We start from the raw sequence: 144,179 nt of genomic DNA, 5'->3' as shown, positions 1-144,179 counted from the left end.
AGGTCCCCTCTCCCCAACTCTAGAGCACAGAGCCCAATTCAGGGCTCCATCTCGTGTCCCTGAGATCCTGATCTAAGATCATAACCTGAACTGAAATCAAGAATCAGATACTTAGCTGACTGAGCCCCTGTTTTTGTTTGTTTGTTTGTTTTTAAGGAAGACTAACATAGTAATAACAGGTAAGAGTTCCCTAGGGCTTATAGGCATCAGTTCTGTATTATGCACTTTGTGTGTGAATGTTATCCTATTTCAGCCTCACAACTCTCATTTTGATCTTCGTTTTACAGATGAAGATGCCGAGGACCCAGACATCAGATAGGTGGTGGTCAAGGTATGAATGGTGTCTGGTCTTGCTCTCTGCTTCTAACTGCCACAGGGACAGTATTAATCAGGGCCAGGGTTTCAGAGAGAAGCCTGCTTCTTTTTCTTTCCATCACCTCCAGAGGGAACCCTGAGTATAAGCAATGGGAGAAAGGCCGTGGCTGGAAGAACAGAGAAATGGGAGCCCTGGTGGTGCAAGGCCCAGCTGGAAGGTGGCCGTTCCCAGACCCAGGGCTGCTTGCTTCCCAGTACCAAAGTGCTAAGTACCTTGAGCCTTGTTTTAAGATGTATTTCTATCCATTCACCATTCCCTATATCTGAAAGAATATAAGGTAGTTCATAATGATAGACAAAATATATCATGAAGCAAGACAAATGAGTGGACTTTTAAATATTCAATGGCCAGTATAAAATCATGACCAGGGGGCGCCTGGGTGGCTCAGTGGGGTAAAGCCTCTGCCTTCGGCTCAGGTCATGATCTCAGGGTCCTGGGATCGAGTCCCGCATCGGGCTCTCTGCTCAGCAGGGAGCCTGCTTCCTCCTCTCTCTCTCTGCCTGCCTCTCTGCCTACTTGTAATCTGTCAAATAAATAAATAAAAATCTTAAAAAAAAAAATCATGACCGGTAATTGTCCCAGATCACGGTGTTCATTAGACTGAAAATAACCCGCAGCTCAAGGCCAGCACAACTAATGCCAACATTAAGATCAGGAAAATATTCTCTCCTGAAAGCACTAAAGTGGCACCATGCAGATGTGAAGAGCAGGGCCCTCACATCTGCAAAGGGTTTAATATTACACATGCAGACTCTAGATGCAGACTGCCTGGGTTCCGCCACTTTCCCACCGGGGGATCTTGGGCACGTTTTCTGTCTGTGCCTCAGTTTCTTCATTTAGAAATGTGGACTGGGGAAACATGGAGGAGGAAATGAGATAATGGATGCAAAACCTTTAGAACAGTGTCTGACACTGTGTGTGCTAATCTCATGAGCCCGGTTTGAAACACAGCAGATACTTCCTATCAGAGGGCCCCTGTACCCACTGCTTCCTCTGCCCGGCACACTCTTCCCACCATCAAACATGGGGCTCACTCCTAACCCTCCTTCAAGTCTTTGCTCTTAACAGCACTTTCTCAGTGAGTTTCCAAGCACTATTTAAAAGAAACGGAAAAAACTAAAATAAACTGAGCTGCTTTCCCTACTCTTGCTTGCAAAGTAGCAGCCTAAGGTCTTCTGTCCCAATTCATTTTTCTCCTTTTCATGAGCATTTCTCAAGCTCAAATAACCAATCACATTATTTCCTTTGTTTTTTGTCTATTTTCCTCCACTAAATGAAGGCAGGTTTCCATTTTATTCACTGCTCTAGTCCCAACACCTAGAACAGGGCATGACGTGTAAAGTCCCAATAAACATGTGTTGAATGAATCAATGAACACATTTATCACGGTATAGTTGATTCCAAAGGTCCCTTTGAAACACCTGTAAGGGTAAGTCAGTCAAAAAGTGAAACTGTACGTTGTCTGGACTTTGCAATCATCTGGTAATAATTTGAGAAAGACTTTGAAAGCCTTATGAAACTTTTTGTTAACAAAGGTAATTCCATGCAGATTTTAGGTGACATGTACTGTTTTCTACTCTTAGGGTGAGTTCAGAATTAGCGATTAAGAGTCACTTTCAGCAGGGGCACAACTAGATGGAATAGTCAAAATGCAGAGTAAGAATAAAGCATTATTGGAATCAAATCATCACTCTGTCAGTTCTTAATGGAGCCAGTCCAAATAAATCACAGGTTTTATCATCCAGTTCTCTCCTGACAGCAAAGCAAGGACAGGAAAGCCAGTTACTAATGAGAACATCTTATTTCATGCATCAACTCAAAATTTCATGCTTCCTATCACAAAGGCAAGTGTTAAATGTGCAGAACTTGGAGACAGACACCAGGACTTGGCTGGGGGCGGGGGGGCCGGCTCTCGCTTAGAACTAACAGTACGTGCCTGCACAGGCCTCAGCGGTGAGCAGCCAGCTTTTCAAACAGTAGAAGGCGATCTAGCAGGACAGAAAATATGCCACAAAAAGAGTAACAGCAGGCAACAGATCGAGGAGGTGAGTCAAGCTCCAGGTGGAGCGGGGAAACTTCCCAGCCCAAAGGCCAACTGACCCGTCTCCTCCACTTGTGGTAATATGCCAAACTGAAGCAGTTGCCATTTCTGGGTACACCACTTTTTAGCCAAACAATTAGGTTGGCTTTCCCACAGCTACAGTATGAGAGCTAAGAATAGTTCCATGATCAGTGAAAAGAAAGGTATTCAGGAAAAGAAAGTCGGATTGACTACGGCTGCATTCGGAGCATTCTGCTGTTGTCCTTATCTTTGTTCATGTAAATTGTGGCCTGAGCACAGACCTCACCGAGCTTCCCAACACGAGAGAGAACTGTGTGGCCTGAATGTGAACGTGCCTGTGCTTTGAGGACCATGAAGCCATCCATATTCTCAGCTCACATCAGCCTAACCTCTTTCCACTTGGGCCTCTACGCTAGCCTTCAGATCCTTACTTAAATGCGACTTCATCTTACTCCAGTCTTTTTTTTTTTAGGTGTGATTCTTTTCTCACAACTAAGCTATAGTTTCCTTAAGGGACAAGGACTACACTTCACAATTCTAATCTTGCACCCAAAAAACTGGGCATCATTGAATTCGCATATAGCATTGTGAATTAACATATAACATAACAAATATGTCATATAACAATAACATTAACATATAACATTCAACCATTGAATTAACACACATGTTTTATAACATATAACAAGTTTAAGGTATACAACATGTTGATTGGATACACTTCCGTACTGTGACATGATTATACTACAGTACCATTAGTTAATATCTCCATCACTTTTATCTTTTCAAAAAAACCCTTCAGTTTCATTGACTTTTTCTATTGTTTTTCCAGTCTCTACTTCATTTATTTCTGCGCTGTTGTTATTCCCTGCCTTCTCCTAACTTTGGGCTTGGTTTGTTCTTTTTGTAGTTGCTTGAGGTGTAAAATTAGACAAAGATATTTCTTTTTCTTAATGTAGGTCCTTATTGCAATAAACTTCCCTCTTAGAACTGCTTTTTACCACATCCCATAGGTTTTGGTATATTGTTGCCATTTTTGCTTGTTTGAAGATTTTTTATTTTGCTTTTGCTTTCTTGGATCCATTGGTTGTTCACAAGCATGTTAATTTCCACATATTTTTTCATTTTCCATCTTTTCTCCTGTTGTTACTCATTTCTAGTTTCATACCATTGTGGTCAGAAAACATACTAAGATTTCAATATTCTTAAATTTGCTAAGATTTGTTTTGTGAGTTTTCCTACGATCTATCCTGGAGAATGTTTCCTATGCACTTGACAATAATGTGTATTGTGCTTCCGTTGGGTGAAACATTCTGTATATGTCTGTTAGGTCTATCTGGTCTAAAGAATATAGAGTTCAAGTTCAATTTCCTTACTGATTTTCTGTCTGTATCCACTGTTGAAGATGCAGTATGGAAGTCCCCTATTATCATTGTATTATTGTCTATTTCTCCCTTCAGTAGGATTTGCTTAATATATTTAGGGGCTCCAGTGAAGAAGGTTCATGTAATTGTAATATCATGTTGATGAACTGACCCCTTTATAATTACATAATGACCTTTTTGTCTCTTGTTATCATTTACAGCTTACAGTCTATTTTGTCTGATATAAATATAGCTACTCCTATTTTCTTTTGGTTTCCACTGGCATTAAGTATCTTCTTCCGTCTCTTCACTTTGAGCCTATGTGCGTCCTTAAAGCTGAAGTGAGTCTCTTGTAGGTAGAATACTGTTAGGTCCTTTTTACCCACTCAGCCACTCTCTATCTTTTGATTAGTGAATTCAATCTATTTACATTTAGAATAATTATTGGTAGGAAAGAACTTACTAGTGCCACCTTGTTTATTGCTTTCTAGCTGTTTTAGAGTTCCGATGTTCCTTTCTTCTTTCTTTCTGCCTACCTTTGTGAATCGATTTTCCGTGGTACTCTGCTAATTCCCCCCTCTTTATCTTTTGTGAATCTTCTACAGGTTTTTGCTTTGTGGTTACCATGAGGCTTACATAAAATATCTTATAACTAAAACCATCCATTTTAAGCTGATAGCAACTTCAATTGCATACAAAAGTTTACCTCTCTCCTCTTGTTTTTGATGTTATAATTTACCTTTCTATATTGTGTATTCATTAACAAATTATAGTGGCCATAGTTATTTTTAGTTCTCTTGTCCTTGGACCTTAAAGTGGTTAATACACCACCATTCTACAGTATTAGTAGTCTGGATTTGACTATATACTTAGTTTACCACTGTGTTGTCTATTTTCATATTACTAATTAACATCCTTTGGCTTCAGCTGGAAGAACTCCTTTCAGCATTTCTTATAAGGCAGGTCTAGTGGTAATGAGCTCCTTCAGCTTTTGTCTGTTAAAGTCTCCATCGCTTCTTCTTTGCTGAAGGGTAACTTTTTCAGATACAATATTCTTGATTGACAGGTTTCTCCTTTCAGCATTTTGAATCTATCATGTTGCTCACTCCAGGCCTGTTAGGTTTATGCTAAGAAATGCACTCACAGTGAGGGGTAGTGAGGCATGCAGAGCACTAGGTGTGCCTATGGGCCAACTGAAAGGATCCACTAGCATTCATGTTCCTTTAACACCCTCCAAGAGTTCAATTTGCTGCTCTCCCAGCTTTTTCCTGCTCCCACTGCCCAAGTCATGGAGCTCAAGACTTAGTACTCTGGGTGGGGTGAGAGAGAAAAGAGCCTCTCTGGCAGGGTCCCACACAGCTGGGGAAACCAGATGCTCCCTCACACATTTCTTCTCCTCTAGAGGAGAGATCACAGGCCAAGAACATCTCTTGGCCCCAAGCTGGGTTACCTTGGAGTAGGAGAGATAGAGGTAAAGTCAAATTGTTCTTCTTATCCCTTCCAATGCTTACAAACTCATATTTTATTTGTTTGTTTCAATGGCATGCTGGAACTTCTCCACTGGAAACTTGGCCTTTTGTTTGTGGATGATCGTCAAAGACCGTGTTTTTCAGGGGCTCCTGGACTGCAGCGAAAAGGGGCTAGAGCCAGTTCACAGGCCACTCCCGAGTCCACAGCTGGGACAAACGTCCATATGCCTATTACCTGTGCATGGATGGGTAAGACTGTTCCCAGATCCTGTGGCATATGGTACTGGGTCCCAGAGCTCCTACAAAGGCAATCTGATGGGAGGCTAAACTGTTGTTGGGAGAGAGACACAAATGAGAGGGATCTTATTCAGCCATAAAGATGACATCACTCCCCAAACAGAGTAGCCATATATCTCAGCAAGCTGAGCAATTCAAGAACAGAAAACCATAGCCATCCCAGCTCTCTTTACCACAAAACTCTTGGATCCATCAACTACCTAACTCTCAGCCTCCAGCTCCATTTCTTCAACTTCCAGCTTCATCCCTTTCAAACTTTGAACTTTGTCCCCCGTTTTCTATTCCATGCTAACCCTTTGGATTTGAAATGGACTTGGCTTCTCGGATTTGATCCCCTCCTTACTCTCTGGCTCCATTCATCCTGAGTATTTGCTCTAGGATGTCAAGCCTAGGCTCCTAGGACCCAATCTGTCATTCTCCACTGCTACTGAGCTCATCTAGAGTTCCCATGGGGAGAGCTAGAAAGAGCAGATGACAGTTGGACATGCTACAAATATCATGAACACAGTCAGAAGGGGAGGGTACAATTCTGCTTGTTGTCTGCTGCTCCTACCACCAGCATCAGCAGCACCTTGCCACATCCTGGGTGACTGAGAAGGAATAGTGGGGCTGAGCTCACCACCACCGGGGCAACAAGGCGTGAAAACAAGAGAAGACTATAGAGTACAAAAGCTCCATGTGTCTTATGCATAACTGCTTCTTCACCACATGCCAATGTCTAACATGTCAGTAGGTTCCTGATAAATCTGTCGAAATAATTAATCAGGAAAAGAGTGGTACTATCTTTGATCACCATCTCATTGTCCTTTAAAAGAATTTAAGTCAATAAACATATACATTCTAATCATGATGAGAAGCCCTGCAAATATAAATATAGATCAAATGAGTTCCATGTGGTCTTTCCACTCCAGAAGTTTGCAGCTCCCATTAAGCACAAAGCCACACCCATTTTGACGCTGTGATAAGAGTTTCACTAGAGGTATGGATAAAATACTACAGGCACACAGATGGCACTGTGTAGTATAATATGTATATGTTATGTATAGTAATTTATTCTCAAATTGGGAGGCTGCTGGAAAAAAAAGTGACATTTGAGCTGGGTCTTGAAATATGAAGCAGTATTTCAAGGGAACTTAGAATGACGAGAATGAAACTGACCACATTAGGACTCTATGAGCAACAGCCGCAGCCCAACAGCAGAGTGAGGTTCAGGGGGCTAGGGCCCCTCTGGCAGGCAGAGCTAACTGCTGACAGCAGTCTCTATCACAGAGTCCAGGATACACTTCAGATGTCCTATCAGAACCTTGGGGACAACAAGGTTTATGACAATTGCAACTCTCCCCCAAGGCTGACTAATGATCCACGCAGCTCAGCCTGGAAAATGTCTCAGGACACACATCAGTTCTAAGGCTCTCTCAGGGGTTTCTGGACTATTCTGAACAGGCCTTGGGGATCTAAGTCTGATGAGGACAAGTCTGGTTCCTCAGGGAGTACCTGGAACCATCTGAGGCTTTAGAGCACGGCTAGCTGGTTGTGGTCATTCCAGGAAGGGATCTCCTGTAGCGCTTCCTCAGCACTGGAGGCCACCAGAGAAAGAGCTTCCCTGGAGCCCCAGGCTGGTCTGCACATATGGATGTAGACATAAACTAGGAGATACCCTCTTACCTATAGCACTTATACTATCAACAGGATATAGGCTGGGACCCAGATACCAATTCCCGTATGGGAGGAAAAAGTCTATGACCAGTAAGAATGTGATGGGGATATATTAAAGCCAGAAGGTTCTCTCTCTGGACTAGAAAATACCAACTCCACAGAGCAAGAAGTGAGTTATGCATAATTAAAAGGAAGGGAGAACCCAAGCAGCACTGAATGCAGATGACCTGGAGACCCTAGGAAAGCACCTCAAGCTATGTATCAGGATACTTGGGTATCTCCCCAAACTTCAACAGGGCTCCCCCGCGGCAGCATTGCTACTTACTGTCTGCCTATGGACAAATCAAGTTTTTATTAATTAAAGAAGTATTATCTACTTAAAAGGATAAAATCTTTTAAAAAAGGAAAAGTTGGGGGGGGTGCCTGGCTGACTCAGTTGGAGCGTGCAACTCTTGATTTCAGGGTTGTGAGTTCAGGCCTCATGTTGAGTATGTAAGTTACTTAACAAAATAAAATCTTTAAAATAAATAAACAAATATTATCAATAGTATTCTCATAATAGAGAAAAGAATCCATTTTCCAGGGAAAAACAAGGCTCATTTAAATTATCTCTACTACGAACTAGAATTAAGTAGTAACAACAGCCTCTTTAATTGTACGTAAGTCTCAGTTTTCAAGATACTTTCCCATTCATCGTTGTATATAATGTTCATTATCCCTGGTAAGTTGGGCAAGTAAGACACTAATGGAGAAGAGGCTACCTGGACCTCCCATTGTTTCACAGCAAATCAGGAGTCAAGCCCAAGAATTCCCAATTCCGTGGTTTCTCAATCCTGGCTGTGTGGTCACCAGGAAAAGCACGGTCATCCACTTATTTTACTTAGCTATTTCCCGATATCATCTGTGAGTTGCTTTCCCTCTGACATTTCTCTGGTGACAAATTCCTATGCTCAACATTCAAAATACCGAATTTCTTAATACCTTCTACATACTTTATAAAAATGTTTTGTGGTAGCATCTGAAACAATACCTTTATTCTTTGTGTTCCCTTTTGTATGTGGTAAGAGGAATGTAAAACAAGTGACCTTTAAATCAGCCTTGTCTGAAATCACAATTTGGGTAAGTGTATGTTAAGGGTAGATAAAGCATGCTTGTTTAGAGAGTTCTGAGGAACAATTCATCACAATTCAGACTTTAAAAAAATTCCATATATTACCATATTTTAAAATCTGAATTCAGGAATCAGGAAGGATGCCAGCAAAGTCTTTAACTGTTCGCCATTCTATGGAAAGTGCCCAGTGCCCACCTCTGAACAAGCAGGCACTTCCTCAGCGCATGCCCACTGGTCTCCCAATGTTTTGGGGGCTGGTCCCGTCCACGACACACCTCACTTCTGGTCACCAGCATGCTCACCATCATCTGAAGACAGGATATGGGCCCTCTTCCCCACCTGGGGTTCCACTTGCAGCTTTGTCTTGCCTAAGTTCCAGCTCAGGTCTCAGTAATCAATTAGCACAAGCTTGAAAAGAAGCACTGGCCCACATGGTGAATGGGTAATAATCTTACACCAAAATCACAGAGAGATAAATGGGAAACCCACCAAAACAGCTGAATGAACCTTGGCAGCAAGCATCAAATAAAAATGTCCTACTTCTCTTTTTAATCTATTTCTCATGGACCTTGTTGCTGGTATTATTTGGAGTGCAGCCACAGCAACGCCGAAGAAGAGCAGAGGAAAGGAATAGGGAAGGAAAGAAAGACGTTAGCTGGCCTGGAGGCTCTAGTCTCACTCTGTTAGTTTTGCTCAAAATGATTTAAGTCTCGTCTGTCACTCACTTTAATACATTAGTCTTTTAAGAATATATGTAACAGTTGAACCCAAAGAAAACTCAAAGCTTTGATATGTTAATGGACAGAATTTAACAGACTGTGACATCTAAATAAAGAGATTTAGGGGGTGCCTGGATGGCTCAGTCGTTTGGTGTCTGCCTTCAGTTCAGGTCATGATCCCAGAGTCCTGGGATCGAGCCCCCACATCAGGCTCCCTGCTTAGCAGGAAGCCTGCTTCTCCCTCTTCCTCTCCCCTGGCCTGTGTTCCCTCTCTCTCACTCTCTCTCTCTCTCTCTCTAAAAAATAAATAAATAAAATCTTAAAAAAAAAGAGAGAGAGAGACTTAGAAGTAGGAAGTTTCTTGTAAGACCTCTTATACCATGACACTCTTAGATTTAAAAACAAAGCTTGGGCACCTGGGTGGCTCAGTCAGTTAAGCATCTATCTGCCTTAGGCTCAGGTCATGATCCCAGAGTTCTAGGATCGAGCCCTCGCATCAGGCTCCGTGCCTGGTGGGGAGCCTGCTTCTCCCTCTGCCCCTCACCCTCCTTCTCGTGCTCTCTCTCTTTCAAATAAATAAAATCTTAAAAATAAAATAAAAACAAAGCTCAAACTTGATTATATTTTCAATAAAATTCTCACAACACTTATCCTACTTATGTATTTATTACTTTTGTTTTTAAGTAAACTCTATTCCCAATGGGGCTTGAACTCATGACCCAAGTTCAAGAGTCCTATGTTCTACCAGCTGAGCAGCCAGGTGCCCCTTGCAACCCTCATCCTAAAAGAAAGCCACAAGATTCTACCTGTCATGTTCTGATTACACCACAGTCCATTCCTCTTTGGTAATCCGTAAGCTTTTCTCTGGGACAGCGCAGATTCCCATGTCAGTTCTGCCATTTACTAGCTGAATGACTTGGGCCAAGTACTGAAAACTTTTTCACCCCTTACCAGCTAGCTGTACAACCTCGAATTACGTGATTTAACCCTCTTTCACCTTGGTTTCCTCATCTGAATGGAGATAATACCACTACCCACCTCATAAAGTTTTTGTAAGGCTTACAAGAATTAATTCATGTGAGGTACCTAGAACGACGTCTGACATGCAGTCCAAGCTGTTTGCTTTATTTCCTCTTAAAGATAGACATACTATGGGCCTGTGATCTCAACTAGCATTGGGTGTGCAAATACCAACCAGAAGCCCCAGGAAGTACAGAAGAAAGTGAGAAAACAAATGCAGAGGAATGCTGAATCACAAGTTCCACATTCCATCTGTTAGCTTTCACCGGGGAGCTGGAGTTTCACTTTCTCTCCTTTTCTCGGATCACCCTTTTGATCTAGAGATACAAGAAAGGTGATGAACTTGAAAGGGAAACAGCCAAGAAGTAGGAATCAGGAAATAAGCTGGTGGGCTTCAGACCGGACGGTGTCCCCCGGCTGAGTGTGGAACGCCTCACCTGCCCCAGTGTGGCGCTGGTGCAGGTCCATCTCTTCCCTGCCTCCTTCTCGGCTTCGGAAGCATGCAGGAGTGGAGAAGCTAGGACTGGCACATTTTTAGAGCCATAAGATGCAGAAAAAAGGGCATGACCCAGGGACTCTGGCCTCTCGTCTGTGGCTCTGTCACCCACCTTTGAGCGTCCTCGGTGAGTCATCACCTGAATTCTCATCTATTTCAGCTACAGAATGAGAAGACCTACGTTATATACCTCATAAAATGTGAAAATAAGATGCAATAAGGCATGTGAAAGCATTTTGGAAAATATAAGGTACTATAACAATTTATACTAATGATAGGGTTTGCATTAGTATAGCTTTCCCTAACATTAACAGACGTTATGCACAAAAAAGGTTCTATTATCAAATTAATTTAGCAAATGCTAGTTAAGAAACTCCTCCACAGGTTTCTCTACTTAGGATAGTGATCCCTAACCCTATTAGATCCAATGTGCCTTTGCTGCAAACAAATTATCTTCATAACCCCTCCCATACTACTCTGAAACAAAATTCACAGACAGATCCTACATAAACAATTTCCAAAAGGAACACAACCAATAAAATATATTTTAGTACATAAATGCTTGGGAATAACTAAACCAAAAGACATAAACAGTGAGACCCTTGTATAGAGAATCATGACCATGACAGCTCCAACAAGGCTACAAAATTGTGCTGTATTAGTGACTCGATACAACCATTGGTGTTTGCTCATGATGTGCTTTTCGGACAGTAAATTAATTCTTGGCAAAGCTCCAAATGAAATACAATCTTCCCTTGATTTACATGGTCTTTGTACTCCTAAGACATTCAGTGTCTATTATAAAATCAAAATTACTTTGTATTTATATGTAAAACAGCGTTAGGTCCTAAGCCTAATTATAAACAGATTTTTCAGCTACATGACCATAAGGGCAAGAGTAAGTCCGGGAAGGCCAAAGGCAACTCTTTTGTGGGACTGACTGTGAACTGCAGGCTAGCTAGTCTCCATAATCTCTAGGCCAATCAGTATGACAATAAAACACTCCCACAAATTTATAAAACATTCCCTAGGGAACAGTACCACTCCAGTGAGAATCACTGGTATAAGGCTTCAGGGGTCTAACACGATGATGTGACCCATGAAGAGGAAAATATTAGAACACTTTACAACAGAACATTTTTCTTTCCCAAACAGCTTCTAAGAAGACTATGGTTTCACTAATAACACTTTGGGAAATATTGGTATTGATCGTTTTTTAAAAAAGAAGATTTAATAGAGAAAGCATACTAAGTAACTTGCCACAGGTGAACACCAATAAGAAGTTTCTGGAGTTGTTTTCCAGGAAAGTCTGATGCTTGGCTGGACCTCTCAATGTGTTACCATCTTGGATCCTTGGGCTCCAAGCAATCAACATTGACTGAGACCAAGCAGGAATTTCAGGCAAGACTTTTATTGGGGTTTATGCTCAAGCACAAGGCAAGACTTTTATTGGGGTTTATGCTCAAGCACAAGGGAGATAGCACAAAGGAAAGGGTCCTTCAGGTTGACTCCCCAAACAAAGGCCAGGGAAAGTTTTTAGAGACTAAGACAGGAAAGGAGTGCCAGCTAAGCACAAAGCGGTGGGGAGAAATAGAAAAGTTGGGTGCTCTGGCGCAGTGGACAGCACATGCTTCTTCATGCATCTCAGGTCTCATTAGCATGCTAAATCTCTACTCCTGGGTGTGATTTTTAGTACTATAATGAAGGAAAAAGTTGGTGAAAGATCAGCACTAGGGTGGTCCACCTTGGGACAAACAAGTTTGGTCTTCACCAGTCTTCCTAGTCAAGTCTCCCCCTTTCGTAAGTATACTGCTTCCACATTCCTAGAAGACATGCTACTCAAAGGGTCATAGTGTTTCTGCTATTGGGGAAGCTGGGTTTTGCAGTTAGGATTGAGGCGACCAGACTCCAGTCCCTGCTCTATCTCAAATGCATCAATAACACAGAAAGTATCATTTCTCCAAACACAAGAAAGAAGGAGCTCATAGAAACTTTTTAGGACATCACAGACACAGAGCCTGAGTTCCATTAGTGCCATTCAAGATAAATGGTATGAAAGTTTGATCTGGAGTCCAGACTGCTGCTTACAAATCACTTTTATGGCCCTCAGACATATTAATCCATAAATTTATTTTTCAAGGCCTGTAGATTTCTCTTATGTTCATTTCCCGAAAGTAAATGGGATTTCTAGATCAGTCCCGTGAATGAGGCAGATAATGTTAACTATTTTTTGAGTAACCAATTTAATATATAAGAATAAAACAATGAAATATTTATTTCATTTCTCCAAACCTACAAATTTTATAAGCATTGAAAGACACATTTAAATCATAAAATCTACACTTTAGATTTTACTACTCCCAAACCTGGCTTTAACTCATAACCTAAAAACTACTAGAAAAAATGACAGCCTATTAAGGCCCTAGTGAGGCTAAAAATATCCCAATCTCTACTTAAGTGGAAGAAATAGGGGTGCCTGTGTGGCTTAGTCAGTTAAGCATCTGCCTTCGACTCAGGTCATGAACTCAGGGTCCTAGCATGGAGGCCTACTTTGTGGCCTACTTTGTGGGGAATCCCTGCTCAGCGGGGAGTCTGCTTCACCCTTTACCTCTGCCCCTTCCCCCTGCTCGTGCTCTCTCTTGCTCAAATAAATAAGTAAAATCTTTAAAAATAAATAAATAAAGTGGAAGAAATAGACTCCAGTAAATAATTACAGTGCAATCAAGTGAATGCTATTAGCTACAGAGCCCTAGAGGAAAACACCTCACCCAACCTGGAGACTCAGAAAAAGTTTCTTGAAGACTAATTAGTAGGGAGGCAGAATTATCTCCTTAATTACATGGTCAATACATTTTTAAAATCTTTTTAAGAGAAGCAGGAGAACAGTACATCTGATTTTATAAATACCTAGTGTGTACTGGTGCCATCTGGTGGACATTTTTTAGAAAGCAAGCAGAAAAACACGTTTTTCATTATTTTGCAATATAGTTTATCTTATAGTTTCTGTAACTTGGGGACCAATGTATCAATTCACTTCTAGGTTTACCTATAAACCTATCAACACCTCATCTTCAATTTGTAAATGGGTTAAGTTACTACATTATATCTAAAGTAAGTATTGTAAAGGAAATCCCAATGAAATGGGCAACAAAAGAACAGGGTTTTTTTTTTTCCCCCCATAGGTTTAAACGCACTTCAATTCATCCAAGAGTTTTTAGAAGAAAGACTTACTTAAAAATCTAAATCATGGATATCAATGGTCCTACTTAAACAACCAGAGAAGCACAAACCTTAAGGAGAAATAAATTATGATCATAACTACATCAGAGTTAAATATTTCTGTTTAATGAAGGACATTATTTGCAAATTTAACAAGTAATAAAATGAGTGAAGAAATTTGTAATGTCTGAAACCAACAAGGGCCATTTACACAAGACATTTCTTCGAATCAACACAAGACAGAAAAATCAAAGAAAGAAGAGGAAAGAATATGAATAAGCACTGGCTAAAAGTAAAATGAAAGGATACTCAGTATACATCAAATGAGTAAAGTTAAAATGAGATACACCTATCAGCTTGGCAAAATATAAAGGATATTAGCAAGTGCTAATGAACATCGGAGGAAATGAGCTCTCAAGTATTTCTGTAGGAAAAGAAATCTGGCAGTACTTAGTTAAGTACGCATATATCTTATAATGCTACAATTCTGTTCCTGGATGTATTAGTTACTTATCACTGTAACAAATTACCCCAGCCAAGATTTAGAGGCTTAAAATCACAAACATTTATTATCTCAAAGTTTCTGTGGGGGAGGAATCCAGATGTGGTTTGGTTAGGCTCCTCTAAGTTCAGGTTTCTCAAAAGGCCGCAGTCAAGGGTCACCTGAGCTATGATTATCTCAAGGGTAAGTGGGGAAGTATCTGCTTCCAAGTTTACTCACATAGCTATTAGAGATATATAAGTTCCCTACCACACAGACCTCTCCATAGGGCAGTTCACAACATGGCAACTTGTTTCCCCAAAGAAGAATGAGAAATGGCAAGCAAAACAAAGTCACAGATCTTTGGTAAACTATTCAGAAGTCACATCTCATCACATCTGCCCTACTTTATTCATTAGAAAAGAATCACGTGGTCCAGCCCATATTAAAGGGGAGGAATTTAAACAAAGACATGACTATGGGGAGGTAAGAACCATTGGTAACCATTTTAAAGGCTGTCTACCACACTGGGTATATATCCCAGAAATTTCCAACAGATCAATAATAAAACAGGGATGAAGCTATTCATTATTGCACTATTGTGTGAAAGATAGTTGTGGGCAACTTAGATACCCATCAACAGGAAAACAGATGAGAAGAGAAAATGTGATATATAAGCATATGGAAAAATACTGTGCAATGAGAAAATAGTGAACCAAATTTATATGCAGCAACATGGATCCACTTTAAAAAACATAGACTGAGTGTAATAAAGTAATGTACAACAGGCTTTATTTAAATTTAACCCATGAATAACATTATGTATCTCTCAAGAATTTCAGTGTAGCTACATGTAAGTATGGAAGGTAGACATATATGACAAGGGTGACAAAGGGAGAAAAAAAATAGGCATAATGATTTCCATGGATCAAAACCAACAGGCCACAAAATGAGTATAATCAATTCAATTCTGTGGCTCTAAAGGCATTAAAAACAAAGCCCAAAAGACAGGAGTAAAACTAACACATCCCTCCATGGCGGTGCTCAAGCCTCTGAGTTCTTCCTAGAGATAGCCAGTTATTGATTATAAATTCACTTTACCTACCCCTCTGTATGCTATTCTGAACATCTTGGGGCTGGGAGATGTCAAACTGTATTTCTAAGCTCTCTTGCCAGGTGGCTTCCTGTTAGATAGTGAAGGGAACTGAGGAAGCTGAAGAAAAAGAAAGGCTCGGGCTCCCAACGTGTGACATTTGCTGGCAGGCACGCGTGCTGCTACGACAATGGTGTGATTCCAGTCGAGCAGCTGGGGCAGAAGCAGTCCCCTTTGGTTAGGTGACACTTGTTCAGTAGATCCAGGCCTGCCTTAAGTACAGCAACAGGTCAACACAAAGGGCTTCAGCATCTGCGGCTTCTTGCTTCTCATCTTCCTTTTCGTTACTCCAGGCCCACTTGTCTTCTTTTTGCACTTCTGGCCCCTTCAAGTCAGTACACACTACAATCTGAAAAAATACTGCTTTTCTACCGACCTCATAATAGGACTCCACAGTTTTAAACTGCTGAATTCCCATTTTACAAGTAAGACTGCATCAGAGAATGTACCTACTTGTCTGAAAGCCACAGCTGGGATATGAACCTAGAATTTCTAGCTCCTGAGCCTATATACTTAACTATTTTCTATACTTCCTTTCACACACATCTAAGTAGAGTGAAACTGGATTTCCACATGATGCCACATGAAAGAAAAGAGACTTGTAAAGATAGCTCAATGATGCCTGTGGGCCTTTTAAGTAAACATTTATTTTGTATCCTCATGCCTTAGGGAGAAAAAAGTATAATAAAAAGTCACACAATAAAGGACATAACTGACCTCCCTTCCTTCTTGATAAATCCATTCACATGCTTGGAGAAAAACTGAATATGGTTCCGTATGTCATACTACAGATTGAATGCTCAACCCTTCAGGGTTGATTCGGTGGCAAGTGCCAGATCAGGCAAAGACAGTAATGAACCTGCAACCCATGTTAGATAGTTTTAATTCAAACTGTTTGCATTTTTTTTTTTTTTTTAATAATTAAAAGAGCCTGGGTGGCTCAGTCAGTTAAGCATCTGACTTTTAGTTTGGGCTCAGGTCATGATCTCAGGTTTGAGAGATAAAGCCCTGTGTTGGGCTCTACACTCAGTGGTGTCTGCTTGGGACTCTCCCTCTGCACACACCTCCCACCCCACCGAGCACACACTCTTTAATACATAAATAAATCTTTTAAAAAAACAATTAAAAGAAGGACTAACACAAGTTGTATCACAATCTTCAAAAAAATTTTTTAAAAGATTTATTTGACAGAGAGACAGTGAGAGAGGGAACACAAGAGGGAGAGTGGGAAAGGGAGAAGCAGGCTTCCCACTGAGTAGGGAGCCTGACGTGGGGCCTGATCCCAGGACATCTGAAAGCAGATGATCAATGACTGACTCACTCAGGCACCTCCAATAGCTTAAAAAAATAAAATAAAATAAAATAAAATAAAATAAAATAAAATAAAATAAAATAAAATAAAACCATTTCTAGTATTCTTGCTTGCACTGGAAATTCTAAAACCACAGACAATAGGGGACGTACAGGACGTATAGGATGATGTTATCATCACTTAAGGTTAGAGTCCAACGCCAGGGGCTAGGAGATGATTTTATTCCTCAAACCAGTTAAGACCCCACCCAACTACTATGAGCTTCATTTTATTTCCAAATACCTAACAGCAAAAGAAAATGTTACTGTGAATGTGAGCACATTCATAGTTCTGCACTACAAGCACTATTAGAAAGTGCTTGTAATTTCCTGACACAGAAGTTCCTTTGGATTACCAAAACTGAAATTTATTAGTTCTCTGTTAGTTGCCTTCTCCCCAATAATAGCCTCCCATAAATTGAGGACCCTCTCTTCTCTTTTCCCTATTTCATATCCTCTTCTTTCCTTTTGCTCATATCAGCAATAACAACATTAAAAGAATAAATGGGCTCTTTTGTGAGACTCTTCTAAATGAATTTCATAAGATGGAACTGAATACACACACACACACACACTCTTTAGTCACTTTCACTTTTCTCCAAGGAACATCTCAGATTATCAAAGATGCATAATTTGCGTAATAAACTATGTCAATATTCACTCACTGCTTTCAAATAAATCATTTGTTAACAGCAAAGAACTCTTTCTCCTCTAATGTTAGCTCTGATAAATGGCACTGCTTTTGATCCTTAATTTTTAATTCTGAAATAATTATATACTCACATGAAGTAGCAAAACAAAACAAAAAAAGTACAGGAAGATCCTGTGCATTTTTCATCCAGCCTCCTACCATAGTAATCTTACATAATTACAGTATAGGATCAAAACCAAGAAATGGATAGTGACACCATCCACAGAACTTCTTATTCAGATTTTATAAGTTTTATAAGCATTTGTGTATGTGTGTGTGTATGCATACATGTGCACACACATGCATTCACATGTCTGTACAATTTTATCACCAGGATAGTTTCCTATGATCATCATCGTAATCAAGAACTACTTCATCACCAGGGCATCTGGGTGGTTTAGTCGGTTAAGTGTCGGACTCTCCATTTCAGCTCAGGTCACGATTTCAGCATCATGAGACTGAGTCCCAAATCAGGCTCTGTGATCAGTGTGGTGTTTGCTTGAGATCCCCTTTCCCTCTCCCTTTGCCCCTCCCCCTGGGTTATGCTCTTTCTCTCTCTCAAATAAATAAAATCTTCTAAAAAATTTAAAAAAAAAAAAGAAAGAAAGAAAGAAAGAAATGTTTCATCACCAAGAAGCTCCCTTAGGCTACCCTGTTATAGTTACACCCAATCTCCATGTATACCCTAATCCCTAAACCCTGGCCATCACTAAGCTGTTCTTAATCTCTTTAAGGTTGTTGTTTAAAAAATGTTATTTAAACAGAACCACAGTATGTAACTTTTTAAGACTAGTTTTTTTCACTCAGCATAATTCCCTTGAGATCCACCCAGGTTGTTCTATCAATAGTTCATTCTTTTATATTGATGAATAATATCCCATGGTACAAATGTACAAGTATGTTTATAGCAACAGTATTTAATTTTCTAAAAAATACTTCTAACAAAATCTTACAAGAAAACCAAATATCTAAATAAAAAGAAAGCTGATCAGCCTAATATAAGAGTCAGGAAAAATTGGAGGTAGGTCATCTTAACCTCCCCCACCTGCCCAGGACACCTTCTAAAGCACTAGTTAAACCATTAGAACCTATAATACAGAAAGGAGAATATATCGGAATGAAACCAAAATAATCTGTATGCCTACTCAAAGTAACAGCGAAAATAGGAATAAAAGGCTGCTGTAAGGGAATCTATAGGAGCACATTTACTGTCACCTGAACTCTAACTTAAGCAAGTAGTAAAAAAGGATGCTGCCTATTTCTATAAGAAGAAAAAGTTTATCCATTAACTGCTTAATGAAACAAATTTTAAAGATGCAAAAACTATCAGTTATTGACAATAATGCCACATAAGAAACCATCCAAAACTCAACAGCTTAACAATAATCACTTATTCTCACATCCATGGGTTCATCAGCTGTTTAGATGACACTACTTTAAATGTTGCATTCTGAGCCAAGTTGGGGAGGGCAGTGACTACCCAAGGATATTCTTCTCACCGTGATGACAGAATGACAAGAAAACAAGTGCAAATAAGCAAAAGCATTTTAATCCTTCCCTCTTACCATATCTGCTAACACCCCATTGCCAAATCAAGTCACACAGCCAAATCCAAAGTTAAGGGGCAAAGAAATACATTCTACCACCATGAAGATAGGGCAAATATAAAGCTATAATATGTTACTACACAGTAGTTAAGAACTGTGACCAACAATTATAAATATAATTATACAGTAAATATAAAGCTATAATGTGTTACTACAGAGTAGTTAAGAATCGCAACCAACACACACACAGAAGATTACTATTGCCCCAAATATTTCCTCCATCTGAATATGCCTTTGCTTAAGCCTTTGGTCCCTGACAAAAATGAAAATACTGTCAGGGGTAACACTTTACTCGATAGCTTTATTTATCCCTTAGTATCAAAGTATTTCCTATGAAAAGAAAGAAAGGGCAAGCTTGACTATGGAAGGCAGAGTAAGAGATTGGAGGAACCACCCAAAACAAACTTTTTGCTATCTTACAAATTTACTTAGGATCAGAGATTATCTATTCTCACAAAATAAGAGACAAAATACCACAACAGAACTCTGCAATCAAAATACAATTTTTTAAAGATCCTCTTTGAAGACAGAATTCCACATTCCAGACCATTCAGAGTTATTACCATCCCAGAAATCTGCCTGGTAACATTCCATGGGGACTTCTACAGCAATTGTTTACACTGTCACTCTTGAATCCAGATGAACACTGATTTACCTCAGCCTTTCTCAAGTAGTCAGCCCCTCAACATTATTCTGATCCCAATGCAGAGGTACAGGAAAACACAGAAAATATGTATTTTATACTTGTGGAATACCATCCAATAAATTCCTTTCTGATTAGAGAATACCTTCTCTATATAGGTCCTCTGTCCATGTGATTATTTACAAATACCATTTTTGCCATTATATACAATAAAGTACCTTGGAGAAAGAAAACAATTTACTCTGTTAAACTGAACAGCCTGTGTTAACACTGTAACATCAAACTTCTGTGGTTAACTATTAGCACCACTCACATAAAATTTCCTAAAGTTTAGAGTTAGATGCAAATTCTATTTCTATAAATAAAATGAGGTTTTGAGCATCACAAACAACTCTTCCTACAAATCCCACTTACCATCTCTCCAATGTCATTGAGATCTGCTTGGTTTCTCATTTTATGGATAGACTAGTAAGGAATTAGTTAAAGCTAAACTATACTCAACAGAAGTCCCTACGCATTTTTCTAACTATTCACATGAATCAGATAGTACCACTAACTACATATTTGAGGACCTATGCATTGTGCTATACCTGCACTGCCCTAGAGAAATGTATAGTTCAGTTAGAAAGACAAAAACATATAAAAATAGTAATAATAACTCAGGAGGCATATAAAAACTAACGAAGTAGGACAGATAGTAACTGCTACATCAGTTCAACAAACAGATCGGTGTGGACTGGGCCTCACCTGAGTTAAACTAGAAAACATTAAGTGAAGAGAGAGAATATGTCAAACATCAAGAATAGTAAATAAAATAAAAAGAGACATTCCCATAAACTGTGCCACATGGTAGTTATCTATCTAGAAAGGTTTTGGTAATGTCCTGAGATTCTTAATACTCTTTGACACAGTTATTTCCTTCCTAAGAAAATAATAAGCAAAATGGATGGATTTCTTACAGGCAGGAGGAGGGATGGAAACCAACCTGGAAATGCTCAACTTCAGAGACTAGCTGATAAGATGTTGGTATATCAGTCTATCAATTGTCTAATGTCACAACAATGCTGTACAATGACCACAAACCCACAATGGTGGTCAAGTTTATTGCTCATATGTTTGCAGTCAGCTGGGGGATTGGCTCGAAGGCTCTGCTGATCTTAGGCTTACTCGCACGTCTGAGGGTTAGCTGGCTTCATCTAGAGCAACTGGGGCCACTTGGTCTGTGTGATCCGTATCTCTTCTTCCAACACTCAACCCGGCAAGTTCTCACAGCTATGATAGAGGCCCAAGCTATCTGGAGACCTACACTTAGAATTTCTTCCTCCTTTTAATCACCAAAGCCCAGAGTAAGAGTAAAAGGGCACTACGAAGTTACATCAGGGGTCAGCAAACTACAGGCCTCAGGCATAACCTGGCCTACTGCCTATTATTTTTTTTTTAAGTTTTATTAAAATTTAGCCTCCCCCTTTCATTTACATATGGGCTATGGCTCATTCGTGCTACAAAAGCAAAGCAATTATGACAGAGACCATATGACCTGCTAAGTCTTAAATGTTTATTATTTGGTCCTAGGCTGTAGGGTACAGGGAATGAAGCACAAGGAAAAGTATAGAATTAGGGCTACTTCTGCAATTTACCACTGGAGTGTTGGTTCATCATTATAAGACTTTTTAATGGCTTAGAAACGACTTATAAAATAAAGCTAAAAAGTAAAAGAAGGCAAAAAAAAAAACTATACAGGTAGTACAATCCCACCTCCACATCTATTACTTATAAATAATTCATATACATATATTATTTTCATATATATTTTTAAAGGCAAGCCACAGACCAGAAAATACTTGCAAGATACATAGCGGATAAAAAGGACTTGTATCCAAAATATAAAAAGAACTCTTAAAACTCAGCAATAAGAAAACAAACCCAAGTTTAAAAATGGGCCAAAGATCTGAATAGATCCGTCATCAAATAAGATATACAAATAGCAAATAAGCATATAAAAAGATGCTCACCACATTTGTCATCAGGGAACTATAAATAAAAATAACAATGAGATACCACTACACAGCTATTAGAATAGTTGAAATCCCCAAAACTGACAATACCAAATACTGATAAGGATGCAGAGAAACAGGAACTCTTATACACTGTTGGTGGGAATGAAGAATGGTACAGCCATTATGAAAGACAGCCGGCAGCCTCTACCAAAACCAAACATACTGTTACCACAAGACCCAGCAATCATGCTCCTAGGTTATTATCCAAATGATTTTAAAACCTATGTTCACACAAAAACCTGCACATGGAAGTGCATTGCAGCTTTATTCATAATCACCAAAAGCTGGAACTAACCAAGATGAATGAATAATAGGTGGATAAACAATGAATTGGTGGATAAACAAAGCATGGGATATTCTTCAGCAGTAAAAAGATGCAATCTAGTAAGCCACAAAAAGAAGAACATTAAAGGCATATTGCTAAGTGAAGTGAAAGAAGCCAGTATGAAAGGCTACACATATTGTAGAATTCCAATTATATGACACTCTGGAAAAGGCAAAACTAAAGAGACGGTAAAATGATTAATGGTTGCCAAGGGTTTGGGTTCAGGATGAATTGAAGTATAGAGGATTTTTTGGACAGTAAAACTATTCGGTATGATACTGTAATGGTGGATGCAAAACATGAATTTGTCAAAGCCCATAAAACTTCATAGTACAAATAATGAACCTTCATGTGTGTAAATTTAAAAAAACATTAAGGTCAGGGGATTGAATGCAGACTGTGACGAGATTCTAGCTGTGTTACAAATATACGAAACAAGGTCGCTGCAGGCGATCTGATCACCCTGAAGGTGCTGATCTAGTAATTAGAAATGAGTGCAGTCTGCAAGACTAAAGCAAAAGGAACCACTCACAAGCATAAGTTGTTTTTCACAGGATATAGGTTAACAATTCTGTACACTAGAACTCAACAATTAAATAAATGGATGGCAGATGATGAGAACAATGGCCAAAGTTAGAACAATCCAAAAATAAAGTAGCATTAGATAATCACCCAAAATATAAAGTAAGTATTCATGAATCCGTATTGTTATAAATATATGACTGAACAAATCAGTACATGGAGAAAAGAAATGAATCTTCCATAAAGAAAAATACCGAATAATTTATATAGATATCCCACCCTCAAGGAGGGACAGTATGACTCACTACCTCTTAGGTATAGTCTGTGCATAATGATTTCCTTCTAAAGTGTACATTATGGAAAGGGGGTAAAAGAGTAACTTTACAGTGGAGAAACCTAACAAATATTACCTCAGTCAGGTGATGAAGGCCAACATCAACAGTGATAAATCATGTTGATATTATGTGCTTTGATACAATGTCATGAAATAGCACTTTGCCTGTGGTCTTCCTCCCAGTAACCCATAACCCCAGTCCTATGAGAAAAACATTAAAATTCCAATAGTGGGGTATCCTACAAAATATTCGACAAGCACTCCTCAAAACTGTGAAGGTCATCTAGAACAACGAAGTCAGAAAAACTGCCACTACCGAGAGGAGACTAAGGAAACATGACAACTAAATGTAACAAGATCCTCAATGGGATCTTGGGGGGAAAAGAAAACATACATTAAATATGAACTAAAGAAATCTAAATAAACTAGACTTCAGCTAATAATAATGTAACAACATTGGCTCATTAAGTAATAAATGGAGAAACTGGGTGTGTCATATACAGAAACACTTTGCACCTTCTTCTCAATTTTTCTGAAGATCTAAAACTATAAAAAATGAAGTCTATTTAAAAAAAAAAAAAAACTTCAACAGTGATAATCTCCTTACATTGGAAATATGGATAATTTATGCTTTTGTCCTTAATAGTTCTCTGGGCCACACACATTTTCTAGGATAAGCTCTATGCTAGTCTAAAAAGTATAAACTAGTGTTCAACTTGTTTAAATAGTGAACACGAGAACTGTGATTATAAATTTTAAAAGCCGAAACTAGTATTTATTGAATTAAAATTTGCTATGAATCATATGCTAAGAATTTTAGCAATGCTCTGTGTAGTGAACAGTATCACTCCTTTTTAAAATGTGAGGAAATGTAACATTAGAAAGTTTAAGTCCTACAGCTAATAGGTGCAGGTAAAATGACCCCAAAATATCCTTTTATTTCTATATAATACAGCTCCCCCAGAATTACTGGTACAGCACTTCATAAACTAATGCTAGTATATATACTATCTTAAATTACTTCACAACTGAGATATGAGGCAAATTATAAAAAGCCAGATTAATGTGAAACTGTGTCACAAGAAAAATGTGTAACAGGAACCACTGCAGTGCTAACTCCACCAAAAAAGAAAACAAAATCTCCATAGATAACAATACAAGCTGCATGGCTCTAGAAGAAACACAGTGGCTGCCAATCCTACACCTAATAACTTCTAAGTGTTACAGAGAACTTGTTTTACCAGAAGGTATCATGAATCATACCTCTTCCCTAAGTAATAAAGCAGTTCTTTCAAAATGTGTCAAGTCAAAGAACTAAAATTAAACATTCTCCTCATACTACCTTGAACTTCAAAGAGATATTGAGACTGACTTCTTGCCTTCATCAAGGCTTACCATCCTCCTGCTCAAGTTATTTCCACACGTGACAGAACTGATAAACAGAAAGAATAGCTTACATCTGTGCTTTTTATGATTCCATTTCATGATTCCTTAACTCACAGGGTGACTCGACTGAGGCTCCTCTATTTTTAGGTAAATTGGTCTGCATCATGCAAAAAAAAGCCAAGTGCAGAGTTGGGCGTGAACAAGGGAAACCCAAAACTTGCCCAGAGTTACATTAAAACATCAGTATCCACGAACAAGATCAAATACATGGGTAAAATAATGTGGAGAACAAGGCAAAAGAAAAAAATTAAACTCCCTTACAACTTACAGCACTGACAAGTCCTTGAGACAGGCAGAGAGACCTTCCTCTAGGAACTCAAATGCCTCAGTGTTTACACTTTGCTAAGGGCAAAAGGCGATCTTGGCCTGACATTAACCTGACCTCCAGGATTTTTAAGTGCCCCTTAACATATAATTAGAAACTTCTTTTATCTCTACCCACACCAAACAATCTCTAAGCACATGGCCCACTGATACACATCTTAAGGGTCTCATGACTAAGGTTTAACTATAGAGTAAGTAGTAAACTACACTTTTTCTAACAGCAGCTAGCTAGCCCCTCAAGGTCCTGGAAACATTGCTTCCAAAATTCCTTAGAGACGTAGGCTATCCCTAACCACCTCCCAACTTAAGTGTACATATAATCAGTCACTCTGCACAACCTCAGCACAGCCCTTTCTGCCCACCAATCCTATCCCCATGCTTTAGTAAAACCACTCTGTTTGCACTGAAGACACCTCAAGAATTCTTTCTTGACTGTTCACTCCTGAACCCCAACATTTCCACATCAGGTAAGAGCCTATCAAAAGGACACAGAAGCCAGATTGATGGGGTACAACATGAGCATCTGGAAAAACATGAGCATCAAAACTAAAAATTCAGGGGTGTCTGCGTGGCTCAGTCGGTTGGGCGTCTGACTTCAGCTTGGCTCATGATCCCAGGGTCCTGGGATCAAGCCCCACGTCAGGCTCTCTGCTGAGCAAGGAGTCTGCTTCTCCTTCTTCCTCTGCTGCTCCCCCCGCTTGTACACTCACTCTCGCTCTCTCTCACTCTCTCTGTCAAGTAATACTTTTTAAAAAAATTAAAAATTCAACCGATAAGAACCCAATTTCCAAGTAGAGACAAAAGATTTGAACGCCATTCTACACCAGTGAAGATATACGAGTAACAAATAAGTACATGAAAAGATGCTCAACATAATTAACCATTAGGGAGACACAAATTACAACTACAAGTAGATACCACCATCCACCTATTATTATGACTTTAAAAAACCTGGCAACATCACACAGTGGTGAGGATGCAGAGTAACTAAAATGTCCATATACTGCTGGTGGAAAAGTAAAATGGCACAAACCACTTCAGAAAACCAGTTTGGCAAATTTTTATAAAGTTAAATATACATTTACTATAGGATCCAACAACCCCATCCCTACTTTTTACCTGAGTAAAATGAAAACTTGTAGAGAAATATTCACAGCAGCTTTACTCCTAATCATCAAAAACCAGACATTCAAATGTGCAACTGGGGAATGGATAGCTCTGGAACATCCCATTACTCAAAACAAAAAGAAACAAACTTGATATATACAACACCTTGGATGAATCTCAAGTGCACCACACCATGAGAACAGACTCAAAGACCATATACTATATGATTTCATTTACATATTTTGGAAAAAACAAACCACAAGATCAGAGAGCATCTCAGAAGTTATGGGGTGGGTGGTTAAGGATGAGGAAAAGGCTTAAAAACAAAGGGGTAGCAAAGGGAATATTAGGGGAAATGATAAAATTGTTCTGTATTTTGGTTGTGGTGGTAACGGAGTGAATCTAGGTCTTTTGAAATTTATGGAACTGTAAATCACAAGGCTGAATTTCACTGTCAGGAAAAATCAAACAAAAAGATTATAAAGGAATAAATCCTCTAATTCCTTAAAACCAAAAACCAACTAATAACCCAAGGAAGCTTAGGGACATCAGAACTAATCAACAGCATGAGCCTCCCCACTACAAATGCACTGAGAATTTGGTATTACTTCTGGGAATTTGGTATCATTTCTAGTCCTGCTAAAAGGGTTTACCTAAATCTAATCACGAGAAAATACCAAACAAACCCAAATTGAGGAATAACTGGCTTGGACCCTACAAAATTTTGTATAAAATGTAAAAACTTAAGAACTGGTCCAGATGAGAGATATGAGAACCCAGTGCAATGCATAATCCTAGATTTCTTTTTTTCTATGAAAGGCTTTACAGTTGGGACAAACTGATAAATTTCAACACAGACCACTGATTAAATGTCAGTATTGTGTCATTATTAATTTTATGATTTTGATCATCGCACTATGGTTATGTAAGAAAATTCCTTGTTCTTGGCATGGGGTGGGGGAGGATACTGAAATATTTGGAGGGATTACTTTAAATGGTTCAGGAAAAATTAATGAGAAAGAAAGCAAATGAAGTAAGTGTTTGCATTTGGCAAATCTGAGTGAAGGGTATCCAGGAATTCTTTGTACTATTATAACTTAGTCTGAAATTATATAAAAATTCAATTATTTAAAAAAAAAAGCAACATCCCTTGGGCTAAAAATAACAGATAAGTAATCTAAAGGATAGAATCAATATGAACACATTTACTAAAATAGTCTAGGGAAAACTCTGGCACTTAGTATTGACTACAGAGGAGTGTCTAGTCCTGGCACTCAGCCTGGAGTTCTAGATTCTACTGTGGCAAGGATTAGCTTGATGCTGTTAAATATCTGAATTATACAAGTAACTATCTCCCTAAACTGTTTGCTTGCTCATAAAATGACCTTCACCTATAAAACACCTTCAAGTGAAGAACTGACTACAGAAAAAAAACTAACTGATCATATTAGCTTAGAAATTACTCCTATTTATAAATTGGATTATAAATCAGCTTCTTGAGAATTTGAATACCAGCCTTCCCAAACTGTATCAACTCTGGGACATCAACAAGGGTTATTTGGGCACCTGTAGCCTGGGAACTATACTCTAAAATGGCAGGTTTATCAAGGCTGTGTAACTCTGAGAACTCTTGGCTTAATAGTTTTTCTACTCCTTACATTCCTTCACCTTGACACAGCCTTCTTTCAACAAACAAGTTTCATTACTCATAAAGACAACATCAAAGAGTAAGACTAGGTAGGGGCACCTGGGTGGCTCAGTGGGTTAAGGCCTCCGCCCTCGGCTCAGGTCATGATCCCAGGATTCTGGGATCGAGCCCCGCATTGGGCTCTCTGCTTGGCAGGGAGCCTGCCTCCCCCTCTCTCTCTGCCTGCCTCTCTGCCTACTTGTGATTTCTGTCAAATAAATAAATAAAATCTTCAAAAAAAAAAAAAAAAAAAGAGTAAGACTAGATAAATTTAGTGGGAAATTATATTACTCAGAGAGAAAATCATATGATAAGTACTTAAATAATTCCACCTAGGAATACTGCATAAGATACTGTCTTTTAATATGACAATACAATCACTTCAAAGACACACAAAAAAGGGGAGAATGTTTTTATTTTCATGCTTTTTAAAATCTTGACATAGAAGAGGTAAACAAAAACGACAAGTGAAAATTTTAACTAAATAGGCAGACAGAACAGGAGCCACTATATAAAGTTCAGGACTTTATCCATAACTTCAGAATTGGGAAGTCAAATCTTAAAAAAAGGAAAATGCTCCATTCAGCACTTGAACTCAATTTCCTTATGTAGTGGTATACCTAGAGTTTATGAATTAGCTTTTAGTTCTGGCACACTTATTAAGTCTGATCTTACTTATAGAAATAGGATCTTAAAACTTCATTCTCAAGACACTTTAAAACTCAAGTAAATGCTTTTCATTCAAGGATGTGGAAGGCATTCCTTTTTCAAGCCTGATTCATGGTTTTATAAAGCATAAAGATCATTTTTATCATTTCATCATCTATATGCTGGGTCCTAATATTCTTTTTGATGGTGATATATTCAATGACAGAAACTTATATAAAGAAAATTCCTTCTCAATTTGTAAACCAAAATTTCAAAAGCAAAAATGCTTTAAGTGATAGGAAGACATTCTTATGACACAAGCAAGCTACTGCTCTAAGCTGGCATGAGCAAAAATCACAAAAGAACAAATTGTTTTTTAACCTTTAAATAGTCTATGTTTATTACAAATCCACAAATACTTTAAATATATTTTCTTCTGCAATAAAAATTAAAATAACCCCAAATTAAAAGCTTTTGAAGATGTTAATATTATGAATAAAATAGATTAACTTCCCCCCAACGTCCGGTAATAAACTGAACCCCGACTTACCTACCCCAACATAAAAATGACCTAAAGTGGATCAAAGTGCATAACAAGTTCATATTAATGATTCTTCATACGCTCTTTTAGTAAGCAATCAAAGCAAAATGAATGTAAAAACTTGTTTTATACTTGAAGATTAAGGTAACCTCCAAGACATCACAACTTTTGAGATTTCAAATCCAGCACTACATATGCGAAAATACTAGGGTCTCCTAAAAAAGGCAAACAAAAAATTCCACACATACAATGGCCTGAATATCATTAATAATTACATTCTCCATAATCTTCTATCCAAAAACTTCGAAGCTATCTCTTTCAGTGTTTTGAACGAGCAATCAAAATAGTCCTGTTGTGTTCAAGTTTTAAAACTAAATTTCTCCTTTCTTTAATACGGAAGCACAGACTGAATAGACAGTAGGAGTTATTTCGTCCAACATCCTGAGCGTAGAGATATGAAAATCATCTACAGCACAATCTCACTGTGTCATCATCGATTCACCTTCTTCACCAGCAGCATCTTGGGAAATGTGGAGGTCTTCAAGCATCTCAGCCAGACTAATTCGAGGGGCTCCTTCATCATCTGTGTCACTTTCCACAGGAATGGTTGAATCTAAAAAAAAAAAACAAAAAAACAAGGATTTCAAATCAATACAAATATGGAAATATGCAAAATGCCTGCCCCCATCATCATTACTATTATTTAACCACATTATATCTGCAGTTCTTGTATCATATCTAGAGCAGGTATTTACAGTCACTAAATGAACTACATAAATATATGAATAAATATCCATTAGTATAGGAATCAGGAAGCTGAGGGATCACGGTAGGATACAAATGATATCAAATGTGGTAAAACGATATTTTAGTAATTCTTACTGCTCTGCAAGTATTTTTATTTTTTATAAATGTTTAGCAAGTTGTAAAAACAAAAGAAGTCATTTATGGAATGAAAGTGTAAGATACCAAAATACTTACACTGGGGTAATATACCTACACAAAAGCAAAAGATACAATTTAAATCAAACACCCCTAAAACACTAACCTCTATAAATGTTTACATTTTTTCTAATTGCCTCATCTTCTTCAAGATCTTCAAGGAAATCTTGATATTGCCTACAGAAGGATAAAGAAATATTTAAATATTTCATGTGCTATGGTGAGTGCTGTGAAGTGTGTAAGCCTGATGATTCACAGACCTATACCCGAGACCAAAAAAAAAAGGAAATATTTAAATATTTCATCTTTACCAATGAGTATGATGTTTTCTTCATTTTCAGCACTATAAGATAAATGTGTTCCAAGTATTAAAATCTTTAAAAATAGTATCTGAAAGTCAAATATGGATGTTAATTAAATACTCTGATAAGTTAAAAAAATGTTTTCTTTCAAAGTTATATGATTAAAAAAATACACACTTGGATATAAGGTGATATTGAATACGAAACAGTAAGAAAACGTCCTCCTACTTTACCATCCCAACCGCAGTCTTATGACCAAGTTAAAAAAATACATATACTTTTAAGACTACAGATGAAATAAAATATGTACTTACAATATCCAATTAATTTAACATTATATATTTATAAATACTTATTTTAAATTACTTTATGAGATTGTACTTTGGAAATACTACTATTTCCCACTCCCATTTCATGATACAATTTTATTTAAACTCTTCATTTTTTTAGATATCAGTGTCTTCACCAGCATTAAGGCCACTTTTGAATCGCCCAATATACTTTTCTAGAAGACAACATCTTCATTTCTCCTTAAGTTGTTTGAAAAACAGCATATTTGTTATTAATGGACTATTTTCTTTTTATCCCAAGTCACAGTTACTCACTTGCTATTTGTGATACCCACAGGTACTTATTTTAGCTTCTCAAATGCATGTTCACATTAACACTGCAATTCTCAGGCCAAAACCCAGGAAATAATAATTAAATGTTAAATATCATTATATCCTCTTACACTGTTTCAAGTAACACAGTAAGAATACAAAACTAATATTGAATGCAACAATCATGAGATGATTACAATATAAAAACTCTACAGACTTATTATAAGGATTTCCTTTGAAACAATACAGAAGATTTAAAGAAAAGTAGGACCTTTCATCATCTGTATCCATGTTTTCTCTATCTCTTGCAAGTTCTTTCAGTTTCCAGTTTCTGCGACGCTGACGTTTGGTACGGTCATAATTCTTCTTGATTAATACCTAAAAGTAACAGAAATATTTGCAAAGTTACAAAAAATGGGAACAAAGTAAAGGGGCCTCAAAATCCAATAAAGTTAAAAACTGAAAGATTGTGAGAAAGCCAGAAAAGTCAACAGACTGATGACAGTAGGGATCAAGGAGCAGTACAAGAGAAGTTTCAATATTTTTTCCATGTACTTAGTATTTTATGAAAATGCAATCTGCCATTAGTTTCATAACTGTTAAAATTTAATAACTGAAAATTTCCAGTGATTGACAATTGCTGTTTTTTTACACCAAAAACTTCACATTTCTAGTGCCTTTTTTTAAAAGATTTTATTTATTTATTTGAGAGAGCAAGAGAGAGAATGTGAGCAAGCAAGCTCAAGTGGGGGGTGGGGGGAGGGGCAGAGGGCGAGGGAGCAGCAGACTCCCCACTGACTGCAGAGCTCAAATGAGGCAGTCTATGATAGTTAACTCCACTTGCTGCACCTGTATTAACTCCTCTTTGGAAATAAGAACCCGTATAAATTGGGGCACTGGCTGGCTCAGTCGGTAGAACATGCGACTCTTCATCTCGGGGTTGTGAGTTCAAGCCCCACATTGGGTGCAGAGATTACTTAATAAAAATCTTTAAAGAAAGAAGAGGAGAAAGAAGAACAACAACAACAACAACAACAACAACAACCTGGGAGGCTCCTGAGGCTCCTAGGGCTCAATCCCAGGACTGGAAGATCATGGCCTGAGCCAAAGGCAGCCACTTAACAGACTAAGCCACCAATGCACCCCTCTGGTGTCCTTCTTTATACCAAAGTTCAGTTCTCAGCTACCATTCACATAATCATCCTGAAATATTACCACAGGCAGACATTCCCCGCTTTTATTACTACTAATAAGCAGTTATAGAACTACATAAGTCTTTTACAAAAATATGTCCTAGGATAGTTTAAAAAATTATGTAATAAATAATTTTATACAACACAAAATCTTGTATGACCATCTTGATCTCCTCTTATGACTGTTAAGACTTTATCTAAACTATGCTTCTATTTCCTAACTTACTAATTAATTAATAAAAGCACAACTGGGTGGTGAGAAGGGGAGTCCTTCTTATACCATGACTTCATTTTTGCCCACATCTAAAGAAATCAGTGAAGATTAAGCAAGCAAGAATTACAGACTTTCACAAGGTTCACCCTTGCTTATGATTCTAATAAACTCATGTTAGAACTTAACAGGCTTTTTTCAGAAGAAACATTTTTTCTCCAAAACTCAAAACTCCAAAACTCAACACATTTTTCTCCAAAAGATTATTTTCAACTGCAATTATAGTCAAACCTGAAAAATCTGAATAATGGTTTTAATTCTAAATGCTTTAACTGAACAATATATGAAATAAGCTGAGCCTAGAAGAATGAACCTAAATTAAGTCCTAATGGTCATCATTTTTAGCTGCAAATTTATTTTTGCTCTACAGATGGTATCAAGCATTTTGACAGAGAATGGAAATTCAATTATAAGAGCGACAAAAAACTCAATAAATCTTGGATCTTCCCCACAAAGACACATGATGCTATATGAAGGCTTCTGCCTTTAAACCTTAACTGCAATTTCAAAAGAATCTCTAAATTGATTTGTTATTTTCATAAATGTGAACTCACACATCTTACCCATAAGAGTTATTGCATCAATCCTCTTTAACACAGGAAAAAATCTAAAGCCTTACCACATCTGGGACTCTATCTGAGTTCATTTTGTTGACATGCTCATCATTTAAGTTACAGTTGGCCAAATCAAACCTGAAATAAAAATAATTAAACACTTAATGACAAAAACATTTATTCTTTCCACATTACTTTTTATTTAATGTATGTTCACCTGAAAGCACATCTAATATCCTTTCCCACATTAAAAGTTTTGCAGTTTACTATACAATGAACATGCCTCCACATGTCCTGGTAAAGATAACAACATACTTTTACCTCCAAGTTTCACAGATTATCCATCACTGTCCATCTTATCATATATTTGTAGAGGAATCAAAAGAGGCATATCAGTATAACATTAGAATTCAGTTAGATGGTTCCATTTAATTAAAAAAATAAAAATAAAAAACCTTCCTCTCTAGTTAAAAAAAAAAAAATCCGCAAGAGCAAAAGTAATGCTTAAAGCATGCTGATAAGCTCTGTATTAAAACAGACTGTCCTGTGCCTATAAAGGAGCTTTACACTATGGCTTCCATATTTAAAAAGTGAAATATTTGAGCAACAGCATATGCATAATAAAAAAAAACTATCCACTCCCCAAAAAAGCTATAAATATGATCTAACCATACAACTTCAGGGTTCAATTACTCAAAATCAAAATATATAGAATTCTTTACAATGATGGCCAAATAGAGTGATTATGGGTTTTTGTCCAGTCTAGTTTAATTTAGCTATCAATAAAGTGAACTGTAAAGTTCTTAAGAACTCTTAAACTCTTACTGGAATACACATTTTTAGTAGTATTTTAGACCGCTTGCTGGCTCCCAAAGAAAATTTGCAATGCTAACTGCCAGTTTAAAATACTGTAAAATAATACAAACCCCAATACCAGGTCTCCAGGATTTAGAAGATGTCCCAAATGAGTGCGACAAAAATACTGTTTATCTGTATTCATTTCAGAAGTTTTCTGTACCCAGACTTCCCCGAGGGTATGCTTGACAGGAAAGAAAACGCACTCTTCAATAACCCAAGCATAACTCAAAATGCATCTCACAGAAACTATATACAATGTTGATTTTGGTTTTCGAATTTTCATTTTAAAGACGGCAATTGTTTTATTTTTTCAGATCTCTGAAATACTGTCAAAATTAACTAATTACTGTATTTAGTACAAAAAAAGACTCAATAAGGAATACATAAAATAAATATCTTTATTAAGATTTAAGACTTTAGAAAACATTAATAATATCACCTGAATACCGACATATATAGAATTTTCAAAACTAATGTTTTCACAGGGTAACAGGCAATACAGACTGAGCAAAAAGAATAACTGAAAAATCTTAACTCCAGAAAACATCGTAACAACCCCTTGTTTTACACATAACATTCAAAAAAACTAAGGTTCAGACAAAGCAATCTAGCAACCCAGTGGCACTACTACCACTACTAGAGAAACTGGATGTCTGCTATTTGAAGTATATTCCTTTTTGTGCTTAATATCTGTTGCAGAAACAACATCCCAAGTTTGAGGTTTTTTTTTTAAAGTAGGCTCCACGCACAGCATGGAGGGCTTGAACACAGGGCCTGAACCCATGACCCTGAGATCAAAACCTGAGATGAGATCAAGAGTTAGACACTTAACCAACTGAGCCACCCAGGTGCTCCCCAAGTTTGAAATTTTAAATTAGAAAACCATTAAAGTACCTTTCCAATACAGGATTTTACAAGCAACTGTAACTTCAGGCTGAATTAAATATAGCACTTGCCAATACTTTTTACTAACAAAAAGAGATGAAAGTAAAATGGGATCAAGAGCAAAATACTAAGAGTTATAGACTAGGCTATTAGGGAATCTCAAAGAGATGAAAGAAGAGATAAAGGGAGAAACTGAAATATACGATAGTTCCCAGGTTTAGAAAAGAACTGGGGGAAAAAAAAGTGAATTACCAGTTTCTTCAAAACTAAACCTATCTCACCAAATGATACTACAAACATGCTCCTTGATACATACTTATCCAAAAGAATTGAGAGCTTATCTCTCTACAAAACCTGAAAACACAAGGTGGTTTATAGCAAGTTTATTCATTATCAAATACAATGATCAGGTATGCATGTAGATTCATCAATTTTAACAAATGTACCACTCTGATGGATGGGTATTGATAGAGGGGTTGGCTGTGGCAGGTGTGGAGGCAGATGGTATGTATACAGGAAATCTCTTACCTCCTCTTAATTTTGCTATTAACTGAAAACTGCTCTAAAAAAGTACAAGTTGTTAAAAAAAAAAAAAAAAAAAAATTTTAAAGGCACAGGAGCTCCCACTGGCTAAATTTGAGACAATCTGAATGTCCCAAAGGAAAAAAGGAAGACAAGCAAGCTAATAACAAAGGGGAAAAAAATCTAACATTACAATGAAGGGATCTGACTATCAGTGGAACAGCCAAACATTACTATCACTTGGCGTATAAAAAGCAGAGTGACACTTCTGAAATGTTCTGGCCAAACATAACCTAAGTGTAATTAAGTCTTTTAGATCCACTTTCCATTTAAAAGAAATACAAGAAATTAAGAAAGATTTTAAAAAGCATCATGAGAAACAGTAAGAAATCCATAAGATTAATGGATTAATGCCCTAACTGCCTTAGAAAGTTGGTATCATAAAGGGAAAAAAAAAAAAAAAAGGAGTGAAGGGGGCCATTATTACATAAAAGATTTAAGAGGTATAACATTCACATTCAATATGGGCACCTGTGTGGCTTAGTCCTTAAGTGTCTGCCTTTGGTCAAGGTCATGATCCTAGGGTCCTGGGATCCAGCCCCACATCGCATTGGGGCTCCCTATTCAGCAGGAAGCCTGCTCATCCCTCTCCAACTCCCCCTGCTTGTGTTCCCTCTCTCTCTCGGTGTCTCTCTCGTCAAATAAATAAAATCTTTTAAAAAATGTGTGTGTGTGTGTATGGTCCCCAAGCAGATACTAGTTTGAATATATATGGTCCCTAACCAGGTACTAGTTTGAATAAACCATAAAAGGCATTTGGGGACAAATGAGGAAATCTGAACGATAATATTTGGATTCTGTAGAAAAATGTTCCTATGTTTTAGAAATGCATACTGAAGTATTCAGTAATTAGTGCTAATATAACATATACTTAAATTCAAAATGTCTGAAAATTTTTAAAGTCAAAAAAGGTTTGCTTGTCATTTGGTGCTCCTATACAAAAGTAAAGCTAAGAAATGCTTTTTTACAATAAACATTTTTTTAAAACATTTCTAACATTAAAGAGAAAAATGAATTTACCAGATAGTATTAAGTCTAATAAATGACCACGTGTTAAGTAACATACAAACATGGAATGCATTTGTTACCTAATGGAGTACTAGCTTTACGTGGAACCACGATTTGGAAATATTCACCTACTAAAAAACCTAAAAATACAAAAGAGGGACCAAAACAGTTAATTCGGAGAACAAAGATGGGCGGGATGGAACTTACCTTTTTTGATATCATTCCAGCACCTGCACTGCGTTTTAGATCTCGGACTATGCTGCATTCCATCACAATAAACTCCTCTAGCTGTTTGGGATGGCATAAACTATTGAAAGGGTGACTCCAGAAAGTGCTTCCATCAATATCTGCAACTAAGTAGAAACACAGAACATGAAAAAATGAAGTATTTGAAAAGCCATCAAATGTATTAAGTAGAAAAAAGTTGATATATATGAACTGAGAAGCATGAGGGCAAGAGACCACAGTGGCAACTGTCTAGAATCATCATTTATTCCTATAAATCAGCCCCAAATGTCTTATAGCACAAGAAAACTTTCAGGTGTTAATAATGTAAGTAGTTACTATCATCAGAACCCCACAGAGCTAAGGGTCTTCAAAGTAAGATCAGGGTGCTTGGGTGGCTCAGTCAGTTAAGTGACCAACTCTTGATCTCAGCTTAGGTCTTGATCTCAGGGTAGTGAGTTCAAGTCCTACGTTTGGATTCGAAAAAAAGCCTACTTAAAAAAAATAACAAAAAGTAAATGAGATCAGATCCACTCAGTTATATAGTTGTTTCATGTACTGGCACTTAAGAAACATTATCCGTCATCTCAGCTACTTAACAGGAAATAAAGTTCTACCTGACAGATACTCATCCCAAAACTGCAAAAAGACCTCTAACTTATGAATTATGATTGACAAGGATACTAAATGACTTCCTTAAAAAAAAAGTTTGATTTTTTACAACAGAAAAATTACAGGAAGTCCATTAAAAAGATCAAGAAGCAGGAGATTCATCAATATGAAATCTTCTTTAAAAAAGTTTTTTAAAGGGAATGTTAAAAATCATGTGTAATAATGATAAAACTAGTTAAAACTCATATTTAAACGAAATGTTTTACTGCATTATAAGTGAAATGTTCCGAACTTTACTAAACTTGTCAATGAACTTAAATAATTATTCACAAAAATTAAATGAGGTAAATAAGTCAATTCCAGTAAAAACAAGTGGACTAAAACTAGTACATTTTTTAAAAGTTCACAGACTTGTTTCTTCAAATAAAAAATACAGGTGTTACTCATCAAAAGCTTTAAAAATGCCAGTGTTTTGTAAGAATTAAACAGCAGTAAATATCTTAACTAGTTTTTCATAACAATATTACCAAGAATATTTGATAAAATTAGCAATATAAATTATTACAGTTTGCTGGACAAAACTGTCAAGGCAAATATTTCCTAAAACTTACCTTGCAGGGTATTTGGATCTATGAGATGGATGGCACTGGTTACTCGAATACACACACAAATCTGGTTCATATTTCCCAGGCTTTGTGCCAGTTTTGGAGACAGACAAACAACATTATCCTAGGCATAAGAACTAACAATTAGAGTGAAGCAAGTCCTAAATAACTGTCTCCAATAAACACTCACCAATATAAACCTGACCCAAGTGTATGTGCCCAAACCAAAACATTACTATAAATTCTATTAACAAAGGGCCTAAGGAAAACAATCAAATCTTAGAGAAACAGAAAATAAGCTATTCCTTCTAAAGATGGGAATATCTATCTTAATAAAAATGCTTTGAAAGTATTTTTCCAGGTCTTATTCAAAGTATTAAGTTTATTTCAATTTTACTGAAGTGTGAATGCTTATTGCTCTATAGTAATACAGCACACATTCTAAACAAAGTATTATAAACATCAAAAGGAGAGTGATTTTCTACACCTACCTGTGACTTCTTGTAATTTCCACAAAAAATAAATTTCAGAGAAGCCACATGTTTCTCTTTTATGGCTACATGCATCAGTACGTAATCAAAAATTTAATGGCCAAAAAGCACATGTGTCCACGTGTACATTAGGAGATATCAGCAGTAATGCAGCTATCTATTTTTAAACTGTATTAAAATATGAAAAAAATCCGAGTTGTATTTTAAGCTGTGTGTATTCACAATCACAGGCTCCTCCACTGCAGGGGCATCTTGTGCATCTCTTAAGAATACCTAGTCCAGCACTGTGTTTTTCATTTAGTAAGTCTCAATGGATTAATGAAAATTCTCTTACATTGTGCATTTATTCTGTTACTTGCCTGAATCACTCAAAGCACTTAACCTATAGCCTAAAGTTGGCATTACACCTAGATTCACATTTCCCAGGCTTTGTACCAGGAAAATGTTTACTGTTTTAAACCAGGGGTCAGCAAAATATGACCCTCAAGTTAAATTTGGCCCAACACCATTTCTGTAAATAAAGTTTCTTCACTATTCATTTACCTATTATCTATGGCTATAAAACAACAGCAGAGCTGCCCACTAGTTATAAAATAGACTATACGGCCTGAAAGCAAAAACACTAACTATCTTGCCCTTTCCAGAAAAATTTTGCTGACATTGCTTTTTTTCTTTAAGTAGGCTCCATGCCCAATGTGGGGTTTGAACTCATGACCCTGAGATCAAAAGTCACATGTTCTCCTAATTGAGCCAGCCAGGTGTTCCTGCTGACCGCTTTAAGCTATCATTTCATCCTGTTACTATACACTGCACCATGAATTTGTATAGTTATTTTTAAAGCTTTAGAGTCACAGACCTAGGCACACATTTTGGCTTCATTTTGTAGTTATGTAACTTTAGGCAAGTCATCTAAACGCCCCACGCTTCAATTTCACCATGTTCAAAATTATAAATTGGCATGCCTTTTACTGTGGTAGACTAACTCAAGGCCTGGTTGCAGTTTTTTAATGTTCATATTCTTTAAAATTTGTGATTCTGGTGGACATATGAAAAGTTTGAATACAGGAAATGACATTACAATAAATTTCAGTAGTGTGGAAATGAAATTGTAGAATCATTTTTGTTATTTAAAGTGATCTAACAAATTGTAGATTATCATTTCATTTCATTGTATTAAGGTAAAATCCTGCTTCAAAAATATAAATGAATAAAAATGCAATAGTTACTGAGGATCTACTGTATAGAATGCAGTAGATGAAATGCTTTACCCCAGGTATAACAAGATGAAAAAGTGAAATATATTCGAGTACTTAGATACAAATTTATATGGAATGCTCACAATAAATTATGGTACTTATCATTATTAGTAGATATTGACATGTAAGTTCCTGTATGGTAGAGACCTCTAAATAATAATCCTTAATACACTGCATATAAGCCAATTAATTACTTGAACTCTTTTATAGACATGGATTAATTAAATGAAAAAAGTACCTTGCATATTGGAACAATTTCCACAGAAAAAGTGCTTTTGTAATTGTATGTGTTACTATGGATATCCTGGGAGATCAATCTCTGTGAGGCTTTGTTTCTGCCAAGAAAAAAAGTTTATAGTAATAAAAAGACAAAGGTTCCTTATTATAGTCTAGGGAGTATCAATTTTTATCACATCAAATGATCACTCCCCAAGGTCGGAAACAGCTTTCTGATGCCTGCTTTGGAAACGCCTAATTTCAACCACTTACATTTCAAAACCTTCACCAATCCAACTGCACCCTACCTCTTTTCAATTTTATTTACTCAACAACTCTAAAACATGCACTTAGCTCAGACCAATGTAGTCTATATATAGCATCCATTAAAAGCCACAATAATGTCCACCAAAAAAAAGTCTTTGTTCACACTAAACTCCCCTTTCACTATAAAGTCTACCTTCGAAAATTTCCCATTTTAAGAGATCTCCTCTCTTCCATGAAGTCTCTCCCCAAAGCCCTCTACCCCCATCTTTTATCTTATTCAAATACATTCAATCAAAGCTTTAGCACTATAGTATTTATCACAGGGTGATGTCTAGCTCACCAAAGAGATTCTTACATACTCTTTGGTTATAATTCCCTAAAAGTGGCTAATCTAACAGAAGCTTACTAATTACGTAATTATTCCCACTATAATTCAAAAATTTTTTAACATAAGAGATGCCTAAGCCTGAAGAACAGATATGATCCACATTCATTCCCAGCTCCTTGGACTTAATCACATTTAGGTTCAGAACATACCTACAGGGAACTGTACACTGAAGAAATTCTACCATTTTCTGAGCATGCTGTTTTGAGGAATAGTAGAAATCCAGACCATCTTTAAAAAGAAAAAGAAAAGCCACATGAAAATAATTCTTCAAAATAAGGTTTTCCTCTACTAATATGACTATGTCACAAATTAAAAGTGTAGTAAACAATCAAATTATTAGAAAACACAAAAAATATATCAATTAAGACTTAACAAAAACAGACAAATCAGACATAATAACAAAAGAAAACAAGATTCACAATTTTAATTTCAGACAAAATAAAACTCAAGGTCATAGGAGGAAAGAAACGGGGCGCCTGGGTGGTTCAGTTACATCCGACTCTTCATCTCAGCTCAAGTCTTGATATTGGGGCTGTGGGTTCAAGCCCCACACTGGGCTTCACACTGGGCATGAAGCCTACTTAAAGAAAGTGGGGGAGGGGAGGAAAAACTACACAGAAGTGTATTTTATATAACAATCTCCCAAGATAAAAGGAATGCATCTAATAACATAGCACTGAGATGCAGAAAACAAAACTATTAAAAAAAGAAAAATTAATAAATGTTAGCACATGCACAATCACTGTGGGAGGCTACTATGAGACTATCAAAAACAAAATGACCAAGAGGGTATTACACTAAGCAAAATAAGTTAATCAGAGAAAGACAATTATCATATGATTTCACTCATATATGGAATTTAAGAAACAAATCAGGCTAATGGGGAAGGGAGGGAAAAATAAATACGTTGAAATCAGAGAGGAAGACAAACCATAAGCAACTTTTACCTACAGGAAACAAACTGAGGGCTGCTAGAGGGGTGGGGGGTAGGGGATGGGGTACCTGAGTGATGGGCATTAAGGAGAGCACTTGATGTAATGAGCATTGGGTGTTATATGCTACTGATGAATCACTGAACTCTACCACTGAAACTAATGATACAGGATATATGTTAATTCATTGAATTTAAATAAAAGAAAAAAGAAAACAAAAACAAAATGACCAAACTGACTAAAAATAGGAAGGATACACAGAATTTGAATAACTTGTTGATTTAACTGAGATTATAGAACACGGTCCCAAGAATATATATTATTTTTAAAAATCCACAGAACATTTATAAAATAATTATATAAAAATTTTTTCTTTAATTTCAATAAATTCTAAACAGTATGAATTACTAGACAGTATTATCTGATCATAATGCAGTAACATTAAAAATCAGCAACAAATGGATAATTAAAAACATACCTACCTACCTGCTGGGAAATGCTTATAGAAATACTCTTCCAAACAATTCAGCTAACTAGGAAACTAAGTAACTCAGAAGAACCAAAATAATTCCCAAGATGAACAAAGTTGTTAGGAAATTATACTTCCCAATTTCCAAACCTGGTAACTTTAGTCAAGATAGCATGGTACTAGCATAGCATAGATATACGGATCTATGGAACAAATGAGAATCCAGAAGTAAACTCTGACATTTACAGTCAATAGATCTTTGACAGAGCATCCAAAGAATTCACTGAGGTAAGGACAGACTTTTCACTGGGAAAACAGGATATCCACATGGAAAAAGATGAATTTAGACACTCATCTCACATCATGCAAAAATAAATAAATAAATAACACAAAAAGGGTTAGACCCAAATTTAAGAGCTATAATTATAAAACATGTGAAGAAACACAGGAGAAAATCTTTGTGACACTGATTAAACAGGAGTTCTTAGACATGACAACAAAAGCATAATGGATGAAAGAAAAAAATTTACACACTGGAATTCAAAATTTTAAACTTTTCCAATTCAAATGACATCACACTTCCTGACCTCAAAATACAAAGCTACCATAATCAAAACAGCTTGGTAATGACAAAAACACAGTCCTAATAAACAATGGAACAGATAAGAGAACCCAGAAACCAATCCACACATCTAGGGTCGACTGATCTCCCAAGTGCTAAAAATACACTCTTGGACAGTCTCTTCAACAAATGGTATTGGGAAAACTGTATATCCACGTGCAAAAGAATGAAACTGGACCTTTGTTTTACACCATTCACAGTAATCAACTCAAAATGGGTTAAAGAGTCAAATATAAGACCTGAAACTATAAAAGCTCTAGAAGAAAACGGGGAAAAGTTTCACGGCACTGGTCTTGGAAACGATTTCATGAATATGACACCAAGAGGATAGGCAACAACAAAAGAAAACAACTAGGACTACATCAAACTCAAAAGTTTTTGCACAGCAAAAGAAACATCAACACAGTGAAAAGGAAACCTACAAAAAGGGAAAAAATTATCTGTGAACCATATGTATCTGATAAGGAGTTAATCTCCAAAATATATTAGGAACTCCTACAACTCAACAAGAAAAAAACTAATAACCTGATTAGTTAAAATTTTAAATTTTAAAAATGGGCAGAAGAACTATATAGACATTTCTCCAAATAAGACATATAAATGGCCAGTAAGTATATGAAAAATGCTCAAGGTCAAGACTATCAGGCAAATGCAAATCAAAAACTACAATGAGGTATCACTTCATACTCATTAGGATGGCCATTATTTAAGCAACAACAATACAAAACAAGTACTGATAAGGATACAGGAAAACTGGCTCTTGTACACCAGTGGAAATGTGAAATAGTGTGGCCACTACGAAAAACAGCATGGAGGTTCTTCAAAAAAATTAAAAAACAGAACTACCATACGTTCCATTAATCCCACTTCTAAGTATTTATCCAGAAGAACTGAAATCAGAATCTCAGAGATATTAGCACTCTCATGTATATTGCAGCACTGCACACAGTAGCCAAGATAATGGACATTTGGGTTGTTTCCACAAAAGAGGAATAGATAAAATGTGGTATATACCTACCATGAGATTTTATTCAGCTTTAAAAAGGGAGGAAATTCTGCATTATGCAACAACATGAGTGACCCTTGAGGATCTAATACTGAGTGAAATAAGCCAGTCACAGAAAGACCAATACTACATGACTCCACTTATACGAGGTACCTAAAATACTCAAATTCACAGACTCAAAGAGTGGAATGATGGCTGCCAGGGGCTGAGAGGAGGGGGAAACAGGGAATTACCAATTAATGAGCATAACATTTCAGTTAAGCAAAATGAACAGGCTCTAGTGAGCTGCTGTACATTGTACTTAGAGTCAACAATAATATATTATACACTTAAAATTTTGTTAAGAAGGAAGATTTCATGTTAAGTGTTCACATCACAATAAAAAAAAGACAACATTAAGACAAAGAAAACACAGGCTACGAGCTACAAGGAAATACCTGCAAATCATATACATGATGAGGAACTAGTATCCAGGAAATATTTTTTTTTAAAAACTCTTAAAATTTATCAAGACAAACAATCCAATTAAAAAATGGGCAAAAGATCTGAAAAGTTATGTCACCAAAAAAGATACAGGAATGGCTAATAACCTTATGAAAAGTTGATCAACATTAGTCATTAGGAAATGCAAATTAAAACCACAAAATGAGATACCACTTCATCACCCTCTAGGACTATGAAGAAAAAGAGACAATAATGTTGGTGAGGACACATAGAAACTGGAACCCTCAAACACTGCTGATGGGAACGTAAAATGATACACCCACTGTAGAAACAGTCTGCCAGTTTTTTAAAAATAAATATAAAAAAAGATGATAAATTTATCATATGATTCAGCAAGTCTACACCTAGATATATACCCAAAATAATAAAACAACTGAGACACTTGTTGAAATAAAAGAAATATGCAATGTATAGTGGAAAAGGTAGCTATAAATACCAGCTACAAAACCAACATGTACTCATGAAAATTTACAAACTTCAGTATATTTAAGTGTCTAAACTCTTGATTTTTGGCTCAGGTCATGATCTCAGGGTTGTGAGACTGAGCCCCTTGTCGAGCTCCACATTGAACATGGGAGTCTCCTCAAGATTCTCCCTCTTCCTCTCCCTCTGCTCCCTCTCCCCCAAAGAGTACATATTATACTATATTGCGTTAAAGGACTACCTCTGGAATCACAAACTGATAAAAGTGATGTAGAGGTTTTTTATTCACATATGTGTGAACTTTTACTATTTTTACTATTACTATGATTTTAAAAAACAAGGTTACAAATAAACCACAAACGAAAAATTCATTAAATCAAACAAAGGACTAGTCAGGGCAGGGGCGTGGGGGAGGACAGATTAACTCCTCTTGATGAAAAAAGGGCTGATGAACTTGCAATATTTTTGGTTTTGAAAATGACTGCAAAAGTATGTCCCAAGATGTATCCAAGTCTTTTGCTACAAAAAAATTCTTTGAGTATATTTCTGCCATGATGATGAAAAAGAATAATAGTGGTTTGCTTTCTTAGCTAGAATATTTGGATCTACTTATCCCCGAAAGAGTTACTCAAAGGAGAGTTATGCAGAACAAAGATGTCTTTTTCCCTGGTGGCTAACCACAAGTTGCCAGGCACTATGTTAAACAGGCAGCAAAGTACCTTACCCACAGTAAGTATTCACTGAATTGTGTTTCACCAATTTAGGGGCACCTGGGTGGCTCAGTCAGTTGGGCATCTGCCTTTGGCTCAGGTCATGATCTTAGGGTCCTGGGATGGAGTGCCATAGGACTCCCTGTTCAGAGGGGAATCTGCTTCTCCTTCTCCCTCTGCTCCTCCCTGTCCCCCTCCCCCACCCAGCTCATACTCCTCTCTCTGTCTCTCTATCCCTCTAATAAGTAAGTAATTTTTAAAAAAAATAAATAAATTGTGTCTCTCAGATCTAGACTATTAACCTTATGTCTACTGGTAAAACATTTAGGTCAGATACAAAGCTTAAAAGATTTCCTCCAGGTGACAGTGCTACATACATCTCCCCTCATTTAAGGACCCAAGAGCACACTTCTCTACTTTCCCAAGACATACAAGGTATGAGTAATAGATCAGTTAGTAACAATGGAACTCGAGCTTTAAAATGACTATGATATAAGAATTTGGTCATTCCTTCAAGAACAGCTATCTCTAAGTCTATAGAGACTAGGAAAACAAATGAATACAGATGTTCACCAGTAGCAAGCACCATTTAAAAATATTAACTTTAAGAGTCTGCTTAAGAATATTTGTGTTTTCTACTATAAATCAGAGAAATATTCTAGACAGAACAAACTCTAAGGAACCATTATGAAATCATGCAAAAAATTCTGAATTCCACCTTTAAGAAATCTAACTATATCACTTGTATATCAAAACCAAAAATATTACAAAAGAACTTACAGATCTCAAAACTAATTTTCTTCCAATCAGTAACTGATCTTTGCATACAATAAGTTTTCAATGAATTTTCCATCAGAGCACTTTATATTATATTAATGCAGTTACTGGTTTACTCATCTGGTAGCTACTTAGTGTAAATTTAAATTAAAACATCAAAAAATCAAGAATTCAGTTCTTCAGTTACACTAGACACATTTCAAGTACTCCACTGCCATATACGGTTAGTGACTACCATATTGGACAGTGCGGATAAAGAACCAAGATTTTTTTCTTCCTAAGAGAAGAAACTGTTCCTTTGTACAGTACTATTCTAGATATTATCAATAAAGATAAGACCTATGTTAGTTGAAATAACTCTGACATCAATTGAAATGCTTTTAAATTTTAACTCACCGTGAATCTCTTTGATACGAAGTGTATTCTGATGCATTCCATATTTCAAAATCAACTGTTCCAGATAGTAGAAAGTTTTTTTGTGCAAAGTCTAAATACAAATGCATTATTAGATTAATAGTGAAATGTTAAAAAAAAAGCATCTATATATCTAGCACACTGATTTTTGAAACAAAAATGATCTTTAAAGATTATCTAAAACATGATAGTGACCTATTTTTAAAAGTGATTGTTCCAGAAACCTAGCCTATCCCTGGTGCCTAAAGGATTTGAAAAGAAGGGAAAGGAGGAGGTTTTACTAAGTGCTCCTAACTGACAAAGATGAATACAAGACGCAGGATTCAATCATCATCTTTCTCTCAGTACCTTTTGCCGCACTTGAACCACAGCCTTCCAGAAATCCTTAGCTTCTACTCTGTGGCAATCTCCACACATCTGAGGCTGAACAACATAATCTACCACAAACACTTGCTGAAGGATAGCACCATTCATCACCTGATGGGAGTGGGCGAAAAAAAAAACAAATCAAACTCCTCCTTCTTTCCTTTCTGCTTAATAACGAGTATTTTTTCCTAAAAGAAAATAATGTTTAGTAACTTTAATATTTAAAGTTAATATTTAACATAAGTCTTTTTTCACGAATGCTTTGAGGACATCCACAATAAATCAATTAAACATCATAAAAATAATCCTATTTCGAAAAAAAAGCAAGTTTAATAATTTGTAGGATTAAATTAACATTTCACATTTATCTTTAAAATGGTTTAAAAATAGTCTTTGAAGAATTTAAATATCTATATACATGTGTATGTATTAAAAAAAAAAAGACAAAGTCTGAGAAACACTGTCTTAGCTCGTGCTTTTATCTCAATCTTTTTCCTAATAAAAATAACCTTAGCCACTAATCAAGAGCAAGGGCTGCTTTTACTAATGACCTAATCATCTGGCAGATGACCCTGTCCCCCAAAACCCAGAAAGCTTAAAATTAAGAGTATAATCTTCTCCTTTTAAGCTATTCAAACCATAAAATAACTTGCCAATATATCCCCTCATTTTTACTACCTACACTTCAGAAATGCTGAGAAAACTGTATACAGCTCACCTCTTTCTGAATGGTCAGTTTAACTTTAAGTCTCTTAGAATGGGGCTCAGTCCAAACAAAACCTGCATCTACAAGCCGAACCTTCAAAAGGACACAAATAAAAAGAAACGTAAGTTCCTACCTGAGAAAAAAGATAAAAGAACAACTCATTAACAAACAGATTTCCTAAGATGTTTAAGGAATCTATGATTAGCATCACTACTCAACATCACCAGATTTAAAAAAAAAAAAAAATCATCAGCGGTATGGCAACAAAAAGCAGTAAAAGGACCATCTAAGGACTACATTAATGCAACCGGTATAATTCAAGCAAAAATTAAAGAATTTGCACAGAAAAAATCCTTTTCCCTAAAATAATATGTGTTTTAAAATGGAAATTATACTTTTTAGAAGAAAGCAAAGATCTGATGACTCATCATCTACTAGAAATCTCATAAACAAAGTTTCTACTTGGATTATTCTAGCTATATTAAGTACACGGCTTTAAAAAAAAATGCATTAGGGGGCATCTCATGCTGAATCCACAGTGTAACTTACTGCTATATCTGCAGAGGCCAAAAAACTCTGCTACATGTGAGGAACTCAACGTAGCTCTCAATATGGCTAAAATAGGTGTTTTGAGGAAGAGGGAAGAGGAACAAAATGGAGGTTGTTTCAATAATTTAGGCAGGAATTGTAGGTGATCTGAACTGAGAGGTACTGGAAATAAAAGAAGCAGAAAGACCCAAGAGTTATTTAGGAAATGAGATCTGTAAGACTGAATGACATCTGGGTATGTGAAGGAGGAAAAGAACAGATTCTAGAATGAGGCTTAAGTATCCAGTTTGGGCATCTAGGTAATAACTACTTTTCTGAAATAAATCAAGGACAGATTTGATGGGAGAGAAGATGCTGCATTTGGTTTCAGACACCTGAATTTAAGAGGATCTATCTATTATGTACCTACACAAAGTTGTTCAGTGGATATTAAGATACACATTAGGTTTAGAGTTCTATGGAGAAACCAGAAATGTAAATAACAGATTTCCTCCTTAGATCCAGACTGTCCACTTCTCACCACCTTCACTACTGACCCAAATATCACCATTACTCATGATTTCTACAATCACTTCCTAAAGGTCCCTCACTCCTACCTCCCTCAGATGTATTCTAAACACAGCAGCAAGGGATCCTGATAAATGATAAATCATTCATCTTACTACTCTACCCTATACCCTCTATACCCATTACACTCCGAGTAAAAACCTAACCTTCTGTGACTTTCCATGACTGCTGTTTTCATCCCCCACTAGTTTTCCCCTTCCCACTTCATGCTAACTACACAGCTATGCTCCTGCCTCTAGCCAAACACATTTTCTTTACCCATAATTCTCTTCTCCAGACTTCTGCACAGCTCCCTTCCATACTGCCTTTAATGTTTACTAAAATATCACCTTATTAGTGAGGCCTTACCCAAACAGTCTGTTTCACTTATTTATTTTGTTTGAGTATAGTTGACATAAAATGCTAACCACTCCATTTTAAAACGCAACTCTTCCCCTATGCAGTTTTTATCCCCTTCCTGGTTTTTCCTTCCACAGAATTTAGACCCTTTTAACAAATGAATAATACACCTACTCCACACCCTCCCCTCCAACTAGAATAAAAGTTACCTAAGACAAATATTTTTGTCTCTGCCATTCACTGCTATATCCCCAACACCAAAAGCAGACTGACAGGGCTGACACTTAATCAAGGTTGCCGAATGAACTAATGAATTATTAAGACTTATCAGACATTTGACAAAAGCATGAAAGCCAGAAGTACGAAAGTGAGACAAAATTACACAAAAAATTGACTCCAGAGACAAATTAGGGAACAGAAGAAAATTTTTTACAAACCTACTATCATAACCTTCAGAAAAATTCAATGGAATACAATGCTGTTGGAAGCAATGTAAATTGGTATAGCCACTGTGGAAAACAGTATGGAGGTTCCTCAAAAAGTTAGAAATAGAAATACTGTATGATCCAAAAATACCATTACTAGATATCTACCCAGAGAAAACAAAAACACTAACTTGAAAAGATATATGCACCTGTATGTTCACTGCAGCATGATTTATCATAACCAAGATATGGAAGCAACCTAAACGTTATGATAGATGCATGGATAAAGAAGATATGGTATATATAGAAAACGAAATATTATATAGACATAAAAAGGATGAGAGCTTGCCATTTGCAACAACACAGGTGGACATAGAGGATATTAAGCTAAGTGAAGTCAGATTGAGAAATACCATATGATACCACTCATACATGGAATCTAAAAATCAAATGAATAAACAATAGACAGATTAAGAACTATAAATACAGAGAACAAACTGATGACCGCCAGAGGGAAGGGGGCTGTGAGGATAAGCAAAAGGGGTAAAGGGAGTAGGAAATACAGCTTCTAGTTATGAAATGAAAAAGTCACAGGGATAAAAGGTACAGCACAGGTTAATATAGTCAATGATATTGTAATAGCATTGCACGGTAAAAGATGGTAGCTATACTTGTACGTACAGCATAAACTATAAAGATGTGAAATCACTATGTTGTATGCCTGAAACTAATATTCTGTCAACTATATCCAAAGAATTAAAAAAAAAATTTAAAAAGAAAAAAAATTTTTAAAAAGAACAGAATGCATCAAAAACAGTAAGACTATGGTAAAAACTCTGGAACATAAAAATATCACTGCTGGAACCAAAACAAAATCAATACAGAGACCAGAGCATAAAGTAAACCACCAAGAACACAAAAAAGAAGACAAAAAGATTAAAAACAAACAATATAAGGGGGAAAAGACAAAGTTTTAAGCCAGTAGGGACAACATAGACTAACAGAAATTCCAGGGAGGAAAAAAAAAAGAAATGGACGAAAAAATCCCAAAGAACTATTACAGGAAATTTTATCAGAGCTTAAAAGAGAATCTGGACTTTCAAACCAAGAGTCCATCTCAGTTAAAAACATAGCTGGGGTAAGTAGAAGTCATAAAGTTTAACACAGACAACTGAAACTATTATGCAGAGAGATAAACTGGGCTTAAATTTGGGTTTTTTTGGAGACATTAATGCACTGATTTTAAGTAATAGGCACAAATATTTTCTTTCTAGAGCAACACTGAAAATAAAAAGAAACTAAATACCATAGCCTTAATACTATAGCCTTCTAAATTATGTTTAGCAATGGTTTTATGTATTTTTTTCAGAAAAAAATTTACTGCACAGAGGTTCTCAATAAATAATGAAAAAAAATGATTCTACATTAAATCTCTTAAAGCAAAATTATTTTCATTTCCATAAAAATACATGTAACTTTAAAACATAGAAACAAAAACACATACCTATAAAAACTGATTTTAACGGACTGACCTACCTTACTCAGAGGGGCTTTGATTTTTTTCAAACACAATGCAAGAAGTTCCCTGGATTCTAATGCACACTGTATCCAAGTTCCAGGTGGCTGGAAATACCTGAGGGGGAAAGAAAATAATGAAACCCAGCATCTCTCAGGAAAAACAAAAAATTTCAATGTGACTCTGCAGATATAACACTGATTATTAATCAGACATAATAATTCCCAAGACTGGTTTGAAGCATTTCAAATATATTTAATAATTTCAGAAAACCTTCAATTAGATCAGTAGCTTCAGTTTAAAAAGTGAAATCCCAAGTATATTTGAAAAAGCTACTTTGATATTAAACAGGTCGTATTACTTCAAATACCAGTAAAGAATTCCAGGGAGGTCTGACAAAATGCCTAAGAGTTTCTTGAAGCTATTACCTTGAAAAACAGGTAAGAAATTACCTGAAAATAGCTTTAAAATGGTTATAATAAACCAAATGGCTGAGAACTGACTTCTCACACACAGAAAAGGTAAATTAGTACCTCATACTATGTATCAATAGTAGTTCAGACTATTCATCTATTTAAAGTCCTTTCTCAAATTTTACATTGCAAAACATGTTTTTAAATCTTATAAAACCTAATTAAATTAAAATTTCAATCCCTGGGCATATGCCTTAAGATTTTTTAATCCAGCCTGCTCAAGATTTAGGACAGTACTGGGGTGCCTGAGTGGCTCAGTCAGTTAAGCGCTGTCTTCAGGTCAGGTCATGATCCCAGGACCATGCCCCACATGGGGCTCCCTGCTCAGCGGGAAGCTTGCTTCTCCCTCTCCTACCGCCGCTCCCCCTGCTTGTGCTTTCTCTCTCCCTGTCAAATAAATAAAACCTTTATTTTTTTTTTATTTATTTATTTGACAAGAGAAAGAGGGAGTGAGCACAAGGGGCCGGGCAGAGGGAGACGCAGACGCCCTACTGAGCAGGGAGCCAGACACAGGGCGCAATCCCAAAATTCTGGAACTATGTCCTGATCCAAAGGCAGCTGCTTAACCAACTGAGCCACTCAGGTGCCCTAAATAAAATCTTTGAAAAATACATAAATAAATAAATAAAAAAGACTTAGGACAGTGCACATAGTAAGTGCTCAATAAATATTAAATACATAGCACTTCTAAATATGTTATAGGAGTGCTTGTTTTCACTATGTTTGTTAAGTGAATGTTCTGATTTTCACTTTTATTTACTTAAGATTTTATTTTTAAGTAATCTCTACACCCAACGTGGGGCTTGAACCTATAACCCCAAGATACAGTCACAAGCTCTACCTACTGAACCAGCTAGGCTCCTGATTTTCATTTATAAAGGTTCATTCAAAAACCTTATACAGGTTCCTTTATTATAAGCATGCTTTTAGAGTTAGAAAGGGCTTCATCTATCTAATAAAGCCCTTTCATTCTGATGAGATTAAGTTTTAGAGAGGTTAACTGCAGAGTTTCAAAAAGCTAGTCTGTGAGAAATCCAAGACAAACTACGTCTCCAGATTATTTGTACAGTGCTTTTTTCACTCTACCATGCTTTTAAGAATAGCAAATATCTGTAACTGATCAAGCCTTATACTTGCCAAACTTGCAAACTGTAATCTCCCTGAAACAGTACAGGAAAGTTTCATGTGTTAAATATTTTTCTGGAAAGACAGTGTTCAAATTCCCAAAGGGTTTCATGAACCAACCCCCCCCCAAAAAAGTTAAGAACCACTAGAGTCCTAACCCACTTAGGAAATTACAGGCAATTAACTTTATGGGGGCAGTATCATTAGGGAGTTTTGTTACCAACAGCTAACTACAATCACTTTGTTACAATGGCATTTTAATAGATTTTTTAAATAAAGATTTTTATTTATTTATTTGAGAGAGAGAGAGCATGCGCATGCACGTGTAAGAGCATGAGTTGGGGGTGGGGGAGTGCAGAGGGCTAGGGAGAAGCAGGCTTCCTCACGAGCAGGTAGCCCAATGCAGGAACTTAATCCCAGGACCTAGGAATCATGACCTGAGCAGAAGGCAGATGCTTAACAGACTAACCTACCCAGGTGCTCTGGCATTTTAATAGATTTTTAAAACACCTTGCTAAATTACTTAAAACATTCAAACTTAAGGGGCTTTTTATCATACATAGCTTCTGGTGGAAAAAAAAAAAAATCCTCATGATAATAACAATATTATGTCCTTAGTAACTAAATCTGCTTTCACTTACCCTTACAAACACCGACTTATATCTATTAACTGTATAAACCAAACCTATTAAACCCTTATAAGAAAAAGCAAAGTCAAACAGCTTTACAGTAACTTTACCAGATTAAAAGGGCAAACTAGAAAAGTACACTACAAAATTGCAAATCCTAAAATCTTTGGCGACACCAACATAAATAACAATTTTATCTCAATTACATATGCTTTATTCTACGTACCTTGGGTATCATCTCAGCATATCCTAGTGGCTTTCCCATATATAAATCTCAACTTTAAGTAGAATAAAATAGTGCTGCACTGTACCTTTGACATTGCTTGCAGAAAGATACAGAGACCTGTTTCGGAATGCCTTGGCTGATGTCAACTTTACTTCGTAAACAGGCCACGCAAATATTGGCAGGATTTGGACTAATCGGGACACCACACTCACAGCATAAGCTTCAATAAAGCATAAATTTTTCAAGTTAAGTTTCATAAATGCACTGGTTATCAAACAGACAACAAAAGCCTTCAAGTTAGGCTATAGCATCTCCGCTTTAAAAACATAAGGAAACAAAACAAAACAATACAAAACCCTGGCAAAGTAATCTTCAAAGATGCTATACATAAAGTGTCACCTTGGAATACTAAGGCAAAAAAACAAGCATGGCTAGAACTCCAAAAATCCTTTAAGTATGGGGATGTCCAAAGGGTTGAGAGAGTCTAACGATTTCTAATAGTAATTATCAGACAGCTTCATAGTACAAAGACATTTTTTTTAAGATGCCAGTAGAGGATTGCCAAAATGCAAACATTTAACCAGAGCAGAAAATTTTTCATTTCAAAGGATGGAAAACATACCATGTCTCGTGATTCAGTCTAATGGACTGATGTCATAATTCTATGTGTACTGGGGACAGGAAATGTTTAGCAATCACTGATGTTGTCCCAAAGAAATGTTCTATAATTTATGGATGTTGAATAAGGTAGCTAGCCACCAGGCACATGTGGCTACTCAGAATTTGAAATGTGACTAGTATGAGTACAGAACTTAACATTTAGTTTTATTTCATTTTAATGTCTTTAAATCTACAAAGCCACGTATGGCTAATGGTTATCACATGGACAGAGCCAATCAAGAACATATATGGAACTCTTGAACACTCTTGAACTATTTTTTAACACTCTTGAAGTATTTACTACAACTTTCCAGCTAAAAATGAGTCTGACTGTCTCAGGAAATAAAGCTTTCCACTTTTCCCACTGAAGACAAAGAATTCCCTCCGAAAAAAAAAAACAAAACAAAATAAGCTTTCCTCACAGGCAGGCAGTTTCAAAGAGTCACTTCAGTATCTTTAAACTTAAAGGGAACGTGGGAAAGGGATACGACTCACATCTGTCCAGGAGTGCGGTCGGTGGATTCTGCCATATACTCCATTTTCCTGTATGCTCTGATTTTAAGAGAATGAATTGTGGGACTTAAGTCATTTGTCCATTCAGCTCCATACAAATCTTCCTTCTCCTCTGAGTAAGGAAGGCAGCCAAGCCTCGTAAAGCGGTTAACAACCAATTCCACGTGGCAACTCCAAAAAGTAACTTCCTTTAATATCAGAACCCAGGGAATTCTGGAGTTTCCCATACGTAAGACACTCGGGCCATTAAACTCCGCCGCTGACCGAAGGCATCACTTCGGCGCCAACTCCTACGGGCCCAAGCGGGGGTCTTGAAAGGGCCGGGGCCGCCACCCTCACCCTCACGCCGGCAGCGACCGGGCCTCGGACCCGTGATGCAGAAATCGCCATGGGCGTCACGGCGCCGCGGGCCACCCCGACCCCCGCACCCAGCCGGTGGGACCTCATGCGGGCTCCCGGACCGCGGCGCACACGCGGTATGCACGCGGCCGGAGGCCTGCCAGAGGAAGGGGAATCCGCCCCACTCTCTCCTCAGACACCCCCGCGCGACAGCAGGCCGGAGCTCGGCCCAGAACATACCTAGCTAGTCTGGAACAGACGCAGATTTGCAGCAAAACTGCAACACGACAACCCCCACAGCCCCCTCAGTACTGACCACAGCCGGCTCCAATACAGCGAGGATCTCGCGAGAGAAGAGCTCGAAATCCCGCGGCCCGAGAACTGGGAGTTAAAGGGGCGGCTAGGGCGCGGAGGAAAGGGAAGGCATTGGCGAGCTGTTGGGGTGGAGGTGGGGCTTGGAGGCGGGGCAAATGGGAAGCTGCGGGGAGAGAAAGTGTTTCTCCTTCGGGCGATGGTGCCTGAGACCTGCACAGGCTTCCTAACTGCTCCCGGGTTATCTTCCTTTCCGGTTTTCCCTGGGCAGAGTTCATTCCAAGCTAACCTCTCCCCTGTGTATAAATCACTTCTCAGATATCCTGATTGGGAGCTTGCTTGCTTCTTGGTTAAATGGTTATATATAAGTTATCTGTAAACAGCACCACACACAGTACACAAAGAAATTAAGCTCCATCAAGGGCAGTGTCTATCTCTTTTGTTCCCATCATATGCCTAATGTCTGCTACATTCTAACTACTCAAGTGCATATTTGTTGAAGAGATGAAAGAAAGGTAAGACCCAATTATTTGTGAAGTCTGTTGTTTCTAGTCCATTTAAGTATGCTACTTAGTACATTTAACATTTCCTTATGACTTTATACCTTGATCTTAGTACAGCACAGACCATGTCTAACCACTCATCCTCATGACAACTTCAAATATCTGAAGAACACAATCATTGCTTTCTGTCTTCTCACTTAAATTTCAAGGAATAAGCAAGGTTATCTTATGGAAGGTGATCAAAGTAGGCTTCTCATTTCTTGCCTGGGGTACTAAAGTAATCTCCCATTCCTTCTCTTTACTTCCAGACTCCAATCTACCCCTTTAAAGACAAATCTGATTTTGTCACACTCTACTGCTATTCATCCTTCAGTGGTCTCTGACAACCTTTGGATTCTTTCCAATTTCTCTGCATGGAAGGAAGACCCTTCAGGATCTAATCCTGACATACCCCGTCACATTCCCAAGTAGGTAGCCGTATAAGCCAGTGGGCAGGTCCTACAGGAGCTAGTCTATGCTTGGGACAGCCTGCCTTAAAGATTAAGCTCTAGTATCATATATTCGTTTCATATTGCTTCTGCAGCAAATTACAAATTTTATGGCTTAAAATAACACAAATTTATTATTTTACACTTCTGGAGGTGGTAAGTCTAAAAAGATGTTCTTCCTTTTTGTGTTGTCCTACAACATCTTTATAGAAGGTGTATGCCTCTATAATGGTGCCAACAACATTAAATTGGATCGTAAATTTTCTACTGTGCATGTTCCTCCACAGGTTCAACTTCTGGAGAGCAGTCTGAGTCTCGTTCTTCTCCATATTCCCTGCACCTAGCACAGTGCCTGGTGCAAAACAGATTCTCAATATATTTTGGTGAGTTAATTATCCATTTGATACAACTCTGAAGAAACAGCTTATCTTCCCATTTTTTCCATTCATATTGTCATTTCCCTTAAGCCAAATACTACTAGGAACACAACTGTAGCTAAACAGATTGTGTTTATTATTCACTGAAGTGAATGCAAACATATTGTGAGGAATCATGGAGTGTCTCATTAGGAGGGTGTTAGGAAAAACTTATCATAGAGGCGCCTGGGTGGCTCAGTTGGTTAAGCATTTAACTCTTGATTTTGGCTCAGATCATGATCTCAGGGTCATGAGATCAAGCCCAGTATTAGGCTTCATGCTCAACAGGAAATCTGCTTGAGATTCTCTCCCTCTCTTTCTGCCCCTCCTCCCACTCATGTTTATGTGCATGAGTAGGGGCACCTGGGTGGTTCAGTCAGTTAAGCATCTGCCTTCATCTAAGGTCATGATCCCAGGGTCTTCCATTGGAGACCACCATCCCCATCAGGCTCCCTGCTCAGCAGGGAGATCTGTTTCTCTGTCTGCGTGTCCCCTGCCACCCCTTTACACTTGAGCTCTCTCTTGCTTGCTCATTCTCTCTCTCTCAAATAAATAAGTAAAATCCTTAAAATAAAAAAAATAAATAAAATCTGTAAAAAAAGAAAACATCTATCAGAATTTGGGCTTTCTTGGGTAACTTGAGAGAGGCTCTAAGAAAGCAGGGGTCTGTTTTAGATTGGATGCTGTCAGAAAGTAGGGGTAATTCTATGGGCGGCTAGCTCAAGAAATCTTATGTACAGGAAGAGAGGCAAAAGATCAGACTGCTGTTAGTAAAGAAGTAGCAATTACTCGTTTTGGCCAAGAGAGGGAGTATTTGGTATTTTGTGGGTGGCACAGTAACCTTGTATTTATCTATGGTTATACAAAATTATGCAGTGGCCTTGCTTTATCTCGTTTTAATATGGTGTTGGAATAACCTTGGCAGAGGTGGCTATTTTGTGAAGTTGGTGTTGTCTAACAGGAGAATAATGTGGGCTACCTGTGAGTACAGGCCAGCTTCTGAATGTCAGGGACTGTTCTTTTTTTTTCTCAACATAGTCCCTTAATACCCTATTTGATTTGGCACCAGGTGCCACAGTGCCAGGCTTGTTAGGCACTGGATATACAACAGTGAACAACACAGACATCCCTTGTGGAGCTTACGTTTTACAGACAGGGTGATTTTCCAGAAGCTTAGGTAATTTGCTGAGAGTTCTATAGCAAGTTAAGTGGCAGAACTGGAACCTGAACTACAGTTAACCTAACTGTATCCATGCTTCACCGGGCTGCATGCCTTTCTGAGGCTCAGGACATCTATTATCCACAGGGTTTTGTTTTTTTTTTTCTTTTTCTTTCTTTTTTAATAGACTGTTTATTTTCCATTAACCTTATTTCCTTTTCAGGAGAGATTCACTTCCTGTTTAAGAGTCTATGAAAGAGGGGTGCCTGGATGGCTCAGTTGGTTAAGCATCAGACTTTTGACTTTGACTCTCATCATGATCTCAGGGTTGTAAAATGGAGCCCTACATTGGGCTCTGCCCTTAGCATGGGGTCTGCTTGAGATTCTCCTCTCTCTTTGCCCCTCCCCCACTTGAGTGCTCACTCTACCTGCTCTCTCTCATCAAAATAAACAAACAAACAAACAAACAAGTATCTTTTTTTTATTAATTTATTGTTTTAATAAACATATAATGTATTTTTATCCCAGAGGTACAGGTCTGTGAATCGCCAGGTTTACACATTTCATAGCACTCATCATAGCACATACCCTCCCCAATGTCCATAACCCCACCACCCTCTCCTGTCCCCCCTCCCCCCAGCAACCCTCAGTCTGTTTTTTGAGATTGAGTCTTTTATGGACAAACAAGTATCTTAAAAAAAAAAAAAAAAAGGTCTATGGTAGAGCAGCTTAGGATAACTCAGGGGTTGTTCCTCTGCACTGAGTGGCCCGAGCAGTGGGAGTGCAAAGCTGTCCTAAGCCCTGGCTGGGAACTGCGTGCGGGACAGGAACAGGGACTCCCTGCACACCTTCGCATAATCTGAGATGTTGGGCTGAGTAGCAGTAAATCTGAGACCTGGGGCAGCCCATTCACCAGGAAATTCCTCCTTGGTCATGGCCTTTGCAGCAACGGCCTGCTCTTCCTTTTCAGTCTCTTCAGGCTCTCTGTTAGGAGGAGAGATCAGGGGTGGCTTCCCATGGGGGTTCACGGGAGACAGGGCTATGCATGCGCAGAACTTCCCAGGGCCAGCATCCACTGCCTCTGACCCGCTGCGTCAGCCCCCCATGCTGTTGTGTGGGATGGCGCCATCCACACAGCGCAGAGGAGAGTCTGGGTCACAGAGTGATGTCTGGCGGGTTACCCTCTGTGAGAGGATGGTGCTCAGCCCTGGGATCCATAATAACCACCAGGAGACACAGCCCCCCTGCAGGCCGCCTGGACCTGGTTAGCAAAGGTTTCAGGAATAAGGTGGCCACAACCAGAGTGGCTCCAGTGGCAGCAGTCAAGTTCAGCAGAGCCCATGTTCCTGGATGATATGACACTGACATGAGCCGGGTTTTTGATGGCAACGATGGCATGGTTGCTATCAGAAGCTCCTCATAGGATCTCTCCAGGTTTGAGATGTGCCATTGCTTTCTCTTTTGTAGATGTACTGTTTCTTTCTTGCTTGCTTGCTTGCTTGCTTTCTTTCTTTTTTTTTTTTTTTAAGATTTTATTTATTTACCCGTCAGAGAGAGAGGGAAACAGCACACAAGCAGGAGAGCAGGAGAGGGAGAAGCAGAGTCTCCACTGAGCAGGGAGCCTGATGCGGGACTCAATTTGGGACCCTGGGATCATGACCTGAGCGGAACGCAGATATTTAACCGACTGAGCCACCCAGGTGTCCTGATGTACTGTTTCAATTAGAAGTTGGTGTTGGTGCCACCTAAGTGGGTTCCTGCTGGAACGAATTATAGGACATACTCCTCCCTTTGCAGGAGTATGTCCAGGGCTCCAGACATTGTGAAAGTTTCCTTTAAGTTCCATGGGAATCCAGAACAATATGGACCCTCATATGGACCCCTCTCTTGTTAGCACAGAAAGGCCACAGGGTTTTGTGTTTTTTTTTTTTAAGATTTTATTTATTTATTTGACAGACAGAGATCTCAAGTAGGTGGAGAGGCAGGCAGAGAGAGAGAGAGAGAGAGGAGGAAGCAGGCTTCCTGCTGAGCAGGGAGCCTGATGCGGGGCTCAATCCCAGGACTCTGGGACCATGACTTGAGCCGAAGGCAGAGGATTTAACCCACTGAGCCACCCAGGCACCCCAAGGCCACAGGCTTTTGACAAATGAAATACTTATGTGGCAGAAAGTACCTACATCTCTCCTCACAGTTCTCTCCCCTCCTGATAAGATCTCTAGATGTCAGAAGTAAGTGCTTGGTGTCAAATGTCTCTGCTGCAAACCTAGGATGAGCTTGCTAAGATTGGCCTCAGAATAGGTAACACGGGCAAATTACACCAGAGAGAAGTTTGTTTTGCACTTCTTTCTTAACCCTCAAATCTCATCTTAGAAAAATGAGTTCTATTGTCCCATAGTCCTTATATTCAGGATCTCTGTCCTTATTCAAATCTTTGCTTTAGTGTGTATTTACAAACTTAAATTCTGTGTGTTTGACCTTGGCATTAAAATGGATTTCCTGGAGCACCTGGGTGGCTCAGTCAGTTAAGCATCTGACTCTTGATTTCAGCTCAAGTCATGATCACTGGGCTCCACACTGTGTGTGGAGTCTACTTGAGATTCTCTCTCCTACTCTCTCTGCCCCTGCCCCTCCACTCATGCTCTCTGTCTCAAAAAAAAAAAAAGAAAAAAAGAAAGAAAGAAATTATAAACACTGAAATTGAGTGTTCATTGTGAAATTCATTTAGCTATAATATGATCCATGTATATATATTTTACTTCAACAAGTTTTAAAAATACAAAAAACTCACATTTAATCACAATAAATAAAACAGAAAAAATAATAAAATTACAATAATACTCAAGAAATCACTTTTACAGATTCCAAAATTGGTATTGATTGAATTTGTAATGTTTTACTGTAGTTTTTTTTTTTAAGATTTATTTATTTGAGAATGAGAGAGTGTGTGTGTGGTGAGGGGGGAGTTTGGGGGAGGGCAGAGGGATAGGAATAGATTCTGCTGAGTGAGGAGCCCTATGTAGGGCAATCCCATGACTCTGAGATCACGACCCGAGCCAAAATCAAGAGCAGATGCTCAACTGACTGAGCCACCTAGGTGCCCCTATTGTAGTTTTCAAAAGATGTGGGTCACCTGGGTGGCTCAGTCAGTTAAACATCTGCCTTTGGCTCAGGTCATGATCCCAGGGCCCGGGATCCTGGGATCAAGCCCAACATCAGGCTCCATGCTCAACGGGGATCCTGCTTCTCCCTTTCCCTCTGCCTGCTGCTCTGCCTAGTTGTGCATTCTTTCTGTGTCAAGTAAATAAATAAAATCTTTAAAGAAGAGAGAGAGAGATGTAATCACTGAATGACATGTAGTTTCAAGGTGTTAATGATGGAAGAGAACTACTACTACAGTAATAGATGAAGAAATATTTTATAGTGCTATATTTTCCAGGTTCCATAAAAGAGAAGACGAACAAAGTAAGAGACAGAAATGAACAAATTTAGAAACACCAAAATAAATTTCAACAACATCAAAAAACTTTATATGTGCCAGGTCCAAAAGAACTAAGAATCTGAAGATATGAAGCTGACATTTTTCCTTTAATTCTTCTTTTCAGTAATTGCTACCATGTCATTGTCCCTTTCATCATGAAATCCTCCTCACCTTTTCCTCTCAGGTGATCTCAAAGATTGCTGATGCTGTTTTCTCATTTCACTCCAATAACAAGAATGGAGAAGACATCAAAACTCTACTTGCAGTGCCCAGCCAGTCTGGAGATGATGGGGAAAATGTGCCTTTCAAAACTGTTTAGAAATGAACTTGCTTTTATTATGTGGGCATCCTTTAGCATCTAAAGTTGAGTTTCAGGGCAGATTCTAAGGATATACAGGGAGTATATGTAAGCAAATTTGGATGTCGGAAAAAGTACTTTCTAAAATGTCTGTATCTGTAGCTGATTTGTTTTGGGACAATTTTCAGTTAGTTGATTATGGTCTCCCAACTATTCTCCCAAATTACTATAAACATTATTATTGAAAAACTAATCCAAGAAATATTTTCCAAAATGTAACAACATGAATTTACAAGTTAAAAGGATCTAGGGGCACCTGGGTGGCTCAGTGGGTTAAGCTTCTGCCTTCAGCCCAGGTCATGATCTCGAGGTCCTGGGATCAAGCCCCACATTGGGCTCTCTGCTCAGTGGGGAGCCTGCTTCTCCTTCTCTCTGCCTGACTCTCTGCCTACTTGTGATCTCTGTCTGTCAAATAAATAAATAAATTTTTTTAAAAAAAGGATCTAACATATTCTTAGCAAAATGGATATAAATAGATATATACCAGATATCATTGTCATGAGGTTTAGAACACTGGTGATCAAAGGAAGATCCTGGAAACTCATAAAGGGAAAAAACAAGTCACATACTGGGGATCTAGATCAGAATAGCTTCAAACTTGCAACAGCAATGCCAGAAACAAAAAAGCAATGGAGAAATATTTTGAAAACTCTGAAGTAAAAGTATTTCCAAACTTGAATTGTATTCTCAGCCAAAATTATCAATAAAATGTAAGTGTATAATAAAAATATTTTCAGTTGTACCTTTCTGAGGAAGTTACTCATAGGTATAGACCAAGAAAAAAGAAGGCACAAGACATAAGAAACAGGAGAGAAGTTTAGCAAAATCCCAAGGTGACAGTTCTGTGCTACACAGAGGGTGCAGGAAAATGGCTCCAGGCGCGCCCGGGTGACTCAGTCAGTTGGGCATCCAACTCTAGATTTCTGCTTGAGTCATGATCTAAACGTCGTGGAGTTGGACACCTAGTGTGGAGCCTGCTTGGGATTCTGTCTCTCCCTCTCCCTCTGTCCCTTCCTTCCTCATGCTCTCTTTCTTAAAAATAAATAAATATACAACAAACAAACAAACAAATAATATGGCTCTAGACTGGACCAATAAGACAGCTCTGAGAATGTTTTCTATAAGGAATTAAAAATTGATGATATATGTAATGTTTTTTAATATCTTGAAGATTTAGATAACTGGCAGTGTCAGAGACTGATAAGGGAACACTATGAACAAATCCACACACCAAATTTGAAAACTTAGATGAAATAGTGCAGTTCTTCAAAAAGCACAAACCACCACAACTTTTCCCAAATTTAGTAGATGATCTGAATAACCCAATAATTAGTAAGGAAATTGAATTTGTAATTAAAAAATCCCACCTCCCCCCAAAAAAACCTTCCAGATATTTCACTAGCGAATTCTACTAGATGTTTAAAGAAGAACTAGTATTAATTCTACAAAATCTCTTTCAGAAAATAGAAGGTGACATTTTCCAATTCATTTTCTGAAAGTTTTTTTTGAAATTTTATTACCTTTATACCAAAACCATACAAAGACAATACAAAAAAAGATAGGAAGGAAAGTAAGAAGGAAGGAAGGAAGGAAAAGAAAACTAAAACTACAGAACAATACCCTCATAAATATAGATGCAAAAATCTTTAACAAAATATTAGCAAGTAGAATTCAGCAATACATACAAAGAATTATACACCATGACTAAGTGGACTTCATTCCATGGATACAAGCCTGGTTCAATACTAGAAAGTCAATGTAATCCACCATATTGACACGCTAAAAAAATAAAATCACATGATCATATCAACTGATGCAGAAGAAGCATTTAATAAAATTCAACAACCATTCAGGGTAAAAATTCTTTGTAAAATAAAAATAGAGCAGAACTTGTTCAACTTGATAAAGAGTACCAACAAAAACCCAATAGGTAACTTTATACTCAATGGTAAAAGATTGAATGCTTCCTCCCCTAAGACTGGAAAAAAGGCAAGCATGTTCACACTTTCCACTCCTGTACAATATATTGCTGAAAGGTCTGTTTAGTGCAATAAGGCAAGAAAAGGAAATAAGTAAACATATCTGAAAGGAAGAAATAAAAGTGCCCTTAAATGCAAATGACATGATTGCATAAATAGAAAAATCCCAAGGAATCTAGAAAACAAAAAACAAAACAGAAAAATCCCTCCTAGAACTAAGAAGTGAGTTCATCAGGTCACAGGTAAACATTAAAAATCAACTGTATCTGAGGGTCCTGGGTGGCCAATCAGTTAAGCGTCCGACTCTTGGTTTTGGCTTAGATCATGATCTCAGGGTCCACATTCAGCAAGGAATCTGCTTGAGGATTCTCTCTTTCCCTCTCCCCCTACCACTCCCTCCACTAACACTTCTGAGTACATGTGTGTGCGCACACATGTGTGCTTTCTCTCTCTCAAAAATAGATAAATAAATCTTTTTAAAAAATCTTTTTTAAAAAGCAGCTATATTTGGGGAAATCAGAGGGATAGACAAACCATGAGAGACTATGGACTCTGGAAAACAAACTGAGGATTTCAGAGGGGAAGGGTGTGGGGGGATGGGTTAGCCCGGTGATGGGTATTAAGGTGGTCATGTATTGCAATGAGCACTGGGGGTTATATGCAAACAATGAATTGTGGAACACTACATCAAAAACTAATTAGTGTATTCTACAGTGTTAAACAATAAAAAAAAGCTGTATTTATATATATTAACAATGGAAAATGTGACACCAAAATTAAAAATAAAATACTGTTTACAATTGCTAAAAAAAATGAAAAATGAAAACATAGGTAAATCTAACAAAATGTGCACAAAACTTGTATGCTGAGAAGTACAAAATGCTAAAGAAAGAAAACAAAGATCTAAATCAGTGAAGAGACATACTCTCTTCATGGACTCAAAGACTCAACGTAGTAAGGAGAAAATATGTTCAAAGCATATCCAACCAAAGACCAGGATCTTCAACATATAAAGAACTCTTGGAGCTCCTGGTTGGCTCAGTTGGAAGACAGCAATTCTTAATCTCAGGGTCATGGGTTTGAGCCCCACATTGGATGTAGTTTTTAAAAAATAAACTTTAGGGATGCCTGGGTGGCTCAGTGGGTTGAAGCCTCTGCCTTCAGCTCAGGTCATGATCCCAGGGTCCTGGGATCGAGCCTCACATCAGGTTCTCTGCTCGGTGGGGAGCCTGCTTCCTCCTCCCTCTCTGTGCCTGCCTCTCTGCCTACTTGTGATCTCTGTCTGTCAAATAAATAAATAAAATCTTAAAAAAAAAGACCTTTAAAAATAATAAAATAAAATAAAGAACTCTCAAAATTTATAAGTGAAAAAACAATCCAATTAGAAAATGGGCAAAAAACAAAACAAAACAAAAAACCATGAAGAGACATTTCACTGGGGAGGATATCCAGTAGTCAAACAAGCAGATATGAAGATGTTTAACATCAGGAGTAAGCAAATTAAAAGCACAATGAGATATTACTACCCACCTATCAGAATAGCTAAAATAAAAAATAGTGATAATACCATATGTTGGCAAGGATGCAAAGACCTGATTACTCACACACGGCTGGTGAGAATGCAAAATGGTATAGCCACTCTAGGAAACAACCTAGAAGTTTCTTAACCAACCTTTTTGCATTAAAAATGCAACTACCAAACATCTAGTTATTGTACTCCTAGGCAGTTATCCTGATGAAATCAAAACTTATGTTTACATAAAGACCCATACACCAATGTAGATAGCAGCTTTTTTTTTCTTTTTGCAATAGCCAAAACAACCCAGATATTTTTCAACAAGTGAATAAACTGTGTTACATCCACTCCATGAAATACCATTCAGCAATAATCAGAAATAAACTATTGTACAAAACAACAACCTGAGTCTCCAGATTCTCCAGAGAATTATGCTGAGTGAAAAAGCCATTTCCAAAAGGTTACATGCCATATGATTCCATTTATGTAACATTCTTGAAATGACAAAATTAGAGAGCTGGAGAACAGTTGAGTGGTTGCTAGAAATTAAGAATGAAGGAAAGGGCAGGAGGGAAGTAGGTGCAGCTGTAAAAGGACAACATGAAGGATCCTTGTGGTGATGGAAATGATTTGTATTTTGATTATATCCAAGTCAATATCCTAGTTGTGATAATGTACTTTCAGTTTTGCCAGATGTAACCCTTTGCAGGGACAGATTAAAGGGTCCAGGTGATCTCTCTGTGTTGTCTTACACATGCATGTGAATCTATAATTATTACAAAGTTTTAAAACGTCTGATTTACTTAAAAAAATAGGGTAAAATTTTCTGTTTAAGTAAAACAGCACCCTGCTTTTATCTCTGGTGGTCATTTTTTCCCTAAGGCTTCAATACTTTTGTCTACACTGTTGTCTGCCTGACAAACCCCATCTCCCCAGTATCCTTACCACTCAGAACAACCATGAGGTACAATTTCGGCCAGCAGGTTAGAAGGGGAAGTCTATTGGGCAATTTTCCAGGAGAACTTCAGCTTTCTTAATAAAGAGACACAGGCTCAATGGATATGCCCTTTTGCCCTACCTCTTTGTTCCTTTGCCTTTCCGTCTGCTTCCTGTCGGGAATGCAAATGTGATGCTTTACCCGACCAGAAGGCAACTAAGGGTATATACCATCACGTTAAGGATGCTGAGGTGGCTCCAACCTTGGGCTATTCACCTTTAGAGTTCTATTTAAGAAAAAAAAAAAAAGTGTGTGTGGTTTTTTTTTTAAGCCAACGCTGGGCAGATTTTTTATTATTTGTAACCAAACGCATTTCAAACAAATTCCTCACTCTTGGGAGATTCTCAACAGGGCTGATATACTTTGCCAACCTTAAAAGACTATTATAAGGATGAAAAACATGATAGCTACTTAATATTCTGTGTGTGTTTCAGAAACCAAATTGCTGACCCTGCATTTTCCTTTCTTCTTTCTCTACAGTATTTCATGTTTCTTATTCTCCTCAGCTAGGCCTGCATTTGTATTATAATCAGATTCTGGCCAGTTGCCCTCCTAATTGAATTGGGCTTTTGTTGTAGCTCAGACGGCTCAGAATTTTTTAATGGTCTTCCAAATCCATTCCAGCCCAGGGCAGATGCTCTCATCTTCGACCTCACAGCACTTACTGTCTGCACTTTCCAATTGCCGATTCGTCATGCTTTGCCCCATGACACCTCTCATACAGCTGTCATAGAATAATCGATGTTTGGAGCTGGAAGGGACATTAAAGATCATCTTCTCCAGCCACCTCCGTGTATGTGAGTTGTGGCTTAACTCTTGGATTTTTCTTTATCCCCTCCTGGGTGTACAGCTTATAGTCCCAGCTAGATCTTAAACTCTTAGAAAAGAGGAAGATACAGAACAGATATTTACTAATTACCATGTTACACACCAGACACCTTACACTCACTATTTAATTTTCACAATTCTGAGAAGTGGGTAGTGATCCCCATCTGACAGGTGGAGGAGGTGAAGCTCAAGGAGGTTACTTAGCAAGGTATGATACACAGCTAGCAGGAAAGCCCAGATTTTGACTCAGATCTTAAGATACTTAAGTGCCTTCAATCTCTTTCCAAGTTGCTAAAACACTTGATTATTTCACCTTTTGTGGCTCTTCGACCTTTAAACTTCAAATTCTGCATTCTCTTTCTAGGCTTTCGCTCTTAATACAAGATTTAAATTATACCTGTATCACTCAGATGTATAAGAAGAAATATTTGGTCTTCATCTCCAGTCCCCGACACAGGACTCCTAAAACTCTCGTAAATTCCTAAATGATAAGAGCACTAGGAGCATTTTTGTCCTATTGAGGTGATTCTGGGTGGGATTCTCTTTAGTTCCTGGCTGGGGTGGTTATCAGAAAGACTAAGTCATTATTAGAAGCTTGAATTCTTTGGCTTCACTGACCCGCATCCTCCAGAGGGGAGGAGGGCTGGAAATGGAGTCAATAATTTATCTGCCTATGTGAGGGAAGCCTCTATAAAGTCCCAGCAGTTGTGGTTTCAGAGAGCTTCCAGGTAGGTCAACATATCCACATACTGGGAGGGCGAATCACCCCAATATCATGAGGACAGAAGCTCCTGTTCTCAGAACCCTGCCAGACTTCACCCTATGTATCTTTTCATATGGATATTTACCTGTATCCTCAATCATATCCTTTAATAAATTGGTAACTTAAGTAAGCATTTCCCTGAGTTCTGTGAGCTGCTTGGTTCTATAAATCCAGGGAGTGGGTGGTGGGAACCACTGATTTGCAGCCACGTCAGACAGAAATTGTGGTTAAGCTGAGGACCTACTACTCAAGATTGACGTCTGAAGTGGGGTGAGAGCAGTCTTGTGGGACTGAGCCTTTAACCTGTGGGATCTGACACTATCTTCTGACATTGCCTCCAGGTAGATAGTGTCAGAATTGAGTTAAATTGTAGGATACCCAGCAGGTGTCCTGAAGAATTGCTTGGTATGGGGGACCCTCCACAGATTTGATGACCAGAAGTATCAGAAGTGTTATGAGTGTGGCAGTAGTGTGAGAGGAAAGGGGAAACCCAAAAGAACTGTAGGTTTTTCCAACTCAGTATCTCATGGCCAAATAAGATAACAATTCTTTGTGTTTAACATTAACATTTTTTTAAATGCAATGCTGATAGAATAAAAATACCATACTATTTTGTTTTAGTGGAAAAATCATTAGATGTCTGCCATGATACAATTTTATAGCAAAAATACTTACACTGTTAAGTCAACACAGAACAGTTTTTTTTCAACAGCAAATAGAAGTGCTTTGCCAAGAAGAACTTTGTAAGCTATTTGAGATAACTTGTACCAGTAAGAAAAACTAATAGAAAGCAATATTTAGAGAAACAGAATTTAGTAGATCAACATTCAAAGAAATGTCAACAACTTTTTTATTTTATCCAATAAACCAGCTGTATCTCTTTTTCATCTGCAACATTCCCATTTTAATATGAGCCTAGCAGATTTTAATTTAGAGTTTGAAGCCTTTCAAAGGTTGCATTACCTTTTTGCAAAACTTTCTTCAATGCTAGATTGGCAATTAAAATGCGGGGGTAATTTCCTTTTAATGTCATTGCTATTACAAAAAAATTAGGTAATTGGCATTGAAGAGTACAATCCTGTAGCTGTCATCCATCCCTGATATAAGCCAAATTTGATTTTTGAAGTATATAATGTCTTCATTTAAAAAGAAAGTATAATTTTAAATTTCTGCATTTTAAAATGAGGTTAGTCATAATCTTATTTTTTCAGAGAGAGAGAGAACATGCATGTGTGTGAGCAGGGAGTGGGTGGGGAGAGGAGCAGAGGGAGAAGGAGAGCCTCCCTCCCCATCCTGTCTCACCCTCACAACCCTGAGGCCATGACCTGAGCTGAAATCAAGAATCAGAGACTTAACCAACTGAGCCACCCAGGTTCCCCATGAGGTTAATCACAATTTTAGATCCATGCTTGTAGTTAATGTATTTATACATGTCACCTTTGGGAACATACATGTATAATCTTAATTTATTCGTAACTTGCTGATTATATACTGCGTAAATCTGCAAACTCGAGATGGAACAATGAATAGCAATTAAAAAAAATAGGCTATGGTAATTGGTTGTACATGTCTAAAAAATGTTAGCCAAAAACAAATAACCTATTAAGTAAATAAATATCTAATAGGCTCCTGTGTATTGTCAAGCCACACAGGTGTCTAGTCATGGGAGCCATAGTACTTATTAACCGTAAGCCTCAGGGGACAAGGGCTGCACCTTGTATACCTTTGTATCCATTGTATCTAATATAGTAGCATGTAATAAACATTTGAAAAATGAATGAATAAATGTGTTTCCTTCAAGTGCATTCAGGTGACTTACAACTCTTTGAGTTTTTCCAGATTGCTAGCACAAAGTTTTGCTTAAAATAAACATTTACTGATTGGCATGAGTGTTAGAAGAAAGAAAGGGAAAAGTCTCCTTTGTCTTTCTCACCGGGCTACACTATTTGTCCAGTTATTAGGAAACATGCACTCTCTAGCCAGCTTCTCACGAGCACCATAGTGTACCACGAGATCCAGCACGCTAGTCGTGTGCGCCCTTTGTATTAGCCATTCCACCTCGACCCTTGTATTTTCTTTGAACCTATAACAGTGCGTTAAAATAATTATTAGATAATTATTCCTCTGTTAAAAACACTGTTTTAAAATATTCGAATGATGTATTACTTTGACAATAAGGAGAAAAAAATGAAGAAACCTAACTTGTATGGATTCTCTTCATATTTTCTATTTTTCCACTTCATTTATAAAGGAGCTTATAATTTATCAGAGAAGTCTTAAGCTGGCCACACCAAATCCAATCCATGAAAATTTCAACAACCTAACATAGCTTTTTAAAAAAAATTGAATTAATTGCTCCATTGCATAAAATTCCTAGTTACAATCAAGAGACACTGACTTTGGCTTATTTGGCAGAAAGGAATTTGTGAACACGCGCTTGGTAGGCCCCAGAAGACAAAGAAGGTGAGGGACCAGACTTGGGCCATGCAGCCAGGAACACCACCCAACATCACACAGCAGAGCCAGCTCGCCCAGTCAAGCCCACACAGACATCATTCTCTTATCTATTGCTGCTAGCATTGTGGTCCGCGCTCCCCTGGGCACTCGACTAGGCGACACCTGTACAACTTCCCGCAGTCCCTGCTTCCTTGCCTCAGTTGGCTCAGAAGATCAGGGCCGGTGCCCGAAATCAGGTGAACCTTGATTACATGACTTCATGGAGACTGGGCGGAACTAGATGCGGAGAGTTGAGCCATGGCCCGCAACCGTCCTGTCCCTTTTTTGCTAATTTTCAAACATCTATTTCCCCATCTCTGTCCCTTCCAAGTTTAGAATCCTTAAACGAGCTTAGTAATTTGCACATTCATTGCCAAAATTAACACAGTTGGAAGCACTAAGTTAAGAAGTCTAATAACCAGCTAATCTTGGTAAATATTTATTAGACCATTTTTAGAACAGTGGTAATGTGTTCAATTAATATTTATAAATGTAAAATAGAAAGCCCTAAATGGTCATGGCTGCACTCCTCCACTATTCCTATAAATTCAGAATTCGTTCTTGGGAATAGAGTCTGCAAGTGCCTTGAGAAACCAATTAAAATCTTAATCCCTATGTGGAGTGATTTTCCTTGCCTGCGTTATCGTGCAGGCTCACTGTTTCCTAGTCCATCAGCCACACCGTCAACTCTGCCCCTCTCCCATAACCTTTAATCCATCTAACAAAGTGAGCAAGCCAACACCTCAGTGAAGATTTACTTGAGTTCAACAAACTCTTGGATACATTCATTAACTTTCTCAAGAAGCTTCCAAGAAAGTAAGTGGTGGCCCAGAATATAATATGTATTTTTGAGTTCCTTGGCATGTAGTCACAAGCCTAGTTTCACAAACAAGGAAATGCTTTTAGCTGCAAGCATCTTTATTTTTGTTCAGAACACAACAAACTCATCCTCTAAAATCCTGGCAATTAATTTATTGCTGAAATGTAGAGGTTTTCAGTAAAACCCAACCCTGGCAGTAAAAATTGCAGATGATAAAGAATTTTGGCATACGCTATATATTCCAAAAGACCAAACTGTCAGGTTTAGACTCCGTTTATATTTACTGAACATAGACTATGTGTCAAGCACTGTTCAAGTCAAGATTGCAAACATTATCTTAACTGTCATTACAAATCCATGAGGTAGATTTAATCCCACCTTACTGATGAGGAAAGCAAAGCTCAAGGTCTATGGGACCTAACAAAGATTACAAAGCTAGAAGGTGGTAAAGTAAGGGTTTGAACCTGGCTCCGATTCTAATCAGCTCGCTGCCTCAGCAGAATGATCCAAGATAAATAAGAGTTTCAGCACAGAAAAGTAGTTGAGGTAGGCTAAGCTTTAGGCAGAGATGAGTAACATCTAGCAATTCTTCCCCAATTTAAACATCATGGATGAATCCAATGATGAATCCGAATTGCTGGGATTGCATGGAGATACTGCAACTTCATATCCTATCATTTAAAACGGGGTTGAGGCACTCCTGGGTGGCTCAGTTGGCTCAGGTGATGATCCTGGAGTTCTGGGATCAAATCCTGCATCAGGTTCCTTGCACAGGGAGGAGCCTGCTTCTCCCTCTGCCTGTCACTACCCCTGCTTGTGCTTGCTCTCTCTCTCTCTGACAAATTAATAAATAAAATCTTTAAAAATAAATAAATCAAAATGGGTTGACTGGGTTGAAAGGAAGTACATGTCCAAATGGTTATTTCACCTGATGAAAGGATGACCAGATAGAATTTTCCTCATAGCTCAACGAAGAGGTTTAGAAGGCAAAAACAAATGAAAAAAGTTAAATAAAACCATGTGGAAAATAATGATGTAGAAAAGCTGTTTTATAACAGCTAGTGACTACACAATGCAACAGTCTGTGACTGGGGCAGATATTTTGTAGTCTTTTTTTTCCTCCTTCAGTCTTACGATTCCTTGTCAACCTAAGTAAGTCAGGACTTGTAGACTAGGCCCCTAGGGCTGGTCCAATGGTGCATTACCATGATGCCCAGTCCCTCAGAGTAATGGATTCTTGCTCTGCTCCCCAGCATGGAAATCAGGATTCTAGCTGGCCCAAGCTGTTTTAGCTTGGAGAGGTTAGAGTAATGAATGCAAAGTTTATCTAGGAGCACAAGTACCAGGTACTCTACACCTGCAAGCCTTGTTTGTGCCATATGACTCTGGGATAAGTGAGATATCCCTGGCCACGGTACACTTGTCTCCAGCAGGTTCCCAAGCAAGACCACGTCCCAGACTGCTTCAGCACCATGTGTGCAAGACTAGGTCTAAAATGGCAGTTGAGCTTTGAAAGGTAGGATGTGAACTTCATTCGCTCAGACTGACCATCCTCAACTGTGTGTCCGTTGGTGTGGCCTTTCTGAAGGCACTTCTGTCTGTTCATAGGAAATGAGAGCCAACCTCTCCACCATATACCGTACCTGCTTCAACTTCATGCTGCCTTCTAAATACATAAACCTTGTTTGACTTACCCAGATGATGTCTGCATCTGGTTGTTCATTGATCTGAGCCTCTTGTTCACATGAACTTGGTTATGTGTGCAGAACCAAATGTCTGAAAGAATTCCAAGGTCTTTGATTGTTGATTAAAATTCCCGAGATCTTTTCAGAGGAGATGTGTAGGATTATTGCCAAACTGGTACTCAGTGGTGCTCACCCTTGACCAAAATGTAAGGCTCACAGGAATCTTTAAGACAGGATCTCTTTCCATCACGTCCATCTACAACAAATACTCTTTTATACATATCACATATTCTTAACCCAAGGTTCCCAAGCAAGACCACGTCCCAGACTGCTTCAGCACCATGTGTGCAAGACTAGGTCTGAAATGGCAATTTTAGTAAAGTGTTAGGTAACTCCCACAAAAAGGCAAGTCTAGGTCAAAGTGGGCATAAAAATTTATGAAATGTGAAATGTGCTGTAGCAGTAAAACTTCTAGCAGGTCTTCGGGGTAACAACAGAATCAAATGTCTTATTTTATATAATATTTTGATATGCTATCTATGGGAGGAGAAAGCCTTCAAAAGTAATGTGATACTAATTTGAAAATGTAGGTATAAACCTATAGGAATTAATAATCTCTGTAAAATATTTTATCTGCAACATATGCTGTTAAATTAAATTCCACTCAGCAGAAAGCTGCTGCTTGCCTTCCCCTGTGTTTACAGCTGATGGAAACTTCACTCCATTTCCAATATTCATTTAACCATTTACCCATATCTTTCACCAAGAGGCACTCCTCTCCTTTTCATTTTATTGGCCTGCAGCTGTTTTCCCTCTCTGGATCCAGGCCAAAGGGAAAGATGTATAAGGTTATTATGTCTTTGAAAAGTTTTTAAATAGCTACTTCACTCTTATCATTAAAGCTATATTTTTAGGAAAAACATAGACTTTTTTGGATATAGCACTCTTTGCCATAATTTAGCTTCATAAAGTATTTAGATATTTTTAAGGTTAATACAGATATTTGATAAGCTTTTTCTTTCAATCATGTTCTGGTTTGCGTAATTCACCAATACTACTATTTTGTAGCAGAAAGGATGAGTCACAAAAGGAATAAAATCCCTTTCACATGGTCTCATGGTTAGATAATGGGACTCCATTACCTAACCTTCTGGTTTCTACTCCCCTGCTCCTTCAGATATAATTAAATCAACCAATTTACTTTTACCTTGGAATTACCAATTAGATCAATTGTATTTTTTTGAAATCGAGAGATCACATTTAAAAATGTTTTAAAGTGGGCACATGGGTGGATCAGTCGGTTAAGCATCTGCCTTCAGCTCAGGTCATGACCCCAGGGTCCTAGGATTGAGCCCCACATCAGGCTCCCTGCTCAGTGGGGAGCCTGCTTCTCACTCTCTCTCTGCCTGCTGTTCCCCCTGCTTGTTCTCTCTCTCTGTATTAAGTAAATAAAATCTTTTAAAAAATAAAATAAAAGTGTTTTAAAGTAAACACTTTACTAAAATTCAACAACCATGGAAAAGCACACAGGTCTCAAGTTCTATAGTCTGATGAATGTTCACAAACTGGACACATCTGCATAAACAATTCCCGATAAGAAAAAGAACATGGGGTGCTTGGCTGGCTCAGTCGATAGAACAAGGGCTTTTTGATCTTGGGACTGTGAGTTCAAGGGTAGCAATTACTTAAAAAAAAAAAAAAAAAGATTAGGTTAAGAAAAAGAACATAACCAGGACACTAGGTGCCCTCCTTGAACCCTAACCCCAAGAGGTATTCACTCTACTTGTGTTAGATCAATTGTAGATCAATTTAACCTATTTCTGAGCTTTATATAAATGTAAACATACAGTATCTATACCTTAGGTCTGGCTTCTTTCACTCAACTTTACATTTATGAGATTCGTCTATATTGGCACATGTAAAAATAGTTGGTTTTTTCTCACGGAATATAATGTGATTTATTTATCCTATTATTGATAGATTTGGAGTTGCTTTTAGCTGAGGGCTATTATGAACAGTGCTGCTGTGAACATTCTTGTACATATCTTTGGTGAATATTTGTGTGCATTCCTGTTGCATATCTAGGAATTGAATTATCAGGTCATAGGGCCTCCCTTGGTATTGACTGTCTTTTTTTCTTCTGGTAGGTTGAAGAGTATGCTAGAGTTGGCTCATAACCAGTTAGCCAGTGGTTAAATTTTCAATAATTTTGTTGTTAAACACAAGCATTATTAAACACAAGCATTGTTAAACACAAGCATTATTAAAAATTAAATTATATATAAACTTAAGTAAGTTATATTAAAACAAAGGTAATAAGTATTCAGATTTCATTATTTCCTATTTTACTACATCTGACTATCATCAATGCTATTAAGGTTATTTACATCAATTGTGTTTGCATGGTGGAAATCCTATATAATGGTGCACTACTATGCATGTCTTCAGCAGTTTTTTGTGGGTAATATGAAATTTACTACGGTGGAGTGTTCACACCATAGAAACTGAGAAATGCTACTTATCAGAGGTTGATTTATTATACTGTTGATTTATATAGACATAAGAAAGTGATGGGGAAATGTTAGTAATGCAGGTTAAACTCAAAAGTGTCATATTTGTAGCTGATATGTTGTGAATAGCTAAAAAATTATCAAAGCATGGTTGAATTACAGATATGGATACTAGAGTTCAGCAAAAATCAATAAAAGTGTTCAATAAAAATCAGTTGACTACATGGAATTTAGCATGCAGAATACCTATTATGTTGAATTTTTTTTAATTATTTGTCAGTTTGTGATATACACACCACACTTTTTTTTCCCCCTTCAGAAAGCCCATTGTCCTACATTTACCAGCACAGTTCTTTCTGGTTATGGTGGTATCTATCACACTGTGATTTAAGTTTACTTTCCCTGATGACTGAGGAAGTTGAACACATTTTTCATAAGTTTATTAGTCACTAGAATATTTTTGAAAAGTCCCTATTAAGTTGTTGTCATTTTTCTACTACGTTCTTTTTCTTGTTGATTTAAGCAAATGTCATCTCCCAGTGTGATTTGCCTTTTCACTCCCTTTAGTAGTGGTTTTCACTTAAAGAAGTTCTTAATTTTCATTTAGTACAATTATCAACATTTTCCTTCATAGTTAGTGCTATTTGTGTACAGTTTGAGAAATATTTGCTATGCTGAAGATGAACTATGTTTTCTTCTATAAGCTTTACTATTCTATTTTTTCACATTTAGATCTGTAATCCACTTGGAATCAATTTTTCTTGATGGTGTGAGAGGGAAGTTAAGATGCTCTTTTTTTTTTTTTTTTGTCCAGATGGATATCCAATTGTTTTTTTTTTTAAGACCACAAAATTAAGTCTACACACCCAGTTCCTTTATCCTCTTACATCTTTTTCAACCACATCAACACTGAAAGTCATATAATAAGCATTTCTGTCAACATCTTCCTTTTCTAATATTTATCACTAGCTCTTTTGATAACTTTACAAACTATTTACTTTCATAATATTAAAACAATTTCTTTCATAAAATGAAAGCAAATTCAGATTATCTACTGAACGGGTCAATATTTATTTGTATAAACGTATAAGAGTAGATATACTTGTCAAAAAAGAATGACCAATTCTTTTTTCAAAAAAGAAAACACTGTGGCAGTTTCGTTTTCCCTGTTTATAGGATAATGCACTGTAGAAGTAATTAAGATAAATAAAATCCATCCAGGAAGAACATATGAATGGGAATACAATTTCTTATGTAAGAGAATTAATTTCTTAATTCTGTTACTGATTCTATTGTTCAAAAAGAAAGCCAAAACCCCACATCTCAATTACATGTGTAGAGCATTTCATAAAATGATGGATGGCAGATTTTTTTATGATTTCAGTTTGATTGTAGAGAGGGCCTAACCTTCCACTAGAGGGCATCTTTACCCCATTTGGTCTTTTGTAAAAATAAATAACAGCAACTAATCTTTGGCTTCATGTTGTCTTATTACCATTTAAAAAAACTTATTTTACTTAAATTCAATTAGTTAACATATAGTATATCATTATATTCAGATGTGAAATTCAGTTATTCATCAGTTGCATAGAACACCCAGTGTTCATTACATCACATCATGTGCCATCTTTAATGCCCATCCCCCCAGTCACCCCCCCTCAAGCAACCCTCAGTTTGTGTCCTATAGTTAAGAGTCTCTTATGGTTTGTCTCCTCTGACTTCATCTTATTTTATTATTCCCTCCCTTCCCCTATGATCCTCTGGTTTGTTTCTTAAATTCCACATACCTTTTAACTACACCTGACCTTAAGGAAAAAGTTGTGAATGATCCTGGTGTTAAAAGAGTTCTTATGAACACACATACAATCTTTTTCACTAACAGTTTCAATATTAATAATTGTTACTATTACGAAATTATCTTTGGAACAAATCACTATAATTCTTTATCTCTTCTTTTCCACACACACAGACACACAAAGTCCATTTCAATATAAGCAGCATGAATATAATCAACACTAAAAAATTGATTATGTAATTTATTATGTACTATATGAAATAGACTTTCTAATTATTATATAAAGGAAAAATCATAAAGGAAAACATGGATACATTTGACTCAATACCAAAAATATTTATTTATTTATTTATTTATTATAGAGGGAACCCATAAGTTGGGGGGAAGGGGCAGCGGGAGAAGGAAAGAGAGAATCCCAAGCAGGTTCCACACCCAGAGCAGAGTCAGATGCAGGGCTGGATCTCATGACCCTGAGATCACGACCCGAGCCAAAATCAAGAATGGGATGTTTAATTGACTGAGCCATCCAGGTGCCCCAATATAAAAAATATTTAGATATATGGTAAAAGTATAAACAAAATTGAAATGCAAATAACAAAGTATACAAAAATAACTGTCACAAATATGAGAATGGATTAACAGCATTAAAATATATATACCTCATGCAGATATATAAAACACAAAGCTCTTGATAAAAGTAGATATAATATGAATAGATAATTTAATGAACAAAGTTAAAATTACCTTACTAATTATCTAGAAACACAAAAATTATGATGTACTTTCTAACCTACAAAGTTAGGCAAAAAACAGTAAATGTTAATGAGGGTGGGTGAGAGAAGCACAATTTTATGCACTGCAGGTGTGAGAAAGTGCTGACTTGTTAATATGAAAAGAAGGCTTGAATGGGAAAATCTTCATTTTCAACCAAAACAGTAGACTGGTGCAGGTACAGATCATTAATAAATGCTAAATCTAGAGGGAAATTTTTTTTAAGATTTATTTATTTATTTTAGTGAGAGAGAGAGAATGAACAGGAACAGCAGAGGGAAAGGAAGAGAGATTCCCAAGCTGATCCCACATTGAGTGTGGAGCCTGATGTGGGGCTTGATCTCATGACCTGAGATCATAACCTGGCTAAAGCCAAGAGTCAGCCGCTTAACTGCCTGTACTACCCAGGTGCCCCAAGAGGGATTTTTGATGAAAAGGAGAGGATTTGCAGTGTCTTATGGTTTCTTTTCCTGTAGAGAGGGGAACAATTTTCCCTTTACCTTTCAGGGTTTTTGGCTAAGATCCCTCTATAATAAAAGATAGATTAACACAAGAAAAATAAACAGATGTATATTAACATGTGTATTTCATATACACATGGGAGAGATCTTAAAAAAATAGAGACTAAAAAGATATGACAACTAAATATAATACCTGATCCTAGATTGAATCCTGTGCTGAAGGGGAAAAAATTGCTATAAAATACATTATTGGGTCAATCAACAAAATCGACCCAATAATTTTCTCATCTACTGTGGATGGTAGATTAGGAAATATAATTATATCAGTGTTAAATATGCTAAAGTGGATAACTGCATTGTGGTTATGTAACAGATCTAACTGTTCTTAGTAATCTTATATTGAGTAAATAAGGAGGCCATTGATTGAGGTGGTTTTAATACCTTAGCATTCTACACAAGCGAACCAAAACCCGAGACTGTAAATACTTCAACCTTAAGAAATCAAAACCAAAGGACAACCAATCACACCCAGCCAGCTAGGTTTTTCCAAGGAAGGCAATTTTAAATCTAAGATTTAAACTTAAATAAACCTAAGTTATAGCCAATCAAATAACTTCCTTACTTCACTTCCACACTTTCTCTACGAAGATCTTTTGCTGCTTCTCTCAGTGGAGCATCCCTAACCACTTCCAGTGTGGCGCTGCTTGATTCTAATCAATTTTTGCTCAAATAAACTTAAAAATATTATAGATATGCCTCATTATCTTTTAATAGTTCAAACAAACTGGAGTATTAGGGTTAAATACAGTAGGAAGAAATGGTTCACAAAAAGATACATATTCTCTGAGTTTAAATCTGTGTTTCCATCTATCTAGATAGATAGATGAACAGATAGATTGTAGGGGCAGAAAATTTTACCTTCTCCCTTTCTAGGTTCTTTGGCTGGTCTAACAAATTGATGTAAGATTAACAGAAGAAAATAAGACAAAGGTTTAATAACATGTATACCTTCTGTATACATGGGAGAGACCCCGAAAAGCTGAGTAACTCCCCTATATGGCCAAAGGCATCACTTTAAACACCATCCTCAGCTAAAGGCAAAAGAAGGTGTTGGGGGTGGGGAGTCGGTTATGGGAGGTTACCAGGAAAAGCACAGTAAACAAGAGTAAGTTTGTAATGTAGATGTAAGTCCATGCCTTCTGCACTGATAAGAGTTTCTAGATATAGATATCCTCCTCTTCGTGGTACAGAGAGGGAGACACCCTTTGGAAGGAAATTTCCCTTGTAAATATAAATATCTCTTACAAGAAGGTAACCTCCACTGGGTGTTCAGAGCTTCTCTTGTGTTGGCAGTTTCTTAAAAATAACCAGCTTAAGATAATCAATCAGTGTGCCATAGAGGCATATTTGGGTTGGTATATTTTGTCCCCCTTTAAATTTTTTTGGTATATTTTATCTTTATATTTTATCTTTTATATTTTTGGTATATTTTATCCCCCTTTCAAAAGGGGGATATATTTTATCCCCCTTTTGAAACTTTAAAAAAGTTTCAAAATCCAAAAGCTAAATTGATAGACTGCTCTATATCTCATTGAACCAGTCTCCGTCTTGAGAATATGTCAGTTCAGGTTAACATCTGTGTCTCATTTCAGGAGGCGATCTTGCAAGTTCAAATTCAGGCCAGAATTGTATAAGCAATCAGCTAATTAATAAGAGGTATTTTTATGGAAATAAAAGAAAAACAAAGGTTAATTATTATAGTAGATTATAAACTAGTTTCTGAGCCTAGGTGGGAGCCAGTCAAGATTTCTAAATGTCAAGATCAAAACATCTTCAGATAAAGTGAGGGCAGGCAGTGGCAATCTGAATGATTTTCTTGGTTTGCAGTTTGAATGTCGCTGGTGATTTTCCTGAGTGGCCCACATGGCAACAGGCATGAACACTGTCTAAACATTAGCTATTTTAGCAATTTTTTGAAGTTTATATCAAAATTGTCTAGCTTCAGTTTGTAGGACTTCAGGAGAAAAAGCAGCTTTAGTTCTCAATGATTCCAAATCAGAAGGATGGAAGAAAATTGGAAACATTAATTTGTGGAGTCATAGCCAGATATTTGAGGAAACCAGAAGAATTTAGGATCTAGTCCAGTTTGTAGGCAAACAACAAACCCTCAAAGACAATCAGAACTAGAATCTAATATCCACAAAGGTATGATACTGAAAAATACTTTTTCTCTCTAAAATCACCCTCATTTCCACCAAAGAGAGCCAAATTGGGACTAAATTTTTTGCAAAGTAAATCTAGTTTCAATAAACTTGGCCTGATTATTTACATAAGTGTGGCAAGAATAGTGTTTGACCATAGGGACTCTTTTTAAATCTCCTCTGTTGGAAACTTTCTTAAGGAGTTTCATATTGAACTTTTAAAAGTCTCTCCAGGCCAGAAAGTCAAGCCAAAGATTTGCCATCAGATTCACCTGCAATACCTACAGATTTGGGTAAACTCCCTTTCTCAAGGTTCCCAAAGTATCCTGAGATTTCTGCATCTGCCAGCAAGTGACCTCCCTTACTCACCTGATGAGGCTGCTGGAAACACTGTAAACAAGGTACCAGGCTGTTTTTCCCAAGGGGCTTTATTAGCTCCATAAAATCAACCTTATTTTCTTAAAGCTGTTTTTTCATGACTGAGTCTATGAATGTCTCTCTTGAATATGACATTCTAATCAAAGCCTTGGTAATATAACCAATGTTTATAATTGTGTCCCATTACAAGGAGAACAGATTATTATTGAACTTATGCAAATGAATATATTATCATGAAAATACAAGAATGCTCACTGAGAGTTTCTGAATTCTGGAGGGGTTGAGTAGGAAGAAAAATATAAATGTTTCAATTTGTTCACAAAGGTATATTTTCTCGCATTGATGTAAGTTATAATTAGCTTAAGAGAAAAGATTTCCTTAAAGCTGGAAAGACAAAACATTTTTAAAAATCAGTAATATTGGGGCGCCTGGGTGGCTCAGTGGGTTAAGCCGCTGCCTTTGGCTCAGGTCATGATCTCGGAGTCCTGGGATCGAGCCCCACATCGGGCTCTCTGCTCAGCAGGGAGCCTGCTTCCTCCTCTCTCTGCCTGCCTCTCTGCCTGCTTGTGATCTATCAAATAAATAAATAAAATCTTTAAAAAAAAAATCAGTAATATTTCTGGGGCTCCTGGATGGCTCAGATGGTTAAGCATCTAACTCTTGATCTGGGGGTTGTGAGACAGAGACCCACGCCAGGCTCCACACTCAGCATGGAGCTTGCTTAAGATTCTCCCTCCCTTTCCCTCTGCCCCTCTCCCATTCTCTTTCTAAAATAAATAAATAAATCTTTTAAAAGTTTAACAAAAGCAATGTTTCAAACAAAAAAATCATAAAAGTTATAATCCTCCTCAGTTCGTTCAGTCCCATGTTATTCTTTTTTTGCTTGAATCCAGTCTTTCCCCTACTTCCAGAAATCTTTACCCAATTCAGTTTTGTGAACTTCGGGTTATCAGAACCCTCTATTTGTCAAAAGTCATTTCCATGAATCTCTGAAGATAAAACACACTTGTTAAATTATCAGAGTAAAACAACAAGTATCTATAAATGACATAAGACTTAAAAATGCCCATGATTAAAGATCAGAGTTCACTGTGGCACAATTGACAAGGAAATTTGGTTATTTCTGTGGCACATACTTCAAGATAATAACTAGAATTACAAGTGCTAACATTATACCAAGATAAAGAAACTTATAAAAAATTCATACATTTTCTAGAATACTTATATTAATAACATATATCTTCACAAATATAATCTAAGAAGGTTGAACATCACTTATTTGACAATGCTTCCTGTGTAATTTAATATACCAAATAAGCCTAATTAGTTTAACAAATCTTTTAAGATCTTCTTGGGACCTTCTTAAATATCCCAAAATTTCTTCTGGGTCAAAAAAATAACCTCATTAAGAATTTGATTTTAAAGAAACAATAAATCTTGGCAAGAATGTGGGGAAAAAGGAACATTTGTGCTCTGTTGGAGGGAATGCAATCTGGTGCAGCCATTGTGGAAAAGAGTATGGAGATTCCTCAAACAATTTAAAATAGAACTACCCCACTATCTAGTAATTACACTACTGGGTATTTACTGAAAGAATACAAAAACACTAATTTGAAAAGGTATATGCACCCCTATGTTTATTGCAGCATTATTTACAATTGCCAAATTATGAAAGTAGCCCAAGTGTCCATCAATACAGGAATGGATGAAAAAGAGGTCTTATATTACACACACACACACACACACACACACACACACACACACTGGAATATTATTCAGCGATAAAAAATGAAATATTACCATTTGCAACATGGATGGAGCTAGGGAGTATAATGCTAAGCCAAGTCAGACAAAGAAAGACAAATACCATATGATTTCACTCAAATGTGAAATTTAAGAAACAAAAAATAAGCAAAGGAAAAGGAAAAGAGAGACAAAACAAGAAACAGACTCTTAAATATAGGTGGTTACCAGAGAGGAGGTCAGTGGTGGGGGGGGCTGGTGTGTGAAATAGGTGAAGGGGAGTAAGAGTGCACTTATCATGATGAGCACCAAGTAATGTACAGAATTGTTGAATCGCTATATTGTACACCTGAAACTAATATAACACTTTGTGTTAACTATACTGGAATTAAATTAAAAACAACTTTTTTTCTGAAAGAATTTGATTTTGGAAACTTGGTCAAAAATAACAAAATGTTTGGACAATTGACTAAATAGGATCATAGGTCCCTGTGAAATATTTAGTTATCTGCTTAACTAAGTGACAATTAAAAACTTCAAAGGCGAAGATAGAAGATTACATAGTTCTGAGAAAAACTTAGCTCTTTTAATATTGAGAAGACTAGGTTTACTTCAATGTAATAAAAAACCAGATGAAAACAATTTAGAACACAGGAAATCATTTTGATAAAATATAAATTCTTCATTCTAGGCCATACCCAAAAGGTAAGGAAAGACCCTTTACAATCTCTTATCAGGAGCAAACCAATAATCTAAGTTCCAGTTTTATTATAAGTACATTGTTGATGTTAAAGCTTATTTTTAAAGCCCTTATATCAAATTAATTTAATCTTATCCTTCTTGATCACACATAAAATTCCTTTTCCACAATTCCTTTTTTGTAAGCCCACAGCTTTCTATGTCTGTTCTAGTTTGTCCCTAGTTCTCTTTCCCATTCAGAGATAATCAGTTTGCTTTAGGACAAAAGTACTTTCTTTTCCTTCAACAAAAATTCAACTCCATTCCTCATACTTCTTTCTTACTAAAAGTACACATCTTATTATCTTTGCATATAGAAATGTGTCCCTCTTTATTTCTAGCAGTTTTAATTACATATACTAGAATTCTCAACCCTTAGAAGTTTTAATTTTTAGTAAAAACTAAGAAATAAGAAATTATAAATTGCCGGTTATACCAGCATTCTTTAGATGGGCAAATTTATGAATACATTTGATACTTCCTAGAAGCATGTACCCCCTTTTAATAGTACAATCTTTCAGCGTGGCACAAGGCATGTTTACTAACAAACCCAAAATAAACATCTTTAGTTTCTCTGTAATAAGAAGATAAAGTAGATAAACTTAAGCTCAGTAATTAACGTTTCAGTATTTTATCTTAGTTGGAAATGATCTATTTCATGAATTTCCATCATCTAATTTAACATAAAACTCTAAGGTTTTAAGTTGCCAGAAAGATCTGGGGAAACTATTTTGGTAGACAAAAATATTCTGAAAAGTTCATTCATAAACCTTAATCTTATTTATATCTATTTAATTCACATGTTCTTAATAATTATATTCAGATTAGTTATGAGAAATTCACGTCTTGCTGACAAATTTTGTAACAGAGATAGTATGAATTTGATCAGTAAACCCATGTAGTTGTCTATCTGCATCACACTTAATGTTGGTAACTCTGAAAAATGTCTATTTTAATTAAACCAATACATTTCAAGTAGCTTTTATTTACCAAAGATTATCCTAGACCAGGTGAACTTGAAAATCATTTGGGTTAGTTTCTTTACCGAGTTACATTTTTTTTCAGAATTTCTATGAATAGTAAATATATAAGCACTAGTTTGTTTAAACCAACTGTTTATTTTTAAAAAATATTTATTTATTTATTTGAGCAAGAGAGAGAGAGAGATCATCAGCATGAGGGACGAGGGAGAGGGAAAGAGAATCTTAAGCAGACACCAGGCTGAGTGCAGAGCCCATCTCTGAGATCAATCTCAGTGCCGTGTGATCTGACCCAAGCCAAAACCAAGAGTTGGACGTTTAACAGACTGGGCCACCCAGGCACTCCTATCTAAGCCAAATAAATAAAGGTCGCTCACAAATTAATTTTGGCAATACCATCTGGAGGTAGAAAATACCACACATGTAGAGCAGATATTTATAAATGCTCATAAATGTACAGACAGACACAAACATAAATCTCACAGTTACCAATATTTGTGGAGAAGATTTTTCATTTGCCCAATTTCTAAATACTATCTCTCTCTCTTTTTCTTTTTTTTAACCCTACTAATGAGAAATTTCTCCCTAAAGTTTGCATTTCAAAGAGTGGCTGTCTGGTCCTAGAGAAGAGTGTAGAAAATCTACATCACCCAAGGCACAGAGAAAGCATCCAAGTTTTCTCTGGAGGTGGAATTTTGGGGGCACATTTGCATATTATGGGAGGTCTAGGGTAATTTATATAATTCCTTCTTTTTTTTGAAGTGCAGGAAAATTCCATTTCCAATGTCCCAGTATCTGCAAGTATCTGTTTTGAGATGAATACAAGAGGTCTGGGAATTGGTAAAGAGCTTCTAAGAGTCACATTTCTGGTTTTGGATAGAGCTGCAAGACAAAAACAGTTGTTTCCAATACTCCTAAAAAACAGGATTACAGCATGCATATCAAGGGACTGACCTATCTTTCCAGGTAAACTTGCTTCTTTACATCAGGGACATTTGCAACTAAGGTAGGAATCAAAACAATTATCATATGATCTCTCTGATATGAGGAATTTGAGAGGCTGGGTGAGGGTTTGTGGGGGGTAAGGAGGGAAAATATGAAACAAGATGGGACTGGGGAGGAAAACAAACCATAAGAGACTCTTAATGTCCGGAAACAAACTGAGGGTTGCTGGAGGGGAGAGTGGGGAGTAGGGAGAGGGTGGCTGGGTGATGGACACTGGGGAGGGCATGTGCTATGGTGAGTGCTGTGAATTGTGTTAGCCTGATGATTCATAGACATGTACCCCTGGGGCTAATAATACATTATATGTTACTAAGAAAAATTATGCATTTGTAAAAGTCTATATAAAGTGTTTTAACAAGAGGCTTCTTTCTGTGTATACAATTCAACCTTGGCTTTTATCAGCCCCTGAACGCTACTTTTCAGCTGTTCATTTTCAGGAGGGTCTAGGAGGAATTTTGACCATCTGTTTCCTCTGTGAGGTGGGTTGTGAATGGACACTAATCTTGCTAAATCCTCTCTAAATTTGGAAAGATATTCTGAAAGTGGAGGGAGAAGGGCTTTATAATTTCAAAGATATGTTGCTGTTCAGGGGTTTAGGATAGCCTCACAAAAGAGATTGCATAGGAAGGTCTGAAGCTGGCTGATTTCAGAGCCCTGGAAAGTACAAGCGGTAGGAAATAGCAAAGTTAGTCCTACTGCCTGTCCTAGATGCTTCTGCTAATTTTACTTTCTGGTTTTCAGCATTTACATGAGTAACCTCTATACTTTGGGCCTAGAGATTAGGCCAGAGTGCTCCTTAAAAATCTTGTAAGGAAGGGGAAGTTAAAACAGGCAGACGGAGTCAGGTTTGGGGGGAAGAGAATTTACATTGGATGTGAATATTAATTTTTGTCTTAAGTCTAATTTCTGTTCCTTCATCTTGTGAAGGAAGCCTTTAAGCCTATTATACCTTTGTGTCCACTTTTTAATTTGGTCCTTTCATAGGTATCAATAAGCTATTATTTAGGAACAGAGCTCTCTTTTTAAAAAATTTCGAATATAGAAGTTTGCTTAATTCAACGGATGCATCATCTGGCCCTTGATAAGTAGAGACTATTAATCTTAATAGCACCTCCAACCAAAAGACTTTTATGGCTTAACTAAAATGAAAAAGTCATTCCACAAGAGTGCACCAAAAAAAAAAAAAAAAAAAAAAAAAAATGTGGACCTCACAAGATCCCAGAAAGCTTGCTCCCAAAGACAATCTAAGACTGCAAAGGCCTTCATTTTTACAGATGCTAAGAATGTTATGGTGAAGTAGTATTTCCCATTTCCCACAAGAGCATGAGATCCCTCCAGACACAGACTCACTAATCTGTAATAGCAGACAGATGCTACTGTAATGGGACTTTTTCCCAGCACTAAAAAGACAACAGAGGTTGAGATGAAAAAAGCCCCTTATGGACCAGGAGGTCCTATCACGAACTCCGCTGAGAGCTAGCACGTTTGGACAAAGAGAACGCTGCTTGTGACTTTGTGTCTCAGAATTCCTGTCTATTCAACTGGCCACCAAGATACACCCCAGTAGGGTTCACTTTTGGGCTGAGAGACCAGACAGAATACTCTCAGTGGCCCCAAAGCCACAGCCACACTCTCAGGACACAGAATAGGATAACCAATGACACAACAGAGACAAAGAAAAATAGTGACTAACCCTGGGATGGAAAGGATCAATAAAAAAACTAGAGTATTCACTACCAATGTAGAGGCCACTTTAAGGAAATAGGCTTGAGTAATACAAACCTGAGTGAGGTAAAAGGGCCCACAGTGACCACCAGGCTGGATGCAAGCAGGCTCATTAATTAGGCAACCTACCTCAACATATCTGTATGTCCTAGCTGACCGATAGGCTACTTACAACCGGGCACAGTCACCAAATGAGGAAAATTCCATATGTTCCCATACCTCCTCACTTCCCCCTTTAATTGCTGCCCCCATCACTGTCTCCTGGCAGACAGTCTCTCCTTTGCTGTCCAGCCCACTGCTCCCTTGCAGTGTATCAATTAACTTCGATCTTTGTTCTGCGTTGGGTGAATTCTTTCACCGGTCACCCACAATCAATTCTTTAACAGAGTCACTATATCAAAGAAACCGGTTTCCCAAATACTTTTTGTGCTAATCTATATTCAGAAAAGGAAATGTTCCCTCCCCACTCTTGCTTTCATCAGACTCTGCAGGTGGAGACCTGGGAGAATTCCTACCTTCTGCGGGTTCCTGTCAAAGATCCCAGGAACTCAGCTGGGGCAGCTCAGAGCAAGCAAAGTCAAGTCAGTGAAGTTTGTCCTTTATGGTCGCCATCTGCAGGCGTGGAAAAGCTTTCCCTTCCTCTTGTCTGGGTTCTTTGGCTGGACTAATAATTAAGTTGATGTAAGATAGATCAACAGGACAAAAACAAGTAAAATTCAATAACATGTATACCTTCTGTATACATGGGAGAGACCCAGGAAAACTGAGTAACTCCCCCAAATGGCCAAAGTCATCACTGTAAACACCATCCTCAGCTAAAGACAAAAAATGTTGGGGATAGGGAGTTGGTTGTGGGAGGTTACCAGGAAAAGCACAGTAAATAAGAGTAAGGTTGTAACGCAGAATTAACTGCAGACCTTCTCATCCGGTAACAGTTTGTGGAGGTTAAGAAACCATACAGTTTCCTCCTTTTCCTGATATAGCCAGGAAGACTCCTTTACAAAAGGAGATTTTTCTTATCAATGTACCTGTCTCTTAAGAAAAGATTACTTCCCTGGGTTTCCAGAGTTTCTTGTGTCTGCAGTTTCTTAAAAATAAGCAACTTAGGGGCACCTGGGTGGCTCAATGGGTTAAGCGTCCAACTCTTGATTTCAGCTCAGGTCATGATCTCACCGTCCTGGGATTGAGCCCCGCACGGATCTTCAAACGCAACAGGGAGTCTGCTTGAGATTCTCTCTCTTCCTTTCCCTCTGCCCTTCCCTCTGCTTGAGTGCACTCTTTGTCTCTCTCTCAAATAAATTAATAAAATCTTTTAAAAAAATCAATAACCAGCTTAAAATAATGAATATGCCAAAGAAACATATTTTAGGATGGCATATTTTTCTTCCTTTCTATAAGTGTAAATATAAAAATAAATAAACAAACATGTGTGTGTGTACTGGACATACATATACACGGAGCGAGATGAAGATACTAATAGTCCACTACAAACTCATAAGGATTATTTTAAATGAGAAACATTTGAGCTACAAAAGGTGCCCAAACAAATCTTATCTGAAATTTCCTTATCCAACTAAAGCAGAGGACCCAGAATATCCAGCCGTCATTAACCTCCTCCCTTTGAGGAATTTTCCTGTTTGTGAGTAAACAGACACTTAGCACCAGTGATTGAGAATCAAGCTGCCATAAATTGCCTGCCAGGGGAGTTTCCAGCCAGGAAGGAGATGGCCTATTACATCAGGAATCTTGCATACATTCCCATTGTGGCTCTTAACTACCCACACTCTTTTCCCCCCTACTAAGCTGCTAGATAAACTATTCTGAGAGCTCTCACCTCTATGTAAGTAAATCTTGTCTTTTCTCCTGTGAATCTGGCTATTGTCAGTTAATTCACAGGTCCCCACCACCCCATCTGACCTAAGTTGGTAGAGAAAAAGTTTTCCCCCCAACATAAAGCAAATGATAGAGCAAATGAGACAAGATGTTAATAAGTGAGTTTAGGTGAAGGCTCTCTGGGTGTTCTTTGTACCATTCTTGCAAATTTCTGGAAGTTTGAAATTATATCCAAACAGAAATATGAGGAAAACACAAAATAAACAAAAAACAGAGCTACTCGATGAAATGTTATCTGTAACAAAAAAGAGTAAATTTATTAAATAAATTTTTATGTATCCATTTGATATTATCATATAGCTGATGTTTAAAAAAATGTCCCATAACATGGAAGATGTTACACAAATGCTCCTTTTTAAAAAAGACTAGAGGGGTGCCTGCTGGATCCATCAGTGGAGCGTGGAACTCTTGATCTTGGGGGCGTGAGTTTGAGCCCCACGTTGGGTGTAGAACTTACTTAAAAAAAAAAAAAAGAGTAGAAATCAAAACAATCCATGCAGGATCATCCTAATTAGGTCAAACATTAGGTTATGTGTTTGTCCCATATGTCAACTCAGATAAGAAGACACTGTGTCTGTGTTGGGGGTGGGAGTGGGTGTGGAGGAGGGGTTACTATTTTTCTCCTTGTCTTCTTTGGCTCCAAACTTTTACTTTTGATAAATTATTTGTGTATGGGTGCCATATCTCCTCTTTGAGCATGGTCCCCAATATAAGTGACATCTCCTTTTTTAAAATTTCCTTTTAAAGCATAAAATAAGACATTTTCATGTTTTAAGGAAATAAAGTCTTATGAACAAAGAGAGACCCCTCCACATCAATGCAGAAAAGAAAGAAAATTGATTTAGCACTTGTGATACTGTGATTTATAAGAAATATTTATTTCGTCATTTAAATATTTATTTTAAGATATTTATATATTTCTCATATACATTTGGTCTCTGTCCACTGTTCCTGGCCAGCTCCCCAAACCCTTGGAATTTTGTAAGTGTGAAGAGTGATCTAGATATCTTTGTTATGTTAATGAGGTAACTTTCAGGAAGTACTTAAAATAGGGGACTGTGGCCTGTGGAGCCAATGATATGATTACAGAATCGGAGCTCTCAGTCCTACCCCAACTACCTCCTCTAGGGAGGGAAAAGGGGACAGGGACTGGAAGTTGAATCAGTCACCAATAGCTGATGATTCAATTAATCATGCCTGTCTAATAAAGCCTCCATTAAAACCCAAAAGGTTGGGGTTTGGAGAGTTTCCAGGTTGGTGAACATGTGGAGATTGGAGAGAAGGTCATGCTTGGTGAAGGCATGGAAACCCCAACCTCTTTCCCCACACCTTAAGCAGAAGAAAGAATAATTAAACCCTCTTACCTACTCGAGAGACAAATAGTTACTTAAGATAGTCTGCTAGGTTAACTCCAGAGTTGTGTGTGGAACTTTATTTATTTATTTATTTATTTATTTGACAGACAGAGATCACAAGTAGGCAGAGAGGCAGACAGAGAGAGAGAGAAGGAAGCTGGCTTCCCACTGAGCAGAGACCACCCCCCCCCAACTCGGGGCCCCATCCCAGGACCCTGGGATCACGACCCCAGCCAAAGGCAGAGGCTTTAACCCACTGAGCCACCAAGGCGCCCTGTGTGTGGAACTTTTAAAGGCCTACGAAGCCCAAACTTTGGAGACATCTTTGCATAGGGAAACAGGAGATGGGGCTTATCTAGCCCTGGAGAGATTTACCTACCTTCCCAAATGTTAGAGTAGGGAATCAAGGACTGTTTTGTTTCTAAAAAAGGAAGGAAGAAGGAACAGGGAACATTTTTACTTTCCCTCTACAAGCAGAGAAAAATCATTTTTATTTACTCTCACACATGTGCGGCAGCTTTTGAGAGTTCTGGAATGATGAATATGAAGGATGAGACTACAAGATACTGGCACCTGGCAAACAGAAAGTGGACATTTAGATGTCCTTGTTAAATTCTGTGGGCCACACCAATGCCTGGAATTTTGCCCAGAGCATCTCCATTTCCAAAGGGTCTGGCCTCCTGCCATGTTTTCATATTCCCTTTCCACACTTCCTGTTTGTCCCCTTTAGACACCTTCCTCCCCTAGATTTCCCCAGTAAACTCAATTTCCCTTGTATTATTATGCAGAGCAATTTTGTTTCCCAACCACTAATTAGGCTCTCGAAAGTCAAAGACATTTCTACTCCTAAATGCTTTAACAACAGTGAGCATTGACCCCAGATCCCACATTTTGCCTGCAGAGAAAAATGGACAGAGGCTTTACAATTTCAGTCTTTCCCCTTCTTCCCTTCTCACCAGTGTTTGAAGGAAGAGAGAAGTAAAGATACACTGTTAAACTGCTAATAGGAATTATGCTATTATTGGGGCCAAGGGCAGTTTGTCCCAAGACAGGACACCTTGGATGTAGATTATTTTGAATTGAAAACAATTAAGGCCCAAAAGTCTCAAAAAGAAACTCTGACCTCCCTTTCAACTGCATGGAAAGAATACATAGAGGACTACCTATAGATACAGATATATCTAATCTATATCTAAAATATAGAGGACTATATTTTTAAAAACATTTTATATATAAATAAATATTTATTTATTTATTATATATCATATAATATTATTATATTATTATATTATTATTATATTATTTATATATCATTATATAAATAATATAATAATAATATAATAAAATAATATAATAATATTATTTTATTATTATATAAATATTATATTATTTATAATAATATAAATGTCTATATATTATATATATAATATATACAATATTTAATATATGTTTAAATATATATATATTTATATGCTCCAGGAAGAGAGGCATCACCACAGATAACTATGCGATAATATAAATTAGGGATTATAGAGGAGTTTAGCAAAGTGTGCTTGTTAAAATCCTGATGTCCTATTATTTCATCACGGCCCAGGAAACATTTGTTTACCATTTACGCTTTTTCATCTTTCAGTGAATTGCATTCTTTCCCTTTGAAACCCCAGATTCCTACCCCCTTCTCCATAGTTCAGAATGACATGTATACCTCATTTTGCCTGTCTCTGAAATTTCATATCTATGTGGATTCCCCTCATGTACACAATGAAATTTGATTTTCTCCTATTAATCTGTCTCGTGTTTATTTAATTCTTAGTCCACTTAGAAGAATTTTTTTATAAAGATTTTATTTTAAGTAATCTCCACACCCAATGTGGGACTCAAACTCACAACCCCGAGATCAAGAGTCATATGTTCCACCAACAGAGTAAGGCATGTGCCCCTTGGTAGAAGAACAAGGGTTAGAAACCCTAACCCTAATAGTGGAAAATTCCTTCCTCCCCAACACAATCCTTCACCTCCATACCCCCCATCAGAAAGCAAAAATGTCTATACCCTGGTTTAGTTTTAAATTATTATTTTTCTTTGATTTTTGTATTTCTTTGTTCTCAGATATCTATTTTAATCATGTCTTATCTAAGAATTGAGATCTATCTTTTATTTGCCATCAAGTGATGAGATACTACTTTTATATGAAATTAGCAAAGATTTTTGGTTTTGTATGACCAGAGGAGTTAAAAAATATGTTGTCAATGCCTAGCTGAATAATAAATAGGACTGATAACTGTATTCAAGGCTCAATTTTAACCTAAGTTTGCACTCCTAATGCTCTTAACTTGTCTTCAAAAATCATGTATCCAAAGAGCATAGCAATAGAGCTATAAAAAGTATAAATCATGTAAAGTAAGTAATAGCCACTGAGGAATGACCACATATAGATAAAGCTGTCTTTCTTATCGTCACTAATACAAGTGCAGAATAACTGTCTGTCACATGCCAGGAAGTGCTGTCAAAAGATTAGAGAAATTATCAGAGTTTTGGAATAGATCATAGAATTTTCAAGGCGAGGGGAGGCTGGTGTGACTCATCCATGCTTCATGAAGGACTCCAGGCAAGATGTTGACCATCAATCTGTCAAAAGCCTCATGCTGATTTTTAGGAGAGCTATTTATCTTCCTTCAAAATAGAATTGCAGTTAAGGAAAGCAACAAAGCCTGTGGGTTTAACCAAAGGGGTAACAGAGTCAAAACCCTGAAATTCAGGAGCACATGGTCCAGACATTACCTTATCTCCATGATCTGCAGAAAATCTGTACAGTGAAAATGTGGGAAAGTCCTGGACTCAGATATCAATTATAATACTGAAGAGAAAAGAGGTAATTATGCAGATGAATTGTATTAGTTCCTCAGGCTGTCACAACAAACCAAACACAAAAGTACAAAGGTCTAACTTTTTCTTTTGGTCTTTATTTCCTTATGAAGGCTTCCATGGCACATAAAACTTACATTAAATAGATTTGTATGTCTTTCTCCTGTTCAAAAAAAAAAAAAAAAAAAAAAGTTTCCAGGACACCTGAGTGGCTCATTCAATTAAGCAACTGACTTTTGATTTCAGCTCAGGTCATGTTCTCAGGGTCAAGAGATTGAGCCCTGTGGAACTCTGTGCTCAGCAGGTAGTCTCCTTGGGATTCTCTTCCTCTCTCTCTCCCTCTGTCCCTCCCCCTGCTCGTGTGTGTTCTCTCTCTTTCTAAAATAAATAAGTAAATCTTTAAAAATGAGATAAAAACTAAAAAATAAGAAAAAAGTTTCCTAGTCCAATCCAATAGAACTGAATTGCTTCTGTTGCTCTAACTAGGCTTTATCAATTTTGTCAATGTATAGACCCTCTAGGTTATCTACTTGCTTTTCAACCCTCTTCATCCTTTCTAGCAAGTCTTTTCCTATTAAAAAAAACTGAAAATGGCAAATTATCACTGCCTAACTCTGCTGCACTTAGGACAGGAGCATGTAACCCCATTCTGTTCCCATTCCTCTGTAAAGTACTGATTTCTGTTATTTTAGTGGGCAACTTACTTGGGTGGAACCAAACTTCAAACTTTCTCTTCCCCACAGTGGGTGTACATTTGAAATGATTATTCAGTTATTTTAGCATTACTGGGCTGCTAAGAGACTTCCCCATATATGCATGTTTTAGGGCCCAACCAGAAATTTGGGCAGAGCTCATATGCAGAATTTGAGATTCCCCTCTTAGGCTCTCTCCTTTGCAGAATTTTCCCCTTTATTCTTCTGCTCTTGTGGTCCCTCTGAATTCTGTCCTCTCGTTCTCCAAGCCAATAAAATTGTGGATTTCTGTGCACAGAGGTTTTAGGTACCCCTCCTAGGTCTTGTCCTCAAAATAAAAGTCTTTGAAAATGGAGAAACTCACCCAGTGCAATTTTTCCTCTTCCTACTGTTGACCCATTTTTGACCTTCTTTAAGTCTCCAATGTCTCTAGGTAGTTGTTTATTTTTCCGGGTTTATAGGTGTTGCATGCAGGAGAACTGGACTAGGAGAAATTATTCACACTTACTTCATAATTGTGTCTCAGAAGACAAAAGAAATAAGACAATGGACTCATAATTTTTAGGTATTCAACCTTATTGAATACATAATATAAAGAGGATCAAAATCTGCATAGGAATTGGTTAGTTTTGCTTTTTACAAACTATGCCCATTCTTTAAAGAATTGTTAATATTAAATGTGTTCATTTTTACTGATAGGCTAATGAAAAATGTCCATCGTCTACTACATGTAAAACAGATAAAACTATTGATTTTTCTTATATATAAAAGTAAACGTTGTTAGTGATCAATTCTCTTCCACCTGGATTGACTTCACTAAGTTAGGGTCTTGCTCAACATTTTATCATTAATAGCAGTCTGGGAACGTATAACCACTTAATAAGTTCTTAAAAGAAACTTTATACAATGAGTAATGTCTACCATTAATGGAGACATTCTCTTTGCGATTTAATTGGGAAAGTTTAGCTTCCAGATCGAAATTTAGGATGCAATAAATCTTACCCAACAGTTCTATCAGAAAAACAAAGTGTTCTGTATTATTCTTTTCAATAGCCAGAAATCAAGAGGTCCAAAATAGTAGCTATACGAAGAACAATATACACCATAGAAATAGCAGAATGGGAACCACCCTGGAAGAGACAAAAGATGTCATCTTCTCTCATTTTCCAACCCTTCACAAGGTAGCTCCTGCCATGTAATTATGCATTAATGATATTCCTGAGATTATGACAACAGATTCACATTTTATATGAGCTGTCATGCGGAATAAAGTAACAAACATTGTGAAGGTGAAAAGAGTAAATGTCAAAAGCAGAGCACATGTATTTTGGATCCTGCAGGTTGCTGACATACCTGAGGTGATGGCGATAGAACCCCGACTTTCCTGGCCCTTATGATGATGAATCAGTGCTAACCAACTGACAGGTGACCTTTTCTACACTGGCTTCCCTTTATTGTTTTTGTAGCTGGTTCAACGGCAGTGTTGTAACATAGGCCACTGTGAATCCACAGAAAATGCTTATAGGTGTGGGGGAAATGTCTTTTTGGAAATTTAAACTAGTTTGTCTATATAAATGAGAATGCTTGATGAGAAGACTAAACACTGTATTTGTCTGATGATGCAGTGTCAGAGCTGGCCTCTTCATAGAAATCACGCCTTACTTATCCAACACCCAGAATATGCAAAACACAAGCTTCCGAGACTTTCTTCTAGTACGTACAGGTTTTGTTCACAAAATAATAACTTTGCAGTCTATACACTCAGCTTCTCTCTCATCTCTTGGTATTCGGGAAATGACTGTAGTTCACAGATATATTTTATTCAATTTGCACATGTCTAAGATAAATGAAACCATATTTTAAAATATGGAGAGTTTTCTCTGAAAAAAAAATTTAAAACACATAAATTTGAACCCATATTTCCATCTTCTCTTGAAACTAGAAGAAACTGGCAACCCAGCATTCAGATTTCTGCATGAGAACACTAAGGTGAGCTGAGTATTTGCAGTTCCTGAAGGACCTGAGCTCCCCATTTGGTTCACCCCATTCATTTTCCTGACCTGCTCAGCCCCTACAGGAATTGAGTTTGAGATTTAGGCCTTCAGCAATTAAAATACTGTCTTGTAAACATTCTTCACCAGTGGATATAAAGATGAGGTTGTTATTGATAAAGCCCAGTAGTCTCTGAGAAACAGTCCCAAATATAGGAGATTATAGAGTCACCACTCTTTAATCAAACCCCTACAGGGGCGCCTGGGTGGCTCAATGGGTTAAGCCTCTGCCTTCGGCTCAGGTCATGATCTCAGGGTCCTGGGATCCAGCCCCACAATGAGCCCCACATCGAGCCCCTCATCAGGCTCTCTGCTCAGCAGGGAGCCTGCTTCCCCCTCTCTCTCTGCCTTCCTTTCTGCCTACCTGTGATCTCTTTCTGTCAAATAAATTAATAAAAATCTTAAAAAAAAAAAAAAACCCCTACAGAGAATATGTATACTTTGCCAAAGTGACTTTCCAGCATACCAGTCAAAAACTAATTAAAAAAAAAAAAATCTATACAGGTTTTTAGAGAACAGTTGAATACTTTTTAAATGTAATTTATTTTTATTGTAAGATTTAGGAATTTGCTATTTTTGCCAATCATACATCTCCAAGTGAAGTGAAAGTAGAAATGTCTGTACCCTCTAATTTAAGAGTGGTAAAAGAATTTGGAGAAATTTCAAACAAGAACTGAAGGTTATCAGAACATCAAAAAATTGACCTTGTCAAGAGAATAGGTACAATCTATTTGAAAGAAACAAATTCCTGATCAAAGTTCTGACAGACCAACTTAATGAGGATCATCTATATTATTCACTTGCTCTCATTTACTCATCAAGACAATCTTCTGATATAGATTGTATTTGTCATCTATGACCACATAAAAAATTACCCCCAAACTTAGAAGCTTAAAACAACAAACATTTACTGTTTGGCTAACTCTAAATAAGACTTGGGAAAACCTGGAGTGCCTGGGTATCTCAGTGGGTTAAGCCTCTGCCTTCGGCTCAGGTCATGGTCTCAGGGTCCTGGGATCGAGCCCCGCATCGGGCTCTCTGCTCAGTGGCGAGCCTTCTTCCCCCTCTCTCAGCCTGCCTCTCTGCCTACCTGTGATCTCTGTTTGTCAAATAAATAAATAAAATCTTAAAAAAAAAAAAAAAAAAGACTTGGGAAAACCTATCGTTGCCAAACTAAAATATGGATATGAACATTCCCTTCCATTTGTTCAGATGGTGGCTTGTGCAAACATCCTCCTGAGACACACACCCATGAAAAAAAGACAAGTAAGAAAAGTTTTCAAAATGTAACATTACACCACAACGAGGAGTGCCCCCCACCCACCGCAAACCTGTTCTCCAAATGCATCCACCTCCTTGGTAGATGAGAGCTTCACTGCTCCCTGTGATTTCCTTCTTTTCCTTGCTTTACTTTTTTTTCTCTATTTCCCCCATTCCCTCTTCAAACCAAGCTAATTTTAAAATATTGCTTGAATTTTATCACAATTTTGCTCTTGGGATATTGATATTCTATGTGAATTAAGAAAATAAAACGTATCCCATTTTTATAGCCACATTTTGGAGGAAATGAAAACCACACTATAACAACACGCGCACACACACACATACACACACACACACACACACACACAAACCCTGATAAATTGCTATTACAGGCTCTTCTATAATGCAAATTAAATAGTTGACTGCAGTACACATAGAACATCTGCTAACCCAAATTAAAATGAACGAGGAATGAAATTAGAATTGCTTTTTCCATCTAACCATAAAGAAGATGAAACATATTATGAGCTAGATATTCTCAATGTTTTAAGGCATTGCCTATTAGTAAGCTTAGTACAGTAAATTGAAGCAATAACTAAGCAGTGTCCTGAGGACCTGAAAGAGTTAATGACTGTGGCTGCCTAAGTGCTTAATTAACAGCTGGGCCAAGTTGTCAGGCAACGCTAATTCAGTAATAACAACAACAGGTACAGAGTTGTTCTCAATCTCAGACAAACGTTGGTCTTAGTCCTTTTTTCTGGAGCTGAACTATTTTATGCTTTCTTGCTTTAATTACCTGTTATCAAATTTATTATCTCACTATGCATTTACTATACAGTAGACAGTGGATAACTGTAGAAGACACACAATAATTTTTAGACACATCTCATTCTCAAAACTTTGAAAATGGTAATCTGAATGCCTGGATGAAAGAGACAAAAGGTAATGCCCATTTCTCTGTGGAGAACAGCCCATTGCCAGTGTCTCTCTCCCCTTCTGTGGTTCGCTCCACCGGCTGATGTAATTATCATTGAAGATGATAAGATTTGCTTGATCTTGGTGCCTTGACTTTTCTCTTAAACTTGTTTTCATCATCAAAAAAGAAACAGTATCCTGGTCTTTTCAGTAGCACATGCATCAAAATTGGACCAAATCTCAGAAAACGGGATTAGCATGACCCCAACTCAAAATGACATGAAAACTATTAAAGTACTCCACAATTTTTACATTGCTTAAAAATTAAATGAATGGTTTGTAACAGTAGGAGTTATTTTCACTTGTGTGTAACAGGAAACTAAAGAATGTTTAAACACATCATTTTTTTTTCTTTTTTTGATTCTTCAAAGGAGCTAGCAAAGATTCAGCTAGCTTTCGGCTAGCAACTGTAGGGTATAGCTTTCATACCAAGAGGGCTCTTCTCCTTCCACCATGCATCTATATTCTAGAAAGAAATAATGAGGAGGAAAAAGACAAAAGACATGCACCAGCTTAGTCAAACTCCTTTCAGAGAGCCTGCCTAACTATCCCACATGGTAGACTTACACAGTATCTCCTTGGCCAGAACTGTGCCCTATGTCACCCATCCACCCCTCACTTCAAGAAAGCCCAGTAAATCAAGTATTTAAGCTGTATCTATTGCCATCAAAACTAAAATGGAGTTCTGTTACTGAGGAAGAAGAGAGAAACTTGTATCAGGCAGGCAACTGCCATTGTCTGCTAGAGGACATGAAAGAAAGATCACCGTGGATGCAGAGGAGATGGGCAAAGAAATTAAAACAATTTCAGAAACCAAAATAAAATGAAGAACAAACAAGACTCGTCCAACGATTGATGCTCCTGTGGGGAGCTCGCAATAGCAGTTAGTACATACTTAGTGCTTACCACACTCTAGGTGTTACTGTAGGTAATTACTACAGATGCTTTCCATGTAGTAACTCATTTAATTTTCACAATAATCCTTTGGGATAGATATCCATTGTTTGTTTACTGAAACTGCTTATTTTCCTTCAACCTTATTTCCATTTTATTAGCCTTTTGTGGAAGGACAGCTTCAGCCCTCTGAGTGGTTGTTCCTACTCATTCAGCGGTGAGAGCGGTGGGCATGGCAGACCCGTCTTCAGTGGCGGACTGGGCGCTCCACTCTTCATAGGGAACTGCTGAATGGGCACAGAGGACACGGGCATGCCTTTGAACGAGTCCGCAACTTCAGACTGAGCAGCAGTGAGCTCAGGACCTGGAGCAGCGCATTCACCAGGAAATTCCTCCGTGGTCACAGCCTTTGCGGCAACCGTCTGCTCTTCATTTTCAGTCTCTTCGGGCTCTCTGTAGAAGGAGAGCTCAGGGGTGGCCTCCCACGAGGGGGTTCAAGGAAGCCTGGGCCACGCATGCACAGAACTTCCCAGGCCACCGTCCACCGCCTCCGACCCACTATGTCAACTCCCCTGCTGTTGTGTGGGATGGCCACATCCACTCAGCACAGAGGAGGGTCTGGGTCACACAGAGCGATGGCCGGCAGGTTACCCTTAGACATCTCTGTGAGAAGCTGGGGCTCGGCCCTGGGATCCGCAACCACCAGGAGACACAGCCCCCCTACAGGCTGCCTGGACCTGGTTAGCAAAGGTTCCAGGAATGAGGCGGCCACAACCAGAGTGGCTCCAGTGGCAGCAGAGCCCATGGGCCACTATTCCTGGATGATATGACACTGACATGAGCCGGGTTTTTGATGGCAACAATGGCATGAGCTTCTGTCAGAAGCTTCTCCCAGGTTCTCTTCAGCGTTATGAGTAGACGCCATACTTTTCCTTTTGTACATATACTGTTCCATTTGGAAGCCAAGGTTGGTGCCACCTAAATGGGTTCCTGCTGCAAGCAATTTGAGGACATCTTTCATTTGCAGGATTTCGGGGCTCTGGACACTGTGAAAGTTTCTCTTTCGGTTAAAATAGGAGCACAGAACCAAGCCCTGTGATTCCCTCCGTGTAGTGGGAAAAGGTGTTTATCACCATTTTAGAGATGAGAAAATAAAGGCACAAAAAGAAGCCATTTGCTCATGATAAATAGAAAATAAGCTGAAAAGCCAAGTTTCGAATGTAGGTGTTAGAATCTACAGTCTTAACACCTATGCTCCAATGCCTTCCACTAGGGTGACCAAGGTTATTGGGTTTAGCACAGATAGTCCCGAGTTCCAGTACACTCCTCAGTCCCACACACACTGGGATGGTTGTTTTCCCTATCTCCCAGAGTTAATCCTGTTATCTTTCATAGCAGAAACATTTTCAATGCTAAAATCAATACATAATTTTAAAGAACAATAAAAATATAATGACTACAAATCCTTAATGGTTTTAATAATTTTTTGTCTTAATCTTAGAAGATAGGAGACACAATATGTCTAAATGGTGAAGAAATGTTTATCCAAAGTTGACAATTCTCTTTCATTTTATTTATTTTTCCTTCTTACATAAATGTTAATTCTCTTATAGTCACAGAAAAGGTAACTTAGAAGTTACTTTGGTTTTAAAGTTGAATAATCAATTTATTAATTTACAGATTCTAATTTCATTCTTCCTTAAGCATTTAACTTCAGTTTACAAATCTCATTATTCCATTATAAGTCTAGCAAATTTAAACTGTCACTTTTAATGCCTTCAATTAATGTTTGGTTACATTCTCAAATGTAGCTAATTAAACTCTTTCAAATGTTTTAAATGGGGTGTATAAATTTAATATATTGACTTTCTTTTAAGTCCTTCAATTGTCTAAATGACAAAACTTTGCAAGTAATTAAATCATTCTTATGAACTAAATTAAATTTTAAAATATGGTGAAACTTAAGGTCCACTAAATGTTCTAATACTGTATATAAACAGTAAAATTTCTACCTAAATTCATTAATCTAAATTAATTACTCAATTCTACATTTTAAATTGGAATCACATGTCTATGTTAATCTAGTAAGTATAATTCTTGTTAGTATTACAACCTGTAAGGCTAAATACAGATTCCTTAGCAAAATAAAGTATTAATATGACATATTTCAATCTCAACTCTTTCTATTATTCATTCTATAACTCTTATGGGTATTAAAATGATAACTGGTTTAAATTTTGGATATTTCTGTCCAGCTTTCTATAACAATTATAGTCATAACTTTTAAAGGCATTCTACTAGGTCCTCTGTTTAATTCAACCAAAGTTAAACACTTCTTTTAAAAAGATTTTTTATTATTCATTAGAGAGAGAGAGGTCGAGCAAGAGCTTGACTGGGGGAAGGGTTAGAGGGAGAGTGAGAAGCAGACTTCCCATTGAGCAGGGATCCCCATGTGGGGCTCCATCCCAGGACCCTGGGATCATGACCTGGGCTGAAGGCAGACACTTGGCTGACTGAGCCATCCAGGTGCTCCCAAATTCGACATTTTTTAATAGCTTCTGATTTTGTAAGTTTCTCTCTCTCACTCCCCCATGTGAGTAGGTGTGTGTATTTGCATGTCTTTGTGATTGTGTGTCCTGTGTGTTTGTGTGTGTTCGTGTGTGTATGTGTATTTGTGTCTATATTTGTGTGTATTTGTATGCATGTGCATGTGTATGAATGTATATACCCATGTACATGGAGGTGGTAGTGGAAGAGAATGACTCCCAGTATTTTCAGAGAGAGCTGATAAGAATACTCACCAATAATAATGATACCAGCGATTTCAAAATAGTCAGATTTAGGGACATTTGCTGCTTTTTACTTAAAATTTTTCCCTATTGCTTGAATAAACAAATGTCACCTTTAAAAGAAAAAAAGAAAAAAAATCTAAAGATTTTATTTCTTTTTCTTTTTCTTTTTTAGAGAAAGAGAGAGAGAGACTACGTGCACCCAAGCAGGGGAGGGGCAGATAGAAAGGGAAAGAGAGAGACTCTTAAGCAGGCTCTACCCTCAGCACAGAGCCTCACAACCCTGAGATCAGTCCTGAGCCAAAATCAAGTCAGATACTTAACCCACTGAGCCATACAGGCACCTCAAGATTTTATTTTTAAATAAATTTGACACCCAGCGTGAGGTTTGAACTCACTACCTTGAGATCAGTTCCATGCTCTATTGACTGACTGAGCCAGACACTCTGTCTTCTCTTTAAATATTTTTTACAAGGATAACTCCTTTTCTATTGACATGGAAAGATATCTAGACCATATTCTTAAGCCAAAAAAGTGGGTTCAGAATAATATGTGTAGTATTATCCCATTTTTGGAAAAAAAAACTGGAATGAAAATTTAATGTGGTATGCATATCAATGGGTCTCAAAAAATACACCAGTATCTCTGGAATTGGCCTGGAATTGGGGTCTGGAAGTATGTGATATGTAGCTGCCTAGAACAGGAACATTAACCTAAACAAAAAGGGAGTTTACTTCGGTTATGAAATCCTGGCTCTAGGCTCTTTCCTGGTTTGGTCCTACCATCTTTCAAGTGTGTCTCCCATATTCACAGTCACAAGATTGTTGTTGTGCCTCTAGGCATTAACTCCAAATTCTAGTCATGAAGAAGATAAAGAGAAAAAAAATGTAAGCCAGATGACTTTATGTCTCTCAGGGAAAAAACCAGCTCTCCCTGAAGTCATGTCCAGTTAGCTGACTGGGCCCTATGACCACACAGCTACAGGAAACCTACAAAACATAGCTTGTCAGTGGGCACATCAATACCCCAAACATAACAGAATCATTTAACATTAAGGGAGAAAAGATAGTTTATCTATATTCTCCTAGACTATTTCCATTGTTATGATAAGAATCTAGTTATGGAGGGTGTGTGTGGATTTTTAATTTATAAAGAATTTATGAAGACAATGAGTGGAGGAAGGGCATTCCAGATAGAGAAAATCATCTGATTTAAAATATCTAAATATGTGGAAAATATTTCTAGTATAATTGTATGTGATTGTATATACTTTCATTAAAAAGATGAATTGTTAAAATGATCAAAACTGTTATAATGAATTTCTTATGCAACATAATGCACTGTGTTCAAAATGCAACATTTAGAGTAATCTAAAAGCTGGAACATGGAAAATGCTTTGTGTAGGTTAAACACTGGTTTGATTGATATTATGGCATTCATTCACACTCAGGCAGTTGGGAAGCTAGCTGGAGAGAACCATGCAGCAGTCCAAGTGAAAAAAAAATTCATAATTGCATTTTATCACTTCATACTCAAAATACTTAAAAAAACACATTTATTTGTAAATCCAAATAGTAATATTAGATCAAAGCATGGAAACAGCAAAAACGTACCCTCAATTAGTCTACAACTATTTTTTATTGTATTTTTTTAAATGAACATTTTTAAAGTTTTATTTATTTAAAGGAATCACTACAGCAAATGTAGGGCTCGAACTCGCGACCCCGAGGTCAAGAGTCACAGGCTCCTCCAACAGAGCCAGCCAGGTGCCCTATGATGATTTTTAAATCTAAGAGATTTTTGTCTTCCCATTCCTTATCCTTCTGTGTACATGTTTTACCTATCTGTAATTTCAAACGACTTTCTACTTTGTAAACTGGAAACCAACTATTACAGAGAAGAATGAATGCAAAAGTTTTTCTGATTTGCATAAACAAATAAAGAGATACAAAGCAAGTGAGGTCTAAAAGAGTAAATAGTGCAATATGTTCTCTTCTCTGCACTTTGTTTTCCAAAATTCCGTGTTTGAGCGTAGATGACAGGGGGACTCAATCAGCAGCACATATGCTAAAATTCGTGGGAGAAGAGGTGACAGGTTTTTTGTACTTTTAAAAACCATTGTCTTTTTGAGAAAGAGTGCGACCCACACGTTGGAAGAGGAGGTTGTGGAAGGTGAAAGTCTGGAAATAGATTGCGTGCTCTGGTGGGAGGAAGCAGCGGCCTAAGGGGAACTGGAGCAGCTAGGGGTGAGCCTCTGAGCCCAGAGCTAACAGGATTAAGAGGCATTGAGGGTATGAAGGGTGAGTCAGAAACCTGGGCTAGGGGAAATTCAGAGGATGTGGGGACAAGGCAAGTTCCTTATCTCGACTCTTGACTTCTGGAGGGAAGTAGTTCCCTCTGACCCTTGTGTGTTTGGCGAAAAGTAATGAATTCTAGAGTATAGCACAAAGTAAGTAAGGAGATGGACAGGGAAAAGGTCCCATGATTGCAATAAAACTTTTACAGGTCTAGAAGTAAAAATTAAGTTAAATTAAATTAAATTAAGTGGCTTTACAAAAGCCTCCCCAAAAATGTTAGTCCTTCTGCCCCACTGGCTTTGTAGGCCCCTTCGTGCCTGTAGCGTGTTTTACGTTTGTTAAATGTTCACTAAGAGCATATTACATGATGGAGGACTGGACTGATGGCCACTGACTGATCATCCTAGGAGATAACATTCATACAGATGCCTTTCAGATTTGTAATGTTCACTAAGAGCATATTACATGACGGAGGACTGGACTGATGGCCACTGACTGATCATCCTAGGAGATAACATTCATACCAGATGCCTTTCAGATTTGTAATCCTGGCTTTTTCGATATCATAATCTTTTCCCAGCATCCTCTAAGCTGATTTCTCTGTCTTTACTATCTTCCAGAGAACAGGGACCTGCCTCCTTTATGGAGCTCTCTAACCTGTAGCCTATGGGCTCTCTTTCCATATCAGCATTTTAATCCAGGATTTAAGATTTGTCTGTCACCTGCTGGTGGTTGCACAGCACCTGCCACCAACACTATCACTCATTGTGCTGCTCCTTGTCCCCCACTGAGACACCAGCCAGGGCACCTCATCACATCAGGCTCAGACAAAGCAGAGGACTCCATCTGAACCACTGGCCTGTGGGCCAGCAGTCCTCTGGTGCTGACAGAAAGCTTTCTATACAGTGGGGAAAAGATGGTCTCTTCAACAAATGCTGCTAGTGAGACAGGGAAACCAAAGGGACCTCATGAGAAAAAGGGTGGTTTTTTTCCCTTTACTTCTTTTCTGGCTTCCGTTTTGCTGTGGTCTGCACCCCCACCCACTCTCCACATGCCTTATAATACAAATAGCTTGTGTCTTCCCTGTGAGGGACAAGGAGTTAATGATTTCTCTAGAATAGATAACATTTGAGGAAGGACCAGGTGAGAATGACTGGAAGAAGCTGCCATGTGTGTATTCCAGACCATGGGCGTCTTGATGCCAAGGCTCCCTGGCTCCAAGGAATAACACCTGGGCCCTATCTTTGTTCTAACTGGTTCCTGGACACCTGAGAGGACATGTGCACCAGACCACCATCTTCAGTAAAAACCCCCAGACCCCAAACAAAGATGGGACTCATGTTCCATTCCTTTCTGAGTCTCCCAGACGGTTCATCTCTATCTACTCTCTCTACATCTTCAATAAACTCTGCTTTCGCTTTCTTCTGGCTCATGTTTGATTTCCATCCTGCGTGAAGCCAAGGACCCTCTTGGCTGGTCCCATGGGACTGCCCCCCTCCCCCAAAATGGTCCTCAGACCTGGCCTGCCTGCATCACTGGAAAAATTAGATGGCTACATGCAAAAGAAAGATGAGAAAGAAGGGAAGAAAGAAAAAGAAAGAAAGGGAGGGAGGAAGGAGGAAAGGAAGGAAAGAGGGAAGGAAGAAAGGAAGGAAGGAAGGAAGGAAGGGAGGAAGGAAGGAAGGAAGGAAGGAAGGAAGGAAGGAAGAAAGAAAGAAAGAAAGGAAGGAAGGAAGGAAGAAACTGGACTACCTCCTTACACTATACCCAAAAATAAACTTAAAATGGATTGAAGACCTAAATGTGAGACCTGAAACCATAAAATTCCTAGAAGAGAACATAGGCAGAAATGTCTCTGATATCAGCTGTAGAAACAATTTTCTTAAGTATGCCTCCTCAGACAAGAGAAACAAAAGCACAAATAAACAGTTGGCATTGCACCAAAATAAAAAGCTTTTGCACAGTGAAAAAAAGCATCAACACAATGAAAAGGCAACTTAATGAATGGGAGAAGATATTTGCAAATGATATAGGTGATAAGAGGTTAATACTCAAAATATATAAAGAAATCAGGGATTCCTGGATGGCTCAGTCAGTTAAATGCCTGCCTTCTGCTCAGGTCATGATCCCAGAGTGCTGGGATGGAGTCCTGAATCAGGCTTCTTGCTCAGCGGGGAGCCTGCTTCACCCTCTGCCTGCTGCTTTCCCTGCTTGTGCTCTCTCTCTCTGTGTCAAATAAATAAATAAATAAATACATAAATAAATAAATAAATAAATACATCTTTAAGAAGAAAAAAAGAAATCAAAAGTCAGCACATGCCAAAAACCCCAGAAATAATCCGACTAAAAAATGGGCAGAGGATCTGAATAAACATTTTTCCAAAGATGTACAGATGGCCAACAGATACATGAAAAGAAGCTCCACATCACTAATTATCAGGGAAATGCAAATTGAAACCATAATGAGATATCACCTTACACCTGTCAGAGTGGCTAATATCAAACTGACAAGAAATAACAAGTATTGGCATGATGTGGAGAAAAAGGAACCGTCGTGCACTGTGGATGGGAGTGCAAACCAGTACAGCCACAGTGGAAAACAGTATGGAGGTTCCTCAAAAATTAAAAATAGACACACCGTATGATCCAGTAATTCCACTACTGGGTATTTACCCAAAGAAAATGAAAACACTAATGCAAAGAGATATATGCATCCTTATGTTTGTTGCAGCATGATTTATAATAGCCAAGATAAGCAACCTAAGTGTCCATCAGTAGATAAATAAAGAAGATGTGATATATATACACAATAGAATACTACTCAGCCGTAAAAGAGAAATCTTGCCATTTACAGCAACATGGATGGAACTAGAGAGTATAATACTAAGTGAAATAAGTCAGACAGAGAAAGACAAATACCATATGATTTACTCATATGTGGAAGTTAAGAAACAAATGAAAAAACAGCATAAAAGAAACCAAGAAACAGATCCTTAAGTACAGAGAACTGATGGCTGCCAGAGGGGAGGTGGGTGAGGGGATGGGTGAAATAGGTGAAAGGGATTAAGAGGTACAAACATCCAGTTACAAAATAATCACAGAGATGAAAAGTATAGCATAGGAAATATAGTCAATTAGATTGTAATAACATTGTTTGGTGACAGATGGTGACTACATTTACTATGGTGAGTGCTGAGTAACACATAGAATTATTGAATCATTATATTGTGCACCTGAAACTAATATAATACTGCATGTTAGTTATACTTCAATAAAAATAATAACGGAGGAAAAATTAACTACATAGAAATCATGCCAGATTTTACTAGGAATGTTCAACATCTTGCCATCACTCCAAACTCCAGCTATTATTTATACATTCCACGGGAAAGTTACATCATTTTGTTAAATATAATGTTTGTTCATGAGCATTTTCTTCTATGGCTTTTCTCCTAATTCAGACCATTAGTACACCTCATGCAGATTTATGGAGCTGCCTACTTCCTGGAGGACAGGAGTTCCAGGCCCTACATTACCTCCAATTTATCTACCTACCATGTTCTAAAACATTTTCACGAAGCACAGATTTGATCATGTGACTCTCCCGATCAAAAATCTTTTTTTTTTTAAAGATTTTATTTATTTATTTGACAGGCAGAGGTCACAAGTAGGCAGAGAGGCAGGCAGAGATGGGGGGGCGGGAAGCAGGCTCCCCACTAAGCAGAGAGCCCAATTCAGGGCTCGATCCCAGGACCCTGAGATCATGACCCAAGCCGAAGGCAGAAGCTTAACCCACTGAGCCACCCAGGCGCCCTCCGATCAAAAATCTTTCATGATTTCCTGTTGCAGAAGATAAACACCAGCGGCCTCTCAAGTCATGCTTACCTCCATAACCCCACATCGACTTGGGCTTCATTCCACACTCCTCTCAATCACTGTTCAAGGTATTCCTGATATACGGAGTGTTCACCAACCATAGAAGTTTTCCTACACCCTCCTGCATCCTCCAGGAGCTTTCTAAACTTCTCTTAACAATCCAACTTGCGCTAAACCGACCTGTGTCTTGGCCTCTTCTGTAAGACTGAAACCCAGGGACCAGAATTTGTATTTCATTCATCCTCCGCACTCCTGTTTCTTCTTGGGTAATTTACCTGTGTGGTATAAAAGCATAAAAGGGGCATCACTAACACCACACGAACTTTGAAGTCTTCTTCCTTTGGCAACAGTGAATTGGAGCAAAATGGATACTTGGACTGTAACAATCAGATTCTCTCCTTCTGAATTTGGAAACTGAACACATACAAAATCATACACAGACTTTAGGTGGAAGGTCATGTAGACATAGAGCTTGAAACTATTAGCTGGGGGTAGCTCCTATGGGTCATGTATAAGCTGGTCAACAAGCAGACAGGAGGCTGACAGAAGGCAGAATGAAGCAGAAATATGGCAGGGGCAAAATGCCATGCAGTGGGAAAAATTAAAAAAAAGGAAACAGAAGACAGAAAAGTTTGTGTAAGTCAGGGAAATGGAAGGAAAATGTCTGGCAGCTCGCTAGTGCCAGTGAGGCCACCTGTCCTGTTAGCACTGGCTCTTTGAGACTTTCCTGCACCCATACCCTTCATGTAAACAGACCTGAATTAGAACTGCTTTCCTTACAACTAAGGGATGGTTTCTTAACACAACCTAACATTTACTTTGATCATGAAATGTTTATTAAATTGAAGTGTTAGACAACATTACATTAAATAGAATTTCCTCAAGTTGAATTGACACTGGACATCTTCAGGAATACGAGACACAGGTAGACCAATGTCCTATACATGATGGCGTCTATAGTTGTTTCCACTGAGCAGATCCTCCAACGTGGAGGGAAGAATGCAGAACTTTCTCCACTGTTCCAAACTGTCTCATAAATTTTGCATTAAAAAATCAAGAGTCATTTCTCCAGAGCAATACACATTTATAACCTATGCTATTAAAAATGGATGATTCAATATTTTATATTTTATTCCAGATTTCAGTAATCTTGAGGTTAATTTGATATTGATTGATAGAATGAGCACTATTACTGGAAGCTACATATAAAATATTCATAAGTATAATCCTATGGACTGAATTAGTCATAGGAGATACGATTAAGACGTATAGAATCCTGGCTTTGCTGACCTTAATAAGAGGGCCAAAGTACAGCCTACATTGTAATTGGACCCTGCATTCTACTTCAGAATTGACCCATGGCAAAATTTAACCATTATTTAAACATTTCTATTCTCAGACCCCTTCCTAAATTGGAATAAATTATATACTAGTCAGTGCTAAAACAAGAAATACTTTAAAGATGAAATTTAGCTTGCATACAACTCAGAGGCTATGTTACTAAAACAAATTTTAATAATCAATTTCATATGTTATTTTGCCTTGTAACTGTTATCTTTTGTGTGTGCAGTTAAATACATGTATATAACCGGAAGTATAAAACAATGTCTACACAATCATGGGTGCTTTTTACCACAATGAGAAATATTTAGAGAATACCTTGATTGCCTCATCGAATAAAAGGAAAGGCAGTGTTTTATATGTTCCTACACTTACCTCATTCAATATTTTTTTTTATATGTTCATTTGTATGGCTACTTAGGCAGAGCAGAGCAAAATGCAGGATTGTGGTCGCTTGGGCCAAAGAAATGGAAAATGTTGGCTGTTTTTTCCACTTGGCTTCACCTCTGGCAGGAGAAAAGGAGTCAGCCAAGAAATCTGATGCTAGTGCAGACTGAGTAAGATATTAAGAAATGCTACTCACATTGGAAATATATACAGTTTAGAACTGTATATATACATATGATATATATCATATATATATATAAAGTCTCCTTATGAAATTCATTAATGGAAAGAAATTTGGGTAGATCACATGTACATTAAAATGACAAAGAAAAAATAAAATAACACTGCTCCAGTGTTCTTGAATCTTCTCAAACACTTCCTATAAGCTTGTTCGTCTGGAAGTTTATAGCACAGAACTGGCCATGTTCGCACAACCAAAGCAGAGTAGATACCCAGACCACTCACTCATAAGGTGCCAAATCCAGGGTAGAACAATCCAGGGCGGTGTGAGGTGGGAACAGACACTGCCCACATTTACCAGCTAACTCTTGCTTCCTCATTTGGTCTAACTGCATCAAAACTGGTCAGAAGGATAAGATCTGCATTCTGAACATATGTGACACTTTACTTTTAGAGCTTATAAGTGCTTTGGACCAATATTTTGGCTTGATTCATTATAAATGAAGATATATTCAGGGAAAACATCTATATAGGATAAGAATTAAAATGATTCTGACTTTTTTTTATGTACATCTCACCAGATATATATATGTGTGTGTGTGTATTTTTAAATTTTTTTCCTCTTTTTTAAAAGAATATGACAGGCATTAAAAGATCAGTTGAGGGGCGCCTGGGTGGCTTAGTGGTTAAGTGCTCGACATTCAATTTCAGCTCAGGTCATGATCTCAGAATAAATGCTGTTTTTCAGAACTTCACACCTTTCCCCAGATTCTCTCCAAGGCAGGCTCTGGGTCCACCAGCGAGGTGTGCAGCTACACGAGGTCATAGGCAAGAAATGGAGACAAGGTGTGTTCTGGGAAAAACAGTGTCCTCTATATTCTCCATGGTTTAAGATGCAGTATCTGGTCTCTACCACTTCCTGGATGGACTCCCAGTCAGAGAGGTACCTTGGCGCATCCTGCAGCTGTCTATCGCCAAAGTCTACTGCTGGTGGCACTATGATCTGTTCTCAGTTCATTTAGGACAGTGTTCTCCCTCACAGACTCAGTCAGTTCTTAATCACATAGTCCAGAAGACTGATCAAGCCTCACTTGAAGCTAGCCCTACTTCCAGAATTTTCCGTTACCATTCAGAAACCATCTACTTCTCTTTATTGTTTAACCCAATTTAGGTTTGTGTGTATTTAAACATAAAGACTTGTGACTGGTTTCAATTTCTGTACTTTTATGTACAACTTAGCATTGCTGTGACAGTCGCCATGTTTAAAAATGTTTTTGCAAACTATCATAAAAGAACAAGAAGGAAATGATTATGCAGGAAACCAATAATGCATCAAATAACAAGATCTTGCTTCCAAAGACTTTCTTCTCTCCTATGGAGCCAAACATGGGCTTTGCCTGGTGTTGGCCTTATACTTCTACAGTGATTAATCTGTTTCAAAGGTGTCATCTTAGAAATGCTCTGTTCTAGAATTTTTGCTGGTGTGTCTACAAGTCGTGGATGTAAACAAATGGCAGTGACATGGAGGGTGTGACATAGCACCTTCCAGAGTCAGAGCACCAAAGGGGGGGCTGTGGTCAGAAAGAAGGTAGCTGTGATATCTCAGGAACATATGATTTTCTGGATCAATGACAGTGACTGCTCCAGAGTGGAGCAGGGCAGGGCAGGGCAGGGCAGAGCAGGGCAGGGCAGGCAGCACATTTTGGGATGATGCTCAGTATCAGTAGATACCGTCAGGACCTGGCCTGGGACTGTCTCATGATGGTGTCCCAGTGATCTGGGCCCAGTTACTTGTATATAGATTAGTTATGTGCCTGAAGGTGTTATACTGGATGGAGAAGCACCAAAAGTATTCAAAGACCATGTGAAAAATTTCAGATCAGCAGGATGTCCTGCTTTTGATTTTGTAGCAAAGCAAGAGCACTGCCTGCCAGTTCATCTTAAGCGGTCACCCTGGTAGAATCGACATCCTTTCCCAGAGGTGCTTCCGGTGGCTTTCAAGCAATGTTAGACCTGTTTCTAGACATTTATTTGTTGCCTGTACTGAATGGTGTCCATCGACTATCTTCAAAAACAGAGTGCCTAGGAAGGTGCAGGTGGGAAAGGCTCTGTAAAAGGGGGTGATATCTGCGCAGAGTCTTTAACATTGTCCAGAAGCTCCCCGGGGTTAACAGGGAAGAAAAAAGAGAGCATGAATATGCAAAGGAATTGCAAAATAATGGCTTATCTGAGGAACTGCTAGTCCTGGGTGTGGTAATCTTGTGTACACGTGGGGAAGAGAGAAGATGAAACTAAGGAAAGTAGGCATTTATCTGTGGAGTCATCACTTACTTGTGGTGAAAGTCCTTCGTCTGACAGGCCTAGGATTTTTCATTTTATGCTATGGGTGGTGAGACACCATCAGAGGATTTTAAACAAAGAAATGACATCATCAGATTCACAGTTTTTGGAGAAACTCTGGAGAAGAAAGAAACCAAAAAGACCAACAAATAATAATAGAGGAAATGGTAAAGGCCTGTACCGAGGTAGGTCTCTAGACAGTAAAGGAAGACAGGATCATCAGGAGATGGGTGAACTAGAACTAGTGACAAATTATAAGTGGAGGTAAAGGGAGTCTTGTTGAGTCCCAGAGTCTCCGCTTCACAATGGATGGATAGTAAAGGAGAGCACAAGAGAAGGTGTGTGTTTGAGTGGTGAGTAGAAAAGGAAGATATTTTCATTTAGAGTTTATGAGACATCTAGGTGAACATGTCTAGTGACCAGGAGAGTGGCCAGGTATAGAGAAAACATGAGGATTAATAGATTTAAAAGGCATAAATGTATAGAAAGTAATTAAAGTCATTAGACCTTGCCTAGAGAGATGCAGAGAATATGCCTTGAACCTAAGAATATCATCATGACAGGGAGAAATCAGGACTTTTATTGCAAATATATGGGTAGAAATTATTTTCTGTTTTTTTTTAAGATTTATTTTATTTATTTATTTTAAAGAAAGAGAGAGAGAGAATGTGTTTGCACAAGCAGGGAACGGGGGGGGGCGTGGAGGGCAGGGAGGAAGTACAGATGGAGAAGATCTCAGACGCCACGCTTGAGTGTGTGCCCGATGCACGGCTCAATCTCATGAATCTGAGATCACGATCTGGGCTGAAATGAAGAGTCAGATATTCAACCAACTGAGCCACGCAGGCACCCCAGGTAGCAATTTCCTTATGAAACCTTCACAGACTTTTCTGAGCAAAATTAAGACTTCACATGTGCATTATTTTGCAAGGGCTGCCATAACAAAATATGAAAGACAGGGTGGTTTCAACATCAGAGATTTATTTTCTCACAAGGCTGGAGACTAGAAACCTAAGAACAAGATGTTGACTGTTCAATTCCAAGGCTTCTCTCCTTGGCTTGCAGATGGTGTCTACTGGCTATGTCTTCACATGGTCGTGTGTGTATGTGTGTCTGATCCGAGTCTCCTCTCCTTCTCAAAAAATTTGTTTAAACAAGTCATTTGGATGACCAGCTTCTTTGTTTTTAATTGAAGCATAACTGACATATACTATTATGATTATATTTCAAGTATACAACATAGTGATTTGATAATTATACACATTACAAAATGGTCACCATGAAAAGTGTAGTTGCCATCTGTCACCATCCAACATTATTACAATATTATTGACTATATACTGTTGTGCTTTCTATCCCCATGACCTGTATTATAACTGGAACTTTGTACCTCTTAATCACCTTCAACTATTTTGCCCATCCACCACCCTCTCCCATCTGGAAACCACAAGTTTGTTCTCTGTATTTATGTGTCTGTCTCTGCTTTTTGTTTATTTTTTAGATTCCACATATGAGTGCAATCATATAGAATCTGACTTTCTTGGTCTGACTTCTTTCTTTTTTTTTTTTAAGATTTTTTATTTATTTATTTGACAGAGATCACAAGTAGGCAGAGAGAGGCAGGCAGAGAGAGAGGAGGGAGCAGGCTCCCCACTGAGCAGAAAGCCTGATGTGGAGCTTGATCCCAGGACCCTGGGACAATGACCTGAGCCGAAGACAGAGGCTTTAACCCACTGAGCCACCCAGGTGCCCCTGTCGGACTTATTTCACTCAGTATAATATATTCTAGGTCCATCCATGTTGCAAATAGCAAGATTTCTTTCCTTAAAGGTTGATAGTATTCCACTGCGTGTATATACCACTTCTTTATCCATACATCTATTGATGGTTTCTTTCTTCTTTAGAGTTTCTCCAAAAACTGTGAATCCGATGATGTCATTTCTTTGTTTAAAATCCAAATCTTAGCTATGTTAAATCATGCTGTAATAAATATAGGGATGCATATATCTTTCTGAATTAGTATTTTTGTTTTCATTGGTAAATACCCAGAAGTAGAATTACTGGGTTGTATGGTATTTTTCTTTTTAATTTTTTGAGGAAACTTCATAATATTTTCCAATGTGGCTGCACCAATTTATATTCCCACCAACAGTACATGAGGGTTCCTTTTTCTCCACATTCTCACCAATGCTTGTTATTTCTTGTTGGTTTTCATAGCAGCCACTCTGACAGGAGTAAAATGATATCTCATTATGGTTTTGTTTTGTTTTCTCATTATGGTTTTAATTTGCATTTCCCTGATGATTAGTGGTGTCGAACCTCTTTATGTATCCATTGGCTATCTGTATGTCTTTGGAAAAATGTCTATTTAGGTTCTCTGACCATTTCCTTCCTTCCTTCCTCCCTTCCTTTCTTTCTTTTGTAATATTTTTTATTGCCCATGTTTTAAAAAATATGGAATGTTTCGTGAATTTGCTTGGCATCCTTGCACAGGGGCATGCTAATCTTCTCTGTATTGTTTCCATTTTAGTACATGTGCTGCCAAATTGAGCAGTCTCTGCCTTTTCTTTAATTGGATTATTTGTAAGTTTTTATGTTGTGTGTGTGTGTGTGTGTGTGTGTGTGTGTGTGTTTGGGGGGGTTCTGTGTTGGGTATTATGAGTTCTTCATATATTTTGGATATTAAACCCTTTTCAGGTATCTTCTCCTATTCAGTATGTTGTCTTTTCCTTTTATTCTTATTGTTTTCTTCATTGTGCAAAAGCTCTTCAGTTTGATGTAGTCCCAACTGTTTATTTTTGCTTTTGTTTCCCTTGCCTAAGGAGACATATCCAGAAAAATATTGTGAACACCAATGTCCAAGTTTTTACTGCCTATGTTCTCATTTAGGAGTTTTATGGTTTCAGGTCTAGGGCTTTAATCTATTTGAGTTTGGGGTTTTGTTTTGTTTTATTTTGTTTTGTTTTGGAGAGGTGAGGGAAGGACAAAAGGAGAGGGAGAGAGAGAATCATAAGCAGGCTCCATGTCCAGCACAGAGCCTGATGTAGGGCTTGATCTCATGATTCTAAGATCATGAACTGAACTGAAATCAAAAGTTGAATGCTTAACAGACTGAGCCATCCAGGCTCCCCCAACAATATTAATTCTACCAAGATGATATATATTTCCATTTATTTATGTCCTCTTCAATTTTGTTCATCAATGTCCTACAGCTTTCAGAGTACAGTTCTTTCACTTTCTTGTTTAAATTTATTACTAAGTATTTTATTCTTTTTGATGCAATTGTAAATAGGATTGGTTTCTTAATTTCTCTTTCTACTACTTTGTAATTAGGGCATATAAATGCATAGACTTCTGTATATTGATTTTGTATCCTGCCATTTTTCTGAATTCATTAACTAGTTCCAGTAGTTTTTTGGTGGAGTCTTTAGGGTTTTCATATCATCTGCTAATAGTGATAGCTTTACTTTTTTCTTACCTATGTGGATAATTTACTTCTTTTTTTTGTCTGATTGCTGTGGCTATGATTTACAGTACTATGTTGAATAAAAGTGGTGAGAGTGGCCATCCTTGTCTTGTTCCTGATCTTAGAGGAAAAGCTTTCAGCTTTTCACAGTGAGGTATGATGTTAGCTCTGAGTTTGCCATATACGAACTTTATTATGTTGAGGTACATTTACCTACTTTGTTGAGAGCTTTTTATCATGAATGATATTGAATCTTATTAAATGCTTTTTCTGCATCTATTAAGATGAGTGTATGATTTTTATCCTTCATTTTATTCATGCAGTGTATCATGTTGATTGATTTGTAGATATTGAACCATCCTTGCACCACTGGACTAAATCCTACTCAATCGTGGTGAATGAGCCTCTTAAGGTATTGTTGAATTCAGTTTGCCAATATTTTGTTGAAGAGTTTTGCATCTCTGTCCATCAGGGATAAAATATATATATATATATATATATATATATATATATATATATTTTTTTTTTTTTTTTGTAGTGTCTTTGTCTGGTTTTGATATCAGGGTAATAGTGGGCTCATAGAATGAGTTTATAAACATTCCTTCCTCTTTTTTTTTTTTTTTTTTTTTTAGAATAGTTTGAGAAGGATATAAATTGACACTTCTCAGGGTGTCTGGGTAGCTCAGTCAAGTTTCTGCCTTCAGCTCATGTTATGATCCCAGGGTCCTGGGATTGAGCCCCATATCAGGCTCCCTCCCTGCTCAGTGGGAAATCTACTTCTCCCTCTCTTACTCCCTCTGTTTGTGTTCCCTCTCTCACTGTGTCTCTCTCTGTAAAATAAATTAACAAAATATTTTTTTTAAATTAACTATTATTTAAAATGTTCAGTAGATAAAAGAAAACCAAAGCTGGTGGCATCACAATCCTGGACTTCAAGCTCTATTACAAAGCTGTAATCATCAAGACAGTATGGTACTGGCACAAAAACAGATATACAGATCAATGGGGCAGAATAGAGAACCTCAACTCTATGGTCAACTAATCTTTGACAAAACAGAAGAGAATATCCAATGGAAAAAGGATAGTCTCTTCAACAAACGGTACTGGAAAAACTGGACAGCCACATACAGAAGAATAAAACTGGACCATTTCCTTAAACCATTCACAAAAATAGACTCAAAAGACCTAAATGTGAGACAGAAATACATCAAAATTGTAGAGGAGAACACAGGCAGCAACCTCTGTGACCTCAGCCACAAAAACTTCTTGCTAGACATATCTCCAAAAACAAGTGAAACAAAGACAAAAATGAACTATTGAGATGTCATCAAGATAAAAAGCTTTTGCACACCAAAGGAAACAGTCAACAAAATTAAAAGACAACTGACAGAATGGGAGAATATATTTGTAAATGCCTTATCAGGTAAAGGGCCAGTATCCGAAATCTATAAATAACTTAACAAACTAAACACCAAAGAACCAAAAAATCCAGTCAAGAAATGGGCAGAACACATGAACAGACACTTCTCAAAAGAAGACATACTAATGGCCAACAGACACATGAAAAAATGCTCAACACAACTTGTCATCAGGGAAATAAAAATCAAAAACCACAATGAGATATCACCTCACATCAGTCAGAATGGCTAAAATTAACCACTCAGGAAATGACATATGTTGGTAAGGATGAAGACAAGGGGAACCTTCTTACACTATTGGTGGGAATGCAAGCTGGTGCAGCCACTCTGGAAAACAGTATGGAGGTTCCTCAAAAAGTTGAAAATAGAGCTAACCTATGACCCAGCAATTATACTATTAGGGATTTACCACAAACATACAAATGTAGTAGTCTGAAGGTGCATCTGTACCCCAGTGTTTATAGTAACAACATCCACAATAGCCAAACTATGGAAAGAACCCAGATGTCCTCCAACAGATGAATGGATAAAGATGCGGTATATATATATAATGGAATGCTACTCAGCTATCAAAAAAGTGAAATCTTGTCATTTGCAATGATGTGGATGGAATTAGAGGGTATTAAGCTAAGTGAAATAAGTCAATCAGAGAAAGACAATAATCATATGATCTCACTCATAAGTGGAATTTAAGAAAGAAAACAGAGGATCATAGGGGAAGAGAGGAAAAAAATAAAAGACAAAATCAGAGAGGGAGACAGAATGTAAGAAACTCTTAATCATAGGAAACAAAAAGGTTTGCTGGGGGCGGGTGGGGGATGGTGTAACTGGATGATGGAAATCAAGGAGGGTAATTGATGTAATGAATCACTCACCTCTACCTCTGAAACCAATAATACTTATATGTTAATTAATTGAATTTAAATAAAAAATAAAACTGAAGAAAAATGTTTAGCAGAATTCACTTGTGGAGGCATCTGGTCTCAGATTATTTTGTTAGGAGGTTTTTTTTAAAAAATTATTGATTCAATTTCATTACTAGTAATCAGTCTGTTCTATTACTTCCTGATTATCAGAAGATTGTATGTTTCTAAAAATTTCTCAATTTCCTCTAGGTTGTCCAATTTGTTGGCATGTAAGTTTTTGTAACAGTCTCATAATCCTTTGTATGTCTATGGTGTCAGTTGTAACTTCTTTTCTCTCATTTATTTTTTATTTTTTTTAATTTATTTTTATTTTTTAGATGATTTTATTTATTTTTTTGAGAAAGACAGCACAAGCGAGGGGAAGAGTAGAGGGGGAGAGAGAGGGAGAGAATCTCAAGCGTGGAGCCACATGCAGGGCTCAATCTAATGACCCTGAGATCATGACCTGAGCTGAAACCAAGAGTCAGACGCTCAACGAACTGAGCCACTGAGGTGCCCCTTCTTTTTCATTTTTTATTTTATTTATCTGAGTCCTTGCTTTTTCTTTGTTTCTTGATGAGTCTGGTTAAAGGATTATCAATTTTATTTTTTTAAAGAACCAACACTTCATTTCATTTATCTTTTCTATTTTTTGTTTTAGTCTCATTTTTAAAATTTCTGTTCTGATTTTTATTATTTCCTTCCTTCTGTCTATTTTGGGCTTTGTTTGTTATTCTTTTTCCAGATCCTTTAGGTGTAAGGTTAGATTGTTTGATACTTTTCTTGTTTCTTGAGGTAGGTCTGTATTACTATAAACTACCTTCTTAAAACTGTTTTTGCTATGTCCCAAAGATATTGAACTCTTGTGTTTCCATTTTCATTTGACTCCATGTATTTTTTTTATTTTTTTTGTTTCCTTGTTGACCCATTGTTGAGTAGCATTCTGTTTAGCCTCCATGTATTTATATTTTTTCCTGTTTTTTTTTTTCTTATAATTGATTTCTGGTTTCATGATATATTGTGGTTGGAAGGATGCTTAATATAATTTCAGCCTTCTTCAATTTATTGAGACTTGTTCTATAGCCTAATGTTCATGTAGCCTGACATGGAAAATGTTCTGTGTGCCTTGAAAAGAATTATATTATGCTGTTTTAATGAAATATTCAGCATTATTTATTAATTCCATCTGGTCTAATGTGTTGTTCGAAGCCACTGTTTCCTTGTTGATTTTCTGTCTAAATGATGTATCCATTAATGCAAGTGGGTTGTTAAAGTTCCCTACTATTATTGCACTACTCTCATTTTCTCCCTTTATGTCTGTTAATATTTGCTTTACATATTTAGTTGATCCTATGCTGAGGACATAGATATTTACGATTCTTATACACTCTTCTTAGATCATTCCCTTTATCATTATGTAGTGCCTTTCTTTGTTTCTTGTTACAGTCTTTGGTTAGTCTATTTTGTGTGATATAAGTATTCCTACCACAGTTTTTGTTTTTGTTTTGTTTTGTTTCCGTTTGCATGGAATATCTTTTTCTATCCCTTCACTTTTAGTCTCTATGTATCTTTAGGTCTAAAGTGAGTCTCTTGTAAGAAACATATAGATGAGTCTTGTATTTTAATACACTACATTCACCCTATTTCTTTGCAGTATTTAGTCCATTTATATTTAAGCTAATTATTGATAGGTATGTACTTATTGCCATTTTGTTAATTGTTTTCTGATTTCTTTTGTAGTTCCCTGTTCCTTCTCTTACTCTCTTCCCTTGAAGTCTAATGACTTTCTTTAGTGTTATGCTGGGATTCCTTTCTTTTTATTGCATGTGTGTTTGTGTGTGTGTGTGTGTGTGTGTACGTGTGTGTGTGTGTTTGTCTATTATAGGTTTTTGCATTTTGGTTACACATATAACATATATATGTAACATTTTATGTATATAGCAGTCTATATTAAGTTGATAGCTGCTTAAGTTCAAACTCATTCTAAATATACTATATTTCCCCTCCTCTACATTTTATGCCTTTGATGCCATATTTTACATCTGTATTTTATGTATCTCTTCAGTTATTTTGGTAGATATAATTGATTTTATTGTGTCTGTCTTCTGACCTTCATATTAACATTATAAGTGATTGATCTACTGCCCTTACTACCTGGATATCTATTTCTGCCCCCAGGTTAGAAAGTTTTCAGCTATTATTTCTTCAAATAAATTTTCTACCCCTTCTCTCTGTCTTCTCCTTCTGGGACCTCTACAATCCAAATGTTAGCATGCTTGGTGTTGTTCCATCCTACTATCCCCACCTTTTACTACAACAACAACAACTACTACTACTACTACTACTAATTCTCCTCCTCCTCCTCCTCCTCCTCCTCCTTCTTTTTGCTTTTTGGAGTTGTTTGCTTTCAACTACCTTGTCTGTCAGATTGCTGATCTGTTCTGCATCCTCTAATCTATTATTCACTCTAGTGTGTTTTTCATCTTACTTACTGTTTTCTTCAACTGTTTTTTTTCTAAGATTTTATTTATTTATTTTACAGAGAGAGATCACAAGTAGGCAGAGAGGCAGGCAGAGAGAGAGAGGAGTAGGCATGTTCCCCGCTGAGCAGAGAGCCCGATGCAGGGCTCGATCCCAGGACCCTGGGATCATGACCTGAGGTGAAGGCAGAGGTTTTAACCCACTGAGCCACCCAGGCACCCCTTCAACTGTTTTTTTTAATATATTTTTTATTTCTTTGTTGAAGTTCTCATTGAGTTTATTCACTCTTCTCTCAAGTCTGTTGAGTATCTTTGTGGCCATTAGTTTAAACTCTTTACCAGGTAGATTACATTATTTCATTGAGCTCTTTTTCTGGGGTTTTGTCTTGTTCCATCGTTTGGAACATATTCCTCCATCTCTTCATTTTGCCTCTTTGTTTGTTTTTAATAGATTAGGTAGGTCAGCTACATCTTCTGGTCTTGAAAATAGTGGTCTGTGTAAAAGTCTTGTGGTGCCCAGTAGTGCAATCCCCCCTGGTCACCAGAACCTGGTGCTCCTGTAGTGTCCCCTGTGTGGGCTGCATGAGCCCTCCTATTGTGGCTGGGTTACAAGTGCTATGGGCACACTCGTGGGTGGGGCTGCCCCTAGCCTGGCTGTTAGCAATAGCTGTCTAGGACTGACTTGTGCACACCCAAAGCCAAGTCTTGCCCCCTAACCCTACACTGCTGGGTGAAAGGCCTTGTTCTGGCTGCTGCAGGAACGCAGGTCGGTGAGGTTAGCTCCCCTCTTCCTAGGCAAGAGTCACTCTGGGCAGGTGCAAGTCTCCACTGGGGCTGCCCACTGGGTGTGGTGGTGAGAGTCACTCTGGAAGGATGCCAGTCTCAGCTGAAGTTGCTTGCTAGGATTGGCAATGTAGGAGCTACTTTGGACACCTGCCATGCAGGCAGGTTGGGTGGAGCAACTTTAAAGGGGTGGGGCAAACTGTGTTAGCAAGGTAAATGGAGAATGTCATAACTGCCTCCCACAGGTGTTTGATTAGAAGCTGAAGGAAGGCAAGAGAAATGGTACCAACTAGCCCTTCCATTCCCAGAGAAAGCTTCTGCAGATCCCTGCCCCTCTGGCATATGTCCTAAAATTATTCAAAAAATCTTTCCCATATAACCCAGGTGCTTTTCAAGTTGCTGCTTCTGTGCTAGGTCTCAGACCAAGTGATACAGGGCACTGGCTTTCTATGAGCAGAGTTTTAGCCATCTAGTTCTTCCAGAGTTAAGCCTTCCTTATTTCCAAAGCCAGACATTCTGGGAGCTCATCTTCGTATTGCAGGTACCTAGGGCCAAGGGTGCCCAGTGTGGGACTTGACCTCCTCACTCCTCTGTGCCTGTGATATTCTTCTCACTTGTGGGTTGCCACACCAGGGGTTTGGTTGGCAACAGTTTCTCTGCCTCTCCCACCCTTCTTGATATAGTCTTCTGTCTTTAGCCATGAATAGTCTGTTCTGTCAGTCTTTAGGTCATTTTTAGAGTGAGTTGCATTACACATAGTTGCCTCGGGGTGTCTGTGGGAGGATGTGAATTCAGGATCCTCCTACTCTGCCATTTTCCCTGGCTCTCTTCTTCATCTATTCTGATAAGGACATCAGTCATATTGGATTAGAACCCACCCTAATGACCCGATTTCAACTTAATTAACTCTTTAAAGTCCCTATCTCCAAATAAAGTTACATTCTGAGGTATTAGGCATTAGGACTTCAAAATATGAATTTGTGTGTGTGTTGGGGTGGGGGGACAGAATTCAGCTCATAACACCATGGCAGGACTAATACTGCATCTCTACCTGTTCTTCTCCACATAAACCTATGTTGTGATCTAAGCCTTTGGCTACATGCCCTCCCCCTGACAAGACTCGGAGCTCCATTTGGATAGAAGCAATGTGTCACTCAACTCTGAGTCCCCAGACATGGAACCATTAACCACTGGTTTCCAGGAGTTATTCAAAAGCTTGAACACACTCTAAATTTTGGGGAAACTACTCATTAACAGAACAAGTTCTTCTTAGAGAAGAAACAGATGGCCAAGGACAAATTCCAGCCCACTGATGTATTTTGTTTGGCCACATTGTTGAAATCAAGATATTTTATTTTTAAAATGAAATCAAGATATTTTATTTTTAAAAAATCTGGAGTTTTCACTTCTTTGAAAAATGTAGAGATTTGGCAATTCAAGTCTTTGTTCCTGTATAGCAATAGTCAGCTTGGACATATTAGTAGCTGTCACCTTTATTTCTTTTTCTAGTTTATATTATGAATACAATTTATTATGAATTCTCATGTACTTGTCATATAACTAGCAATTATTAAAATGTTTCCAATCTCATTTCACCTATTCCTCTCCATTATTTTGTTTTTTGCTTAAATATTTTTAAAACAAATTCCACACATTTTAGTATGCCTTTGTAACTGAAAAAAAGATTTTTTAACATAACCACTATGCCATTGTTATATCTTTAAAAATAAGCAATATTTCCTTAATAGCATCTAATATACAGTATATACTCATATTTTCTTACCTCGAAATTGTCTTTTTTATAATTAGTTGTTCCAATCAAGATTCAAAATTACTAATCACATTTGAATGATATCTTTCTTAAAACCCTTTTAAAATATCATTTAATCTAAAAAACTGGGTCATTTATCTTATAGAATGCTCTGGAATTTAGAGTTTGGCTGGTTGTTTCCTAATGGCATCATTTAGTTTGTTCTTCTAGCTTTCATACTTCCTATAAGCTGCAGTTTGGCCCAAGGCAACACTATTCAATGTTACTTTCTAAAGGGATGCAAATTTTTTATGTCTATGCTGTCCAATAGAGTAGTCATGACTGCATGTGATGAGTAAGCCCTTGAAATAACTAAGGAACTGAATTTTCCAGCCTGCCTTGTAGCTATCTACAGCTATGATCTAGGGTTTAGTGGGTAGAAGAAGGGACTTCTAGATCTTGCCTCTAAAGGGAAGAGAGTTAGTTTTCACTCTCCCTTCTACAGATTTCAGACTTCAGACATGTGACTGTAATGATGACTATGAAACACCATAAGCATGCAAGCAATATTCTAGAGATGACAGAGAAATTAGAATGAACCTGGATCTCCAATACCATAGCAACCCCAGACTCTTGGTGTTTAAACTATTATGGGAGACTTAAACTTCTATCTTACTTAAGTCACTGTTAGTTTGGATCTTACTAGAAAGCAAACAGATCACTAACTAATATATATCCCATTAAGCTTATCACGTGAGACCATGGGGGTAGAAAAAGGCTCTTAAGGACCATATGTAATAGGAGTACTGTTTCTGTGGATGTCAGTTATCCTTTTTCCTCAATCTGCTGAATGTGTCTTCAATTATCTATTAGACTAGAACTATTCGTCTATTAGATAATTATCTAATACCAATATATTTTTCAGGGATAGCATATGCATGAACTCAATAAGGGATCCTCCCTCACAGAGGCCAACCCTGCCACTGTTGACTACCTAATTTTCTAGCAGGGTAGCAAACCTTAGCACCAGGATGATACCATTCCTCTAGGGTCCTGACAGCTAGTTAATTGTTGTCAGGTTGATTTTATTTGGCCCCTTTCATCATGTAGACTATAACAAGAATAAATGCTGAAATGTGCATTTGGATAGGCATCCTCTATCCATCATTCCTCTGCCAGTACTAACATCTATCCACTTATTGAATATCCATACTAACATGCTTTCTTAGTCAATATTCCCTCTAAACAAAAATTTATTTAATGGCAAAAAAAAAAAATGCAAAGCAGTAGTATAATGCTTCTGCTGTTCTTATCATGTACTCTGGCCATGAAGACCAGAACAGTAGAATGGATAAAGGAGGGAAATCATTAACATCAAGCTAAAGCTGCATGACCACTTATGAAAATGAGGACAAGGCCTGTACTGTATTTTCTTGATTGGGCAGCTGGCCATCAGAATAATGATTACATTGTCCAGACTCCCTTGCAACTATCTATGGCTATGAACTAAGGGTTAGTAGATAGAAGAAGTGATGGACTCAACTTCTGGTCTTGCCTCTAAAGGGAAGGTAATAGCTTTCACTTCTTCTTCAGACTTCAGACTTCTGCTTGGCATCCAAAAGTGGTGCCAGAGGATTGACTAATTGCCCCTTCCCCTTATTCTTGTTAAGTATTAGCATAATTTAAACAGAGTCTTTAATCTCTTTCCTCTTTTTCACTGTTGCTGTTTATAGCAGTAGCCTTCAAACTTCTTTGCCATAATTCTTCAAATGAATATTTTAAAAACATTGTTGCATGATTTTAAGTAACCTAAAGTTTTTCAGCATAAGTTTAAGTGGTTATAATTTGTGACATATTATATACATTTACATTTTTTAAAAAATAAGATGCATCATTCTTTTAAATAAGTTCAATAGAAACCTTACAGTATAGCAATTTGAAAGCTACTAGCATCCATTAAAAAACATATATGAATAATTTCTCTTTTTAATTCCAGTGTAGCTAACATACAGTATTATATTAGCTTCAAGTGTACAATATGGTGATTCAACAATTCTGTACACTTCTCAGTGCTCATGAGGATAACCACACTCTTAATCCCCTTCACCTATTTCACCTCTCCCCCTCCCTACTTCTCTGGTAGCCATCAGTTTTGAACAAGTTCTTTTTGAAGAGTGAAAAGTTCTACATTGTATTTTTTTCTCCTTGAATTCACATCTGCCTTCTACTCCCCTCACAAAATTTAATCCTCATGTATTATATTTTTATGCTTGGTCTTATATTGATCATTCTTTCCTACTCTGTGTCACAAAAATACACACATACACTAAAATTAATGTTTTTAGATTCTCTGGAACAGAGAATCTAAAAACAGAGAATCTAAGGTTAAAAAAAAAGTCTCCTACATTGAATCAACCTTACAATTATTATGTAAACACAAATGATCAAAACAACATACATACAAAAACATTTTGATGAAAAATAATCGATATAAAAATACGAGATTTATTAGATATTCATCTCTTACTGAATTAGACAGAGCTCATAAACTATACAGCTATGGATTTATCTATGAAAAATACTCATTAGTAGAATGAAACAGGGTACAGCCTCAATTATATTCCAATTTTTAAATCTTTACAGATTTAATTTCTGAGAAGTGCTATTCCTATATATACAGAGAGAGAGAGTGCAAGCAATTTCACTCCCCCCCCCTTTTTTTAACTAATCTCCACCTCTAACATGGGGCTCGAACTCCTGACCTTGAGATCAAGAGTTGCATGTTCCACCAACTGAGCCAGCCAAACATCCCAAATGCAATTGCAATTAATGTCTGAAATTGATAGTTGGTAATCATGTATTTGACAGAATTAGAACAGCAAATCATCATTTGAAAAAAAGGAATTAATCTTAGTTGAATAAAATATTTAATTTGGGACATTACATCCTGACTCTATTTGGCTAACACTTATCATAATTGCAGTTTCTAGGAGCACAGTTTAATCTGTTTTGTGCAAATTAACAAAATAAAAGAAAAATGTTGGGTTACTTATAAAGCAGATCTAAAGAAAGCATTTCAGTGAATGCATTACTTCTAAAATTATAAATATATTCCTGTTAATATATATCTAACTAGTACCTTTTAGGAATAAATAAATAAACAGAGGATTGGTTAACGAGTGACAGCCAGCAGTGGACTTCAAGCAAAAATAAATACGGATTTAGAGTAAACAGTACTTTTTTTTTTTAAGATTTTATTTACTGACTTGAGAGAGAGTGCAAGCGCATGCATGAATGAGTAGGGGGTGAGGGGTAAAGGGAGAGGGACAAGCAGACCCCCCTCTGAGCACAGAGCCCAGAGCGGGGCGGGGCATGGGATTATGACCTGAGCTGAAGTCAGACAACTGAGCCACCCAGGTGCCCCTAGAGTAAGCAATAGTCTTGTTAAAGTTAATGAAAATGATTCTTTTCACCAGTCTGAATAAATGTTTAACAATAGACAAATTTTTCCAGCCAACATGAGCTGTAGAATATATAAGGATATTTTGACAGAACTGGAGTAAAAATGCTCTAGGAAATCTTTGGCTTACAGGTATATGTTTCCTATGGCGTTTCCTCTAGATGAAAAAGGGACACAAGTTTGTATCATCTTCTACTGGAAAGGGATGGATGCAATTGTGTGGGGGAGAACTGTACCACGCAGAGAGAGGAAAGCTTCAGGTGTATGAAATGGGTTGGTGGGCATAGTGCAGAAGACAGTTTTCAAAGTACTGTTCAGCTCACAATACTTTATGTTTCTTTGGAAACTTCCCTTGATATACAAGGTTGACCATTCATTAATCATATCTACAATACGTATAACTGTCGATTCTGGGATTGATATCCAACCTAAGCTGAATCAATCATATCTTCTCAGGAATTTGAAATTTTAGACTAAAAGTCACCCCAAACTGGGCGCCTGGGTGGCTCAGTTGGTTAAGCAACTGCCTTCAGCTCAGGTCATGATCCTGGAGTCCGGGGATCAAGTCCCGCATCAGGCTCCCTGCTCGGCAGGGAGTCTGCTTCTTCCACTGACCTCTCTCCTCTCATGCTCTCTCTCTCTCTCTCTCTCTCTCTCAAATAAATAAAATCTTAAAAAAAAAGTCACCCAAAACATAATTTGTTAGACCTAAGTCACCTTAATGGCAGAATTCATTTTTTTTATTACACTGAGTAATTTTATTTATTTATTTTTAAGATTCTATTTATTTATTTGACAGAGAGAGAGAGAGAGAGAGAGCACAAGCAGAGAGAGCAGCAGGCAGAAGGAGAATCAGGTTTGCCACTGAACAGGGAGCCCAAAGCAAGGTTTGATTCCATTCCATGATCCTGGGATCATGAGCTGAAGGCAGATGCTTAACTGACATATAACGTTCTATTAGTTTCAGGTGTACAACTCAGTGATTAGACAAGTCTATATATTATGTAATGCTCACCACATTAAGGGTAGTTAACCATTTGTCACCACACAGTTATTTCAGTATTATTGACTATATTGCCTATGCTATACTTTTCATTCCTTATTTATTTTATAACTGGAAGTTTGTCCCTCTTAATACCCCTCACCCATTTTGTTCTCCCTCTCTCCCCTACAGCAATCACCAGTTTGTTCTCTGTATCTGTTTCTGGTTTTTTTGTTTTGTTTTGTTTTGTTTGTTTGTTTTTTATTTCTTTTCAGCATAACAGAATTTATTGTTTATGCACCACACCCAGTGCTCCATGCAATATGTGCCCTCCATAATACCCACCACCTGGCTCCCATGTTTCTGTTTTGTTTTTTGCTTTTTCATTTGTTTTTTAGATTTCACAAGTAAGTGGAATCATGTGGTAGTTGTCTTTCTCTGTGTGACTAGTTTCTCTTAGAATAATATACTCTAGGTCCATCCATGTTGTTGCAAATGGAAAGATTTCATTCTTTTTTATGGCTGGATAATATTCCATTGTATAAACATACCACATCTGGACACTTATGTTGTTTCCAAATCTTTTGTATCTGGCTATTGTAAATGATGTATCAATAAACATAACAGTGCCTATATCCTTTTGAATTAGTGTTTTGTTTTCTTTCAGTAAATACCCAGCAGTAAAATTACTTGGCTATGTGGTATTTCTTTTTAACACTTTGAGGAAATTCCATGCTGTTTTCTACAGTGGCTGCACCAATTTACATTCCCACCAACAGTGCACAAGGGTTCCTTTTCCTCCATATCCTTGCCAATACTTGCTAGTCCTTGTCTTTTATATTAGCCATTCTGACGGGTGTGAGGTAATATCTCATTGTGGTTTGAATTGCATTTTCCTGATGACTAGTGATGGCATTATTTCATGTGTCTGTTCACCCTCTCTATGTCTTCTTTGGAAAAATGACTATTCAGGCCCTCTGCCCATTTTTTAACCAGATTTTTTTATGTTAATGATGTTGTATCAGTTCTTTATATAGTGTGGGTATTAACCCCATATTGGATATGTCATTTGCAAAATCCTCTCCCATTCAGTAGGTTTCCTTTTCATTTTGTTCATTTCTTAATAATTTTCATTCTTTTTTGAGTTCTATCACTTCAAATAAAATCTGTTCTTTCATTTGTTATATTATTTTCTTTGTATTATTAGATTTTCATTTTTAATCTGCTTTATAAGAATGTCTTTTGGGCAAGTTTTCATTATCTATAGGTATATTATTCTCTTTTTCCTGAACTTTGATGGAATTTAATCTCCATCTTTTCTGTTTCTCAATTTTTGTGATAGTTTTTGTAGGCTTTTAAAAAATAATGTTGTTTTGGATAACTCTTTAGAGTGAAACTTTCTATCTAAACCTTAATAAGTTTATATTAAATATTATAATTCTAGAGTTCTCTTGTTTCAATGTTTTGTTTTGTTTTGTTTTTTAATTTACTTATTTATAAGAAAGAAAGAGCAAACACATGAGCAGGGGGGAGGAGTAAAAGGAGAGGGAGAAGCAGGCTCCCAGCTAAGCAGGGAGCCCAAAGCAGAGCTTGATCCCAGGACCAGGACTACGACCTGAGCCAAAAGCAGACACCTAACTGACTGAGCCACCCAAGCACCCCTCAATGTTTTTCTAATGAAAAACTGGCAAGAATATGGCAAGCTTATATTCTGAAATTTGACTGTTCCTTCTTACCTCCATCCCACTATTAAGTTGGATATTCTTTCTCTTTGGCCTTTGCTGTGTCCTGCTATATTTGGATTCTATCCCCAGATGTTTCTCCTCTTTGAGGAGATTTGTCCCTGAATGGAGCTACAATTAGAGAATATATATGGGCCATGTCGTTTCAGCCTTTTCAGATTTTTTTGCAGACCTTTGCATTCCCCCCTACAGAGAGACATGTAATATGGATTTCTTCAAGGAAAGAAGAAAGATTAAACATGTAAATCTAAAATTTAAAAAAAGGAAGAGGGGCGCATAGGTGGCTCAGTGGGTTAAAGCCTCTGCCTTTGGCTCAGGTCACAATCTCAGGGTCCTGGGATTGAGCCACGCATCAGGCTCTCTGCTCAGTGGGGAGCCTGCTTCCTCCCACTCTCTCTGTCTGCCTCTCTGACTAGTTGTGATCTGTCTGTCAAATAAATAAATAAAATCTTAAAAAAAAAAAAGGAAGAAAAATTTTCTGAGGAAAGTCCTTTTGTGGCTATTAAAACAGCTCTCTAATAAGAATAATTAAAAAAAATAAGAGAAATTCCCCAAAGTTTCATCTAGAAAGCAATGTACTGGTTAAGATTTCTCTTTTAAGTTATGGAACCATTTCTAGCCAGCTGAAATTTTTAAAAGATAAGTTATCATAAAAAGCAGAGCTGATTCAAATGTCTCAAGGGTAGGACAGAGTCAGGCCAGGAAGATGGACAACCCCACTCTCCCTTCAACTCTGCTTCAATCTCTGTATCTTCTTTTTTCCTTCTCTCTTACTACACACTGGCTTGGCCTACATCCTGGTTCACAAGGTGGAAAGTACCCATTGATACCTGAGTTTCTATCTCCTCTGTTCCAAAAATGAGGCAAAATAAGCTTAGAATTTCTAATCTACATTCCAAATGCCCTCAGAGGGACTCTGATTGGCCCAGCTTTGATTCAGGTGCTCTGAGTATGTGAAAAGGGTCAAGAGAGGGGAGGCAAGTTGTTAGAACAGGGGTGTCCCCACTATGATCAACTCTCGGCATGGATGAAGCCTAAGGATGAGAAAGAAGAGTCAGTTATTGGAAAATATGGACCCAAACATATAAAGCAGGTATGAAATCCATATTTCTATTCTCATCAACATTAGGCATAAATATTTCACACATGACATTTGCTTATAAAGAGTCAGGAGTAAGAAAAACTGGTTAAAAAACGAGAAGAATGAATAAGAACTAGGAGATCTTTTCTACTCCATCTTCAATATTATTTTCTGAAACAAAATCAAGACTGTGAGACATACAATTGTTGCCTGGGAGGTTAGAAGCAATAAAAACAACAAAGCAAAAACCCAAACTCAATTCTGAGTTTTAAAAGGGATTTGTTTACTGAGAACTGTTCTGTTACTTTTTTCAGAAGGAAATTTAGATTCTCCAGTAAACTGAAAATGTGGTAGTAGTATGAGCTTCTGAAATATTTTGTTTAAATGGACATGGAGAGGTTAGCTACTGAACTTAATAAAAGTAAAATAGACCAAATAAAATACATATTTCAGAAGTAAATACTTTACAAACTAAGCTACAGGCTCCACTTGAGAAAGATGAGCTCTTTGAAAGTTTTGGTTAGTGAATAGTAAAATATCTTGTGTCCCCGAATGATTCATTTTCAGAAGAACACAAGTTGCAGATCATAGAAAATATTTACTGTCAGCTGTCGCTGTTTTTTTTTTATATTTATTGTTTTACTAGTTTTTCATTTTTAAGTTGAACAGAATAATAAATCCTCTCAGCCTTTGGAGAGCAAATATTTTGAAGATAAATATCTCAATTTTTCTGTCATACTCTTGATAAAGTCTTCTTGGGAAAGATGCATATTACTCATAAATATCTATGGTACATAATTTTTAAAGCAAATTTGAAGTTTAAATATCTACATGAATTTACATTGTATAAAAATGCAATTACACAGTTATACCTGAGGTGGGCTTCTATCATAGGAGAAGTCCTCCAGAGAATGAATTGTATTTTCTCATTTTTGGTGAGGAAAGTTGGCATTGCTTCACCATTTTGAAACAGAAAGAATCTTCCTGCAAATATACTGTGATGGTAAGGGATACTGGTAATGGGAAAGGCTGTGCACCTGTGGGGGTAGGGAGTCTATGGGAAGTCTCTGTACTTCCCTTTCAATTTTGCTGTGAACCTAAAACATAAAATTTTTAGAAAAAAATATCCCTGATCTTTAGAATATCATTTGAGTTTCTCTCTTAGATATGTAGGTGTCTAGTGTCCCTGATTGTTGACTAAATTGTGAAGATGAGGTCAATGTCCAGGAGGCCCACCACGAATAACATCCAAATTTGCATTTGTCCACATGAGCAATGACAACTAACCCATGCCTGCTGCCTGGCTAATGCCAGTCATAAGACACCAGCAATTGTTAAATGCATCTCAGGTTCAGAGATGTTAAAATGCTAATTTTTTTTTTAAAGTGCAGCTTAGAAGCCACATAATTGTTTCATATGCCTCTCTGATGAGAGAGGTCATTTGAGCTCAAAGAACTGAGCCATGCAAAAATCTGGGAGAAAAACATTCTAAGCAGAAGGAAGAGAAAGTGCAAATGTCCAGAGGTAGGATGAACTAGGTGTGTGTGTGTGGGGGGGTTGTTTGTTTATTTGAAGTTTTTATTTAAATTCTAGTTAGTTAACATATATGGTAAAATTGGTTTCTGGTGTAGAATTTAATGATTCATCACCTACATAAAACACCCAGAGCTCATCAAAAGTGCTCTCCGTAATACCCATCACCCAGTTAGCTCATCTCCCACCCACCTTCCTCCATCAACCTTCAGTTTGTCCTCTGTAGTTAAGAGTCTTTTATGGTTTGCTTCCCTCTCTCTCTCTCTCTTTTCCCCCCTTTCCCTAAGTTCACCTGTTTTTTTTCTTTTTCTTAAATTCCACGTATGAGCAAAATCATATCATATTTGTCTTTCTCTGACTGACTTACTTCATTGGTTGTAATACCGCCTAACTCCATCAATATTGTTGCAAATGGCAAGATTTCATTCTTTTTGATGGTCAAATAATAGTCCAGTGTGTGTGTGTGTGTGTGTGTGTGTGTGTGTGTGTGTACATCGTCTTTATCCATTCATTAGGCGATGGACATTTGGGCTCTTTCCATAATTTGGTTATTGTTGATAATGCTGCTATAAACATCAGGATGCATGTGCCCCTTTGAAACAATATTTTTGTATCCTTTGGGTGAATTTGATATGTTCAACAGAAGAAAAGAATGCCAGCATAACAGATAAAATGAGTCATTAATGGGGGGGTAGAAGGCAGATGAAACAAAGTACTGTGTCCAGTTTCGAGGCTGGTTTCAAACATGGCAAAATGAAATGTTGTCCAAGGGTGAAGACCATATATTGGTCATGTGTCTATGTGCAATTATTTTATTTGTCCTACATCTAAATATTGCTGATGCAGCTATTTAACCAATGTCCTTAATTGAAGCTGAATGTCACTGGATTTTTTTAAGGTTATTAAATAATTAGGCTCTACATAAGTCTCAGGAAGACCCAAGCAGCTTGAGACTGAGACTGCTTGCCCTCAGTGTTAGCTAGATGAGTATCATTCAGAATATCATTGGGATAGAGCTTCATCCCGAACTCTTGCATGTATTTCTACTGAATGGAAGTCAGAATTGGAGACTCCCTTGAACTTGAGGCCCAGAACAAAAGGCCCTGACCACTGGGGCCACGGGGTCCGCCATATGCGGTTTTGCAGGTAGTTCACATGCAACTCAGGGAACATGGTAGACTGCAACCCAGCCCAGGTTCCACTAATGCAACTGTGAGCCACACCATGCCATGTCCACCAAACAAGGTTCTTTTCCTAATTTGCACAAAGTCCCCATATGACCTAGCTTTGGGCCATCCCAACTCCCCCCTCACCTTTCTGGTTTTTGTAACTATTATAATTTGTTTGTATACCACTTTCTAATTTTCACAGGGCTTTAAACTTACCCTCTTGTCACACAGGGCAATCTTCTTACCCTGATTTTATAAACGAAGCATCAGAGAGACCATTGCTTGGTCCAAGGTTTTTCCCTGAGAGTGGCAGAATTGCCCCTAAGTCACAGACCTTCAGCTGGGATCTCACTCTAAACTTTGCTCCTCAAGTGGCATTGTAGGGTGAGAACCACAGTGCTGGCTGAACTGACACACCAGGACCTCTCTTTCATTTTTGTTGTTGTTCTTTGTTTGTTTTAAGATTTTATTTTTAAGTAATCCCTGTGCCCAACATGGGGCTCAAACTCACAACCCTGAGAGCAAGAACTGCATGGTCTATCGATGAGCCAGGTGCCCCATCTCCAGGGCCTTTCTAACCACAGAATGTACTTCTCCATCCTTTCATTTTTCACACTCACTTTTTTGCTGGGCCAGCACTCCTCGCTCTTCTTCTCCTTGTCTTTGAAGATGGAACAGCTGCTATGACCACTAAAAGTGGCTATTTTATTTCAAAAGAAAATCATCAATTTTTTCACTTCACATGAACCTTATTCTCACAATTTTTTCATGGTATAGAAGGGAAATGTGTTAAAGAAACCAGTATAAAGATGACCTAATGGATTCAGATGTTATTCTCTAAATAACTTGTTCTGGTGTCTATAACTATGGTACCATTGCAGGGCATACCGGGTGACGGTATTTTCCCAATGGGTTTCAATCTCTTCGGCAACCTCACACTCTTCTTTCTATGCCAGGCTTCTTTTTTTGAGACCTCAAGAACACAGGTTTGATTTCTCTCCAATGCATCCTAAACTCTTCCTAGGTCAGAGTCCAAGGAAACACCCTTCATCTTTTCTTACGTTGTGATCTCTCCCTTTGTCAGAAGGCAGGAACTCTCTCACTTTACTTATCTCCCAAATACTTTGTTAATGTAGAAGTCAGAATAATATTAATGTATGTATATGGAGACCAAAACAGGTGAATGAGAATGTATTCACTTGCTGACTACAAAGAAGAAAGACAGTGCAGTGCATTTTGAATAAAATAGAATTTATTCAATTTGACCATCTATTAAACCAAGGTTGTCTCTGTGCTTTTATGTTAAAATAGCCTGAGTTTTTGTTTGTTTGCTTGTTTGTTCATTTTTTTAAGATTTATTTACTTATTTTAGAGGGGGGAGGAAGGGCACAGGGAGAGAGAGTCTCAAGCGGACTCCATGCAGAGCATGGAGCCTGACTCAGGGCTCAAGTCTCATGACCCTGAGATCATGACCTGAGCCAAAATCAAGATCCAGATGTTCAACCAGCTGAGCCACCCAAACACCCCTAAAATAGCCTGCTTTTGAAAATGATGATGGTAACAGAAAGTTCTTTGTTTTGTTTTGTTTTTGCTTTTTAAAAAATGTCCTGACATGGGAAAGTAAAGTCACAAAGCCATGAATGGGAGCTATTGTCCTAAGGTCTGTGATACAGGGAGAGCAAATCCTCACTGTGGAAGATATTTCCATTTTCCTCTCATGTGTGTTTCACTCTATGGCCAGGACTGGCTCAGCAATTCTCAATCCATAATGGAAGCAACGTACTTTGCCAAAATGTTGTTTGCCATTATTCTGAGAATAGTGCCCAGAGAGAACTTATGTACCTATCAAAAAGGAAATGGCTAAATATACCATAGAACAAGGGATATCATACAGCAGTTAAAAGATGAGGCAGATGTAAATGTATGACAGTTAAAGCTCTCCCTAAACAAGTATTTTATGAAAGACTGTATTCATTATCTAGTGTATTAGTCTGGGATCTCCAGAGAAATGGAACCAATAAATGTGTATCTATCTACCTACCTATCTATATACACATAATGATAGAGACAGAGATTTATCATAAGGACTCGTCTCATGCAACTATGGAGGTCCAAAATCTGCTGTTGGCAAACTAATGAAAAATATCAATTTTTCAAAATCATTGAAATTTCTCTTATTGATAGGAGACTGTGAATTTACTATAAGGAAAAGACAGAACCAATTAATAACGGATATACACTCTTATTAATTCATTTATACAGAAGCTAAGCCCTTTGGAAAATATATATGTATTTTTGCTAACTTGGGACATCCTCATTATCACCCCTTTGCCGTCACAGGGGAGAGGCAGCAGTTTACCCTTTACCACTGAGCCCTGGCTACAACAAGCCCTTCCTTAATCCCCCCACCAGAGCTAAGTTGGCAAGGGAAGCTTAGTACAGGCAGTCACTCCTTATTGCTCTTCGAAATGGTTTCTGTCAAAGATGCCCTCCCCAATGGGACCCTGCCTTGACTGCCTCTCCTTTCGGCCCCCATTTATCTTGACGTCTCAAGATCCAAATCATACTCCCAGCAAGAACTCAAAAGAGAAAAAAAGTTCTTCTTCTCTAGTTCCTGTACCTCCTCCATCCTTAAATTTTGCAACTCAGTAATTCATAATTCCTAGTCAAGTGGATGATCTCCAATAGAATTGTTTCCCTTTAAAAGAATCACCACCCAAACAGGGTTTTGGTTATTCTAAGCTCCACCCCACTCTTACCCCTCAGGATAATTATGACACGGTGGCAGCCAACATCAGGACATTCTGAGTTATGGAATCTTAGTGAGCATATCCACAATCCACTCTGCTAAACTGGACTAAGTCCAAGTCATTTCTTCAAAGTCCCAGAGATAGATCAGGTACGACTATCTCTCCTACAGCTTTAGAGGTTCTGCTCCTAATTTTCTGTGTGTTATTCCACAAAGAAGAACACATATCTACACATCTCCAGCAATAAAAACCAAACAGAAAAAAATCTAAATCCACATCTGGAAAATAATCCATTCTCCTGTGGAAGACACAAGTCTGCATGGTCTTGCTTTGCTTTTAGCAAATACCAGTCTTTGGCAAGACACATCAGTTTTTCATTACAAAATAAAATATTTGGCTTAGCTTCTCAATCTAAACATCTCCATTCTGGTAGCCTCAGTTTCCCTCAGGCAATACTTTTGTGTCTCTAGAAGTGAGGAATGTTCCAAAACAACACACACAAAGACAAAGTAAGTCTCCTCTTCCATTGAAGATTACTGTTTCAGTAGCCCATTTGTGGGCTACTGAAAGATTATAAAGATTAGGGTACAATGTCAATACACTCTGTGTGTGTGTGTGTGTGTGTGTGTACCATATGGCAATCTGTGGGGTGATACATCATAATGTGTGAATATCCCATTGCCCAATAATCCTCAAAAATCTTCCATCCAATAATTTCAGCATCCGTTGATGATCCTCGCCTGAATGATAACAATAGTGGTTGCAAATGGTGATTTTCCTAATTCTGTAATTTTTTTCACATTTATTAGCTGGCAGCCTTTGAAAGAAGAAAGCTCACCTCCACCACCACCTTTGTTTTGAGTGTCACTATGGACTAATGGGTTCTTTTCTGACTCAAGATGGTATAAACTATTATCATCATTGCTCTTTTTGATGTTCAATGTATCATAAATTTGGGCAGCAGGAAAAACTTTAAGCTAATTCCTGTATCTTTTTGTCATGTCCCCATTAATTTTTAGTAATTCCTCAGTTTTTCACACAAGATGTTTTCAACTTACTGTGTATTTCCTGTATCCCAGACATAAAATCAGCCATTTCCTCAAAGAACCTGGGTTCCTTTAGAAACTGTGTATGAGGTATGCCCAGTATTACTGGAACATTATTGCTTCAAGGCTTCTTCAGGAGACAGAGCTAGGAAATAAACATTTTTAAAGAAGCATGAGCTAATACTGATATTCCAATTCAATTAAATCTAATTAAACACACACACACACACACACACACACACACACAACCTGATTCTTCTTAATCTCCTCGTATTCCAGTTGGAATCTCCCTTCTCCCATAGTGAGGAAAGATCTCCTGGTTTCCAACAATTTTCTTAACATGTACAAAATAACTTCAGAATTTCTTTACTGATTGCATTATAAAAAACAGACCTATGAAGAAAATGTCATTATTCTGTTAAGGAAGTACTGTGCTTAAAAGTAAACTGAATTAATTTTTATTTTTTCTGAGTGGTTATTTTATCAATGCAATAGTTTCATTAGTGAGGTTAATTTGTAGCAGTGTTCAATATTAGGGTTTGTTTTTAAAATTTTATTGATTTAATATGCAGAACATTTACATGGTTCAAAAGTGAAAACTATGGGGTGCCTGGGTGGCTGAGTGGGTTAAAGCCTCTGCCTTCGGCTCAGGTCATGATCCCATGGTCCTGGGATCGAGCCCCACATCGGGTTCTCTGCTCAGCAGGGAGCCTGCTTCCCCTCTCTCTCTGCCCGCCTCTCTGCCTACTCTGATCTCTGTCTAACAAATAAATAAAATCTTTAAAAAAAAAAAAAGTGAAAACTACATAAAGAAGTAAGCTCAGAGAAGTCATACTATTTCAACATTTTTGTTAGTTTCTGGTTTATCCTTATATTTCTTTTTAAAATAATATGCAAATACAGGGGCATGTGGGTGGCTCAGTTGGTTAAGTGTCCAATGTTGATTTTGGCTCAAGTCATGATCTCAGGATCATAAGATTGAGCCCCATGTTGGGCCCCACTGCTTGGGACTCTCCCTCTCCCTTTTCCTTCCCACCCCACCCCTCATCCTCATTGGTGTGTGCTCTAAAAAAATAATAACAATATGCAAATATCTATGTCGTCTTATTTCCCCCATTTCTATAAAAATGTTTGTATTATATATATTCTTCCACAACTTGCTTTATTTTTTTTTAAAGAATATTCTTGAAAACACTCCATGTTGGTTTACAGAGATCTCTACTGCATAGGTTGTTCTCTATCCCTGCCATGAAAACTGATTTGTTTAAACTTTTATCTCTACTAGGGACAATTTTGGAAACTTAAATTTCCTAGTAAATTATTTATTTCAACTAGATTTTCAAGGGCATTTGCACAAAGTTGTACAAAGTAGTCTCCAACTTTAAAAAATTTCTACCATTGCAAAGCTTAGGTCTTCCTTGTCATTTCTTGTTTTATGTATTTTCTCTCTGTTTCCTCTCCTGATTAGGTTAGCTGGTAGTATGTCTATTTACTTTTTGCCTAGAACTATTTTGTTTCCTTTTCCCAAAGATTTATTTATTAGTTCTGTAATTTTTTCTTTTCCAATAATTAATTTCTACTTTTTAATCTTTATTATTTTATTCTTCCTGCTTTCTTTGGTTCTTTTACTCTTCACTTTCTAGGCTTGGAATTGAAAGTTTAGTTCATTTATTTCCATTTTCCTATACTTTTACTAATAAAATTTTTTTTAAAGATTTTATTTATTTATCTGACAGACAGAGATCACAAGTAGGCAGAGAGGCAGGCAGAGAGAGAGGAGGAAGCAGGCTCGGAGCAGAGAGCCCGATGCGGGGCTCGATCCCAGGATCCTGGGATCATGACCTGAGCTGAAGGCAGAGGGTTTAACCCACTGAGCCACCCAGGTGCCCCACTAATAAAATTATTTTAAGCTATTGATGTTTCTCCTATCACTGCTCTAATTATGCCTCTGTCCCCCATATTTCCTGTAAGATGAGTTAGAAGCCTAATTAGATTTTTTTATGCAAGAATACTTAACTGATTTGTGAATTAATAATGTACTTCCAATTACATCAATTGGTTGTGTACTTCCGATTACATCACACCACAAAGTACACATTTTTGTCCTAGCTTTATTATTACTAAAATTGATCATTGGGTTCTAGTGATATAGCCAGTTTTCTCTATTGTAAAGTTACTTATCAACATTTTACCTAATATGTCAATGATGTTTCCCAGATAGCCTTTACATTATTAGAGGATGCAAAATGGTGATGGTCTGTCCTATCATTGTTTCCTTATTCATTAGCTGGCACTCATCTACAAAAAACTTTTCCTCAGGGCACCTCTTGATCTCGGGGTATTAGTGCAGGCCCCACATTTGGTGTAGAGATTACTTAAAAATAAAATCTTAAAAAAAAAAAAACCCTTCCTCACCTACAAAGAACTCTTTCTCATCAATTATTCCATTTATACAGGAAAGGCAGGATACTTGACTACCCCCTCATTCATTAATGTTTAAATGACATTACTTAGTAATCGGGCAAACTCCAATGATAACCAATGTGTTCTTTAAAGCATCGTCATGAACAGATTTATATATATTTGACATTTCAATTCATTGCAGTCATTACTGTTTTTACTTAACTTTTGAAATGTTATACTTCTTTTTTGCAGTGAAAATCTCAAATTCTAATGGTATTAACATAATTATTTATCTGTCTTTTTCTCTTATGTTATCACTATTTTTACTACAGATAAGACAACTAAATGCAGTGTGAAATTTCTTCACAGTTCTTTTTTCTTTAGAATACATCCTTTGGGGGTATATTGTATTTTAAAATGAAGTAATTATTTTATCTACATAGCTATGGTACCAAATTGATATATGGTTATGTTCATTTGTTTCCATTTGTTTTCAATTTTAGGGGGTTATTTTTCCCATTTTCTAATTATAGAAACCACTTATATGCTTCAGAAGCCAAAACTGTATAACAAGATGCACCAACAAAACTTTTTCTTCTTTTTCTCCTTTTATCCTGCACACTCTCTCCCAATATAGGAAGCCATTTTTATTAGTTTTTGACGTTTGTTTCATTGTTACTTTGTGAAAAATACAAACAAGTGTTTTCTCACCGTACCAATATTTTCTCACCATTTCTCATACAAAAGGTAGTGTACCATAAAAAAACTCTCACATTTTGCTTTTCACTTAACAATGTAGCCTGGAGATTGTTCCATACCAATGTATCAAGATATTTCTCATTCTTTTCTACAGCTACATAGTTCTCCACTGCTTAGATGCACCAAGTTTATTAAACCAGTTCCCTGTAACTGGACATTTGGGTGGTTTACAGTTTTATAGGTTTGTGCCTGTAATTTCATATTTTTCCAAGTGTATCTTTGGGAGACATTCCTAGAAGTGAGATTGTTGGGTCAAAGGTAACATTGTTAAATTCCACCCCCCACCATGGTGCTTATACATTTTGCTTTTCCACAAGCAAGTGAGAAGACTCCAGTGTCATGAAGATTTTCCTCTGCCTTTTCTCCTATGAGTTTTATGGTTTTAGCTTCTATGTGTAAATATCCGATCCATTTTTAGTTAAGTTTTGTATATGTTGTTAGGGCAGAGTCCAACTTCATTCTTTTGGACATGGATATCCAGTTTTCCCAGCACCGTTTGTTGAAAAGACTATACTTTCACCATGAATGATATTGGCACCCTTGTTGAAGTCATTCAAACATATATACGACAGATTTTTTCCAGGGTCTCTATTCTATTCCTTTGGTCTTACTGCCAATACCACACTGTTTTGATTAGCTATAGCTTTGGAATAAGTATTTAAATCAGGAAATGAGACCTACAACTCTGTTCTTTTCAAGATTATTTTGGTTATTTGGTGGTCTCCTGAGATTCTGATGAATTTTAAAGTGGATTTTTCTATTTCTGCAAAAAAAAAAAAAAAGTGCTATTTGAATTCTAATAGGGATTGCACTGAATCTGTAGATCACTTCAGGTAATACTGACATTTTACCACTATTAAGCCTTTCAGTCCATGAATACAGAATGTCTTTTTTTTTTTTAAAGACTTTATTTATTTATGAGAGACAGTGAAGGGGAGGGGGAGAGCAGGGAGGGAGTGGAGGAACAGAGGGGGAGGGATAAGCAGACCCAGTGCTGAGTGCAGAGCCTGATGTGGGGCTTGATCTTAGGACCCTGAGATCATGGCCTGAGCCAAAACCAAGATGGGATGCTTAACTGGCTGAGCCACCCAGGCACCCCCAGAATATCTCTTCATTTATTCAGGTCTTCCTTCATTTCTTTGAGCAATGTTTTATAGTTTCCAATGTATGAGTCTTTTACCTTCTTGGTTAATTCCTAAGCATTTTATTCTTTTTGATGCTGCTGTAAATAGAGTTGTGTTCTTAATTTCCTTTTCTGATTGTTAATTGTTAAATATTTCCCTTATTATAGACAGATTGGGCATCTTTTCATACATTTAGAGGCTATTTGTATTTCTTTTTTTGGTGAAATTGTCTGTTCATATATTATACTCATTTTTTTTTATTGTGTTGGTATTTGTCTTCTCAATTTTTACAAGCTCTTTATATATTACTACTATTATCTCCGGGTAGAGGTTTGAGTTACACAGGTGTATGCATGTCAAAAATCAATAAATGCACACTTAAGTTTTGTGTATTCATTGCATTTAAATCTTATATCTGAAGACACCTGTAAACAAATATTTAACTCTGATTAATGATAAACATGAGGAAGTACTTAAAAAGCAGTATAATGATGTTTACAGTTTACTTCGAAACACATCATAAATGAGTGCATATATAGGTGTTCTCTGAATAATTTTTCAAATTTGCTATGTTTGACAATGTTCATAATGAAATACTGAGGAAAAATAGTAGCCCTTTAATCATATACAACACAAATATTTTCTCCAAGTTGTCAATTTTTTTTACTTTTCTTAAAAGTTTTTTCTCACGAAAAATGTTTCTAAAATTGTTTATAGATACATTTGTGAATCTTTTATTGCTCAATTTTGAGTCACATTATGCAGAATTTTCCTTCTCTCTCTCTCTTTTTAAATATTATTTATTTATTTATTTGACAGACAGAGATCACAAGTAGGCAGAGAGGCAGGCAGAAGCAGGCTCTCTGCTGAGCAGAGAGCCCGGATGCGGGGCTCGATGTGGGGCTCGATACCAGGACCCTGGGATCATGACCTGAGCTGAAGGCAGAGGCTTTAACCCACTGAGCCACCCAGGCACCCCTAGTATTTTCCTTCTCTTAGAAAGCAATTCATCCATTACTTTTTTCTAGTACTTGCATTATTTCCTCTGTGTGTGTGTCTATCTCAGCCAAAACATTATTTTTTAAGAAATAAATCATTGTGGATCCAGTGAAGCGCCCTGGGCATCCTGGTCTCTGTCTCTTTATCCCATCCGCATAAGTAATCACTGAGCTGATTTTGGCATTTATCACTTTTGTGCTTTGGTTATATATGTTTACCATACATGTATATTGACAAACAATATATAGCTATGGCTTTCACATCTATAAAATATATTCATAAATAGCACCTTTCTAGAACTTGCTTTCTTTGTTCAATATTATATTCTTGAAATCTATCCAAGAACAGAAATATAGTTCTAATCCATCCATTTTTACTGTTACATAAAATTCTTTTTTTTTTTTTTTAAGATTTTATTTATTTTTTTGACAGAGAGAGAGAGAGAGATCCCAAGTAGGCAGAGAAGGAGGAAGCAGGCTCCCCATGGAGCAGAGAGCCCGACACGAGGCTCGATCCCAGGACCCTGGGATCATGACCTGAGCTGAAGGCAGAGGCTTAACCCACTCAGCCACCCAGGCGCCCCATACATAAAATTCTTCTTAAGAAAATACTGCATTTATTTATCAGCCTCCCATTTGTTTATTTTCAGTTTGTTTCAAATTCCTCTCAGTATAAGACAGCTGTCATAAACATTCTTGCAGATGTCTTCTTGGTCACATGTGCAAGAGTTTCTCCAGGGAAGACACCTGAGTGCAGTTGCTGGTTTACAGGACAGGTACATCTTCAATCTTGCTAGAGATGTGGTACAACTTGCTAGAGAAGTGATACACAATACCTTCACCAGCAGTGATGATATACTGACAACACGGTATTACTAGACTTTAAAATTTCTGGGGGTATGGAAGTATATCTCATTGTGGCTTTAATTTGCATTTCCTTGGTTCCTATGAAAATGTGCATCTTTTCAAACACTTATTGACCATGCAGATTTCCTCTTCATATCTTTTGTTAGTTTTTCTCCTGGTCTTGCAGGGCAGTCTTCATGGTCATGGGATTTCATGCACTTAGAAGTGTGCTTTGTTTAATGCTCTGCTGTTGCTATCCTGAATTTCTTAATAATTTAACAAGGGTCCCTGCATTTTCATTTCACACTGGGCTCCCCAAATTATATAGCTGGTCCAAAGGTTGAGGCGTGTTTGAAATGAGTTTTGAAGGATGAAAAGGGATTTGTATAGATTTGCACTGTTCAACATGGTGGCCACTTAGCTACATGTGGTTACTTAAAATTAAGTAAATTTAAAAATGCAATTCTTCAGTCTCATTAACTACATTTCAAGTGTTCAATAGGTACAAGTGATTAGTGCCCACAGTATTAAAAAACAGACAGCATGTTTATCTTTACAGAAAGTTCTATTGGACATTGCAGATCTAGATTCTTCTGCTTGTGGTGTGGCCCACCCACTAGCAGTATCCTATCACCAATCAGTTTGTTAAAGTGCAGAATTTCATACTCCATCCAGGGACTTACTGAATCAGAATCTGCTTGTAACAAGACACCAACGCCCCCCACCCACACCCCTGGCGATTCTCACACATATTCAAGTTTGAGAAATACTACTACAGAAAGCATGGACCTTGGGTGAGGTAGGTAGATGAATTTCCAGGGTGGAGGGATTCAGAGAGTGAAACTACATTCTGAGGGTACAGTGGGTGCAAAGACAAGTGCATGAAAATGTACCCACAGTATGAACCAGAACAGGAGAAACTTGTAGGCTGAGAGAGATTGTGAAGAGCTTTATAGCCCTTTGGATTATGCCCTGCAGGCTGACCAATTTAAAACAAGAGTGCTTGAAAAGGTTTGGGTTTGAGGAAGACTGCTCAATGTGAAAGACCAGACTTCCCCTGACCGGAAGTCAGGGGAGCGGATAGAGAGCTCGGACATAAAGCCAGGTGTGAGATAAAGCTTTTTAGGGAGCAGGTGATGGATCAGAAGGGCCGTCGTCTCAGAGAGAGAGAGAGAATCCACAGGATCTTGGTGACTGATTGGACCTGTGGAGTTAAGGGAGAAAAAGAAAGAATTGAAGGTCAAATTTGGGTGACTGATAAATGGGGCTGATTTTAACCAAATCAGGTATCTGGAGAATAAAAAGATTTTATGAGGTTGACTTGGACATGTTAAATTTGAGGTATTCTGGGACATCTGTCCACTGGTTTCCTCACCTGCCAAATGAAGACAGTGATAGCATCCATTGCATGGGACTGATGCATTAACAATCAGCTGATACAGTATATGTGAATACACTTTGTTAATGCTCAAGTCATAAGACATGTCATTTAGTATCAGCCCTGCATGTATCCACAGTCTGATGGAAGGACACAGAGGAGAGACTGAAATACTGCCTGCCTTTGCACAAAAGCAGCACCATCCATCTAGTTCAGTAAGACAGAAGACACTGGAGGAAAATGCTGAAGAGAATGAAAAATGTGGATAGTCAAGTAAGAAATATAAGATGACAAATCATCAATTAGAAAGCCACCCCAGGTGCTTCTAAACATAATAAATTGTCAAAGCTTTCCATCAAATAGAAGAAGACAGAGTTACAATGAGATTTGGGAGAAAACATATATTAAGAAATTCAACCGAGCAATTAGTACCAGCATTTACTATAGATTAGAAACCCTCTCTGGAATCACTTCTGCCTTGGAACATACCCAGCATATATTACAAACTATTGTTACATTTCGATTTTCATCTGCAGACAAATTTAAAGTTA

At 37.5% G+C, this 144,179-nt stretch overlaps 1 protein-coding gene, 1 non-coding gene and 2 pseudogenes across 2 annotated transcripts; all 4 read right to left on the bottom strand.

Moving 5' to 3' along the window:
* Positions 1-27,914: 27,914 nt before the first annotated feature.
* NMD3 (NMD3 ribosome export adaptor) lies at positions 27,915-54,066 on the bottom strand. The gene is made up of 15 exons (XM_032836073.1): positions 53,896-54,066; positions 52,826-52,960; positions 50,308-50,404; positions 46,904-46,984; positions 46,168-46,296; positions 45,802-45,892; positions 40,112-40,190; positions 39,330-39,426; positions 37,351-37,468; positions 36,110-36,255; positions 33,496-33,608; positions 32,635-32,707; positions 30,823-30,929; positions 29,754-29,824; positions 27,915-29,318 (listed from the first exon to the last, which is right to left on the bottom strand). Exons 1-15 carry the CDS (start codon positions 53,937-53,939, stop codon positions 29,185-29,187), a joined length of 1,515 nt encoding a protein of 504 aa, XP_032691964.1. The 5' UTR covers positions 53,940-54,066; the 3' UTR covers positions 27,915-29,184.
* Positions 54,067-57,859: 3,793 nt separating this feature from the next.
* Positions 57,860-58,528, bottom strand: LOC116854311 (annotated as a pseudogene).
* A 10,450-nt stretch (positions 58,529-68,978) lies between these two features.
* LOC116854310 lies at positions 68,979-104,864 on the bottom strand (annotated as a pseudogene).
* A 9,139-nt stretch (positions 104,865-114,003) lies between these two features.
* On the bottom strand, positions 114,004-114,109 carry LOC116854364. Its single transcript, XR_004380146.1, has one exon. It is a non-coding gene; the product is annotated as a U6 spliceosomal RNA (small nuclear RNA).
* Positions 114,110-144,179: the final 30,070 nt, after the last annotated feature.

This window comes from Lontra canadensis, unplaced genomic scaffold (assembly GCF_010015895.1).
Source record: "Lontra canadensis isolate GAN:19392208 unplaced genomic scaffold, GSC_riverotter_1.0 scaffold90, whole genome shotgun sequence".
NCBI classification, from domain to species: Eukaryota; Metazoa; Chordata; class Mammalia; order Carnivora; family Mustelidae; genus Lontra; species Lontra canadensis.
This window is presented reverse-complemented; position numbering and strand designations above follow the sequence as displayed.

Excerpts from the sequence above, each read along its gene's own strand:
- NMD3 (XM_032836073.1), bottom strand. The coding sequence starts at position 53,939 with ATGGAGTATATGGCAGAATCCACCGACCGCACTCCTGGACAGAT. Across the intron at positions 37,469-39,329 it reads AAATTGTTCCAATATGCAAG|GATAATGTTGTTTGTCTGTC; the intron begins GTACTTTTTTCA and ends TCTTATGCCTAG. Across the intron at positions 33,609-36,109 it reads CTGGAATGATATCAAAAAAG|CATACCCTCGGGGAAGTCTG; the intron begins GTAAGTTCCATC and ends TTTCCTGTCAAG.